Source organism: Thalia democratica, chromosome 2, assembly GCF_965202585.1.
Source record: "Thalia democratica chromosome 2, ktThaDemo2.hap1.1, whole genome shotgun sequence".
NCBI classification, from domain to species: Eukaryota; Metazoa; Chordata; class Thaliacea; order Salpida; family Salpidae; genus Thalia; species Thalia democratica.
In genome coordinates, this window is record NC_139166.1 from 15,006,271 (window position 1) to 15,150,449 (window position 144,179).

The 144,179-nt window shown below is 25.8% G+C and overlaps 5 protein-coding genes and 1 non-coding gene across 6 annotated transcripts; 3 read left to right on the top strand and 3 right to left on the bottom strand.

Annotated features, from left to right (window-relative positions):
- The first annotated feature begins 9,052 nt into the window (after window positions 1–9,052).
- LOC145829543 (uncharacterized) lies at window positions 9,053–14,187 on the top strand. Its single transcript, XM_082937382.1, has 3 exons — window positions 9,053–9,141; window positions 10,300–10,404; window positions 13,758–14,187. The coding sequence occupies exons 1-3, from the start codon at window positions 9,076–9,078 to the stop codon at window positions 13,902–13,904; spliced, it is 318 nt and encodes a 105-aa protein (XP_082793508.1). The 5' UTR covers window positions 9,053–9,075; the 3' UTR covers window positions 13,905–14,187.
- Window positions 14,188–14,908: 721 nt separating this feature from the next.
- Window positions 14,909–29,010, top strand: LOC145849915 (SWI/SNF-related matrix-associated actin-dependent regulator of chromatin subfamily A containing DEAD/H box 1-like). Its single transcript, XM_082955020.1, has 18 exons — window positions 14,909–15,047; window positions 15,489–15,668; window positions 16,189–16,380; window positions 16,785–16,963; window positions 18,546–18,639; window positions 18,979–19,065; window positions 20,267–20,442; window positions 20,710–20,862; window positions 21,180–21,346; window positions 22,217–22,338; window positions 22,706–22,831; window positions 23,128–23,212; window positions 23,523–23,592; window positions 24,236–24,313; window positions 24,763–24,867; window positions 26,904–27,110; window positions 27,933–28,013; window positions 28,302–29,010. The coding sequence occupies exons 3-18, from the start codon at window positions 16,276–16,278 to the stop codon at window positions 28,414–28,416; spliced, it is 1,950 nt and encodes a 649-aa protein (XP_082811146.1). The 5' UTR covers window positions 14,909–15,047; window positions 15,489–15,668; window positions 16,189–16,275; the 3' UTR covers window positions 28,417–29,010.
- A 10,298-nt stretch (window positions 29,011–39,308) lies between these two features.
- LOC145850076 (uncharacterized) lies at window positions 39,309–43,043 on the bottom strand. The gene is made up of 5 exons (XM_082955222.1): window positions 42,947–43,043; window positions 42,131–42,301; window positions 41,464–41,661; window positions 40,952–41,169; window positions 39,309–40,469 (listed from the first exon to the last, which is right to left on the bottom strand). Exons 1-5 carry the CDS (start codon window positions 43,041–43,043, stop codon window positions 40,185–40,187), a joined length of 969 nt encoding a protein of 322 aa, XP_082811348.1. The 3' UTR covers window positions 39,309–40,184.
- A 10,831-nt stretch (window positions 43,044–53,874) lies between these two features.
- On the bottom strand, window positions 53,875–68,572 carry LOC145830297 (methanethiol oxidase-like). Its single transcript, XM_082938257.1, has 13 exons — window positions 68,518–68,572; window positions 67,804–67,942; window positions 66,354–66,426; window positions 65,693–65,878; window positions 63,191–63,308; window positions 62,688–62,870; window positions 62,338–62,393; window positions 61,981–62,106; window positions 59,660–59,738; window positions 58,504–58,667; window positions 56,006–56,175; window positions 54,446–54,568; window positions 53,875–54,042 (listed from the first exon to the last, which is right to left on the bottom strand). The coding sequence occupies exons 1-13, from the start codon at window positions 68,519–68,521 to the stop codon at window positions 54,003–54,005; spliced, it is 1,461 nt and encodes a 486-aa protein (XP_082794383.1). The 5' UTR covers window positions 68,522–68,572; the 3' UTR covers window positions 53,875–54,002.
- Window positions 68,573–91,902: 23,330 nt separating this feature from the next.
- LOC145850077 (methanethiol oxidase-like) lies at window positions 91,903–99,968 on the bottom strand. The gene is made up of 6 exons (XM_082955223.1): window positions 99,965–99,968; window positions 99,200–99,355; window positions 98,984–99,030; window positions 97,721–97,810; window positions 97,117–97,302; window positions 91,903–91,994 (listed from the first exon to the last, which is right to left on the bottom strand). The coding sequence occupies exons 1-6, from the start codon at window positions 99,966–99,968 to the stop codon at window positions 91,953–91,955; spliced, it is 525 nt and encodes a 174-aa protein (XP_082811349.1). The 3' UTR covers window positions 91,903–91,952.
- Window positions 99,969–132,800: 32,832 nt separating this feature from the next.
- Window positions 132,801–132,873, top strand: Trnam-cau (transfer RNA methionine (anticodon CAU)). The gene has a single exon. It is a non-coding gene; the product is annotated as a tRNA-Met (tRNA).
- The last annotated feature ends 11,306 nt before the right edge of the window (window positions 132,874–144,179 follow it).

Consider the following 144,179-nt stretch of genomic DNA (forward strand, 5'->3'; position numbering starts at 1 on the left):
CTTTTGGTGGAAATTAAGCTCGAGAGGAAATTGTCAGTATATCTTTTTTATTTTTTTTTCAAAACGTTAATTAATGTTTATTAGTTTAAATACATAAAATTAGTTAGACTGCAATAGTTATTAGCTGTTACAGACAACTAGCTTCATGAATATCTAAAATATTCTAGATGAGAAATATGAACTATTATATTGAACTATTGAGTTTAAGAAATATTTCTTTGCATTCAAAGAACAGCTAGCTTAAACAGTAAGTTAGTATTAAAGAAGTTTAATAAAATTAATTAGTTATAAAGTGTAATTAAGCTTATCAAACATTAAACAGCATCTTGATTTCTTCAGCTCTTATAAGAAACATATTTTAAAAGTAGTTAGGTTGTAAAATTTATTTAAATTTTGTTTTTTTTTTAAATCATTGAGATCACGATTAAATACTTAAAAACAGTTGATTTAGCTCTTTTCCCTAGCAATTAAAATTATAAAAGTAGCATTTAAACTGATTCGCATGCGGGGAGACTAACTCAAGTTTAACAACTGTTTATGATGCTAAACATTTTTTTGCTATTTATCAAATTTATTTGTTTAGAGGTTTTAATAAAGCTTATTGTAAATTTTAATAATGATTATAATTTCTAAATATAAGTTAAGGTTCTTTTTTACTAATTGAAATTTCTAGTTTAGGTCTTAAAAATTTGTTAAAGTTCAGTTTTTTTTTGTAAAGTATTTTAGAATATAATTATGGTAATGGTTTATTACCATATTAATAAAACGAAAATTGAAAAAAGAAATTGTTCATTTTTTCATACCTACTTTTAAAAATATAAAGTAAAAACTGCACTTAATTTTGTTTGTTATTTTATAATTTTTTAAGACATAAAAAAAAAACATTAAGAGTCTAATTATTGCTTTGATTTTATTTTAATTTTCATTTTTTATATTGTACCTTCTTTAACACTAATTATTGTAAAATTAATCAAACAATTTAGTTTTAGAAAGGCTTTACTGCAAACTAAACTTAATTTATAATAACACTAAGTAAAAATGAATTTTTTTGTTGTAAATTTGGTTAGAAAAATGTTGAAAAACTCATTTGTTAAGAGGTTTTTAGTACTTCATATACTTCATAATAAAGTTGAGAATATTAATCTACTTCATATAGTTGAATTATAAATATTATTACTCTTGTAGACTTTCTGAAAATTGAGTTAGGTTAAACATGTTCATGTAATTCATTAATTTAAAAAAAATTTAAAACCTAAGTTTATTTAGAGCAGTTTAATTTCAGAAACCACTTTTCATGGCCATCTTTGCAAATAAATTTCAAAAGGTACTAGAGATTGAAGTTATTATTAAATATTGATAAACATACTGACTATTTTCAACTTGTTTAAGTATTTTGAACAATCACATCGAGAAAAAGTTACAGTATAGAATATTACTCAGTTAAAAGTAAGCTAAATTACACTTAATTTAATGTAAACATTTAAGACATTTTTTTGTTATTATCAAATTTATTTATGTAGAGGTTTTAATAAAGCTTTTTGTAAATTTTAATAATGATTATAATTTCTAAATATAAGTTTAAGTTCTCTTTTACTAATTTTATTAATCTTAAATTTATTTCAATAAAAAGAAGTAGTAAGCCAACAATTAAAACATAGATTTATTTATAACATATTTTAGTTTTTTATTAAATAAATTAAATTATTATTTTTTTCTTGTAATAAGCTAAAAGTTAAACATTGGACTTGTTATTTTACAGCTGTTACTTAACCTGTAAAGTGATGAGGATTTCATTTAAACTCGATGTCAGTTTTTGTGAATTGATGGCTGGAGTTATTGGTTTGTCGGCAACAGTTGGTGTTGTTCGTTATTATTCAACAAATAAAACTAAAAAGTCTGTTGATGATACTGATCTCATTGATCAAAACAGCAAAAAGTCTAATCAGAAGTTCCAAACAGATCCGAAACCTGAACCAAAGTGTGTTCATAGTGTTATTAGTAACAAACCAAATACAGTCAAACGCAGCTCATCAGTTGAAGATCATTCTAAAATTATTCATTCTATAAATGACGTCACGAATATTATCTGTTATGCTGAAAAAAGTTTTTGTAGCAAGTCTGGTTTATTAGCAGCAGTTGTGCAAAAAAATGATTTTGATGAAGTCAATCATAATAAATTAGATAAAGCTGATATTTGTCGTAACACAAAAGATGCCAAGGCTCAGAGTCAAAATGAGAATGGTCAAAACTATAATAAAGTAAAAGAGACCAAGTTGACTGTGGCTTCGAGGATTCTCATTGCAGAAAAAGAGAAAAGTTTCACACGCAGTCATAAAAACCCTTCAATTGAGGATTTCGTTACAAATAAATACCAACCAGTGGTAGAATACGATTCAAGCGCAAATAAACATGTTTGTAATTCGCAAGTAGCAGCAACTACAGTTTCCAGCAGCCCAAAAATAACATTTGATAACATTCAAATTTGTAAATCCGAGCCTCACAATGATTCTTCTCCTGAAGAATGTAAGACCGATTGTAAAGCGTTGGTAGAAAATAGCTTCGTGAAAAGTTGCGGTTCTGAAGAAACAGATGCGAGTAAATCAACAAACGGTTCTGATAAAATGTCTGGTCAATCTCACGTAGATGATGACAATAGTGTTGGTTCATGCGGTGACGTACCAAGAACGAGTGACGTAATAAAGGAAGTTTCACATGATATCGTTGAAAATGTCGTCACAGCATCTGAAACTAACTTAAATAATGAATTGTCTGCAGAAGTAGGTCTTAATGAAACTGATACGACTACAATGCTTGTGAAAGCAAGTAGCGTTGGAAACACTACAACAAATTATTCGGAAAAAGGTGCAAAGGTTAACGATAAGAAGCACGATAAAAGTCTAGGGAGTGAAATTTCAGCTGAAGAAAAGAATGATTTCAGTGACCAGAATAGTACTACAATAAAAACTAGAGCAAGCAGCAAGACTGTCAAGAAAAATAAACAAAGTTCTTCCGGTAAAAAGGTTCGTAGTTTCTCTGAAGCTAGTGAACCAAAAAAAGATAGAAATGCAGAGAAACCTAGTTGTAACACTAATTTGCATACTGAATGTTTAGATTCTGATGATAAGAATGTCCAACTCGATTCTACAAGCTTTTGTGCAAAATTAAATGAGTTTAAAGATGAACTAAGTGATGTTAAAAGATATTTCCATAACATTCAAAGGTTTTTTGGTAAAATTGAGCAAATACTTGAAGTTTGTAAGAAAAATAAGGAGCAAGAACCAAAAAAAAATGATAAAGACATGGTGAATGATGAAGAAAATGATACTAGAGAATTTTTAAAGGAGTTCAAGGATATTTCCGCTGGTAAGGAGATGAAAGACTTTAATCGCTTGTTTGCTAATATAAGACTGCGGTTGATACAAAACATTAGAGGTAAATTGGACATCTCAGATGTGAGAGAAAGAAAGAAAAGTTTGAGAGAAATTGAGTCGGAGTGCGGTTCAGTAAAACAGTTTGTGAAGAAGTATCGCGAACAGATAGTAAACACTGAAGTGTTTATAAGGCAAAATGTGTCGATGATTAGGAAAAGCTCGCTGGAAAAATGCGTTTCAAATTGGAATAGGCAAGTTAGTAAGGTTCATGAGAACATTGAGGTTTTATGTAAAAACGCAAACGATGAACTTAAAAGTACATCAGTTTCGATGTTTGTTGATAGGTTAAATAAATATAGTGATATTCTGCTGAACAAAGTGTTGTATAAAATTTAAAGTTTACAAGTTGCCTAGGTATGATTCAGTTGTTTTTTGTTGTTGAGTTTTACTTTGTTGTTTAACTTAAACTTGTTTCTGTTTGGTTCGATTTATTTCTATTGTACTTGTTTTATTACTTATTTGTTATTATGTGCGGCTATATAGCTTATAATTGTTTTGTATATGTAAAAAAAAATAGAAACACTATAGCAACGTGTAATTTTATTTAGATGTTCCAAAACTAGCTAGTTTAGTATATGCTTGATGATTCATAGTAGTATAAAACTACAAATTTTATTTCAGTCGAAGGTACTATAGAAAATATTCATCAAAAAATTTAATTGTTTTAAACTCTGAAAAAAAAAGTTAAAAGTTTTTCATACTCAAAGCTTCCTTAAGATGACTTACTTTTATCATTACCGTGATCCTGTAGTTCACTTAATAATGCATTACAAAAATACTGAAAAAAATTAGTTAATCTTCAATATTTGTATGCGTTCAATTTATCTATACAGCATTGCTGTTTACCTTTTCAAACCTGAATTTATATAAAACAAATTTCAGTTAAACATGATTTTATTAATTAAAAAACTGTATGAGAATAGTGTGCCAACTATTTATAAGTTTTATAAGCATAATGAAAAAAACTGAAACATTGTTTAAATTTGAGTAAAACTTTAACACTATTTCAAGAAATTTTTTTTAAAACTTTTGTTTAGTACTGCTGGCAACCAATTAAGTATCAAAAAATATTTTAATTTAAGTCACAATAGAAATAAACTTAACTGTTTTTGAACATAAATTAAACTTGAAGAATCATTTTTATACGTATCTATTTTATATGTTGTATGTATCTGAAATTATCTAAAACAAAAAATAAATCTGCTTAAATGTTTATTTTCCTATTGCTTACAATTGATTTATGTTTTCAAAAAAGGTAAAAATTTGTATATTTAGTACCTTTTAATAAATTCTTAAAAAAGTTGAATAAATTTTTTATATTTTAAGTCCATTTTGATAGTTTTAATTGAACCGAGCTATATTTTTTTTTAATTAATAATATATACTTGCTGCATAACGCTAGAAAACATTATTTTTAAAATTAGTTTGTCAGTATAAATGTTTAGTTGTGTTAAGATGGCATTGGTTCAAACTAAATAATCTAAACTAAATAATCATAGTTCTATTATTAGTAAAGCATATCATTTTAAAGTTTTATGTTTTTTAGTGAGTTTGCCAAGTGTTGTATTAATATGACGTTAGTTTTAGAGGTTTTTGTATTTTATATTCTGTATTTTACCGTGACTAGTTTGTTTTGTTTTTATAGCTAATTATGTAAAAATGTCAAAGTTTTTTTTTTAGAAGTTTGTAGTTGTTTTTTCACTGATATTTGGTATTTTGAATTTAGAAAAAGTAGGGGATTAAAATGACTGAGTTTATGTGTTTACATAAAAAATAATAAATATATTTCTTTCTTTGTATATAACACAGAGTTATGAAACTTTTAATGTTTGTTCATTTTAAATTATTATAAATTTTAATTACATGGTCTATAACATTTACTGTAAATACTATTTTATTATATATTGAACTTAACTTAAGCAGTTATTGTATGTAAATAGTGTGTAAATTTATAACTAAAATTTATTTACAAAACGTATTGTTTTTTTATTTAGCCAAGACTTTTTTTTTATTCGTATTTTGAAACTATTTTTAATTTTTCTCTATGTTTATCAAAACAGATTGTTATTTTGAGTTTAATAAACTTTACTAAAAAGTCCAATTTAAATAATAGTGCATTCTAGAATTAACTTGTACACATTTCATAAAAGCCCATATTGTAACTTGGTTCTTTAAAAAATCTTTTCTCAATTTCAAATTATGAATATCAAGTAAGTAAATTTACTGACTATACTGAAGCATAGTTTATGTCAAGCTGTTTCTTATAAGGGGAATTACTTATTTATCAGACCCCAAAATTTTGGTTACCAACAATTTTTTTTCAACCATAAGTAGATAAGTTAAAGCAATATTATAATGTATCACTATGTTTAATTACATACTTTGATACAGTTTTAAATGTAATGAAAATACTTCTAGGTATACTAGAATGGTTACAGTAATTTTCACAATTTTTTATGTGAATTTTTATTACTTTATTATGTCTGTATTATACTTATATTTATCTCTAGTTAAGTAACATCTTTAAGTGATTTTTGTTAATTAATTTATGTTATTTTATAATAAAGATTATATAGAAATAAATTCATCTGCAGTAAAGGTGTTTGTCTTATTTACTATTATTTGTATTATTACCTTGTGAAGCATGTGTAATTTAATTGCATTCATAACAATTGTTGATAACATACCAATATAGAGTTAAAAAAACAAAATTTAAAATCTCCAAGTCTGTAAAAGGGTTTCTAATTCAAGTCTGATCACTGGCTATCAACATAAGGCTGATTACTACCTTGAAAAACAAGTGATTTTAAGTTATTTTTCAATCAAAAGTCATTGAAAATTATAAAAATGAATAATTGAAGTGCTTTTTATATCAAACACTGTTAATAAATATTTGGATTATAATTTCAACTCTGACATTTAGTAATTCAATAAACTAATGAATAAACACCCACCTATATTTTTAACAGAAACAAACAACTTTTAACTTTAAATATTTGTTTATAAAGTGCCTTTAGTTTTGTTTGACATTTTTCAAAGCATAAATATTGAATTATTTATCTTGATTTTGCTGTAAACCAGTAGTACATGAAAAATATTTGCAAGTCCAAATTTAAATATTCTTTAATACCATTTGCACAATTTATAACTACCAAAATATAAAACAGCTGATACTTAACTCTTACAACTCTTGAAAGAATCATAATATATTATAGTCTAAATTTTCAAATAAATGTGTGCAAGTTTATTATTTTATTAATGACAAAATGTTTTGGTGGAAAGAAATTGCGACCTTAAAAATTGTAGTCTAAATATTCATAAGAAATTTGACTTGAATATATTAATATGTATATTTTTAAAATTTGATATTTGACAAATATTTAAAATATGAATTTTAGATTAAGAAATAAATAATTGTTAAGTACAAAGTTTTACTGTAAAAACAAGTGAAGTACTTTCAAGTAAATAATAAAAATGCTAAAAGATGAAATAAAGCTATTGGTAGATTCAGTCAAATTGTTGTAAAAAAAGAATAAACTTATAAGCTTACTTTAAATTGTATTTAGGTACTATAACTATTTCATATTTCAAAACAAAAAGGCTTGAAAAAAAATTTTTAGTAAGGTGTGGAATAAAATTGAATCAAAAAATAATAATGGTATAAATGTAATAAAACACTTTTAAAACAGCAATACAGTATTTTTTCCAGGTTTTTAAAAATCAAGTTTTCGATCCATTTTTAGTATAAACTTAAACTGGAGTTTAAAGAAGCTGTCTTAAATTGTATAAGAACATGGAAAAAATACCAAAAAGCTACTTTCATTTTGTATTATAAGATAATTTTTTGATTATAAATGCTTGAAAATACTTATCATTTAAAAAACCTATAGTAAAATTAGAAATCTTGGAAGTAGTTAAAAAAGTCAGGAAAAAAATTTGAAGTTTTAAAGAAATTTCTAAAATTTATTTTCCACCCTATAACATACCATGATAGCTTAAAAAAATCTAAAAAAAACTGTACCTTTTTGTTTTTCAATAACTTTAAGTAAATATTGTTTAATATTTTAAAGTTATATTATGTTTATTGCAATATTTGGTCTTTGAATATCATTATTATTATCATAAACAAAATTTTAAAAACTATTAGTTTTATTTTAAATCTTTAGATATTAATACAAGTACTATAATTTTATGCTGGTCAAGCTTTTATATTTTTCTAGTTGGTACAAACTTCTTAATTAATATGTTATAAAAATTTTCATGTCAGTATAAACTATCTAAATAGTTGTGTATTATGAACTTTTATTGATATTTCAGGATTGCCAAAAAACTTGAAATCCTAAAGTTTGATAATTGAGTCAAAAAAACCTTAAAAGACCTTGAATTCAAGAAGTTAAAAAACACATGGAAAACCTGGAATTTTGAATAAAAGTCACTAAAAAACTTTAAAAAACCTTTGATCTTTAAACTATTTTTAAATGTAAAGCAATAAAATTTCAAGCGTATACCAAAAATCTATCATAATATTTATTTTTGTATCATTTAATTTTTATTCATTAAAAAACAATTTTAAAGTAGCTTTTTAGTATTTTTCCATGTTCTTATACTATTTAAGACTTTTTCTTTAAACTCCAGTTTAAGTTTATACTAAAAATGGACCAAAAAATTGATTTTTTAAAACCTGGAAAAAATTCAAAACATTCTGGAGAACATTTACAAAAAATCATTTGGCAATCCTGTATTTGCTTTGATGAAAAAGGCTAGTGCATGATATTTCTAAAATATGAAAAAACTATATTTCCAATGTGTGTATTTTTAAGTAGTCTTGCTGTGTTATTTTTATTCCACATAAAATGTATGCTTACACAAACAGCACTGACCTTAAGCATAACAAAGGTTTACTAATTCAGGCTAACTTGATGTTTTTGAAAAGCTCATGCTTACTGGTTTTTTGGCAAAAGTCTAGTTAGCTTGGATATTTTTCATAAGACTAGTTTTTTATTACTTAAAATCTCTCTTATTCTTAAAAGTTATGTTTCAATTTGGTATATTTATTATCATTTTGGTATTTTTAGGTATTTAAACTTGGACAGAAGTTATTTTAAGTTTTTAGCTCACATTAATTATTTTTTCTAATCTTCTCTGATTTTCAAGCCAACCCAGACTAGCTTGATGTAGGTCAACTTTTGAATTCTAAAGCTTGTTGTTTTCTTTAAAGAGTGGCAACTCTCTTATTTCAAGCTATATTTATTTCTTAATCATTTTCTCAAGCAAAATCTAAAAAGTTTGTTTGTATGTTTTGCATATTTATAGATATTTAGTTGTCTAAATGCTCTGATAATTAATCCATAACTTGACTAGCCAAATTTTTTGGGTTGTAGTTTCAAAATTTAACCTATTAAGTATTACCAGATATTATTTTTTATTAGTTTCTATAAAAAAAGTTTTTCTGTTGGCCAGCTAAAGAAAAAACAGAATTTGAAAAAATTGTAGCATAAAATATTTTATTTACGTATATTTTAGTATTTTGTACTTGAAGCAGTTATAGCTTACAGCACAAGTCTAATATCTAATAACAGCAATAAAAAGAAACTAAGTTTAAAGTTCTAATAAATCTTCACAGAATAATTAAATATCATATAACATGGAAGCATCATTGAGGAAAATCCGCATTCAGACTGGAGTTGTGCAGAGAATCAGCAAGGACAAGGTTTTTAGAATTAAAAAAATATTTTTTACAAAGCTCTAATGAATAAAATTACAATATTTCAAAATAATTTTTAAAGTGTTAAGGGCATAGGGGGGGGGTAAACACCCTTTTTTTGTTTTTGATCTTATTTTGTATAGTTTTTACTAAGTTACAAGATGCTTTTTACAGATTTTAAAAATTCAAATTAATTTTTGAGATATAGCCGGTCAAAGTCGGAAGCTACAATAGGATCCTTATGGGAGGCGCAAACTAAAACGGCAAATAACTAGAAATCACTAAAAATCTATCTCCTCCTACATTTTTTGAGCTAACTACCTCAAATTTTCAGTAAATGTTCCTTGCAATATTTAGAAAATTCTGTCGGAACAGAATTTAAAAAAATTAAAAAATAAAAATTTTTTAATAAAAAAACTAAAAAAAAACTGTTTTTTTGTTAATTTTTTTTATAAAATTTTTATTTTTCAATTTTTTAAAAATTCCTTCCGACAGAATTTTCTAAATATATCAAGGAACGTTTCCTGAAAGTTTGAGGTAGTTATCTCAAAAAACGTAGGAGAAGATAGATTTTTAGTGAAATAGTCTATTTTTGCTGTTTTAGTTTGCGCCTCCCATAAGAAACCTATTGTTGCCTCCGACTTTGACCGGCTATATCTCAAACATTAATTTGAATTTTTAAAATCTGTAAAAAGCATCATGTAACTTAGTAAAAACTATATAAAATAAGATCAAAAACCAAAAAAGGGTGTTTACCCCCCCCCCCCCCCCCCCTATGCCCTTAAGTCACAATAATTAAGGATTGTTAGTTTTTTAAACTGTTGGAATCTGAACAGTCAAGTACTCCTCACATAGCTATTGTAACATACCTGTTGATATTTTGATAAAATGTTTGTTATTTAACACTAAACAAGCATAACAAGCATAATGAAATATTGTTCAGGTCATGTACAAAAAGCAGGTTGAAGTATTATTCTTTTAGGTCTAAAAAACAAGATTACAATAAAAAATTAAAAATATTTTAACAGATAATTGACAATAACTAAAAATTATAAGCATCCAAACTGTTTGAATTTGAATACCCCACTGTATTCATGTAGCCATCTACTATGACCTTACATTATATAAAACTAAATAAACTGAACAAATTAAAAATTCTTTAAGGTCATGTACGAGAAAGAGGTTGAGGACATGAGGAAAGAGATCAAGGAAATGAGGGAAATAAACCCAGAGGAGTACATGATCAAAAAGAAGACTGAAATGCTGCAGGTTGGTATAGATTACATTGAATAAATAGTTTTTTAAATTTAAAAACTTCAATAACTTTAAAAATTTAAATCTAGATATTTTACAAACAACCATATAATTTTATGAAATCAGATTTAATAAATTTTAGTTTAAATAAAATTTTAAATTTAAAAGTTAGTTTTTTTTTCTAATGCTGGTATGTTGGGGTATATCATAAAACTAAGATGGTGCTGGTAGGTATAATTATAAATGTTGAAACATATTATAACAGGAATAGTCGAACAATATCATGATAAAGTTAAATTAAGGCCATAGATGGGGTTCAGTTTTTTTTTAAACTAACATAGCTGTTATAACTGTTCAAATATATAGGTTTAATGGTTTGCTAACAAAAGATCCTAGTGAAGTAACTTCACTGGAATATAAATAAAAACAAACTGTACAGTATTCTTGAACTGAGTTTTCTTTCCATTAACAACCCAGTTGAAGTGTGTTGATTCGTTAACACACAGAAACACATGTTGGTACAATAAAGGAAGATTACTGTACATAGCTATTATATAAAAGCTTAAAAGTATAGACTTCAAGCTAGTTTTTATAGAATTAAACAAAGTTCTTTAGAGATATTGTAACTTTTGTTAAAAGTTTTTGGCACAAACATATGGACTGCAAATTTTTTATTGTCAATTATCTCAAAAATTTAAAAGTTGCATAAAGTTCTATATAATCCTTTATTTTTTGAGCTAAAGACCTAAAACCTTCTGGAAACATTTCTTTTATAGGACATTCAATGTTTAAATTTCAAAAATATTAAAAAAATAGATAAAAAAAGGTAGTTTTTTAAAAATGAAATTTTGTTGTTCAAATTGGAAAAAAAAAAAACTCTTGCATTTAAAAAAATTTAATGTTAGTAATGGACTTAAAAAGTTGAAAAAAACGATTTCTTAAAAATTTATAGAGAAAATTTATTTTTTGTAAAATAATATTTTTTTCTTGCTTTTAAGATTATCTTTTTATAAGGATATATTGAATTCGCCAACTTTGTTTGCTTATATCTCAGAAGTACTCTAAATTTTGTTTAGCAGTTAAAGATAAATCATAGCTAAGACAATTTTACAAAACTAGATAAACATGTAAACATCAAGGTTAACTCGGCTATGGCCATAAGCTTAGAATATTGTAAGGAAGAACAAACTAACAAACAGTCTTTATTTGTTTTAATAATAAATTCTTTTTTGCTTTGTTTATAATAAAAAAAAAAAGGCTGAAACGGGGTGGGTAGGGGAATTTTTATATAAAAAAATTACATGTTAATAAAAGTAAAAAATATTTTGGTGGATAAGTACTCTTTGGTATTTGTAATTTTATTAGTAGCAAAAATTAAGTTAAGTACAAACATGATAAAGAAAAAAAAAACAGAAGTGCTGAAGATTTTATTTAATTGAATTAAGGCCATAAAGGGGTGGGGGCTCCAACACTTTTATATACAATAATTAAGGCCATAGGGGAAGGTAAACCATGTTTTTTACGAGTTGTTCTTATCTAATAGAGTTTTTTCTAAGCTTGAAGATACTTTTTATTGTTTTAAAAAATTCAAATTATTATTTGATATATGACCAATCAAAGTCGGGCCACATAATAGGCTCCCTATGGAAAAGGAAAACTAAAACAACAAAAAAGGACTATTTATTTAGAATATATCTCCTCCTACATTATTCAAGCAATCTTCTTCAAACTTTCACAGTCTAATCTTTATACAATAACAAAAAAATGTTACTTTAGAATTTAAAAAAAAAATTGTAAAAAATAAAAAAAAAACACTTTTTTTTAAAATTTTTGTGATAAATTTTTTATTTTTTACCTAATTAAAATTCAAAAGTAACGTTTTTTCCTTTTAAGATAAGGAACATTTCGTGAAAATTTGAAGAAGATTGCTTGAAAAATGAAGGAGGAGATAGATTTTTAGTTAATTTTTTAATTTCCAAGAAAATTGACCCTAAAAAATTTGTGGTCCATACGTTTGTATTGGAAACTTTGTATTCAAGTTACAATATCTCAAAAGTTAAATGATATTATTGAATTCTAGAAAAACAGGCTTGTAGTTTGTATTAAAAGCTTTCATATAAAAGCCAAAGTTAAATTTTGTAAAAAAAATGTGAGACCCCCTATGGCCTTAACTTTCGCTTTTTTATGAAAGCTATAAATACAGACTTCAAGCCAGTTTTTATAGAATTCAACAATATCATTTAAATTTTGAGATATTTTATTTTTTGTAAAAAGTTTCTGATAGAATGTATGGAACGTAAGTTTTTTGAGTTAATTTTTTCAAAAATTTAAAAAATTACCAAAAATATATCTCCTCCTTCGTTTTCTAAGCATCTTCTTCAAATTTTTAGGAAATGTTCTTTATGTTTAAAGAAAAAAAAACGTTACTTATGAATTTAAAAAAGTATTATAAAGTAAAATTTTTATGACAAAAAAAAAAGTGTTTTTTCAAAAAACAGAAATTTTTACTTTAAACTTTTCAAAGTTCAAAATAACATTTTTTTCGTTATTGTATGGAGATTAGACTGTGAAAGTTTAAAGAAGATTGCTTAAAAAACATAGGAGGAGATAGATTTTAAATAAAATAGTCATTTTTTGCTGTTTTAGTTATTCCTTCCCAGAGGGAAGCTATAATGCAACCCAACTTTGACTGGTCATATCTCAAAAATTTATTTGAATTTTTTAAAACAATAAAAAGAATCTTGAAGCTTAGAAAAAACTCTATAAAATAAGATCAACTTGTAAAAAACATGGCCTACCCCTCTATGGCCTTAATGAACAATTCAATAAGAATATGTTTAAATTATAATAAATAATTAGCTGATGTATAACTAGCTAAAAATTTATGTTATTTGTTTTTGCCATAAAAACTGGTATGTACGTTATAAAAATGTTTAATTAGAAAACTGAATTTGCCCAGATTTAGATAATTTTTTATTAGTTTTTATAAAAAGTTTATGACATAAAAAAAGTTACAGTTCTTCAACACACATGGAATAAAAAAAAGTTTTCAGCACAAAAAATCTCCTTAGTAATTACCATTTATTTTGATACAAAAAATTTATATGAATATATTATAATGATCAAAGGAAGACTGATATGCTAAAGGTTTTGATATGTATACTAATTGGTGATTAAATTTCACAATATAAGAAAATTAATAAAATAAATTACAAAAAAATACTAACAAAAAGTTATTATAAGGTTTTATGATAGAGTATAATTGAGGATTAACTTTTCTGTTTTGTCACTACTAAAATACTTTCAAAAACACAAAACAGTCAATTTTTAATTACCATACAAGTTTTAAATTAAATTTTTCACCACAGGAATCGGAGATGATGGTTCCAGATTGCCAGAAGAGACTTGCTCAGTCCATCGAGCAGCTCAGAAGTTTGTTGGAACAAAACCAGTCCGCCAGCGAGGACGAGATTTACGTCAAGGCCAAGAACTTGCTGGCCGAAATCGAAGCTTGAAATTCGAACATTCCTACTGTGTTTTCATGAACTGAAATTTGAACTATAATTTTTATATACCGATTGTTTTTCATATAAGTTAAATTTAATTGTTTCATGTTATAAACTGAGTAAATATTTAAAGAATGTGTATTTTGTTGATTTAAGGTTCACAACTTTTAGTTGATTTTTATGCACATGAATTTAAACTGAAATTTTATTCATTTTTTTGTTAGCATGTTGATTGTACATGTGTTAATTTTATAGTAGTTTTATAAATTCTTAGTTCTGTTGTATTTTCAGATTTTTGTTAAAATTTTAATTCAAGTTAGAATAGCTCGACTACAATGTAAGTTTAAATATTTTAAGTGCTTATTTTACTACAGTATTTTTAATGATACTTCTAGTCACTAAATATATTGTTACTTGGGTATAAGATTCATAAAGTAATAAATGTATTTTGTAAAGTTTAATTGCTGAAACTTCTAGGATTAAATTGTAAGCGTAATTTCTAACTTTATGAAGCTGAGTATTTGAATAAAAAACTAAATTTATAGTTTTATGATTGTTAAATTGTATAGTAATATTATATTTAAAAACGTTTATTAGAAAATAATGTTCATGCTCAACAATATATTTTTTTTAGATAAAAAATAAATGTTTATTTATAAAAAGTTAAACATCTTTAAAAAAGTTTTTTATTGTCATGTTAAATGTTCAATTACTTAATTGTTTTTAATTATTGTTTTAACATGAGCAAATAATCACAGTTTTCTAAAAATAAACTTCTTCTCTAAAATATTTAAATTTTTTACATATTTGAGCATAATTTATAATTGGTTTCTATTTTATATGGTGTTTTAAACTTATGTAAATTTTGCATATAAGTTTACCATAAGCTTAAATGCACAATCTGCACTGCACATACACCTATAAATGAATTTTATTTAACTAATTTACATGTACAATATGGAGTATCAAGCTGATTTATTTATTTAGACTGAAATGGCATCAAAACGACGAAACTCCTCGGACGACGATAGCTTTGGCGGGAAGAAGCGAAAAACCAGAATCGTCTTCCTCGGTTCTGATTCGTCCGATTCCGACAACGAGAGCCAATCAAATCCTACCTCTCAACAGCAGAGGACCAACCTGTCTTCTCAGGTTGAACTTGATATGTTTTATGGGTCAAGTTCAGCACAAAACATAGCTTGAGTATTCTTGGCCTTTATTAGAAAAAATGTTTATAAAAGTAATACCATATTATAATAACAAGTAGAACAAAATATAGTTTAATAAGCTTTCTTTTAAAAATTGCATAATGTTTATATCAAAATCTATTGTGCGCCAAGCAGAACAAGATATAATTTGATTTGATTTTTTTTCTCACTGAGTTGCTTTTTACAGCTATAAAACGTTTTGAAAATCCGAAACAATTAAGAATCTGTTTAACATTACATCTGTCCCTACAATATTAAAAATAATATTATTAATAAGTAGCAGTAAATAAATAAAATAATAAATATTACACCTGTCTCTGCAATATTAAAGTAGTTAATGAATAACAGAAAATAAATAGCAATAATGTTACTTCTCTGATCGCAGACGTCCTCCCAATTGAGCAACCAGAGCGCGTCCCTGCTGCCGAGTTTCAATGCCGGGGAAACACCTAACAAAAAGAACCATTTTGACAGCGACACCGAGGAAGAAGATGAAGGTGCTGTGAAGAAAAATCCCCCCAAACAGAACAATAACGGCCACTCCCACAACTACCCCAAAAAGAAAGTTGGTTTTGCTATATATTGATAACATTTTTAGATAAAAACCAAATTAGTTGATGTAAAAGACAGTCGTAACATAAAAAAATTTTGATTAATTGAAAAAAATTAACAAACACCAATGCTTGTTACAACTGTCGCCCAACAAGAAAGTATATAGATATAAATATTTATTAAGGAAAATATAAATGTTGCACAAAGCGCAAATTGTGTACAAAATAAACATAAAGTATCAGAAATAATTTCACAATGACAACTGTGACTTATATAAGGATCAAAAAACTTAAAATATAATAAGTTTAATAATACACACTTGTGTAATACTATAAATAGAAAGAGTTCTATGATGACAATTACGATGCATTCGGGGATTATAATAAATACATATATGTATATATCAATATTTATTTATATAATTAAAACCTGATGTTCAAAGATTTATTTTCGGAATAATAGATACAACGAAAATAAATGTTGTATATAAATAGTTATAAATAAATATAAAATCATACATTTTTATTTATTAGAAAGAGTTCCATGACGACAACGCAGACGACAACTACGACGCGTTCGGTGATTCTTCTTCAGACGACGAAGCGGTCAATGAGCGACAGATGCTGATGCGTTTGAATCCTGTCAAGAAGGAGAAAATACTACAGTTCTTTCAAACCGCCACCTACGATGAGCTCTGCCATCTGCAGAAGTGTTCCGCTAAGAAGGTGAGTGTTTGAAATTGTATAAATTTAATTATCTTATATCAACTCTATATATATTATGTACCATTAATGCCACTGATAAGTATATAATGTAAGTAAGTGTACGATGCTACATAGATGCACTCAAATCTGTATATCTCCACTTTTTCAACAGCATATTTGCAAGTCGTAATTTTTTCAATAAACATATTTAAATCAATTAGCTTTTAAAGTAATAGTTATTAAAAATTATTCGCACAAAAGCTTGTTATTTATTTTGTTTTTTTGCGTGTAGAAACTGAATACATCAAACAGGCACAAGCAATAATGGACTGCAGGCCATTCTCAAAAAAACAATATTTTTTAAATATGTATATTTGCGTCATTTTATTTTATTTACAATCGTTTATATATTTTTATTCCCACAGGCACAAGCGATAACTGACTGCAGACCGTTCACATCGTACACTGACCTCATCAAGAAACTTGACAACAACGCCACAAAACTCAACTTGTTCCTAGTGAATTCTTGTCAGATACTTTTGAAAGAAAGGAAGGTTCTCATTGATCTGATGCAAAAGTGCTCGAAAACATCGAGTGATATCAGGTAGATTAAAAATCATGAATCTAATAATATTAAGGCCATAGGGGGGGGGGGGGTAGGCCATGTTTTTTACAAGTTGATCTTATTTTATAGAGATTTTACTAAGCTTCAAGTTGCTTTTTACCGTTTTTAAAAATTTGAATTAGTTTTTGAGATATGACCGGCCAAAGTCGGGCCGCATAACAGGTTCCTTATGGGGAAGGAAAAACTAAAACGGCGAAAAAAGACTAATGCATTCAAAATCTATCTTCTCCTTCATTTTTTAAGCAATCTTCTTCAAACTTTCACAGTCTATTCTTTATACAATAACAAAAAAACGTTATTTGTGACTTCAAAAAATTTTAAGTAAAAATACTTTTTTTTTGAAAAAATAAAAAAATTTTTGATAAAAAATCACTTTTTTTTTTTTAATTTTTGTCATAAAATTTTTATTTTTAAAATTATTAGAATTCACAAATAACGTTTTTTTCTCATAATGTAAGGAACATTTCCTGAAAATTTGAAAAAGATTGCTTGAAAAATGAAGGAGAAGATAGATTTTAAAGCCCGTTTTTAAAAACTCGAGAAAAACGGCTTTAAAGTTACTCTTTATATACCCTTTATAAAGACAACCCTTTATATAACCGGTCATAAAAAAAAAGTTACTTAATATTTTTAAAATCTAAAAAAAGCATCTGAAAGATTATGAAATTTACTATAATATAAGTCTATATGTTATTTTTGGTCAAAAAATGGCTTCTACCCCCCCTATGGCCTTAAATATATGTGGTAAGTTGTAAATGAATAAATATTTAGTAATAAATATACTAATAATATTAATAGTATATAGATAGAACAATAATAAAAATACTAAGTGCTCAAAAACATCGAGTGATATCAGGTAGGAGGTTTTGAATGAATCTCGATTGGTTTTAATTTTAGTTATTATTATTCTGTAAATGTTTAGAAATTAGTTGATGTCAGGTAACAGCTTTTGTATGTTTCTCAATCGATTTTCTTTTTTTTAATATTTTAAATTTTATTTCAAAAACTTTTATGATATCAGGTCTTTGTTTTGTCTCAATATAAAATATTTTTTTGTTCTCAGTTTTAATAGTGTTTTTATCAGGGTTGCCACTTTACCTGGAAACCTTGAAAAACCTGGAATTTGACAATTTAGGCTAAAATAACATGGAAAAACGTTGAAAAACCTAGAAATTTGATCAAAAAACCTGGAAAAACCTGGAATTTTTAATAACTTTAACATTTTCAGTTGTAAAATTTTTGTTTGACACAAAAAATCTATCATAAAATTAATTTTTTTTTGATCATCAAATTTTTTTTTTATTAAAAAACACATTTAAAGTACCTTTACTGTATCTTTTCAATGCTTTTATTTTATTTAACACAGTTTCATTAATAGAAATTAACTTAAAACTAAAAATAGACCCAAAAGTGTGTACTTTTAAAAACCTGGAAGAAATTTGGAAAACCTGAAAAAAATTTGAAAAATGAGTGGCAACCCTGTTTTATATTTTTATTAGACTGGGTCAATACAGTTTTAATTTAATTAGTAATCTGATTTGAAAATATTATATTATTTCAGGTCTGAGTTTGAAGATGGCGGTAAAATGAAAAAGATTGTAGAGAAGCAACCTTACGTTTTAAACAAAAAGTTTAAACTGAAACCTTATCAGATGGTAAGTTGTTGTGTATATTGACATTTATTATTATATTGATCCTGTGACTATTTTAAAAATATTGATATTTTAAAATAAATTTTTTTAGGACGGCTTTAAGTTTTAATTTAAAATTTCAAGTTTACACATTTGTTTTATACACTTGCCAGGTTAGCTTGTACTATAACAACCTAAATCCCTCACTTATAAGTTTTGAAGTTTAAGTGTTTAACCCTTATGTTTTAATTTTTTTTTATATAATGCGCTCATACAACAAATATGTTTTTTACCATCATCTTTTTAGTTTTAAATGTTATATATGATAAATGTTAATAAGCTAATTTTTTAGTTTGTATATAGGTCGGACTGAACTGGTTGGCACTGCTTCACAGGCAGAAAGTGAGCGGAGTTCTGGCTGATGAAATGGGATTGGGTAAAACTATTCAGGTTTATAAAATTATTATTTTTCATAGAATAATTTGAATAAAAATAATAACGTGATAATTAATTATTTGAAATAAAATAAAACTATTCAATGATTATTATAAATAACAGAATAATCATCGAATAGTTCTATTTTATTTCAAATAATTAACATTCATAATCATTTGTCATAATCATATGTCATTTATAATAAAATAAAACAGTTTAGGTGATTTTTTTTATAAAGAAACTACTAAGCTGACCGTTCATAATTTTTATTTAATAAGTAATTAAATTCTTTTTTGTCAAGTTAAAGTTAATTCGTATTAAGATGATTTCTCTCAACTTATATTACAGTAACCTCTCGCTTATTTACGCACATTGTGTCCACAGAAAAAGTGCGTAAAAATACGAGAGATTGTAAAGAAACGAGAGGTACCAAATATACTTACTATAATGGCTGTTTTTTGATATTACTTCTAGTTAAAAGCAGACTGGGGACTTTCTTACTTTATCAATTTGTCACTTTATTTATAAATATGAAAACAAAACATGAAACTATACACATGTTAAAAAAAGTATTTAAATTTATACAAAATAATAATACCTGTAGAAAGCTTTTACTAGTTTTAATAATAAGTATATTTTATCCTTATTTTTACTTATATCTGACTTATTGAATACTTGATATTTATATTCTATTTTACTTTGGAAATTCAAATTATAATTAAGCATTTGTTCACAGTTAAAAAATGGTGTCGTTTCTATATTAAGATTTGTTTCTTTAGCCTTTTACAAAAATATGCATTTGGTGCTGTAATGGATTTCTTTTGAACAAGAATATTTTGATCAAAAATATACAAAATATAAGAAAAATGTTTAATAAAAATTGTTTATGTTACTACAACTTTTTTGATTTGACCTTTGCCCTTATAAGAATAAACTTGTCTTGCATTGTATTAAATATATTTTAATGGATTTTTGAGTAGGAACGAAATTTCATGCCATAAGAATTTGAGTAATTTAAGGTATAAAATGCGTAACTAAACGAGAGTGCTTAACGTTACGAGTGCGTAAAGATGCGAGATGTTACTGTACTATATTTTTAATCATATTATTTTGACCAGACAATATCATTCTTCGCTCATTTATACGAGAAAGACATTACATGTTTGTTATAATATTTGTAGTTTATTTCTTTTAATATTTATTTATTTTTATTCAGACCATCTCATTCCTGGCTCATTTATACGAGAAAGGCATCACCGACGGACCCCACCTGATAGTTGTACCTTCGAGCACATTGGATAATTGGCAGCGCGAGTTTGAAACGTGGTGCGAAGAACTCGATGTCATGGTTTATAAGGGGAGTCAAGCGGAGAGAAAGTTTATGAGGCACAGGTAGGATTAATTATATTTTTTAGTTATGTTTTTATTTATTGTAATATAGTTTTTAAATTGTTTAATTGTTTTGATCATTTATTTAATTATTTAAATATACTTTACACTGTTGTATAAACTTATACATCAGTTTATACAACAGTAAAAAAAAATTATAAAAATTTATACAAGTTTTATATACTTATAAAACCATGCATAGAAACGAAAAATAAATTGTAAGTTGTTTTATTGATTTAGTGTAATTTTATGTTATTAATGTCGTTTCAGATACTACGAAGGAAAGATAGAGGCCAACATAATACTTTCTAGCTACAACACAGTCACCTCAAAGCCTGAAGACAGAAGTTTCTTCAAAAAAGTGAAAAGTTACTACGCCGTATTCGATGAAGGCCACATGCTGAAAAATTTAAATTCACAGAGGTTTGTATAATCTCAAAAGTTGAAATAAATAATGTCATATTTGATTAGATATAAGTATAGTAAAGGGACCACAGGGGGTCATGAGGCCATAATTTGACAAACTTATACTTGATATTCTGGGGTTGATGATGAAGACCAAAAAAAATGTTTCAAGCGTATTTTTTAATTGCTTTAAAGGGGGCCTTATGAAAAAAAGTTCGTGAAACCCTGATCTAGAATAGCTATGATATTTATAAAATACTATAATAATTATAATACCCACAGATACCAATACACAAGTAAAAAAATAGTAATAATATTTTATTTTCTTCCCACAGGTATCAACACCTGATGAGAATTAACGCTAAATACCGACTCCTTCTCACGGGGACTCCCCTACAGAACAACTTGCTGGAACTCATGTCACTTTTAAATTTTGTGATGCCCTCCATGTTCGACCAATCCACTTCTACTTTAGTAAAGATGTTCGCGTCCAAGAGCGATAGTTAGTGTACTAAGTACTTTATTAAATGTTATATAATTAAACTAGTTTGTTATATTATCTACATTTTACACCATATATTTATTATTATGCATGCGTATATTAGCAATATGTTCGATCAATCGACACCCGCGTTGTTGAAGATGTTTGCCTCTAAGCGTGACAGTTAGTTCAAAATATTTAATAAATAAATAATAAGTTATGGTATGTTCGTAATATTAGTTTATTAACGTCTACCTTGGTTAAGATGTTTGCATCGGAGAGTAATTTGTTTCATATAGATAAAAAAGATAGTTATTAATTTTTACAGTACAGTAGACTACCGTTTAAGTACGCACTTTTTTTGGTACGCACCCCGCCTTAAGTACGCACTTATCCAGAAAGACAAAAAAATCTAAATCTTTTATATATTTTTCATAAATTTTTTATATATTTATATCAAATTTTTTTAACTCTGCCGTTATATGTACAATTTATTTATCAAAATAAATGATGTTATATTAGAAATTCTAAGAAATTCCAGTTTTTAAGACAAAGTTAAAAACACCTGCAAATACAACACAGTTAAGTCATAATTTAATTTAAATGTACACATATTTGTGTTTTTAAAATGTTTGGTAAACACACTGTAGTTTGGTACTTTCACTCTAATAAAACAAAATATGTGGCTAGTTGTAAGAAAGAAAACAAACAACTAAATTTCATATTATACTATGTCATCAAAAAGTACGCACTACCCGTGCTAAGTACGCACTTTTTGGTCGGGTTCAATTTGCGTACTTAAGCGGTAGTCTACTGTATACCCTAATCAGATTTTTTAAAAGTTCACAACACGGATCAACTGTAAGTCTATATTTTTTGTAATTCTTACAGGCGAGAGTGACTTCAGTAAGAGGAGAATCCAGCATGCCAGGAGTATAATGGAACCTTTTGTGCTGAGAAGACTCAAGTCCGTTGTTTTGAGAGAAATTCCGAACAAAAACTCCATTGTTGAGGTGAGAATTAATAAAATAATATTTTACAAAAGTTTTACTAACATATTTCTAATATAAAGTTCTAAATATAAAAAATAGTATATGTGTAAATATAGTATCAACAATTGTACCTCTTTTTTGTAGTCATTGTAATAAAAGTAGAATATAAAACTAATAATTTTACGACCAATCTAAATAACTACTAGCTGGTCTTACAATTTGTACAAAACATGAGACATTTATACTCATATTATGAACTATTTGAATTTATTTTTTAGAAAATATGTTGGTTTAAAATTACATAAACGTAACAGCATAAACTTCATTACTTTTTAATTTTTTTTCTTCATTATTTTCTTCTTTAGCTCTCAAAACTATACATTTACAGTTAATCCAACTGACAAAAAAGCAGCAGGCTTTGTACACCGAAGTAAAGAACTTGTTCAAAAGTAAGAATGACGGTGTGAAGTTGCCCGATTCAGAACTTAAAAACTGCTACATGGAACTAAGGAAGGTTTGATAATTAATATTATTACAAATAAAACGATGGCTTTTATTACATAAAACAGTTTAAAAGAATGATTGTTATTAAAAGTATAAAAAATAATAATAAATTTTACAGAAGTTTATGCTGGAAATTTTGTTTAAATCATGGAAATTATTTGTTAATTTAAGTATGGTTCAATGACAATCCTGATATTCTAGCATTTCTATGCTTGTATGACTGCAATTCAATATATTTTTTATTCTTGTAATAAATTTCTACAAATTTGTTGTAAGATGTTTTATTAACTAATTTTTATTTGATAGGTTGCAAACCACCCTTTACTGAGAAGAAATTCGTTCAGCAATGATAAACTGTGGCAAATGGCCGGACTGTTGAAAAAATCATCAGGTATGTTTATCATTTATTTTTGTGTTGGTAGGATTGATGAATAAGTTTTGTTGTTTCTATGAATTAGCTAAATTTTACAAAGTTTTTTTAAATTGGTCAATTTTATTTATATTTACATAGTAGCATAAATCTGTGTGAAGAATTGTCTCTCTATTGTACTATATTATATCTGTTTTCATCTTACAAGTGCGTTAAGCATTGTTTTTTTTAAATAAATTTGTGAATCAATAAATTTGTGATGTTTCATTACATAAAATCAAAAGCTTAAATATTTCAAAAAATTTTGATGTATAAAGTATTATTTATACAGAGTTTCAATTATCCGAAGTGCGTCTGATGTACGAGGACATGGAAGTTATGAATGATTTTGAGCTGCACAGGTTAGAAAATTTATTATAAAACTAAAAAATCAGTATATATGATATGGCTATTCAAAATATAAATTTAAGCGTTTGTTAACAAAAGATCCTAGCGAAACGAGTTCACTGGAATTATAGTAATAACAATTTAAACAGTATCCTTTTTTTATTACATTGACATATGTTCCGTGACACACTTCAACTAAGCTATGTACTTCCTTCAAATTCATAGCTCATTTCAAGTGTGTTAACCCGTTTAACACACAGAAACATGTGTTAGTGTAATAAAAGAAGGATTCTGTATAATATAAATTTGATATGTTTTTGTGTATAAATAACATAAGTAAATAAATTGAACATAATATTTACACAAGTTAATAAATATTATATCAAATACATATTTATAATTTGTTAGGAAAATGTGATTTACAAATTCCAGTAAATACGTTTCATAAAGACATTTTTTTGTCTTTATGAAACGTATGTACTGGAAATTTTAAAATCACATTTTCCAAATCAATTTTAAAAGCCCTGGAAAAGGGGTTAGTAGAAAATGATTTAGTTTAAACAATCACCTTATTTTCTATATATGTTTCATAACACATGTTCTGACTCATATTAAGATGTAACAAACAACAAGGTTAAATAAATAATATTTAAACAGGTTTTGTTTGAACCACCCGTGCGTCAATCATTACAAACTGAAAGATGAAGACATTTTGAACAGCGGAAAGTTTGAGAGGTAAAGCAAAAATATGTTTTTTGTTAAAATAATTGTGTGATTATAACTTTTGTTAGCATATTATGATAAACAACAAAAACTCTGAAGCTAAAAAAACTTGAATTGCTGTATTAGTACAATAGAGCAATTTTCTAAACATAAAGTGTTTAAAGAGTGTATGTGTTTAAAGTGATTTAATAAGTTTAGTTTTATGTTTTACAAGGTTTAATGCAACAAAAAAAATTATTAAATTTTTTAAATTCAACACATCATTCTCAAGTTTTTTAAACTTGTACTGCTGTATTAGTAGTTATGGAAGTCCTCATAAAGTTTATGTTTGTAAAGTATTTAAAGGATGTATAATATGGTCAAAATAGATTAAGCAAAAAATACTATGTTTGAAAGGGCTTGGGTAGTTAATGCAAGAAACCAACAAAAAAAAAAAAAACTCAACAAATTTTACTCAATAGATTGGACGAACTGATACCGCAGTATGTTGGCAAAGGCAAGAAAATAGTTTTGTTCAGTCAATTTACACTGATGTTGGATATTATTGAACTTTATTTGAATATAAGGTTAGATTGATTTTTACAAACAATTGACTTTATTTGATTTTCATGAAAATTTTATTAGGAAGTAAAGTATGGCTAATGGTAAATGTGTGTATATAAACATTGTAGTTTAAAGAAGATTATTTTCTTTTGTAGCCTTACCTCGTAATACATAATAAAGGTTGTATGTGTATAGCAACACAGTAAACATTCTAAACACTTATAGAAAAGTACAATAATAATTTACAGTTGTGTATGTGTACACTATTTACACAAAATTTATATATTGCTTGTTCTTTGAGTTATACCTTTAGCATAAAAGTAAGTTTTAGAAATTTAAAAAAATATTCACTTGAAATTTTCTAAAAGGCTTATTAAAAAAAAAAGAATTATTTCTATTATAGCTACTCCTAATTGTTTGAAAAATTGGCCAGAAAATAATCAATAGATAAAAAAAAAACAATTGAAAATAAATTCAGTTATTTTCTCTGAAATACGCAAAATAAATGCAATTTAAAAAAAAGAACACGTTGTAAATATTTTGAATTATTAATAATTCGCTAAAAATAATTGTCATAAATTTTAATTTTTTTGAAACTAAACAGTTTTATTTAAACTTTTTACTCAAAAATTAAAAGTAAAAGTAACTTAATCCTGCTTAAGGTAATACTTAAAATTAAGTGAGTTTATATTTGAATATCAAATTAAGATAGAGTTTTAAGAAAATTAGCAATTCTATAAATTCAATTACTTAAGATTTTTAAGCTGTATGTTATTTAGATATAAATACCAAGGTCTTGTTTACGTTTAAGATATGTGTAATGCCACACTTAATACATAGTAACAAAATATAGTTGTTTGTTTAGTTGTATTTTCAAATATTAATTTTAAGTCTTAGTATTTCATTAGCACAATAAAGCATAAACTATTTCAATAATAATAAACTTATTGCAAAATAATTACTAGAATTTTCTTATCTTTGTCTAGACTTGAGTTTTGAAAAGTATGACGTTATGTTTTTTATTGTGTAAATATTAGTTTAACATCAAAACTGTTTTGTAATAAAAATAATGAGGTATTGTTGTTCATGTTGTTTATTACTTGAACTCATTACATAATGATTAAATATAGTAATTATTAGTTTTTGTTTTAATGAAATGCTAGTAATATTTAATATAAATTATTTTTATAAATGTACAAATAAGTACAAAGTGTAAGGTAAAAAATGTTTATTCTTTTAATTTCATGTTATAGAAATATATGTCATATAAAAAACATTATATACCTATGCTCTCATGTATAAAATTTTTAATTATTAAATAAAGGCAAAACTTGAATAGACTGTTATTGTACAGCACAAAAATGAAACATAATTTGCTAAAATAAAAATTAAACGACTTCACCAAAGCTTAAATAATGTAACCAGGATACTTACAATTATTACTATTTGAAACTTTAATTAAAATATTTTTTGTACAAAGTTCAATTTTAAATTACTAAATGTTACCACAAACTCTTATTCATTTTTTTTGATCGTGATTTAACATACTGCACAAAGCACACAGAATAAAGTAGAAAAAAAGTTTTTATATAATAATGATATTAAAAACTTTTCAATGCAAGTGCTACTTGTTTATAATACTAATATTTTTTACTTTATATTCCAACAACGTCATGCTATAATGTTTATTTTACAAGTTGTTTATACATTTCAGTATTTAATAATTTTACTATACTGAAAATTTGTATGTTACACGGTTACACTCATCTTGACTAAAATAACTTATGTTGATTAAATAAAAAAAACTATTTTAGTCTATAAAAGTTTCAATGTATAAGACTATTTTTATTTATGTTATTTTTTAGCTTAAATTATTTTATTTCAACTTAATAATTATTAAACTTTGTTTTACAAATTTTTCTGTGCAATTTTATTGAAAATATAGTATGTAACCAGTTAGTTTTTTACTTGAAAAACAAACAAATTGAAATTAACGCTCAGTCAAAAATCGACTTAAGCTTCTGTTAAATCTTATAAGCTAATAAAATCCCCGTTACAGAAAATTCAGTTTCTTGAGATTGGACGGGCAAACACCTGTTGAGGAAAGACTCTCATTGATAGATCAGTTCACAAACAATGCAGACATTAGTCTGTTCATACTGTCGACTAAAGCTGGCGGGCTGGGTATCAATTTGACCTGTGCTTCCACTGTGATACTTCATGACATTGACTTCAATCCGTACAATGACAAACAAGCCGAAGACAGGTTTGAATTGTGGATATAAAAGTAAAATTTTTATTTTGATTAAGTTTAGTTTTTTGATTATTTATTTCTTAGCTACTTGTAAAATTGTTGCAATCACATTCAACACTGTAATTAATTTATTTGAATAAAAGTCTCACTTAACTTTAAACGTAGTCGATTAAGAAAGGTTTTAGTCTTTTTTTAATGTTTTTAAAGTAAGCAATGACAAACAAGTTAAAGTCAGATTAGAATTTCATTTTTTATTTGTGTTATACTTTAAAGGTCATAGGCAAAACATTACTAAATAAGAGATTTCATAGAAATTTTTGTCGTGGAAAATAAAGCTAATTTTATGTGAGTCTGGTGTTTGGCTATTTTTACAAAGTTTATTTTTTTGTCTTAAGAAATAGAAAAGGTTTTGTTTATGATCAAAAATGAAATTAATATAAAAAAGTATGAATTAAGTAATTTAACTTATGATAAAGTTGTTTTTAAATTAATTTCAAAAACTTAGAATAGAAACAGTATCAACTGATATTTTAAAAGAAGGGCACAATCGGAACAATACACACAGTCAGAGCTTTTTGTGTAGTGGTTATTCGTTTATATAACAAAACATATAAAATACCCAATTAAGGCACATTGCATGTAACAAGTACATAAACAACCATGGTTAAGGTTTTAATTTGTATACTAGGAGGATATTGTTTATTTCAATAAAAACATCATGAAACTATTTTAACAATCAACAACAACAACCGAAAAACTTGCAGTCTGTATACAATCAGATGCTACCGTATGTAGTAGTCAAAATAAATTTAATAATATAAATCCTTAACACAGATGCCACCGTATGGGCCAAGAGGAGACAGTAGATGTCATAAGGATGCTCGGTAAGAATACGATTGAAGAAAAAATGCACAGGTGGGTGTTTGAATTTTATTATAAAACATTTAACCTCTTTTTAATGCACTTTCCATCATTTAACAAGAACGCTCGCGCTTTAAACAACTGTGCTTTCATAATTTATTATTACACAAATGAACCAGTTGCTATTGATTGATATGTTATTACAGATCATATGTATATATTTTAACTTATTTAAATACAATTGATTAAATTGGTGCGCGTTGGATAAGTTGTGTTATGGATAATGAACGATAATAAATGTTTTATCCAAATAAATAATAAATAAATTTTGAATACACACAGGTGCGCACTTGACAAATTACAGTTGGAGCAAGACATGACAACTAAGACTGATGAAGAGGAAGTAGGTATATTAGAACTCATCAAGAGTAACGTGCTTAGTAATGGGGAGGAATAAAATGTTTTGTGGGATTTTTGGGATTTTTGTCAAATGAACAAATGTTTGTGACAAGTTGTTGAAGACGTTAGGGCTGATTTACATTTGTTGGAATAAAGTTAACGCCGTTTTTTTCTAACTTTCATTTCAAGTCACCTGTAAAAAGATTATGAAATTTTTTTGAGTTTTAGTAAGTTGACGAGCGTCTATTTTCAGAAGTATCTATCAGTACTTTGACCTTAGTTTATTTATTAACCGGTTTTTTGGTAAATTATGAACTAAATTTTGAACTAAATAAAGTTTGAACCATTAAACTGACTTACTTTCTTTGATCAGGCATCAACTGTTAGAGATTATTTAGTTTTTATTTATATTTTTCTTTAAAAAAATACCTTTTTGACAATAATTATTTCTGTGAAAACTTCATACTTTTAGAATTCTAAGCCTGAAATGTTGTTTTGTATCTTTTACATAAAAGTGCTTACCTGCTAGTATTTTAGTTAAATTTGAATAGGACATTTGAAAAAGCAAGGCATATAAAAAGGAAAAAGTTTTCTTTTATTTCTCATACCCTGACGTTTTTTTTAAGTTTAGTAGGAAAATTGTAGTATTTATTTTGCACTTGTTTTTTTCAAAAACAGATAAAGTTTTATTTTACGAAACGCTTGAAAAGTTTGATATTTTGAAGCATAACCATGTTATATAAATTCGATAAATATTGCTTTTATAATTTATTTTTTATATTTTGATATATTTATGACTGCTTACTGTAATAAAAATTTCGTTAGTTTCAACTAGTTGTGTTGTAATATAAATATGATCTAAGTTACAATAGAGCATATGTGAGCTAATGTAATAATAACTTTGACTAAAAAATAACACAAAGAACAAATAGTAAAGGAGTAGAAAAAAAACTAAAAAGTTAATGACTTATGTGACATAATCTTGAGTTTTGTGCACGAAGTTTTTTAAAATTTTACTTTTTTTTAGACTAGAACTACAAATCTACGAGTTTTATTAAGTAGCTTTAAAATATATTGAGCTACCGATGTTGCCTTAAATCAGGATTTTCCAATTTTTTTCACTGTAAGGCCCCCTTCTAAAAAAGAAAAAAAAGTTATGGCCCCTCTGACAAGTTTTCTAAAAAATTAACATTAAATAAGATGCTTAACAACTCTTTTTGCTCTTCACAGGGTTGCCATAATAACCTGGAAATTGAGAAATTTTGATAAAAACCTGGAATTCGAGAAAATTAATAAAAGACTTGTACAAAAACAACGTAAAACCTGGAATTAAAATTAAAAAGTTAACAATTTTTATTTAACAATAACAGTAATGTTAAGCATAAACACATAAATACAGCATTTTAGTTTCTAAAGTTTTATTTTTCTTTTGAAGTTACTTATAAGTTTCTGTTAGGTAGTTTTTACTTGACAAATCATATATGTATTACATTTCATTCATTAAATTTGTAATATGGGTACATGGTTTACTATCATTTCTAACCCGATCATTTCTAACCTGATCATTTCTAACCCGATCATTTCTAACCCGATTATTTCTAACCCGATCATTTCTAACCCGATCATTTCTAACCCGATCACTTCTAACCCGATCATTTCTAACCCGATTACTTCTAACCCGATCACTTCTAACCCGATTACTTCTAACCCGATCACTTCTAACCCGATCATTTTTAACCCGATCACTTCTAACTCGATCACTTCTAACCCGATCACTTCTAACCCGATTACTTTTAACCCGATCACTTCTAACCCGATCATTTCTAACCCGATCACTTCTAACCCGATTTAACCCTATCATTTCTAACCCGATCATTTCTCACCCGATCATTTCTAACCCGATCACTTCTAATCCGATCATATCTAACCCGATCATTTCTAACTCGATTGTTCTAACCCGACTATTTTTAATTCGATATATATTAATATGTTTATGTAATATTGTATTAAAGCAAAAATTTGTTTTTAAAACTTATTTATCACAACAAAGTTGTCTTTTTTTTTGAAATTTAGTTTATATTGTTTATAGTAAAACTTAATGTTTAGACAGCTTTAATAAAATTCGATTTTTAATGTTTATTATTATTGTTTTTTTTCCTACCTAGACCCACACATAAAAATCTAGGCCGCTTAAACTAAATAGCACATAACAAAGAGACAAAAATTTATAAACCTTTAAATCAAAAACTACAGTTTTATCTATGTTATTTAGATTAACAGCAAAAAAATCAACACTTAGTTTAAGACTAATTAATTCATTTATGATTCGAAGGAGAAAATTTATAACAAACTTGTTTTTAATTTTATAATAAGCAACTTAAATATCAACTCTTTCAACGATCAGTGAGTTCCAATAAAACAAAACACAGCTGCACAATCTTTCATTTTAGAATTAACTTCCAATTTCTTTTCAACAAACAACCTTCTCTGCAAGATTTAGCAATACATATTGAGACAATTTAGTAAATTTTTTCTATGATTTTAGTTCAGCCATCATCAAAATAGTTTGAATCACGCACTTCTACATTAAAATAAGGTTCAGTATTACTTTTAAAAAATTCATTTAGAATATACTACAGTGTCAGATTCAAACAAACCATAAAAATTTATGAATAAAACTTCTTCTCGTTCATACATCTACCAGATTTACACATCCTAACTTTAAGAGTTAAGTTCTGCACATTTTTGCAACCGTTTGATATTTCATTGTTTTTTTTATCTTTTTTTTTGTATCTTTGCCAAAGCATAATCAAAAAACTAAAAATAAACATTATTAGAATTAAAGTACGTACAGCTGAAAAAAATCAAAAAATTTAAACACATCGACTAACCACTAAGTTTAAAACCTTTAGTCCAAAGCACATTAATAATACAGGTTAAATAAACATTTATCGGAAACATTAGAAAATGTATTATTATTTACATAGGAAAGGCAATTCTAATAAAATCAAACTATAGAATGAACAAAATCCTACAAATAAAATCAATGGTTTATAAATTTAAAACTTGTTAAATTACTTATAGTTTCTAATATAAAATATCTTATTTTAATCAAGTAAGCTATAATCAAATTCGTTCAACTTTATGCAAAGATTAGTTTTGTTTAAAAGCTAACTCCACATTTAAACTGAAAGATACTTATGACTGCATGCATTTTTCGATTTATTTTCGTGGTGATTAATTATTTTCATAGGGTTCAAAAACTTATTATACATTAGCTGTAGTTTTTAGTTTTAAAAGCATTAAGAAAAGTATAAGTCTTCTGTATTCTAAAGATTAAATATTAAGTTTTGATAGTCGTCAATGTAAGAAATATAATGAGCATTGAAGCGGTTAAAGACTATTTTTTACGTTTTATTGAAGAGATTCTATGTGATTAGTATAAATTTTAAGTATGGAGACCAGATTGGCATGTTGCATTCAAATTTAGGGCAAGTTTATACGAAATACCATTTTTTAAGAGTATTAGTATGAGTATATATGAAACTGAAAATAATACAGTTTATAAAATTTAGTAATCGTAATTATTATGTTAATTTCATTTAAAGTTATCTTCATTAAATTCTAAGCTGTTAAAACGAAATTGTATACTGTTTAATACAAATTATAAAGTAGAGGTAAATTTTTATTTTTTGTATAAATAGACCCTGTCATTTACTAGAATTTAAAATAGATTTTCTTTCTTTTAGCCAATGGTAAATTATATCTAAAGATTAAACAAGAAATGTTATATAATAAAATCAAATATAAAAGTTAAGTGTGGTAAACTTATTATTTTGATTTTTCATATTTCTTTTAAAATATGTTAGCAAAATAAATTTACATTTTTTATAAAAATTTAAAATTGCAATAATAATTTTACACTATTAATAGTAAAATCTTCTTTAATATTTTTCTTAATATCTTTTAAAAGTTATTATTTTACAGATTTCCAAAACACAAAAACTTAGATTATTTAGCGATCATTATATATGAATTATAAATATAAGTTATGAGATTCGTTTATACAACTCAAAAAATGAGGTAAAAAAAGTAAATTAGTACTATGATAAGTTAATACTAGAACAAAATTTACAAAAAAATATTTTTTACGTAACACATAAATCGTTATGTTTAAAAGAAACTAAAAATTTAATTTTTTTAAATTAGTTTAATTATTTTATTAAGATTTATTTACATTAAATCCTTAAAACAAATAAACGTAAATAAAAAAGTAAAATATGTTAGAAACGATCGGACTAGAAATGATCAAGCTAGAAGTGATCAGATTAGAAGTTATCGGGTTAGAAGTGATCAGGTTAGAAATGATCGGGCTAAACTGGGTTAGAAATAATCGGGTTAGAAGTGATCTTGTTAGAAATGATCGCGTTAGAAGTGATCGGGTTAGAAATGATCGGGTTAGAAGTGATCGTGTTAGAAGTGATCGGGTTAGAAATGATCGAGTTAGAAGTGATCGTGTTAGAAGTGATCGTGTTAGAAGTGATCGGGTTAGAAGTGATCGGGTTAGAAGTGATCAGGTTAGAAATGATCGGGCTAGAAATGATCGAGTTAGAAGTGATCGGGTTAGAAGTGATCGGGTTAGAAATGATCGTGTTAGAAATGATCGGGTTAGAAGTGATCGGTTAGAAGTGATCGGGTTAGAAATGATAGCGGGTTAGAAATGATCGGCTCCCTGGGTACATAGAAGATAAGTTAGTATTTCCTTTGCTGTTTTGATTAAAGTCCATTGTATTTTATAAATGATAAGAAATTTTTTTAAGGAAAAAGTTATAGTTGCACTAAAATAAGATTGAAAACGACCAATGCGAAGTAAAAAAGTAGAAATACAAGAACAATTCTAAGTTAGATTAGATTTTAATTGTTCATACTTTATAAATTTATTTTTAGTCTTGCACTTGGTTCTTGATATCATATTTGTTTAATATTTTATACTAATTATTGCAATTTACAAAATATTATTTAGTTATATAGCTTGATAACTAATAATAAAAAAGATACTAAAAAAAAGTTTTAACAAGTTTGTATGGCTATTTATGTCATATACCAGCATAATAAAGGCTTTGAAACAACCAGGTGATAAATTTTTTAAGAGAAATTGATTCAAAATGTAAGTACATGTTGCAATAGAATAAAACAAACATAAAATAGTGATACAATATCGTCTAAGTAGTTTAGATCTATCAATGTACAACACTAATTTAACTTCAAAATTAGCTTACAACTAAAATAATTTAAAAACGATGTACTTTTAAAAATTTGTAAAAAATTCTGAGAAATTTTTAAGAAACTCAGAAAGCTAGGAGAAAATTTACAAAAACAAATGTGGCAACCTTGTCTTCGTCATCAACTACAAAATATCTAGTATAAACTTCAAATTACGGCCTCACGTCCCTGCTGTGGCCCCTTTTCTTATGGTTGCCACTCGGTCAGGAAAAGTCAGGAAGTCAGGAAAAATTTAAAAAGATGACAAAAGTCAGGAAAAGTCATGAAAAAATGGGGGGTTTTGAAAAAAAGTCAGGAAAAGTCAGGAGATTTGATTAAAAAAAAAAACAGATTTTGTCAGTTTAAATTTACAAAATTTCTTGTTTTCTAAAGCCTTCAAATGGTAAAAAATAATTAAAAGTCCTTTAAAGTCAGAAAAAAATTCTAAAATTTTCCTAGAAATTAAAAAAAATATTAAATTTTATTTCCAATGCCTTCATCTGGTATAAATTAGTAAAGTATCCTTCACAAAACTGCAAAAATTTTCTATTAACATATTGAACAAGTACCTTACTTAACAAGCAGATTTTGTAAGCTTTTTAGTATTGATGATCTGTAACAAGGACACTTTCATAGTGAAACTGTGATATATACACAAAAGTTTATCTAGCATAATTTTAGAATCAAAGTGTTTTTTGTTTGTTCTTTATAACTAAGAAGTTAGTTTAGTACTTTAAGTAACAAGTTAATGTCTATACTTTACCTCATGATAATTTTTCAAAGTTATTTAAATTTATAAAGTAAGTTATAAGAGAGGTATATGCCAAGATTAAATTTACTTATTATTTGTATTTTTTGTAGAGTAACTTAAGTTTTTAAAGTAGATAAGAGTATGTTTATTTGTTATAAATTTTATACTAAATGATAAGAGGAAATATTTTATAAATAAAAGTAAAAATAAATGAGTGCCAAAATAAATGAAGCCCACAAGTTGTGGCTTAATTTAGAGAAAAAATTCTCTTCAACAAGTGTAGGGGCAGCAGATGAGAGAGATTTAAATAAAATGAGGCAAATGATTTTAACTGCCAAGAAAATGAAGCGGAATGCAGTTCAGATGAAGGAAACCATATCTTCATTAGATGAAGAGGTTGAAGTGCTAATAAAAAAAACGGAGAAAATAAATTTTAGTACATACATTTAAAAAAACAGTATTTGATTAAATTATTTATTGTTTTAATGTTTTAACTGTAAAAGTTCGTTATTGTTTTAAGGTTTGAGTTGTGAAAGCTCCTTATTGTTTTAAGGTTTCAACTGTAAAAATTTGTTATTGTTTTAAGATTTTAGTTGTGAAAGTTTGTTATTAATTCAAGGTTTAAGTTGTAAAAGTTCCTTATATATCGTTTGTTTATCTAGATACATTTATGCTAGGAAATGCTAAAAAAATGTGTCTTTTTTCAGACAAGCTGTGTTTATAAGGTAATAATACAACTATTTTGCTGATAGAGCTGTTTAATACAAACATCAATCATACACAGAAGGTTTAAGTGATGTACTGGAAGTTTGATTATAGAATTCAGCAAAAAACTGTTGTTTTTAACCTGTATTAAATTTAGATTGAAAGCTTTATATAGTTTTAAGTTTTAGATTATGTATTTAAGAATAAGTTTTATTTAAGAGTATAATTTAGAAAAGTCAAGAAAATTTTGGTAAAAAGTCAGGAAAAAGTCAGGAAAAGTCAGGAAATTTTTTTTCAGTTGACCAGTGGCAACCATGTTTTCTGCTTATGGTCACCTAAAGCTCTGTAATGGTAAACTTTAGGAAACCCTGCCTTTAATAAATAGCTCTGTCTAGACAAGTAGAAGTAATTCTTCTCTGACAATAAATCAATAAAATTAAGAGTTACTCTATGTAATTTTGTAGATTTTGTAATTTCAATATATCGAAAAAAAAAGTTTAACAAAGAAATGAGTTCAAATTAAAAATTTTTGTTATTGAAAAAAAAATACTAGAAAATTTACAGTTACTCAGTTTCTACATCTTTACCATTTTTATAAAAAAAAACTTTTATTGCAGAATCACCGTTTTAAAATCCGTTAAACGATTATGTAATTTAATTTGCAAGTTTGTTCTATCTATTTAACTTTTTTTTATATGTTTTTAGGTTTGTTTTACTTTTGTTAGAAAATTCAAATAGTTTATGTATAAAACATGCTTTTTTCAACACCACATATTCATGAAAAAAGGTCTTTACAGTTTTTTTTTTAAATAAATAAAAACAGTTTAACTCTATTTTAATAGATGTAAAAGTTTATACAACTAAAACAGATTTAAACAATTAATTCAAGTAACTACAACATTAACATTCAAATTTAATCGTAAGCTAAACTCATTGTTAACATAAAATGAAACTTTGTTGATTTTTAAAAATTTGCAAGAAACAAAATAAGAAAAGAATTTAAAGCTTTAAAATCTGTTGAAAAAAAAACAGTTAAGTTAAGTTAAGCCTTACTCTACACTTTAAATTTAAAAACTCTTTACTGTAGCTCACAAGATAGAGTACAACAAAATCAATTAAAAGTACGGAGAAGCTTTTATTTCACAAGTTTAAACCATTATTTGTTAATTTCATTATTAATAATGTTTACTTTCCATAAGTTTATAAGAAAATGAGTTAAGGCACAAAAATATTAATCGTAGATATATTTTATTTTAAAAACACAGATGATAAAATTAAACGTATTTTTTTCAAATACGTACAGCTAAAGTCTCTTCAAATACAGAATATTTATATACACTAAAATAATTTCCCAAAAAAGGCCTTAAAATTAAATTAACAAATGGTTTTGACTAATTAACTGTTGTTTTACACTAGGGTGTTTTCCTAGTAAACGAGGAAGATTAACAGTTCATTCGATGGTCGAAATTGTAAAAAAAAAAAAAATCCTTCCTTGGCTGCATAATTTAAAAGTTATAGTGTTGAAACTAAACTTTTTTCAGCAAAATTGTACTTACACGAAGTTTAAAATTTGTTAGTTTTTACTGAAAATCAACTTTAAAAGACAGATTATACATAAAAATGCAGACACGGAAAAAAATCTTTAAATTTAGAATAAAATAATGTTTGTTTGGATTAAGTCTAAAAAGCTAACCAAAATCTCACTTTTGAGACAGGCAGTTAATAAAAATTTAAAGAATTTTAAAACTAAATTCTTTACATTTAATAATGGCTTAATTTGGTTTTGAAACTTAGTTTTGACTTTTACTCTTATAAAGTAATATTAAACAAAAACTTTTTTTTTTTTGTAAATGTGAAACCAAACTTTAAAAACTACGTAAGTGTTAAAGTTTATGAAGTCTTAAGTACAAGTTTGTTATTTATTAATTAAAAAAAACATATTACAGTTCATGACGTCTTTTAAATGTAAAACTTGGCAACCATAAAATTAACTCGTAACTTGATATCGTTTAGATTAGCCAAATTGTTATTTTTTAAATTTTTTTTACTTAAACTTTTAATATTTGATAGAATACCAAAAACAATAAAATTTTGACATTGAAAAAAAACTAATCTTAAACTTTATTGTTTTTCAAAAAACGTTTTTCTTTGAGCTTTTAAGTAAAAGTTTGTATAAAAACATTCTGTAAATATTTTTAAAATAACATATTAGCTTGGTAGTAGTTTTTTTATACAGATATAAGCTTAAATCGTTGGCTTAAAAAAATTAAGTATTTTATAGTTTAACTTTACGAAAATTGAAATAACATTTATGCAATAGTTACTAAAAACATCGTTTTTTGATAAAAATTTAAAACTTAAAACTTTTTTGAAATGTACGTATCTTTTTAGTCTATGAGAAGTAAAAATAAATAAAAAAAAGAAATTTAAAGGATTAAGGTTAGTTCCAAGTTTGCGATAATTGTTTTCATCGAATCAAATTTTAAATTTCCAGAGGTAAAAAGTCCAAATTCAACACAGCGTGCCAAAATTTATCTAAAAAGTTTATCAACAACTAAACTACGTGACTAATTCGAGCAAATAAGTCACGGATGAGGGCAATATTACAAGAAAGTGCGTTATAAATACGTGGTTTAATTTGCATGAATTTCACTACGTGATTGCTTATGTTCTGTTTAGTAATATAATGGGGTTATTTTTGTTGGTACTGGGAATTAAATATGTAAACAAGTGCTTTCAATATTAACATGTGATTAAGTTTATGTAATAAACATAATTCATAGAAGAAAAATGAAAAATCAGACATAAGCTTGAAGCTCTGTCTTTTACAAACTTTAAAAAAGTTTAAAGCAAAAATAATTAGTCTATATATATTGGAAAAACGTATGTAAACAACTGCTCTGAATATAAGGACGTATGAAAGCAAATGTAAAAAATATTAGTTTGTAATAAGCTTGTCAAGTTAGTTAAAAGTTAATTGACCTAAAAATGAAAAGAAGCTTTTGCTAGAAAATAGTATAAGTAAACGACAGTATTTAAGTTATAACTTATGTAAAACAATATGTAAAAATAGTTTATAAATGAAACCATTGAATGTTAAATACATTTGATTAAGTTTTTTGTTAACAATGCATCTAAGATTGTAACGTCTGAAGAATAGCTTGATAAACACTAGAATAAAAGTTGTTCAAGTTAAAAAAATGATTCTAGTCTCGTTGAAAATATTTGAATGCAAAATTTCATTAACTTTGCTTTAAAACTTAGAGATTGTTTAAAAAATACTAAACTGGTAAAACAATTGTTATAAAAATTTATTAACAACTATTGTTTATAATAACAGTAGAAGTTAGGTTTTTGTTTTTTGTTATATATCAAATTTGCTTTAATTCAAACTCATATGTTTATTTTTACTAGCTGTACGCTTAGTTTCTACACAAAAAATCTTGAACTAGACATAAAGTGAAACTGATCAAACACAATTTTTAGTCAATTTGCTATTTGTTGTTTAAAATTTTATTTTTAGAAACTTGTACCATTTTGTTAATCAAAAATAGGTTATTATACTTAGATTATTCTTGTTGCAACATTAAATATTTGTTTTATCAAACTGCCTTGTAAAAACATATTTTTGTTTAAAACGATGAGTTTTATCAAAACTTTTATAAATAATCATGTTTAATATGAATATTTTTTTACTAATAATGTATAAATTTTCCAAAAGTTTTTTAAAGCAAAAAAAAAGTCTTCTGTGCATAACACACTCACATACGGTTTCATTAAAATATCAGCAAAAATTATTTTAATTTTTAGTTTCAAAGAATTCTATAATAATGAACTATTAAACAAAAGTTTTGATATTTGCGGTTAGTCTCTAAATTATTATATTGTAATACATTTATTAATTATTTGTTGATTTTTTAATTTAACTGAAAACTAACTAAAAATACTTTGTGGAACAGCTTAGTTTATTATTTAAATAAATTATAACACTGAAAAAAATAATTAACAAAATAAGTAGCTGCCATAAAAATCAAACAAAGAATAGTTATATGAATTTACAGCGTTTTAAGTAAAGAAAAATATAAAAACAATAAAACTTTAAATTAAAAAAATAATGCTATGTATTTCAAACAACCTTATACAATATCAATGGCAGTATAAAGTTTAATACTGTTAGCTAAAACAAATAATATATATAGATAATATTTAAACTTGTATATATTTGTGGCTGAAAATGTTAAATGCAAATACAATAATTAAAACCAATACAAATAAAATGTTATTAGTTAGTAAAAACATAAGCTTTATAGTGCAAACAACTTTGTCGTTTAAATTAGTAAATGTGTATATTTGAAACAGTTATAACATACTAATAAAAACTTAAGTAACAGCTTTTAAACACCAAAATAAGATAACTCTAGAAACGGTCAATAGGTATTAGAGTCATCGTACATCTTTACAATTAGTTTGTAGCTTTATGAGAATAAAGACCTTCTTATAAACGTACAACGAAAAAGTACAAAATATGATAAAAGTACCTTGTCAAAAACTTCCCGCTAAAAGCATGACCTGCTGCGATACGGGTTGACAAAGAAAAAAAGAAAATCAAGTATTAGTAAAAAAAAGCATCAAAAAAGTTATTTTTATTACTAAGCTTTAATTACTTTTTATTAACTAGCACAAAACATAAAAAAAGATTATAAGCAATAACTTCGCTAATCTTCAGCTAAAAAATCACAACAAACAAAATAAAACTTTTCTGACCCGAAAATAAACAAATCAAAAAAATGTAGTGATCGATGATAAAATATTATAAATTAATCTTAAAACTAAATAAAATTCTTTAATTCAACAATCAATTAAATTTCCCAGTTTTATTACAACAACGTTGTCATCAAAAAAAAATCCGCTAAAAAAGCGTTTCGTTTTTGGTTGCGTTTAGGGCAAGAACAAAACTAACTATAAAGATAACTAAAGTGAAATATATCATATTGTAAAATTTTAAGTTAAAAAGGAAAAAGAATAAAATGTTTACAGTCCTGGCTTTGAACCGCAGCAACAAAAAAATTCCCGCCAAAATTTTCACAAACTTTTCCCGCCAAAAATCCTCACCCGCTGCTGTAGGGGTTTATGCTCAACTTGTTCTTGTGCTGATTGGTCACCTCGGACGCACGCTTTTTCCTGTCGTCAACTATTTCCCGCCAAAACACGAACACGTCGGGCCAGTTCTGGTACGAGGCCACGATGGACACCCACAGCACGAATATGTCCACGTCGTACACCAGCTGGATGAGGACCGTGTAGGTGTCGTTCAGGACCACGGTTTCCATGGTGAACGAAAGGCAGGACCACAGGACGGGTATCAGGGTACAGATGAAACACCTCTTTATTACCTGTTTGGGGGGTTTATATTTAATTCTAATTAAAAAAAATGCTTGGATGGTTTTATTTGTTAGTTGTTGCACTGAAATGTTGTTTTAAGTTTTTATATGTTTGTTAAAGCTGAATGAACATAGTTATAACAAAAAGTTAAATGGTTGATTTTATTTATTATATATTTAATTAAAAGAAAAATACATTTTAGAATTTGTTTCAATGCAACAAAATCAGTGTATGTTGATGAAAGTGAACATGCTGTATAGGATTTCTTTAAAATTTGGATTCTATAAATCTAAAGCCTTACAGAAGTTGGTTTTAGTTAAGTAAGAAAAAACAACAAAAAACATTACTTGAAGTATATTTTTATGTAGTAGCTGTGTAAGTCATTAATTAAAAGTATGAGTCTGAAATAAATTAACTCTACCAATTAACTAAAATTGTTTATACTGTGTATAAAATAAAATTGTTCACTTCATCTACAAAACAATCCCCTAACCTGCAAGTACTTGTCCAGCTGGTTCGACGACATCACTTTCGACGTCATTCTGTGCTTGATCAAGGGAAACGTGGACAGGCTGACGTAAATGGCGTTGAACAGAACCGTCACCACCAGCGCTGTGATCCCAGGTAAGTGCTTGATCTCCCCGGGATCCGGTTTGCACCCGACGTCCGTTGCGGAGTAGGTTCTCGTGGTCACTACCGCTATGGCTAAACCTGTAGGAAGGTTATTATGTTTAAATTTTTTGTGAAAAAGATGCTCTGAAAATACTAACTAAGTTTGTCATTTGTTAAGGTTGAATAAAAGAAAAAATGGATATAAGAATGAAACAGCTTTTCATATAGGTTTATTAAAAGTATGCAGTAGCTGATTTTTGTAACTTTTTCTCGCATCTTCTTACCAGCAGCAGCTGTTATCATAATATACACTGACCCAATAAAAGTATATTTTTTTGTTCAATTTGATAATATAAGAAAATAATATTAATATTATTTTACTAATATTCTTACCAGCAGCAGCTATGGTCATTATGTACACGCTCCAATGGCTCAACCACCTCATGAACTTGTTGGTGATGTGCCTGGTGGTCTTCTGCAGGTAGAAGTGTCTCTGCCTCAACCACAGCACGAACGCGATGAAGGACAGGGAGGCTCCGAATCCCAGGTTCCTGATAACCTTCAGCGTCCCGCACAAGTTGATCTCCTTGTCTGTGAAGGAAAGTTAATTGGTAAAATTAAGAAATAAATCTTGAACTCATGATTGAACTACAGTTTGGCTTAAGGTTTGGGTTGCTACGGTTTATTAGTCTGTAAAACTAGTTGTTTTTTTTATTGAAATATAAAAGTATGAACTTATTGGTCTTCTTATGTGTGGAGAGAAACATATTTCTTTTATTTTAAAGAAGTTAACAGTAAACTAAGCACGTTTTACGTATAAGGTGCTTCGATCTCTTAGTGAAACTTGAAAACAGATTTCTTAAATCAAAATAGTTATAAACCGTCTGCGAACATGTATAAAAGTGCAAGTTTGTATGTACAACTGCTATATAAAGTTAGCATTATAAGAAGTCAGTTTTGAAATATTTGATACAACAGAAAATTTGACAACTACTTTTAAAATTTGGAAGTATGTTTACAAACCACATCTCTAATCTGAATACAAAAAAAATAGACAAACTGGTATCGAAGTGAAGTTCGACAATCTCCAATGACACGATGATTAATATTATGAAGGCGGATATTATGGAGTAGATCCGCATCAGCCAGTGTCCTTTCACCCTGGTCTGCCGGGATGAAGACATCTTCAGCCGGATGGAGTGGATCATGAACAGGAGGAAAAACGTCGATACTGTGATATAATTTTTAAAAATTAATTATTTAATTTTAGATTTAATATAATTTAACTTTAAATTGTTTCAAGTAAATACTGATTAAATTTTATTATTTTTTTCTATTATAAATTATCAGCTGTAGTTCATAAATTAGAGGAATAATGTTGGTACTGTGGAAATAAATATCTTACTAAAATTTATTCATGTTAAAATTCGTTAAAATTGTAATAAATACAGCAGTTCTTAGTTGTAAAGCGAAGCTTATGTTCATTTAATTTACGTTGATTCTGTGTTCAGTAGATTATTAGTCAATTGATAAAATTAAAATTTTTGTAAGTATACAATATTTTCAAAGTTTGCTAGTTTAAAAGTTGATCATAAATGAGTTTTATTAAAATTTTTAGCTGTAAAACGCTGCTTTTTAATCCTTTCGTTTGATAAAACAAAATGATTGTTTCAAAAAATCATAGAATCTTGTTTTAAGTTGGTGGTATCCTTTATTTATATGGTCAACAAAATACTTTTAAGCACATAATACTTGTATATGATTGTTTAAAATCATGTAAATAACTACAATCAAATCTCAAAATGTATAGAAAACAAGCAAGTTAAAACTCATAAAAATTAATTATACCACGTAAATAAGAGAACATGAAACTTACTTATTCCAAATAGTGAGCTAGCCAGTATTGTAGCTAACCGCTTTTTTTCATCCACATCAAAGTCCGCCCCTTCCGTTATATTTTTTACGACAACCATGATTGTTTTAATAAACTATAAAATATGCTGTAAAATTTATAAAAAAAGTTGTTTTACAAGTTCATGAAAAAACATTTAACGGACCAAAGGTAAAACTTTTTAGAATGAAAAAAATTCAAATCTAAAAGTATATTTTTTCCATTTTAAGTAATGAAAGAATACATAATAACTTTTACTAATGAAAAAGCTAATAAGATTTAATTATAAGTTTTCAAATAAATATTTCATATAGAAAACGTAAAAGCTTTAAAAATATTTATAACTTTAAAAACTTAAAATACTCATAAGCTTTTAAAAATAAAACCTTACAAAAATTAAAAAAAACAAATTGTACATAAAAACATAAAATGCCTGAAAAAACTTTGCTTTGTGAACTTACTTTAAAAAAACAGAACAAATATAAAGTTATTTAAATCTAACTGTTCGTACTTAACTACAAGCATATCGCGTTAAATTTAAAATAGTGCTTGGGTTTTATATGTATTTATACATGTAAACATATATATGATTAAGATAATGAAAAACAAAATTTAATTAAATTAAAAATTTATAAAAGTAGTCAATTACATACTTGACCCAAAGTGTAAACATTTTTCAACTAAAAATAATAAAGCTGTTCATTTTAATCATACATGCATTAACTTTTGACTTTTGAAAACGTAAAACGTTTTTTTTTTTAATGAAAGTTAATTGGAAAAAAACACTTAAAATTAATCTCGTTTAAGTTGAAATAGCGTTTGACTTTCATTTGTAATTCAAGTGTTTTTATTTTGATAACAGTAGAAATAAATATAATTATTTTTTACAACATTTATTTTAAAGGAAATATGCAACAGTAGTAAGGCAAAATAAGTAAAATATAGTTTTGTATATTTATTTTCAACGATTGTATTTAAACCAGAAAATGTTTCAAAATGATAGTATAATCAACTTTTACTTGAAATCAAAAAAAAAAAAATTGGATTAAGAAGGTCATAAAAACGTTAAAAAACACATGAAAAAGTTGTTATCATTTTATTTTGGTTAAGAAAACTATACGTTTTTTAAATGGTTAGTAGTTATATCTTATATAATTAAAGCATTTAACTATAAATGTTAAAACTTTAAATTATCATTTTTTTAATTTGGTTGACTTTAACAAACGATTTTTAACTAGCTCTAATTAAATTACTTATCGTTCATCAATAAAATAAATTCAACGTATCTTTACTCTGCATAAAATTTTTTAAATAGAACTGTTCTGTTTGTCAAGAAATAACTGTTCAAATGTGTCTAACGAAACATACTAAATATCTTAAGACTTTTTTTATGTTTTTCAATTGCATACATATATAAGTTTCAAAATTTAAGTTCAAAAGTTAATTAATTTGTCTAAGTTTAATAAAAGGAAACATTGTAACAAAGTTTTCTGTTTTGCAAGTGAAAACCTTTAAATAAACAAAATAAACGAATGTAAAAGTTCTACTTAGGTGCAAATAAGATATTAACTACACGCTGTGATTTAAATCATATTTTGAGAAACACCTCGCTGTTTAAGAAAAAGAAGGCAATTAAACTAAAAAAAATGGATTAAAGGTTAAGGAAAAAATAAAAAATAAAAACACTATTCGCTAACCTAAACTAACCTTAAAAATCCGATAAAGCTATAATTAGCACTATCAAATAGTTATTAAGTAAAATTTCAAATAAAATTCAATACTTTTCAAAACTTTCATCAACTTCACAAACTACAAAGTTTTAAGTACTCATAAGTTTTGTTTGGGATATTTTTTATAAGTATAATTTTTTTTTAATAGTATGCTAATCAAAAAAGTTATACATCTCCTTATGTTTTATTTAATAATATGCAAGTATAAGTTAGTTGTATCTATACCACTATTTATTTTTGAATACACAAAAAAACATTTTTAGAACTACTGAAATATTAAACAGAAAACTTTTTATTCATAGCTGAAAAATTAAGTTACAACAAGTTTTATTGTTTAAAATCTCCTACAAAAAACTGCTTTATATCATGCTTATCAGATAAAACTCAAAATAGTCTAAATACTTTAATCAAACCAGAAAAAAAAACATTCAAAAACACAACTACACTTTTTTAATTTTAAATAAGTGATAAATATGTTGTAGCCAATTTTTTTAACCTAAGCTGAAAAACTAGATTTTGTTATTTATTATAAACGAAAGCTGCTTAGAACAAAAGTTTAGTTGATAACTTTTACTCAACAAATTTAAGCTTGTGGTTAAAACTGTATGTAAAAATTCTACACAAAGCATTACGTCATTAATTACTAGTAGCTAAGACTTTACTTTACTTTTCTGCTAAGCTTTTAACAACAAACGTTTGATTAAAAAAAATTGACTTATCAAGCAAAAATTATACACTTTTGATACTATTAATAAGAATTTGACTTTTCGATCACACTTTATTTTGACTTTTTTAGCTGAAAAACACAACATATTTTTATTTAAAACGGTTATAGTAAATTTTATAAAAAAAAAAAAGATTCTTAGCAGTCAAAACTTTTCTATATGTTTAGTTTGTATTTAAGCATTTCTACTTAAAGAAAAGTTTTGAAATTCCAGTCTAGCCTATCTAGTATGTTAACACATCTACCGCTTTCAACGAAATGAACACAAAACTCAAGCGAATTGCTTTTTACCGAAAATTTCCTAACTTTTTCGTTTATGCAAATTAACTTTCGTTCGCGGAATGAAACTTTTACTCAGTATTTTTTGCCAATCAACAACGTTACGCATTTGAAGTTCGGAAATTCTGGCGTGTGGGCATTTTGTTACTTTCTCATGCAAGTTTTAATGTAAACAATAGGCTTTTTGTTTTGAAACTTTAAGTTGTCTTGTTATTTTAAACGAACTTATTATTCTGGTTTTGTTATCATTACTGTGTACAAAAGTAACTGCTGTATTAGACTAGAATGAATGAAAAGCTAAGTTATGTAACAACATAAAAAGTTCATTAAAACGTGAACTATATTTTTTAGTTTACATTATTTTGTTCTTTTTATTAAGAGTTTACAAAAAGCTTATAAAGTTTAATTTTGTATGCAAAAAAACATTAACCAAATTTTACTTATAATATTATTTAAATGCAATGTAGTTTAAACTAAAAATAGAAATCAGTACGAAATTAATAGCTTTGTAATAAGTTAGTTTTTTTAAATATAAGTTGGTTTGTTTATATAAAGTAAACAATTACAATTGCTGTTTACGACTAGTCTTGCTTTATTTAAGTAATTTATATTATATAACACATTCTTAATCTGTTTACTACAAAACAAGTTATAAAAAAAAAGTTATGCAACAGTTTTATCAATGAAAGTTGTTTTTACACAGGAAAGAATGATTCACCGTTTCTTGTTAAAATTCACAAAAACAATTGTTTTTTTGTGAATGAAATACTGGTTATGTAGTATTTGACTAGTATTGGTTGAAAGGCTAAAAAAATATTGAAACAAATATTTAAAACTCATCAAAAATGTTTTGTTACGTGATTAGAGCAATATCAATTTTAACTATTGTTTTCAATCAAGAACTTGTTAACAAAACCAGCCAAGTTTTAGCTTCAAACTTATTTCAATGTTAATTACAATTTAAAGGAAGTTTTTACTCTGCAATAGATTGCTGGAAACGCTAATGGTGTTTGTTTCAAGTAAGTTCGTGCCACAGTTTGAAATATAAACAAATGCAGTATAAACATGTGGTATGAATAAAACACTTATGACAATCCGTCACGACTTATGTATAAAGATATATAATAACTTAATAATAATTATGTTAATATGTATAATAACCACAATGTTGCTACTTAACTACTGAAAGTTTTCCTGAAAAAAGCATTTTAGTTTTTGTCTAACTAATAGTTAAAATTATAAAGAAGAAAAGTTTAAAAACTACATTTACTATACTGTTTCACACATAAAATATGGATATATCTATCTAGCACAAAAGTTCATAAAAAATACCGTAAAAAAAGGTAATTTTATAGGTTTTATAAGGATTGGTAAAAACAGATAACAACATAGGGATAAAAGTAAAATAATTTTAGTTGATTTAGTTAATTAACAATTAAATTAAAATTAAGAAAGAAAAAACTTATAGTAACGTTTATGTTGAAATTTTGACGTTATGTTGAAACTAAACCTACTGAGCTGACAAGTTTTTTATTCAAAATAAATTAGATAATGTAATTCAGGTCCAATATAATTTTTCAAGTAAAGTCAACTGTAACTTAAATCTATGACTTTATTTTATACTTAAAGTTATTTATTTTACTGTTTAAGTAATTTTCAACGGCGAAAGTTGTTAGCTTCAGAATTTCAAAGACATTGTAAAACACAGTACTTTTATGTTTATTTAAAAAAAAACTATATTTCTATATTATATGCTTTAAACTATCATATCAGTTAATCTCTAAACATTCTGTTTTTTATTTTATTAAAAAAATTATAGTAGGCTGAAAACAAAATAAAAATGTTTACAGTGTCTCGTTGCCAGTTAAATGCAAATAAAATATTCAAGGCAAAACTTCGAAATAATAAGGCCTAATATTAGTCAACCACATATTCTTTTTTGTAGTGTAACTAGTGAACGTAAAATTAACAACCGAGGATTGCTAATTTTATATATGAAACATGAACTTAGCGATATAGTATGACCTTTATGATGACGCACGAATGAATAAGAATAGTTATAATTAGGTCACAATGCATTTTTTCCCTACTTTTTTATGAGTTATTACTCGGAATAGCTTGTAGTTTAAGATTTTTCTTGAACAAAGGCATATGAAACCGACAATGAAAACAAATTTACCGGTTTATTTCATGACTGGTAAGATAACTTTTTTTTTGAGTTTTTAAAAGTTGTTTTATAGTAATTCTAAACGTTGACATCTAGTGGACATGTTTTATCCAAACGAAATGTTACAGTTATCCATGTCAGTTTTGGCTTTATCCCTTCATTTTGTTTTATTGTAATGTTTGTGAAATGTATTATGGTAGGCTTAAAGTTTTCGGCTATGTTTGGCAACTATGACAATTGAATTAAAGACTTTGTGACAAAATAAACTTTATGAAAACAACATTTAAAAAATAGTATTGTTTATATTAATTAAACTCTAAACCTTTCAAAACAAAATTACAATCTTAATGCTATTTTTAGTATTTTACCATTTTTGTGTCGCACAGCTGTTTAAGGTTAAAGTTACCAAAAACAAAAATAATTCAAAAATAAATAAACAAGAAACGCATATATTTTTTAATTAAAAATGCATGTTTTTTAAATATGTTATCACCCTTCAAGCTACACTTAAGAACTTAGATAATTCAAGGAGATAGTGCTTAAATTTTACCCACTACAAACTTTTAAGCAGAGGCACAAAATAAGGCTTCAAGTATTGGCCGAACTTTTCGGACTGCTACATATACATTTAGTTTTATACCAATTTGCTTTAAAGCTTAAGGTTTTATTTTTTGTTATTGGTTAAATTTTTATTACAAATTATTTGTTATACATATATACCTTTAATAAACGCGTACTCTAACTCATAGTCTAACTTCAACAGTTTTACCAAAAAATTCACCAAAGCGTATCGGAAAAAACTGCATGTAAATAGAAAAAGTCTAACAAATCCGCCATCTTTTTTAAATCTCCCAATTAAACAATTATATACTAACGAACCTCAAGTAAATATCAAGTTTAATATTATAGTTTGTGGGTTATAATTTATTTATTGTAGAAATATTTTGTTGAAATAAAACAAAAAAAAAGTTCATTAAATGTTTGCTTCTATCATTAATTATAAGAAATATTACATACTTTATTGTAAACTTTATTTTAAAGTAAAGTAATTTTGAAAAAAATACTTTAAAAGTACTATGAATTAAATATAAACTTTACTAAAACTTTAGTTCGTTGTATTTTATACAATTAATTAAATTATTTTTAATTTCTATGTAAGAAAAAAGGTAAAAAAAACTACTAGTAACTTTAAAACAAATCAATCGTTACTAACCTTGCTTTACTATTTAAACAGTTTTACCCTAATCATACTCATAAACTAATTAATTTCAACTTACAATAAAGGTTTATACAAGAAAAACCCAATTTAAATGAATTTTAGTTTATGAGCTTTAAATTATTTATTTGAAATCTTTTGAAAAAAATTGGAAAAAAAGGAAATAGTTTACCTTACTTAAAAACAATGAAAACAATATTTCAAGTTAAATGGTAAGTTTTAAGAGAACCAGAACTAAATTGAGTGAATTAACTTTAGAAATATTTAAAATAATATCATATTGACCAAGAGGCTTTTATCTATACATCAACTAATAGACAAAAAATGTTTTACGACATTAAAACGGAAAAAAACCTTCTAAAACATTAAAACTACTTAAAGTTAGATTGAAATCGTTTACTTAAAAATTCAATAATTCTCCAAATAATACATGAGCAAATGAAAAAGAAACATCAGCATTCCAACGCTCGCCTTTTGAAATTCAGACAACCCATCGACCGTTTCTTCAATTTTAGCCTGAACACCTTTGTCAGCACTTCCACTTTGATTTTTGCTGCGAAATTCTTTGACTTTTACAGCATCGTAACTAGACGTGTCACCTTCTGTAGTTTCAGTTTCAGTTTTAGCCTGAACATACTTTTCATCAACCATCTTCTGATGCCTTTTGCTTTTTCTACTTTGGCTATCTTTAACTCTCACAGATTCGTAGTATGACGTGCCGTCCTCGTTGTAATGAAACGCGTCAGCTATCGGGGAGAACCACAGCCTCCTGGCGTGAACTTTCTTGTTCTTCGGCGTGGAGGTATTTGTGAAACGAGCGTCGGGTGTTTTTATAATGCCTTTCATAATTCCTGAAAGTAAAGTGCTGTTGTTCGTTTATAAATTTAACAACAAAAAGTTCTCGATTTGTGTAAACATAACCAAAAGTTGTCAATACTTTAATTAACATATGTTTAGATAAAACAATTTTTCACTCCAGGTTTTATAAAAAGAATTGTATTTTTGTGAGGAGATGAGCAAAAACTATAAGGGTTTAAAAAACCCTTTACTTGATACTAAAAAAAGCTGTTTAGAAGGATCAAAACACTAAAACTATAAAAAATATATGTAAACGAAAGTTTACTTTCTGTAATATGTATAGTGTGCCATATGGTGCTAATATCATTGTTTTGATAAAGCTTAAGTAGGTTGAAACGTATTGAAAATATAAATTTAATAGTTTCATGACATTATAATGAGGTTTTTATGGAAATCATAATAAGAACATTATAATAAGGTTTTTATCTTATAAAATCTGGACTTTAACGGTGCCTCTGCCGAAAATCGTAAGACTATTTAAAATTAAAAAAAAATCAGTTTAATTTATTGACTTTGAAGATATTGGTAATAAGATAAAATAAAAAACTAAAATTTTCTAAAGTTGTGGGTTAAAATAAATCAATAAACTAGCTATATTGTCTGAAACTATTGTAAACAATTTTAGACTTTTGTATTACCAATACTATTTGAGTTTGAAAATCAATTGAGTTTGTCAAGTTTAAAGAGCAATTTTATCATTAACAGACATTTGATATTTTTATGATTATTGTTAGTTTATTATTAGAATCTGAGCTGATTATAATAATTTTGAGCTGATATTGGTCTCATGGCCCTTCTTTGCCAGTATTCCTAAATTGGGCGAAGAGGGGCTATGAGACCATAAATTGAAACTTACACCAGATATTCTGAAATAAATGAAGAACAGCAAAAAAAAGGTCTTAGACAGCTTTAATGGTAGTTTCTAGAAAAATCTTGTTGTGCCATAGCTTTCAGTTTCTTTAAAGGGGGCCTTCTAAATAAAATTTTGGGAAATCCTGATCTATAACGTATCTGTAGTATGAGATTTAAAAGCTTTTTTTAACAGAAGAACATATATGTACAATCACAGTCAAAAAGAAAACACACCTACATATGTACTTGCAAACGTTTTGTTCCCAGGGTTGCCAAATGTTTGTGGCAAATTTTCACCAGACTTTCAAAATTTCTTCCAGGTTTTTTAAATTCCACATTTTGGGGTCTACTTTGGTTTAAATTAAGTTTAAGGTAAAAATTGTCTTAAACAGTATAACTACATCGAAAAAATTTCTTCAAGCTTCTTTTAATGTGATTTTAATAAAAAAAATTTTGATGATGACAATTTTTATTTTTCTATACCAATAGATTTTTGTGTCAAATAAAAAACTTCCTACTTCCATGTAAAAGTTACTTAAAATTCTAGGTTTTTTAGTTACGTTTGTTTAAATTTCCAAGTGTTTTCGTGATTTCATTGCTAAATTCCAGGTTTTTTCAAAAATTCACAAAATCCAGGATTTTTGGCAACCCTGTGTACTGTTTAAGTGTTATATCAATTATCTCTAACTAACAAAAAGTTTTAATAAACTGATTTTAGTTTAAGTTTTTATGATATTTCAGAAAAAAAACTTAGAAGTTAAAATTAAAACTTTATATACAAAAAAATTTTCGTATTTTAATAATAATTATAAGTTCATAGATCTTTAGGATTCAATGAAATACAAATACAAAAAATATAGTTTTTAAAGTAAAACAGTATTCATAAAGTATATTCTATGAAGTTATAACCTATGTTTTTTAATTATCTTTTTTTTTTAAATATATATAATACATATTGTCCTAGACATGACTTTAAACTTTATCCTGGTGTATGACTCGATAACCAAAAGGTTTTTTCGTACAGCATACCAGGTCCTAGGACCAAATATTTGAGCGCATTTTTTGTTCAATAAACATCTATAAGTATGTATAAGTATATAATTAGTGTAAAATGTAATTTTTTCATTAAAAGACATTCAGTTTTTTATTTAAATTTTGATGTTTTTTAACCTACAGGGATTTTAAGATAATTAAATAATTAACTTATAAGGTTTATAAGTATATATTAAACTTACACTACAAATCACAATTAAGTTAAACCTAAACTGTGCTAATAATACTAAATGATGTTCTACATAAACTGGGCATGACAAAAAATGTACATATTGTATTAAAGAACAATTTCAAACACTAACAAATATATAGAACTATGAACAATATAAAGTATTTTAAATGTGGTAAATTGGAATTCAAATCAAAATATAAATTATATAAATATAGAAAATTACTTTACAACAAACAGTTAAAAAAATGATCAAGTCCAAATCTGGAACAACATCTGGAAAGTCTTGACTAGAACACACTTTGGTCAAACTGAGGCTGGTTCATTTAAATGTATCTTAGAATTAAAGTTTGCTTTCTGGTTGACTGATTTTATAATGTTTTAGGTTCAACTTAACAGAATAGCAGGGAAATTGGTATACCATTACAATTTTTTACCAATTAAACTGTGATTACTAAAAACACTTCTAAAAGATGTTAAGTATCAAGAAGATAACATTTTTCTAAATTAAAAGTAATAAATTTTAACTTCTGTTAAAACATTTATAATTTCAAGGCAAGTTTTATTCAATTTATTACAATAGAAATTACTAATGCTACTAAATTTGTTTTAAAAACACTTAATATTAACATTTAAAAAAAGTTAAAATTAAAAGCGGGCGAACAAATACTGTATTACATAAACCATAAATTTTTTTAAAGTCACAAACATACAATAAAACGAGTTTTCTTTTATAGATATAAAACTAAACAAAAGCTAATTAATGTACGAACGTATCGAAGTCAGAAAATTTAAAAATTATTTTCATTTTTGTTAATTAAAACTAAATAAGTTTGTAGTTTTGATTATAAAATCCAAAACTAAACTTTATAAATGTCTTTCTTTACTAATTAGTAGTTTAAGCAATTACTTTGTATTTGTAATGAAAAATACTTTTTGATAAATTTATGATATGAAACAAGAATTAAAAAAAAAAATTTACAACTAGTAAGAAAAATTTAAATCTAAAATTATACTTTATCTGACATAATAACTCTAAACTTTAATGCTAGGTTTAAAAGTTAACACTAACTTTTTTTAAAGGTTTGTACTTATACTTTTACATATCTTACAGTCTAAATATAATTTAAATAACTTGCTTGAGTTTATTAGTAACACTTATCTATCTTACTTTCTTATACAATGTTTAAAGTCTTAACTTACACACTAGCGCGTAGAAAAGATTTATGAAGTGAATGAATGTATGTTTTTTGTCGTAATAATATGTTTTTACTTATAAAACTACATAGTACAGAGTTTGTGGCATCATGATATTTGTTGAAAATTAAATATGTTAAGTCAATTATGTTATTATACAATTTAGAAAAAAAATTAAACAAAAGCTGTGTTTAAATATAAACAAGAAAAGGTTTACAATTACCATATTGACAATAATAGCTCTAAAGTAACTTAAACTTTTTCTTTAAGAATTTTTTAAAGAAATTTCAACTTTTTTAGCTTCAGCTTTAATAAATTCCCTAAAACTTTATTTTATAAACTATAGTTTTATCTTTTCTTGTTTGTTTGTTTGTTTACAACTAAATTAGTTTTAGTTTAAACATCGTTCCATTAAAAACTTAAAAAACTAAGAGTTATCTATAATTAAATAAGTTTAATTTTGATTTAATAACAACCTAAAAACTTAAGCGTTATAAGTTTGATTATAAAATAAGTTTGTTTTAAAGTATATATATCAAAAGTTTAAATGTTTGACTTAATTAAAATTATGTAAATCAAAAAAATAAAACATTACTTTTGTATTTTTGTTACGATCTAATTATATGCATTATTAAAACCCTTTTAGTTCTTAAAAAAACGAAAAAAAATAATTGATTATGACTTGTTTATTAGCGAATGATTAAAGATTTCTTTTTCAAGACAACAAACAAGTAATATACTGTACAATTACAAACAAAACAATTGAAAGTTTTTACGCTTCATAGCGGTTAAATTTCTAACACCAGATGTCCGATGTGCAGTCACCTCCCGGGTACCTGTTAATGATAATTTGTTGATCTTTCAGATGATTTTTAGAAATATATATATATAGATTTTTTATTGATTAATTATTGTGTTTAATATTAAGTTTTTGTGTATTGTTATGTTTTTCTTAATGCTACTAATATTGGTTGAAAAAAATGCATGCAGATTGAATTCAAATTGATGTTTTTGAATATATACTGTTCTAATCATATTGTAAGCTTTACGACAAGATATGAGTACATTAAGTTCTACTTGTACATCATAACACTTTACTCATTAGTTTTTATTGCTGCAAAAGTAAAAACTTATTAATTTTTTTTGCTATAAAACAAATTTATCCATTTAACAATTATGTTTCTTAATCACAACTTGTTAAAATCGTAATTACAAAACATTACTACCAGTTCAGTTTACCTGATTTCGTGAGCAAGTGCGGGCCCCCTGGGTTCAGGTCCGAAGTCCACGAAGCACTTTTCGTTTAGGGTAAGTCCCCCGTTTTCGGTATCGACGTCTATGCGGAGCAAGTATGATCCCTTGCTGTGAAAATACAAAACTTAATTTTTTTTTTAATTTAACATTAATTTTCAAAATCTTTTTTATGCAAAAACAAAAAAATAATTCATTTTAATTTTTTTTGATTTTTATTTGGTTTTTGATCGTTTGATTTTTTTTTCTAGAAAAGAATTAACGTATATTTAATTCTAGAGTAAGTTGAGACTCATGCTATACATATTTCTACATTTTAGTTGACTTAATGCATAAAAAATTGTTTAAATTAAAAAATATATTATGTGAGTAGCTTAACAGGATTTAATTTTTAAAATTTTGAGTAATACGTTTTATTGCTTTTTATCTTAAAACTGTTGATTTAGTAAACTTAGTTGAGAAAATAATGATTGTATTAACTTATAACTTATATTTCAAAAGCTGTATGTGGTATAACTTTAAGTAAATATAATACAAAGTATTCACTTATCCGGCAAATAACAAGACATAGATTAGTTAGAAATCTAAAAGCTTAAACTATTGCTTGTCCAGCTTTCTTTATGTTTGTATCACAGTATCACACAAAACACAGTATACAAAACACAGTAAACACAGTATCTTAACAAAACGTTCGTTTGACCTTTAGTAACATGAATATTGAAAAACTCTGAGAACTAAATAAAAGTTTGCGAAGTTTACCACATATCAAACAAACTGAATGTCCGTTGAGTTTGACATTTGTCTCTAGCAAGGACATAAGTATTAATAATAATAATTAAACAAAAAACAAAAGGCATAAAACTGTAGCCACATACACTTACACACCCCCTCTGACAATATTTTAAACAAACAAAACGTTTATTAATAAAATAATTATAAAAGTAAACATGTTGTAAACTAAATTTATGCTTTGTTTAGATTTTAAACCAAAATACAATAAAAGCTTCAGCTTTATCAATATAAGCAAAATTTAAGGTGAATATTATGTAAAAAGCTGTCAAACTTAGCGCAAAGCAACGAGTACAAAACAGAAATAAGATATTTTCATCACTTGATTTTTAATTTGTCGTTTAATAGCTACTTATACAAAAAAACATTAAAATCAAATCCATGTCAATGTATCAGGGAGTTTGTTTAAATTTAATCATAAAAACAAAAGAACAAAAAAATATATAGCTAACAACTACAGTGATACTTACTTCACCTTGTCAGGGTATTTTTTGCCCCATACGAAACTGCGTATTAACTTTAAATACGTGTATACAAATCTAGAAATTCATACTTACGTCATAGTGTCAAGGTAGAATTGTTTATACCACCATAAAGAGGTGTTGTAGAGTATAAAAAAATTGAAATAAGTTAAGTACAAATAATGTAATTAAAATTTAACTTAAACTAGATCAAAATTTTATAACTGTTTAAGCTATTACAAAAAACCTTGAATAAGTATGTTTATTCATATATATCTAATACTTTAAAAACACTCACGTCATCATATCGGGGTAGAATTGTTTGTCCCACCCGCTGTACAGGGATGTCGTGACGTACAACCTCTTACCGTCCAATGAGAGTTGCAGCATTTGGGGACTTCCCGGTACTTCCTTGCCTCCCAACACCCTTCTCTTCGGCTGGCTCTTCAACTCGATGTCTTTTGTTACCTGAGTGTAGAGAGTATTAAAGTTTTTATTAAATTTGTATTAACTATTTTATTAGTATAAGTTTGACTGTTGAACAATAAGTTAAGAGCTGTTAATCTAAAAAGAACCTTTGTAAACATTTTTATGTAAAATAATGTAAATCAGACAAGTTTTCTATAATTGGTATATATCTTATATATATACTGTTAGTCTATCTTTTTTACTTTTTAATTTAGTTTGAAATTCCTAAAAATTTAAAATAAAAGAAAAGTAGAACGTTTGAACACATTATTTTTTTTTTGATTTGTTATAAACAAGAAAAAAAAAACTTTCTTCTAAAGGTTTTTAAATAAGTAAAATCGTTTGAAAATAGAAAAGGTATATTTGATTTAAAAGCATAACTATTTTTTTGTAGTACAGTTTTTGATTATAGATTGTAACCATTTTGCTTTTTAACTATTAACATATTCAAGAATATGAATATTAGTTAAGTCATAGTGCGATATTACAAGTCATAGTGCTATATGTAAATCTGTCTGTTTTGAAGTTTAAATTTCAAAAATAAGCACAAAAAAAAAATTAAAAACAAGTTTGTCTTATCCCCATAAAGTTCGATAACCATTAATAATTCTAGAGTAAAAAACTCAACAATTAGATTAAAACATTAAACGATGATTTGTTAAAAAAACACGTACGAAAATTCTCGTATTGCACTACATATACTCAAAGTGTTATTACTCACAAAATTTTTTAAAGCTGACTAAACAAAATTTTAAATGCATACAGTAATAACGCTTAATTATTAAGATTTTAATAAAGTTTTAACGTATACTTGATTGTATGAGACTTTTGAAATTTGTTTTCTTCGAAATAATAATATACGATGATAATTCTACAAAAGAAAATTAAAAACAAAATTATTAATAGTATTGTTTTGTTTTCTTTAAAAAAAAAAACATTATGACTTTTTGAAACTTATTCCAATAACATTTTTACTAATGTAAAAAGTGTTTCAACTTTAAATAAAAGTCTATAATTAGCTAAACAAATTAAATTAATTTATTTTTTGGTCAGTTCGCTTGTTAGCAACATATTTTTAACGTTACTTATGTAAAATTGGAACTTAAATTTTTAATTAATGTTTTAATCAGGTAGTTTTACCGCATAATTAGCGCTTTCATAAAAATATTACAATTTAACTTTGTACAACATAATATTGTTGGCAAACTTAAAGTAAATACAATACAAAATGCGCTATATAACGACTTTTAGAAGTTATAAGCGTTTAATAATTGAGCTTTTAAATAGGATGCTAAATTTAGTTTATGTTTTGAAAGTTAAAAAAAACAAAACAAAAGACAACTGTTAAATGGATATTAAACACTATAATAAAGTTTGAATTTAGCATTATACTAATAGCGAAAATATAGCAGTGTAAAATATCATCTTAAATGATTATGGTATGTTTTAAATTGAGTTTCAATGTGGACTAATCTATTAAAAACTTGGTTTTAATATTAGAAAGTGTTAGAAAAAAAGTGTCAAACTAAAACAAAGTTTGAACTTAATTGCAGCTAGAATGTTGAAAAAAACATTTTGTTTGTACAATCTTGTAGTCATACTTTGTTTGAGTTCAAACAAAAACGTTTAAATATTTACTTAAAGTTAAAAGTCGTTGGCTATCCAAGGTTGGTTGGATAAAATTAATTAAATTTTGATCGAATTTTGCCGAATAAATTTTAGTTAACTAAGAGTCTAATTTAATACTAAACAAACAAAAACATTTATATTTAAAAGCCTTATGAAAAGTAGCTTAAACAAGTTAAGCTTTATAAAAAAAACCACAAATTATTTTTGAAACCAAAAACTTAAAGAAAAGCTTTGAACTAATGAACAGACAAAAGTTAAAATTAAGTAGATGTAAACGAAAAGTAAGCGTAAAATTTTTGACAATGTTAAGTGTTTGTATAATAAGTTTAACACTTACAATCAAAATACTTAATCACCCTTTGAACAACTATTTGTATCTAATACAATATTAAAATAGTATACACTGTTGTATTATTGTATTTTAAAATAGTTTTACACGTTCTATTTTTTTTCAAATTTCTATAAATAGAATAAATGTGTTTTGACATCTGATTATTCTCTTTCATTAGGCAGTTTTATAAGTATACAAATGAATTCAAGAACCATTAGATTAAATATATTTTATCACTAATTAAATTAAAAAGTTTGTAATCGAATATATTTACATCTTAGAAAAATAATGTAGTATTTACAACCAGTAAATATGTATCAAAAAAAAATTAACGTTAAGTTTAAAAATAAATAAAACAAATCTCACACCTTGACGCCCTCCCCTTCGCAAATGCTACCTCCGAGGAAAACCTGACCGACAAGTTTTGGGTTCCTTCTGTCTGTGATGTCATACTGACGAATGTCCCCGTGCAGCCAGTTGCTGAAGTACAGATATTTGTCGTCCAATGAGAGAAGAATGTCGGTGATGAGACCTGAGAATTAATTAAATAAATTATAAAAAAATACATATTTTAGAGTTTGACTTATTGCCCAATGGTAATAAGATGTCGTTTATGAGTTCTAAAACATGTATTTTAATTAAAAAGAACTTAAAACAAACATTTTACTTGTCACATAGAAGTAAGTAGGATTTTAATGCTAATAAAAAGTTTTAAATTTACAAATAATTGCTGATTTAGTAGTTAAAATGTCTTTAACAGTCCAAAATGTTTTTTTAAATAAAACTTAGTTTAAACTTTGTCTCAATTTAAAATACCAACCTTATTTTTAGGTTCAACAATAGTTTATGTAAGTGTTACACTTTTATATATAAAAAAAAGAAAATTTAGTTTGTTGTCGAATGTAAACTCAATAAAAGTGACTAGATCTGATGAATTAAAACACGAATAGCAAAATACTAAATGATTTAACTATATTGTAAGCGAAAGTAGCAAATAGTTGTATTTAGCAAGTTTTAATGTCGCAAAAATAGTGATCTTTAACATACTTTAATATCAAATATATGTGGTAAAGACAACACCTTGACATTAGACTATAAGCTCATTGCAGACATATTTTACGTTTTAATTTTTGTAGAAAGTCTTCAATCAGTCGTAAGCAAAATTTTTGTGGTAAATAGCTAGATTTTAATCATATCAAAAAAATCAGTTTGACCGGAGGCTATACTTTGAAAACAAGCTTAATAGAAGCAAAAAAATATATAAGAAAATAGTATTTAAATTATACTTTGAAGTTAATTACACGCATATTAATTCTTAAGAGTTGAAAATGGTAATAATAATAAAAAAATTTTAACTTAAAGCTTTTTTTTTTCATGCTTTGCAAGTTTTAGTTTAAATTTTTCCTGCTTTATAAACTTAATGTGCTTTTTAACTAAACATATTGTTAACTAGGGCGTAAATTAAAAAGCGTACACACTCAGATATCATGTAATTAAAAGTCCAAGTATAATAAACATTTAAACCTGGCATTTCAGGCATGGCCCACCCCTCGACGCTCTTCGGGGGAATCGAAATTATCTTTTCTGCCTCCCAGCGGCCGTCCTGCAAAAAAAATTTGTTGTATTTTATTTTTTGTATATTATGTTGTAGAAAAATACGAGTTTGCTGTAATACAATTTTATTTGTACATATATCTTTAATGTTAAAAGAATTTATTTGTTACCGAACTGATATGTTGGTACTGATTTGTAAAACTCTTAGACAATCCAACAGCGATATTTGTGAAAAAAGTTTTAAATTTAAAGAATTATTTATATTATTTTAAAGTTTTTTTTCTAAAAAAAAGTATGCTAGTCTTATACACATTTAGCGGTTACTCTATCAATCGTAAAATTATAATTGTTTTTTAAATTACATGTACTTTTATATTTTATTATTTCTACAGGTTCAAACTGCTATGCTAACACGGTTGAAAAAATTAACTGAATACTTTGCAAAATTTTTTGTTTGACATAGATCTTAATCTATTTAAAAATTAAAAAAAGAGGAATTAAAAAATCTTAACTATTAAGTAGCGAAAAAAAAAATTTGATATTAGGCTTCAGTAGCCATATTAGATACATTTTAAGCTTTTAAAATAGATTTTTTACTTTAAAAAACCTGCAAGCTATATTTCTTCCGTAAAATACATAAAAAACTGTTGTAAAGTTTCAAACGACGGTATTAGTATTAAGTGTGTTTATCATCTAATATATATTATTTAGCTATTTTCTGTGATAAACTATATAAGAAAAATGTTGTAACATACATTCAATTATGTTTTAACTACTTGAAGTATAAGTCAAAATTTTTGTTTCAAAATACTACAAAACTACTAAAAAGTCTTTTAGCCAAATAAAACATAAAAGATTTTAAATACTTTAAGTAGTTGTTATTACATCATAATCAAAACACAAAGTCAACTAAAAATTGTAAACTTATATTGCATGTAGTTATTTTATGTCTAACAAAAACACAAAACTAATGCAGTAATTTGATCCCGTGAATCTGTTAACGTGGTTTACCGCGTTAATGGGGTTTACCACAATTTTGGACTAGAAAGTAGACTTTCCACTCGCTATGTGAGTCATTTGTTGCTTCAAGCACTGTTTCAAGTATGCTTATAAAGCGCTTAAACTTGTAAACAACACCTATACTAGCAAAGTCAGCGTAATAAAAACAATCAGCAAATTTTCAGTGATATTATAATTATAATTTTTTGTTTATATGTAAAAGTTTATAAGTGTTTCCTATTTTGCTGTAGATGAATTAAGCTTTGTTGCTAAACGTGAAAAAATAAATTAATAAAAGTTCTGAGTTGTAACTAACAAATTATGTATATATCAGAGAAAAGGTTGTAAGGCACTGACTTTAATTAAACCTTGACAAGCAAGACCCTTGAGAAAATAAAAATAAATATTTTTGTACGCAAGTACTTTAATATTAAAATAATTAAACTCGCTAGCTGGTTGAATTGTTAAATAAAAACAATAAATATACACTAAATAAAACTTAAAAAAATCATACTTGTGTAATTAAAAGTAATATAAAGTTTAAAGCTATAAACGTTTTTCTTAAAACTTAATCCATTTTTTAAAATATTCTATAAAAATTTGGCTTACAATTCTGAAGCTCTTACTTAATCAAATAAATTGAATTATTGTTGTTGACAGCACGTCAAATTTAACTTTTTTGATTTTAAGTAGCTAATTAATGATATCAGTGCATCTCTCTAAAGTATTTAAATATACCTAACATGTTAAGCTACAAAAATTCAGTATAAAGTAAAAGCATAAGTCCAAAACTCTAAGATAAAAATTGCTTTGAAAACAGAAGTAATTTGACAGATAAGAAACAATAGCATATCACTATAGGCAACGTATAGAACCTGCAAACGGTTTAGTTCAACAACATTACATAAAAAAGTGTGTTGGCATGGTTATAAGTTGGCATGTTTTAAGAATAGCAGACTTATTTCAAGCTTTAGTGAACTAACTAGTTCAAGTATTAGCATTTAACATTACTAACAAGCTGCCTGAAAATTTGAACACCGTTAAGTAATCGCGAAACAAAAATTTTACAAAAATATTTAAATACAGTAGAAATTACAATAAACGGTTATAGAAGGTGGTGAAGAATAAAAATAGATGATAAAGATAAATAAATAACATATATTCGAACTAACAGGTTGCCAGAAGAATCTGAAATTAGTGATGCTAAATGCGCATCCGACGAATTAATATTGTATAGTATATGTGTATGTACAAAAATTAAAAACATATAACAAGAAGTAATAGATACTTACAGGTTGTCTGAAAAATCTGAAAACTGTACTGCTCAATGCGCATCCGACGAAACCCTCCAACGCGTTGGGATCGTGAAGGAACCTGATCTCAAGTGGGATCCACCCATCAGGTCCCAAGTCTATTGTCTGTTGAAATTTTTATAACTTTGTTTTCTATTTTGTTTTGTTTTAGGTCTATTGTCTGTTCAAATTATATAAATTTGTGTAAGTTATTCAGTCTGTTTGTAAACCTAAAAAATCGAACAGCTTCAATTAATTTTGAACAAATATACACAAAAAAAGCTCACACATCTTAACAATACTTTTATGATCTTTTTTTATTGAAAAAAAATTTTCTTGAATTTAATATCAATTTACCTGAATAATTTTGTGCTCAGTCCAATCCCACACATGAAGACTCTTTCCGTAATGTCCTATTTTTTTAAGTTTAACAGTTTTTTGAAAACAAACTAAGACTTTTTATAATATCTAGAAAAAATTAAAAGTAAAGTCTGAAGTAGAAGATTAGAAAAATTGTAAACTCTGTAAGCAAGTAATCAATTTTTAAATTTTATAAAAATAATTTAAAATGCTTTACGAAAACTAAAGTTTTCTTTACAGTTATTTAGACGCTCGAATTTTTTTATGAAAATGAAATGTTTTTATTTTTTAAATTAAATTTTAACAACAATATATTTGGATCAAATAAATCCCCCACACAAACAAACCATTTTCGAGATCCTCCATTTTGAATCCTGACAACAGCTTCTTGGGGGTTCCCCACTCAGTACTGATCATGACGTTGTGCCTGGGCTGGTACCAGAAATCGTATCCGAACGGGGTGTTGTTGCCGTCGGCCTCCCACTTTCCGATGGGCTCGAACGTGTCTGAATCAAGCAGGAAGAATCCTCCTGGAAGGAAAAAGAAATAAATAAAATTAATCCTCCTGGAAAAATCGTTTTGAATGTAAATTGGGTAATTTTAGTTTTTCAAAAATATGAAAAAATAACCGAGTTTCTAACAATTTCGATCAAAATGACATTATCAAACGCCGCAACTAGAGCAAGTGTAAGAAAAAGAAATAGTTACAAGTGCACTAATAAAACAGTTAAACATAACTCTATAGCTTACCGTTAACTGTTTACTTTAGTTGGCTAATACGTTAAACAATCGCTACCAAAGATTTAAAAAAGGAAAATAATTCAAATGGTTAAAAAACTCAACGACAAACCCTTTCCGTTACCATCAGGGGTACCGATTGTAGAGATCATGATCTGGTTGCCAGGGATACAGTGGACTGTGTGGGGGTTTGCGAGACCCGCGTGGTTCATTACTTCAGGTTCAACTATCTATTTTTATCATAAATATTTGTTTATAATTTTTAGTTGTATACTTAAACAGTGTATTATATTTTATTATATTAAATTATTTAAGTAATTAAGTTTCGAAATATGAAAAATATGTTCTTAGGATTTTGTTAATAACTTTCGTTTCAATTACTTGTCTAGAATATATAAAATATGTCTATAAAAATAAGACCTTTTTAAGAATAAATCATTTAAACAGAAAATTAAATAATTTGTTATTCTTAATCAATTTTAAAGATTGATTAATTTTCACTCAGTTTTTACAAAAGTATTTTAGTTTTTTTTTCATGATAATACACGGTTTTTTTTAAATATGTTCAGATGAGTTTTAAAGAACTTATAAATAAAAATGTCTAATGTTTAATTTAAAGTACGATTATTATAAAATAAAAATACAACAAAGTTTTTTAGTTAAATAAAAAAAAACAAACTCTTTCGCTACTGTAATTTGTACAAACTGACATTTATAGTGCAAATAAATAAAATTTTAGTGGATAATATTTGGTCGATTACATGTTGTAGGGCAATAAAATATACCAGTACTTAGTTGTTTACTTAACAAACAAGTATAAGGACTTGATAGAATAAAGCTGTAAACAAAGTTTTGGTATTAAACAATGATTTACCTAGTTTAAAAGTGTATATGCTGCCTAAAATAAATCAATGAGTAATTTGAAAACTTATTTATTAGTGTGATAGAACTTAAAGTAATTCAATTAAAATTATGGTAAAACTCTGAATTTAAATTAAACTTTTGAAACTTTATAATATTAACATGAGTTTTATAAATTAATGTTTTAAATCTTTTTAATCAATTCTATGCGTAATATGATAATACAACTATTTTTTTATACGTAGCACTTTTATTAGTTGCAAAAATAGGCATACATAAACAATTTACAATTGTGTAGTAATTTCGACTGGCAAAAGTTCTTGCTGATGAAGTTTGATTATAAAAGATTTATCGTAATTACATTACTACATTTAAGATTTCACGTTTAGCGAAAAACGTGACGAACATTGAAAAGTTTGCAGTATTGCTCATACATTAGCGATTGCTCACTTTTCGCTCTGCAAACACTGAATGAGCATTCTGTGTGCCGAGTCGCTAATTAAACAATGATAATGCTCGATTTTCGCAGTTCAAACAGAACATTGATGTTTACAACTTGAAGTCAGTAAATGTTTCAACCGATTAATGCTTGAATTTTTTAAAAGTAGATTGATATCATACTTAACAGATTTGAACTATTTTAGTATCAAAAACAATTGCGAGTATTGTTGAAATACTATAAAACGCAGATATAGACGATATTAGTAACTTTTTAAAGGTGTTTGAACTGCTGTTATCTGTATTTCTGTAAAATAGTTATTGCAAAACTTAAACATTTGGAATCTTCTAAAAAAACTTATAAAATGTTTGAAATTTATGATAGTTTAAAAGCATTTATTTCTATTACATTATGTTAATATAAAATTACGTTTACTGTTAATAATTGACACTTAAAATTTTTGTTAAAAGTAGTTTGGCTAATATTTTGTCAATCAGCTAAAACTTTAAACTTTATAATAAGTTAAAAGCGTGAAGATTTTAATTAAAAAATAACTATAATTACTTATTTACAATCTCTTAGTTTTAAACTTTGATTTTTAAGGTTTATTAAATTAAATTTTTTGTATCAGAATAGTTGTTTTTTTATAATATTTTTCTACTAGAATTAATTTAAAATAAACATTTGAATATCAAAAAATTAAACGTGTAAGCAAAGCTAAAAACAAATTTGTTGTTAATCCTATTATTCAGAAACTAATGTGCAAAACCACCTTGAATAAAAAGCTTTTAAGCAGATAAATGTGTAATTAAAACCTTTGTTTTTACAACTTATTCACCTAGGAGCATTATGTGTGTTTTAAATGCCTAATTGAAAAATTCTATTAAGAATTACTAAAAACTACTTTAAGACAACCTACTTACAAAAATATAAGCTTAAATTTACTTTAAGTTATTATTTTTTATTTTACAACAGTTTTTTACCTATAAGACTTACTAACAAACTAGATGTTATAAAATATTTGGTTTAAAGTTTTTGTTTTTGTTGTACAAACTTATCTCAAAAAATGCAAAAAGTAAACTAAATGTTTTCGTAATACTACGATTCGTTTTAAAACATATTTGAGAATAACAAAACAATCATAACTTAAAATACATACTTGATTTAAATGCTTTATTCTATATAAAAAATTGCCAAAATTTTTAATCTCTTGATTCAGTTAAAAAAATAATCTATTTAATAAAATAAAAATTGTAACCAAGTTTTAAGTTTTAAATATTTGAAATTTTCAATCAAAATAATAAAGTATCGAACCTTCTCGAGTTTAGGAGCCCTGGGGTTGGATTCGACGTCTACGGCGTACAACCTGGAAGACACGAGTCCCGGCGAGATCAGCAGTCTCCTCCTCTTGCTGGGATCGTGGTAGCATGAAGAACACGCGTTCCAACCGGTGTGGTGGAGCTCGTCGTTCATATTCGGCATCTCGAGACGGTGGATAATCTTGTAAAAATAATTTGTTTGTTAACTTTATTTGAATGTATTTATTTATTTGTTTTAGACTTGGCATCTATATATAATAAGTAGGTAGTAGGTATAGTTATTAAGATCATTTAAATAGATCAAATATAGTTTAAAAATTGTATTTTGTTGTAAAATATTCTATTAGTTAAAATAATTAAGCTTTAATAAATAATAACATATAGTTATATAGAAGTGTTATTTTAAGCAGCTTAACATTTTACCTGTAACCACTTTGCGAAAAAAAAATCAGCTTAAGTTATAAACATACAGAGTTAGTCACTTAAGATAGGAAAAGTAGTAACTAGTAAAATTAAAAAGTGTTTAACACAAACTTAATGTTCGATCGTCATTAATTTTAATATTGTGCCATCACAATATTTTTTACGACAATGAAACAAAAAGTAATGAGGTAATAATACGCTTGATGACGTAAGTTATATGACGTCAAAGTTACCTTGCAATAAGTGGGTGAGCTTTCGTCCATATCAACGGTTGCTATGTAATCAGGAGCCGGAATTGGGGTGTTCCTGTGATAATAACTTGTTTTATTATTGTTTTTGAAACGCTACAAAATTAAATTATTTATGGTTAATTTAAAATAAAAGCACTGACCTAGTTATAAAACTTTACAACTATGTATAATTGATTTATTCGAATTCGGTCGAAGTAAAACTTCAATGTAAAATGTAAAACGTTTAGTTGAGCTTTTAAATACTTTTACAAGTAGATGATCTGTATTTATACTTCAAACTTATTAATTTAAACAGAATCTCAAAACTCAAATTCTATAACTTTTGGTTAAATAAAAATTTGAAAATATTTAAACATTGTTCACTTTCTGATACGTCAAAAACGATTTCGCTGCTAACGCACAATGCAGCAAGTAGTCTTGCGGCAATTTGTTGTACTCAAGTAACTGCTAACTGGTAATCAACGTAAAAGCAAGGTTTTCACATGCGCAATTATTAGAATATCTACAAATTATACTAATGCCCGGCTTTGAACAAAAGCTAGCTTACGAACTAGATTGATTTAACATAATCCTTATTGGGTTTTTGTACATGCCGCTTTCTCACAACAGCATAATCTTATGTCATTATAAGCTTGCCAATTACATTGATTTATAGCGAGCCTCATACAAACCGATTAAGTTACAAGTTAAATTAGTTTACTACAAGTCTTATGTGGTTTTTATATATGTTACTCACCACAATATATAAACTGTCTGTAATTAAGTTCATGTTTTAGCACTTAATATGCTAATACTAAAATTTTGCTGCAATATTATAGTTCATCAAGGTTGATGTTTGATTTTATTTTTATACGCTTAAAATAATTTCAGAATGTTAAAAGTATTAACAAGCAAATGTGTAGTCTAAAGAAAAAATTAAAATTTTGGAACAGTAAATGTTTTTATCCGAAAATGAAAAAATGGTAATTTTATTATTTCATAAAAGTTTAGACAAAGTAACTTAGAATACATCGAATTAGTACTACTTTTTAAATAAACGAGTTAAATTTAAAATAACGTTTTGAAAAGTCAAAACTAAAAAAAGGCATTAATTTGAGTTTTAATAAATACAATCGTTTTAGTAAAACCAAAGCTTAAAACTCAAAAACACTTTTTTACAGATAAGTATAGTTTGGAAGGAAAAAAAAAACAATATTACATTTAAAAAGTCACCATAAACTTTAAAAATTATCACCGATCAAATCACCTGTAAACACATGGAAACTAAAGTTTTGATATCAAAACATTTGGTCTCGACATTTACAGCAAAGCGAGCGCACTTAAAATTGATTAAAGTGTAAAATTAATTATAAAAACACTGTGAAATACTTGTAAATGCTTGCAAATGTTCAGTAAACTACTGCAAATTTAAAAACTTTCACAATCAAATAACCTGTAAATGCATGGTATGTACAGCAGTTTCTCTTTAGGGGCTTTCATGGCATCGATTGGTGACGCGTACCCGGGCCCAGTCTGTAGTTGGCTGCAACATTTCTTCTCCAAGTGTCCTGACACCTTCTCAAGACGCGATGCTGGTGAAAACAGTAAAAATAGAATAAATGAGCAGTTACAAAGTTTTATATAATTAATATTATATTTGGCAGTTTTAATGGTGGTTAAAGAAAACTGTATCCAAGATATTAAGAATTTAGTTTTTACTTTTATATTTTGTTTAATAAGAACTTTTGTTAAGTTAAGAGTAGTTTATAAGTACACGATTAATCTTGAAATTAAAACGTTTATGCATTTATATTTCACAATTGTGAAATTATAAGATTTTACTTGTCTAGTCACTTATTAAATGACTAAGTGTTTAATTAAAAATAACTTGCATCTTTAGTTGATGACAAAACTATACTAACTAATGACAAAAAATGATTAAGATATAAGACATTAAAAGGTTTCACACATTTATAAATTGGTTTTCTAATGTTACAAATGTGATTATATTTTTTTTATAATGCTTTTTTTAACAAAAATAATTAAGAACTAAATCAAAACAGAGACATATTTATTACATATTTATTTTTCTTGTGCTGAACACTACATTAACATAAAAACAAAAACTTGTTGAAAAATAATAAACAAGAAAATATTATAAACTTACACATTTTAAACGCTGACTACACGGCAAAAATTTGAAACTGTTCTCTTGAATAAATCTAGAAAACAAAAAATAAAATCTTAATTGATTGTAAACTTAAAAAAAAAGAGATTTTTCTGTTTTATAAAACTAAAATTCAAAACTAGCTGTTGTTTGAGCTTATAGAGAATTTTTTATTAATCTAAACTTTAAAAAGTTACAATCACACCATGTATAACGGTTAATTGTTTAGGTGTTTATTATAAATATTTTCAATTTATATGTTTAACCTTAACATAAAGGACAATAATAAAACATGTCATTGGTATTAAATACTTATACTTTAAGTAAAAAACATTTAAGTCAAAAAACTATTATTAACCTAGTTAAGATTAAAACTGTGCTTATTATTATTAATTTTATGTTTATTAATAACAGTACAAAAATTGATAGAAAAACTTTTGTTTATAAGCTTTTTATACAATAAATATTTTAAATACTAAATTCGTCTTAAAAAAACTGTTGTATAAAAAAATATAGTTCTATTTATCCTAAACTATACTTGATACAGTTTATCAAAATATACTAAGAAAAATTATAAGTCTAAGCATAAAAAACACAGAAAAACTGTTTAGTTTTTAATTACTTAATACTTCTTTAGTTTTAATTATAACGCTAAAGCTTTGAGTAAAACAACTAAAAATTCTGATAAGTATATATACACAAGTAACTGTTTAATTTGACACATAGTAATTAGTTTTCTTCAAACAATAACTGTTTCCATTTTAATTCAATAAAATTAATTAACACACTTTTTCTGATTATTTTTAAACACGGTTTTGACAGATTTTTTCTTTTGTTTGTTCTCTCATCTGTTATTGCTGTCTCATTTTATTCGCTCAAATGTTTGTTTTATGATTGGATAAAAAGTTTTGTAGTCGACATAAACCAATGTTGAACTTCTTGAAAACTTTTTGTACTTAGTCGATTTTCTTTACTAATTGTCGGTTAAACTTAAAAAAAACTTCTACAATTTTTTTCTAAAAAGACTTAAAATACCGTTTACACTTAATAGTATTCTTTTTATTAAAAATTATTTTTCATTGATTTCAAATTCTAAAAACAATAAAAAGTAGTAATTTAGGTTTGAGTATTTAGATTTCGAATATATACTTGACAATAATAATAACCATGCTATACGCTTAAAACAGTTTTAATGTAAAACTACAGTATAAGAGCTTTTACAAAACATATTGTTTTAAAATTTATAGGTTAAACGTTAAAGTTTACAAAGAAATTTATTTTACCAAAAATTGCAAGTTGGACCTCAAAGTGTCGCAATTACTTTTAAAATATTTTTGTTTAAAGTTTTATGGAAGTTTCAAACAGCTGATTGTTCAAAATAATGTATGTGAGCTTTTACTTTTATAACGACAACTTGTAATATAGATAATACTAAGCAATAAAAAAAACTTAGTATCACTTTTTAATAAACAAGCCTTTATGAAATAAAAGATTATTTTGATGTAAAAAGTCATTTAAAAATTATGTAAGAATTTTTTGCATATTTGGTATAATTGTTAAGACAAGCAGTTTTACTTATATAAGGTTTTTGTAAGTACTTTTATTATTAAAGTTTTTTAAACTTTATTAAAACAATCATTGTGATTTTGTAACACTATTTTTTTTTCAATAATATTTGCGATTTACGTTTCTACACAAAAAAAAAAACAAAAACTTTTTATTAACTTGCTTGTTTTATAAAGTTTTTAAAGTTTACATAGAAACTTTTATGTACTTGAATTTATAATTTAACACAATTTTGCGTTTACAAATAAATGTATAAAACTTTAACTTATATTGCAATTTTTAAACTTTTAAAATGTTTTATAAAGTTAGTAATTTTATAATATCATTTACCATTAAAAATGTATACTTTTGTACTTTTACTTAATTATTAACTTTATATTATCGCATTATTCAAAAATCAAATTAAACTATTCATATTCATTTATAAGTTTATATTGTAAGCAAGTTAAAAAAACACTTAAACTGTAATTTTATTACACTGTTTTTAAATGTAGTAAAACATAATTTGGTATTATAATTACTTTAAACTAAATGAAATGTTTTTTGTCTAAATGTTCTAGAATACTAATAAGTAATAAATTTTGTTATAAAACTATTCAAAAACTATTAATTTAACAACCTAAAATAGTAATTTACAAAGTAAATTTATTTTAGTTGTTTTACTACTAATTTTAAGAAAAGTTAAACTTAAATTTATGTAGAAAATACTTTGATCATGCGATTGTTGCAAAACAGCTAAAATCATTATAAGTTCTACTGAAAATATACATAAGTTAGTGTTAGTAATAAAACTTTATATTTAATAAAATAATTTTTTTAAAAGTTAGTTTATTATTATAATAGCGTCAAATAGCATCCATCAATTGTCGTGATTATCTCGGAATTAAGTATTTGATTCAATTATAAATAAAGCTTGTTTGTGTTTTATGCCTACAAACTAAACATTTTTTTTGTTTTTTGTAGGTTTCTAAATTTTTCCAAACAAACATTTGTGTATATTACAAACAAATTTTTATCGTATGCAATAAAATTGATATAAATCTAACTGAAGAATAAGAATAGTTACAAAGTTAAGAGTAAGTAAAAATGTTCACTCAATAAACTTAGCTTATTAAAATAAACATGTTTTTAAATAAAAAAGTATAAGTTAGTTTTAGTGAAGATTTATTATTAAGTTAGTTTTTATTTTAAAGTTGTTTGTTTATGTAAATGACTAACTTTACTTTAAAATTTGAACCGTTAATCAAAATAAGTATGTATGTTTAATAGTTTTACATGGTTTATATTTTCAGATTTGTAAAAACAAACACATTTTAATTACCTAGCAAACATGGAATACGAAGTACAGGTATATGAATTTTTTTTCTGTTGTTATGAATATAATAAAAAAAAATCTTGATAAACAGTACCAGATTACTATATATGAAATTTAAATAAAATGAGCTTATACATACAGACTAACTTAATTATAATTATTTGTAATTTAAGTAGTTTGTTTTTTTTAAAGGGTACAATAAGAACTTCTTCAATAAAAAGTGTAATCAGTAACATTGTTTCAAAAGCAGTTATTTTTACATTGTAAAAAAAAAATTGATATTACTAACTGTTTGAATAAATTTTCAGATGAAGCTGCAAAGACTTGAGAAACTGGAAGAATATTTCGAAGTTCACCGCAACAATTTGTATGATGAAATGGAGCAATTAGAAGCAAACCTCGGCGCACTAAAACTAAAACTTGAAACCTTGAGAAAAGCTGAAATTGTTGGTAAAGAGCAGTTAAGGCAAATGGAACATATTGAAGAGGAAATTGCAGGGTATTTTCAAAAAATGCCGCAAAAGTTTTCTGAAATGAAATGTTCATACGATGTTTTTTGGGTGGAATACCAAAAAATTTATACCAGTAATTCTGAGCAAGAAAATGAAGATAATTAAAGCTTAACTTGGAATAATTTTATCAATCAAAAAAGTAATAAAAATCTGACTAAAACGATTTATTAAAAGACTAATTGTATAAATTTAGAATATTTAAGTTAATATAAATAAAACAAATAGTTTTTTTATTTTCTTGAATTGTTTATTTAAAGCTGGTTTGAAAAAAAAAACTTTATTAATGAAGAGAAAAAAGTTGTACCAAAAGTCATTTGTTTTCTATATTTTTTTTTAAAGCTTGATAAAAAAAATTATTAGTATAGAGAAAAAATTGTTCTACCTTTATTATAAAATACTCGACAGTCCCTGCAATGAAATTTTTGTTTAACCTCTAAATTGTTTTCATTTATTCGTTTTTAGCTCTTCTGTTATTGTTGGAATTTCGTTATGTACTTGAGCTTAAGTATAAGTTTTTGTTTCATTTTGGCTCTAACAAGCAGTTTTTCAATTTTGCTACAAGTTCTCCTGGACAAGACGTGAAACTGTATCAAAGTGTTGTACGAATCAATAAAAGTTTTTTCTACACCAGGTTTTTAGACCAAACCTTTTGAGCATTCTTTTTGTCCTTCAAATAAGAATAATATAAACTCAGGTTAGTTTAATGTAATCCAGGTTAGCTGTTTGAGAAACAGAAATAAGTTTACTTAATAGTTTTGCATTCCTAAACATTAATAAAAAATTTGATATAGTATAGTGCTAATTCTTTTCAAATTTACTCAAGTGTTTGAATAGTGAAAAAGACTACGAAAACTATATTTGAAGGTTGAATTTTAAGCGTTAATAGAAAAAAAAATTTAATTGTACCTTAAAGGTAAGGCTAACAAAAGATTGAAAGCTCAACCGTTTTATTAAACAGATTTAACAAATCGTACCTACTTGTTTATAACATTTAAAACAGTTTGAAATATTTAAAAAAACTATCAAGCTATCACAATACAGTTTGTTTAGGTTTTATTCATAACTTGAAATTAGTTTATGTTTTTAGACTAGTTGAAAATAATCTAGTTATTTATGGTCATTGCTGTTTATAACAGATAGTTGTTTTTTTAGACAGTTTAAAAAGCAAATTATTATTAATAAATTTCAAAGATTTAATTGATTTAAGATACTTTATTTAATGGAAATTGTTAAAAAACTAAATAATAAAATATTTTATTCGATTAAATTCAAAAAATAGTACAAATTTTTGTTGTTATAATACATCAATAACTAGTTGAACTTTTACAAATATCACAGTTATATAAAAAACGTTTTTTAAAAATGGAAAGAGGAGATGCTTATAACAATAGAGAGCAAAACGCTTTGGAACATTTAGAACCAGAAGTTGATCAGGCAAGAGCTGGGCAAAATTATCAACAAGAAATGCAAGTGTACAGTGAAGAATTACGTCACTATAACGAATATATTAATATATATAACAACAGAGAGCTGTACGCTGAGCAGCAATGGCAACAAGAAATTCAAGAGTACAGGGAACGGTATCACCCATACAACGATAACGATAGAGAGCAAAATGCTTCGGAACAGTTTGAACCAGAAGTTGATCAGGCAAGAGCTGGGCAAAATTATCAACAAGAGATGCGAGTTTACAGGGAAGAATTACGTCACTATAACGAACATATTAATATATATAACAACAGAGAGCTGTACGCTGAGCAGCAATGGCAACAAGAAATTCAAGAGTACAGGGAACGGTATCACCCATACAACGAAAACAATAGAGAGCAAAATGCTTCGGAACATTTAGAACCAGAAGTTGATCAGGCAAGAACTGGGCAAAATTATCAACAAGAAATGCAAGTTTACAGGGAAGAATTACGTCACTATAACGAACATATTAATATATATAACAACAGAGAGCTGTACGCTGAGCAGCAATGGCAACAAGAAATTCAAGAGTACAGGGAACAGTATCACCCATGCAACGATAACAATAGAGAGCAAAACGCTTCGGAACAGTTTGAACCAGAAGTTGATCAGGTAAGAGCTGGGCAAAATTGTCAACAAGAAATGCAAGTGTACAGTGAAGAATTACGTCAGTATAACGAACATATTAATATATATAACAACAGAGAGCTGTACGCTGAGCAGCAATGGCAACAAGAAATTCAAGAGTACAGGGAACGGTATCACCCATACAACGATAACAATAGAGAGCAAAACGCTTCGGAACAGTTTGAACCAGAAGTTGATCAGGCAAGAGCTGGGCAAAATTATCAACAAGAAATGCAAGTTTACAGGGAACAATTACGTCAGTATAACGAATATATTAATATATATAACAACAGAGAGCTGAACGCTGAGCAGCAATGGCAACAAGAAATTCAAGAGTACAGGGAACGGTATCACCCATACAACGATAACAATAGAGAGCAAAATGCTTCGGAACAGTTTGAACCAGAAGTTGATCAGGCAAGAGCTGGGCAAAATTATCAACAAGAAATGCAAGTGTACAGTGAAGAATTACGTCACTATAACGAATATATTAATATATATAACAACAGAGAGCTGTACGCTGAGCAGCAATGGCAACAAGAAATTCGAGAGTACAGGGAACGGTATCACCCATACAACGAAAACAATAGAGAGCAAAATGCTTCGGAACAGTTTGAACCAGAAGTTGATCAGGCAAGAGCTGGGCAAAATTATCAACAAGAAATGCAAGTTTACAGGGAACAACTACGTCAATATCACGAATATATAAACGGTCGGCAACAGAGACAACAACAAATGGAAGTATTCGGACCGCCGGAAACACAGTTAAGAGGTCTGAGACGACCCGAACGAATCGGTAGGTTTCAAAATTTTGATGCAGACGAGTCTATGGTCGGTGAACAATGTGCTGTTTGTCATGATGACTTGGAAATTGGTACGCATATGGTTCGTTTGGACTGTCAAGTTGACCATTATTTTTGCCAAATTTGTGCAGATCGTTGGTTTAGAGACCACTACACATGTCCTACTTGTAGGCATGTGTATAGATGGATATAATTTTTTTGACCGATTATGACATACAGTTACATTTTAAACTAAATAATAAATTTACTCAGTTAAATTTGATCACTTAATTTTTTAGTAAACTCTACTTAAAATGACTAAATTATTACTAAATCATTTATGTTGTTCTGCCTTCTTAAAACATGTATAAAAGAAATGATCACAAATAGTCTTTTTAATGTTCAGTCTTTTATTTTAACTAAAATAAAATCGTGTCAAACCTTATACCTGGATGTTATATTTTTTTTGTTTTAAAGTAATAGCTGCTTTTAATAGTCCAAATAGACTGTTGTCAACAAATTTAGATTATTTTAGTTTCACTTTTAAGGTTTAAATTCGCGATAGTTACAAAAACTATTGTTGTATGGAAACATTTTCGTATTAAAATAAAAACAGTGTTTTCAAAGACTTCACTGATTTTATTTAAACTAAATAGTAAATTCTTGTAATCAAAACAGTATAATACCAGACAAAAAAAATTGTTTTGTAAATTTGTAAGTGTTTAAAATAATTTTAGCTTTTACGGAGTTTTGAGACGTCTTTTTAATAAATATTAGGCTCAACAATCACCACAAATAATTTATTTACTTTATAAGCTTTAATTTACTAACATTTAAAGTAAATGTTTAAAAATTTTTGTTCAAATACTTTATAAGTAAACACACCAAACTAATGGCTTCTGATTGAAAAAAATATTCTATAAATTTTTTAAAATCTGTTAATTAAATTTTGTCTGAATATTTAATTTATAAAGTTTAAAATTACTTAGAAAATTTATATTTTTATTAGTCGAGCTAAAATAGTCTGTTAAGTGCTATTGATTTTTTAAGTTTTCAAAAGTTAGAGCACTAACTAATTTTTATTTTTATTAGAAACTACAGATTTTTTACCAAATTTAAATTATTTAAGTAGTACCTGTTATTATTAAAGAAATATAATGTATCACATTAGGTAAATATTAAAAAAAAACGAACGTTTTCTAACTTCAAATACAAATGTATGGTCGACGGTGATTTTTACTACTAATTTTCATTTATAGAGCTGCATATGTAACAACGTAAAACATTAGAAATCTGTTTATTCATCTTCTTTAAATTTCAATTAATGAAGCATTAAATTCTGTTAAATTTAGTGAGCGGAAAATTTAAACCACACCTATCTAGAAATATAAATAAAGACTTAAATGTAAGTTGTAGAATAAAATAAACAAATAAAACTTAAGACTTGACTGTAAAATTTGTAACAAGAAGATGAACAAGGCTTAAATTTTCAATTAAACCTAACATTACAAGATAATTTAAAACATATTACGGCGTTGTTACTAGGTTAGCTATGAGCAAATTAAAAAAAAAAACGATTTTGTAAGATAAATGAACGTTAGTTCATTATTTTTAACTAATTGGACCTGTAATTCTTGCAGTTTTACTTACGATGAGAGTTAGCTTTTTATTGATTTTGTCTTTTAAAAGTTTTTAATAAAAAAATGCTATTTTAATTCAAGGTATATTTGGTGCTTTGATGGTAACACACTTCATATTTAAATGTTTTCGCTTTGAAATATGTTCTTGATAAGATAATTATTCTACTTTAAAAACCAGTAAAATAATTTTACGAGATATATGTTGGTAAATAAGACAATGTATATATAGTAGTTTAACTAAAGAGTTGACCATACAAATGCGATTATCTTTGGCTTCTGCTTTACAGTCTTTCGTCGATGTTTTTTTGATGCATATAGTAGTATCGAAATTATTCAGTCAATACCTGCAGAAATTACGTTACAAAATAGATTATAAATCGTTGTTTTTATAATAGATTAGTCCTCAAATAAGTTTACCAACTTAGATGTACAATGTTTACTACTTAATAAAACAGAGCTATATACTGTTTACAGTTCTGTTTTGTATAACTCTATTTCGGTTTCCTAAACTATTTTTCAAATTGCCCCACTTTGACGAAATTAAAAAGGCTATTGCCCCCTCCAACATGACTACTCAAAAAAAAAAAATTTCAAAACTAAGACCTTATTTTTTTATTTAGGTCTTCATCTGCAACTGGAAATATCTAGTGTAAGTTTAAAAATTACTAATAATTACACCTAAGACCTTTTTTTTTTGCTCTTCATCTTCAACTCAGGAATATCTTGTGTTAGTTTCAAAATTTTTAAATCTTCCCCCTTTCGCCCTTTTACTAAATATTGCCCCCAACTTACTATAAAATCGTCCGCAGGGGACGATATCGCCCACTTTGGGAAACCCTGGTTTGAAGTTTTGTATATTTTTTTGCAATATGAACATTTCAATGCTGTTTTGTACTTTTCGATTCGTTAAGTTTAATACAACCGTAAATATTAAGGTTTTTGTAGTACTTTTTTATTAAATATAATAAGAATACGCTTTTACTGTTACCAGTCCTAGCACTATATCGATACATATATATATTTCAATTTACTACAAGGTCGAAAGTATTTAGAGGTTGAGTTCCAAATTTCGATCGTAAAAGTAATTGCCAGCCAAAATTGTATTTTTACTGTTTTTCTTTTATGACAACCAAAGAATATTAAGATAAAATGAATATTATAACAACAACAACAACAACAAAAAACTAAAATTAAAAAAAAATTAATGAGCATCTTATCATTGTGCACTTATACTATAAATGTTTCTACTGATATAAACTTTCTTACAAAAACAGTACTGAAACATTTTTATTTCAAATATAGAAAAATCAAACACTTTTTAGTTAATAAAAAAATTTATAATAAATGTATTTATTAGTTATGTAGAAACTTTTTAAAGAAATAAAAATCATTTTAAAAATTTTGCAGATTAGAATCATGTATTAACTTTTAAAATAAAAAGACTTGTTTATTTGGCCTAATTATTTGGTGGCTAGTTGTGAGAAAGAAAAAAAACAACTAAATTTCATATTATACTATGTCGTCAAAAAGTACGCACTACCCGTGCTATGTACGCACTTTTTGGTCGGGTTCAATTTGCGTACTTAGGCGGAAGTCTACTTTACTTACATATTGTATTTTATTATAATGATAATGTTTTAGTTAGGTATTTAAGCTTTATTAACAGAAAGTTTTTAGAGTTTTCAACTTTTAATAAAATGAGACTGGTTTGATATAACTCAGACATTTCTGCTTTTAAAATGGCACCCATTTAAAAGACTTATTAATTAGTAATAAGGTATTCTATTAAAAATTCTTGCATTGATTATGTTTAAAAAGTTAATTTAGCTTGTCCACCAAACAAATAGGTATTATTTTTTTACTACTAATTAACATATTTATTTTATTAGCATACTAATTACTGAATTTCCAAAGAGTGCAAACTATATAAAACGCAAAAAATAATTTCAAACGCAACGAAAATGTATAAAAGTGACTAATAGATGTCTTTAACAATCGGTTTTTATAGAAAATTAGGTTTTGAGTGAAAAAATAAAAATATTAAGTATATCTTAGTGTTTAAGAAAGTACAAATTTCAATAAAACTTAAGTACATTAGTCAATGTAAATTTTATTCCCATAAATACTTATAAGTTAAATAGACATTTTATTTGTAGCTAAAAGTGTATTAAAGTAATAAAGTAAATGAAAAGAAAAACTTTCTCTAGTGTGACTAAAACTAAAATCAAACGATTATTCGAATGTGACTAAAACTAATACTTCGGCCCGCGAAGATTTTGGAAACTTGAAATTTGGCCCGTGAGCACCAACTGCCTGCCGACCCCTGATCTAGACTAAAGGGGGGTTTATAGTTAAGGTATATGTTAGGTATAATTGAGACTAGGGTAATTTAAATTAATGCAAGATAATGAAATTATTAAGATTTAAATTCAATACAAACAATAATAAGTATACACGATTGAAAATCAGTCAAGTATAAAGAATAGTTAAAATAAGTAACAGTCCTATGAAAACTTTTCAAATCAGTAAATAAGTGAAATATAATAAACCTAGCAATTTAATAGTACAAGCCCTAAAAAATTGTACAAATAGGCAGTTAAAAACGTCACAATCAATGTACAGTACATGTTATTATTGTATCAATAACAACAAGCCTGAAAGAAAACTGTTTAAACCACTACACAAACAAAATATATAATGAGTATTAGCAACTGTAAAGTTCTATACTAGCAGCTTAGACGAATTATGCTCACGATTTCATATTCTTGATGCTCTTAACTAGGTGCTTAATATTCTTAAGTCAACTGTTGTAAACTTGGTAGGCTACTTCTTGTGAACTTAATATTATGATCTTAAACGCGATACGATATGTAACGAAAGCATATTTGAAAGACAAACGCCGATAAATACGCATTAAAAATAAATTAACTCTTTCGATTAAACAATATTTTTTTGAGAAATTGGTAAAGTTATTTCGAGATATCTTAGAAAGTATTTTTATTTTTAAAAAAATCCAATATTTATTCACACGCTAAAAAGTCATAAAAAAAGTTGTTGATTTCATTACAGTTGTACTAAAAAATAAACGTGTTTTAAGTTAGTTTACTTTTGTTACTATTATAAGCAAACTAGACTAACTAAATTACTAAAGATAATTTTACAGAAAAAATTAATGAATTATTGTTTTGGTAAAATTTTTTATTTTCTTAAGATACACTTAAGTAAAAAATCTTAAGCTGTTCCGATATAAGCAAATAAATATTGTACAATATGTTGATAACAATTTTATTCGTTTTTATTTTAGTTTTCAAAAAATGATCTACTACAAGGCGAATATTTAATATTGTCACGGTTGACTAATGTTAGACCTGTCTATAGAAAAAATTAATCAAGCACTTACACAGATGTTATCTAACCATGTATAGCTGTTTTGAAACCAGTACTATTAAATCTTTTTGAGAGCTAATAAGTTATTTTATACTGTGATTTTAGTAATAATTATCTGAACAATTAATCAACTGCTGTATTTTCAATTTACACAGAAGAGAGTTTTTATTAAAGTTTAATTTTATTCGTATATAAACGAAAACAATACCTGACTACTTTTTATAAGACCAATCACTGAAACTAGTTGTCTTTCAAATTATTTATAAGCAAATATCATACAATATTAGGACCAACCCAGTCTAGTTTAGATTTTTAAAAACTCCGGTTTGTTTTAATGAGATCGAATTGTTTTTTTGTTTTTATCTTTATATTTAACGTATTAAAATATTTATTTTAATATTGGAATGAGCATCTAAGCTTTATTAACTCTTTTTTTATATTTTTCTGTGTAGAACAATTTTAGGAAAACATTTAGAGCACAAAATGACTTAAGCAATTTTTGGTCACCTAAGCTAGATTTATAGTTTGAGGAAATGGTATTTCTTAAATTTTCTTTTTGTTACTTATTTCTGCATGATATGTTACCACCCAAAAATCAAAGAGAAAACTATTGCAGGGTTGCCACTCTTTAGGTCAAAAAAATTCCTTGAGTGATCAGAAACTTCCCTGAGCAGTAACCTTAAACTTCTCTGGGTTTCTCTGAGTTTTTTTTTCAAATCCTTAAAAAAATTATTAATCAGCAAAAACTAAAATGTTTATTCTAAGAACATTGAAGAACTACCAGCAAGACTAAAATGTTTCTAAATAAAGGCTTAAAAATAAATAAACTTTTTTAACCAAAATATTGAAACTAGATTAACTAAATCTCATTCTAGATCTAGAAAAAATTGTTGCAATTTAAAAAAAATCTTAAATTACCCTGAAATTTTTAGAAAAACCAAAACTGCCTTGTGTTTCCCTGATTAAAAAATAGAATAAAAATTCCCTGATTTTCCTTAAGTCTCCCTGAGATTTTCTATAACTTTAAAATTCTATGAGTTTCCCTGAATTTTCTGAGTTTCCTGGGTGTGTGGCAACCCTGCTATTGTTATAAAATTATTTTTATTCTCTACTTATAAAAAATGTTTAAGAATAAATATTTAAACCAAGCTCTAAATCGAGATTTCCCAAATTATTTTTAAAGGCCCTATTTAATTAAATTAATAAACCTACGGCTCCCTCCAACAAGATTTCTAAAAACAACCATTAAAAACGCCTAGAAACCTTTTTTTTTGCTTTTCACTATTCAAACTATTTAGTGTAGTTTTCAAGTTATTACCTCGGCGCTTCCCCTTTTACAAATTACGACTCCCTAAACTTCCGGATTATTTTCCCATTAAATCTATTTAAGTTTAAAAACTACCACGAAAAACGCCTAAGTTTTTTTATTTTTTTAAATCTCTCCTCAACTTCTTTATTTTTTTCACTAATTCCAGAATGTCTAAGGTAAGTTTCTTATTATGACTTTATGTTTCCTCACCTTTGGCTCCTTTGCTGTTAATTTTCTGTAATGGCCCCCAAGGGGGCAACTTTGCCATCTTTAAGAAACCCTACTTTAAATCAATTACGTAAGAAAGTTGTTCTAAATTTTAATTTTTAATCATTCCTTAAATTAATTCTTTTAATATAAAACTGCTATTGTACCACATTTTATATTACATAAATACCCATTAATAATTATAAATAGGAAGCTAATTACTAGGTTTGAAAAGATTCAGACTATAACAGAATAGATTTAACTGTTATAAATTTGAATTATTTTTAGGTTTTTTTGAATAATTTAAGATATTTCAGTGTGTTCATTAGCTTTACTAAAGTTAGGCTATTATGGGTATATAATTTAAAACATAAACGTAAAGTTTCTTATCGAGTAAATATTTTTTTTGGTATCAGGCTTGCTATTTGACCTTTGAAATTTTTTTGTTTTTTTCTTAGATTATTTTCAATGAGATTTAAGTAATTTTTTATAAGTTTACGCTTTATCCGGTATTTTGCCCAATAACTTTTATGAACAACTTGCTTTTAACCTTTTACAAATTTTTACACTTGGTTACTATTGTTTAGGATACTTGTAATAGCTTATGCTAGTTTATTTTAATATTTAGGCTATAAATGTGTAATTTGGTTTTAAACTGAAACCATTGGCTGATTTGTTTTATTTTACTAAAATATTAGACTAGTTTCTTTCAACTGAAACAATGTGTTTCTTTTCTAATGATAAATCATTTTATAGTTTAACTACTAAGATTGATTATTGTTTTAATCCTTGACTCAATTCTAAGATTGTCAAAGTATTAGGCTACTCAAGTAAACTGAAGTGTTTTTTGAAAATTAAAACCAATGCCATTTCAAGTTAGTTTAAGCTTTCAAATCAAATTTTTTAGGCTTATATAATTTAGTTTAGGGATAATGACGCCTGGTTTAGATTTTTTCAAAAGTTCAATGTTGTTAAGTTAACCTTGACTCCTTTAAAGAAACCTTAAAATTAATAGTTAAAGCAAAACAAAACTGCAAAACCCTAGAATTTGAGAAACTTGGAAAATTAAAAAATATATAACCTAAAGTTTTTGTTAATAGTTTCTTAAATAATTAAAAAAACTTATAATTTTAAAATATGTGAGCGAAAATTACTGAAATTCTATTAAATACTAAAATCCTAATACATACAATAGTTTTTTTATTACTTGGTAATTATTCACTATAAGTTACAGTTAATGTAAAACTAAAAGATTTTAGAATATTTTAGTTTTACATAAAAATTCTTTTATCCGAGTTCGGTTTTATATTAAAATAAATAATACAACTTGTACTTTTAAAAGAAAACCTTTAACATATTCAAAATAATTCCAAAACGTATATTTATATCTTATTATAAGTTTCATTTAATTTAAATGTTGTTTATGATTTAGTTTGATCATTATTTTAGAATTTTATGATTTTAAGAATCATTATCATTGTTTTTTTTTCAGTTTTAGGCTACAGTTGATATTTAATCAGGTTAATTCTCAAAAAAAAGTATGTGTTAGGCTAGTTAAGACTGGCTTTTTTTGCCTAAAAGAATGATAACCATTTTAAACCAAAGTTAGTTTTATGCTACACAGAAGTCTTTTTTTTAAATAGTGTCTGTTTTAGGTCACCAGCATTATAGTATCATATCTGATGTGTAGTGTTATACCTGTTATGTTGTTTTGTCTTGTATTCACAGACTAATGTAAAAATAAAGCTACAAAAACATTTTCTAATAAGTAATTTGTACTAGCTTTCTTTTTTATAAAAGTATTTTTAGATTACTTTCAATACAGTTTTAAGTCTAGTTATTTAAAAATTATGAAGTAATTTATTTATTTATATGATTTAAAGCACTAAAAAGTTATCTAAAAAGTTTGTTGTGTCTTATTGAAACAACATTTAAAAATTGAACAAGATAGCTAAAAATTATTGGTTTGTTTTAAACTGTAATCAGGGTTGCCACTTAACCTGGAATTTAAAAGTTTTGGAAAAAAAAAACTAGAATTTAGAAAATTTTAAAAATATCCGTCAAAGCCTGGAACTTTGAACAAAAATCACAAAAAAAACCTGGAAAAACCTGAAGTTATAACAGTTTTCACATGTTCAGCAGTAATGTTTTGATTTGACTCAAAAGATCGAACATATGAATAAAAAACATTTGTCATTATCAAAAGATTTTATTATTAAAAATTTATTTAAAATAGCTTTGTAGTATCATTTCAATTATTTTATACTATTTAACACAGTTTCTTAATTTAAACTTAGCTTTAAACAAAAATAGACCCAAAAATGTGTTTTTTTTTAAACCTGGAACATATTTGGAAAACCTAAAAAAAAAAAAGAGTGGCAACCCTGTGTAATACAGATTAGTGCTAAAATCTAACTTAATTTTTAATAGTCTGTATTTTTGAGTCTGGTGTGTGTTTATACTACTTTGAAAAAGTTAATTCTTAGTTCAAAGTTTTTTTAAAGTTGTTATAGGTACTAAAACTTCTTATCTATCTATTTTTAGATGTTAAGATAATATTTAGAAACATATATAATTTAAACTAGCTAAGTCATATTCAATTCTTAAAGTTCTCATCTTTCAAAAGTTAATAAAATTTTAAGTAAATTCAAGTCCTTTTCGATTCAATTATTTGTTCATAAATAATTATCATAGAAACTTAAAGCGTAAAACTTTCCCTAAAACAGAAATTAGTTTAGTATAGTTATGTACATGTTTTATTTTTTATGTTTCAAGTTTATTTGCTTTGTTATTTCTTAATTTTATAGTAACCAATCCTTAAGGTATAAATCTTACTTAAAAACTTGTTTTTTTATGTTAAACACTGATATTATTAAAAATTTTTTTACACATTTTGCATATTTTTATCAATGAGATTCAAGTAATTTTTTAAATAAATTTATGTTCTATCAGTGATTGATGCATTATAGTTTTTGAATTATTGGCTTTTAATGTTTTACAAATATTTTCACTTGATCACTTTTGCTTAGGGAACTTGTAATAGCTCATCCTAGCTAATTTCTTTTAATATCTAGGCTATAAACGTGTAGTTTGGTTTACTACAGATACCTTTGGCTAGTTTGTTTATTTTACTAAAATATTAGACTAGTTTTTTTTCAACTGAAATCATTTGTTTCTTTTCTGATTTTAAGTCATTAAATTATTGTTTTTATATTTTAACTACTAAAATTGATTATTGTTATAATTCTTGGCTCAATGCTGAGATTGTTACAGTTTTAGGCTACTCAAGTAAACTGAAGTGTTTTTTTTTAATTAAAACCAATGCCAATTCAAGCTAGTTTAAACTTTCAAAATTAATTTTTCAGGCTTATATAATCTAATTTAGGGATAATAATGCCTCGTTTAGATTTTTTTCAAAAATTCAATGTTGCCAAAAGAATCTCGACTTCTGTAAAAAAAATTAAAAATAATAACTTAAGTAAAATTAAACTGAAGTACCCTAGAATATGATAAAATTTGAAAATAAAGAAAAATATATAACTTAAAGTTTTAAATGACAGTCACCAAAATAATCAGAAAAACTTTTAATTTTAAAGAACTTTAAGTGAAAATTACTGAAATTTTTATTAGAAACGAAAAACTTATCACATACAATAATGTTTATTATTTGGAATTTTTATCACTAGAAGTTATAGTTAAGGTAAAACTCAAATTCTTTTAAATATTTTTGTTTTACACACCAAATTCTTTTATCCAAGTTTAGTTTTATACCTAAAATGAACAAAATAACTTGTACTTTCAAAAGCCTTTAACGTATTCAAAATTCTTGCAAAATTTATATTGTATCTTATTAAAAATTTTTCCTTTTAATATTGTTTTTGGCTTAGTCGATCATTATCTTAGAATTTTATAATTAAAATAATCATTATCATTGTTTTTTTTTCAGTTTTAGGCTTCAATTGATATTTATTCAGGTTAATTCTAAAGAAAAGACTGTGTTAGGGTAGTTTTTGGTTAGTAAGACTGTTTTTTTTGCCTTAAAGAATGACAACCATTTCAAATCAAAGTTAATTTTGTGTTAAACAGAAGTGTATTTTGTCAAACAGTGTCTGTTTTAGGTCACAAGCTTTAAAGAAATATATTTGTTGTGTCGTGTTGAACCCAATATGTCATATTGTGTTATATTTACAGTCTAATATAAAATAAACAACTATAGTGTTTGCAAAAGATAATATTTTTCAATATGTATTAGAGTTAAATGTATAGCTTGTAGAAATAACAAAATTTTCATTGCTTATTTAATATTAAAGCATTTTGGACCATGTTCTCAGTTGATTTTATAAAAGTTTTTTTTTAGATAATTTTATTACAATTCTTAGTCTAGTTACTATAAAAAGTATGACGTTATTGGTTTTATTATATGATTTATAGTGCTGTAAAGTTATCTAAAACGTTTGCTATGTCTCATTGAAACAACATTTAATAAACAAACAAGGTAGTTAAAAATAATTGGTTTATTATAAACTTTAATTAGGTTTGCTATTTTACCTAAAACTCTAAAAAACCTTGATTTGAAAATTTAGGATGAAAAATTCTATTAAATTTTTACAACGTGAAAAAACCTGGAATTTTGAAAATTTTGAAAAAACCTGGAAAACCATGGAATTTCAAACAACAACTACTAAGAAAAACTGAAAAAACCTGAAATTTTAACAATTTTTACATGCTTAGAAGTAAATTTTAGATTTAACTCAAAGAATATATCATATAAATAAAAAACATTTGTCATCATTAAACATTGTTTTATTAGAAAACATACTTAAAGTAGCTTTGCAGTATCTTTTTACTGATTTTATACGGTTTAACCGGTTTCTTTTCTTGAACTTAACTTAAACTAAACATAAACCAAAAATGTGTAGTTTAAAAACCTGGAAGATAATTACAAAAACTTGAAAATTTTTTGAAAAAAACGAGAAGCAACCCTGTGTAATACAGATTAGTGCTAAGAACTAACTTAATTTTTTTAAATCTATAACTTTGGATCCTGAGTGTATTTATAATTCTTTTAAAAAGTTAGTTTTTAGTTCTAAAGTATTTTTGTGTACTATAGCTACTAAAATTTCTTGTCTATTTACTTAAAGATGTTAAAATAATCTTTTTAAACATAAAGGACTTAAAATAGCTAAGTGCCTTTAATTCTTTAAAATTCTCATCTTTTATATGTAAAAAAAAAGTTTAAGTGTTGTTTAGTCATTTTCTATTTAATTATTTACTCATGAATAATCATCATAGAAATGTAACGCGTGAAACTTTCCCTAACTCAGAAATTAGTTTATTATAGTTATGTTCATGTTTTATTTTTCAAATACCAAGTTTAATTATCTTTATATTTTTCTAGTTTTATTTTTATCGATCCTTTTGGTAAAATTCTTTACTTAAAATCCTGTTTTTTTTATGTTAAACACTAGTTTTTAAAATAGTTTAATTTTTAACTTTTTCTACAATTTTATCCACTAAAGCTTTTAACTGAGTTAAGGATGGAAAACGTTTTAGATCAATGGGCCGAATCAGGAAAAATTTAGTCCTTGGCGGGCTGGATCATTTGGAATTAGTAATTTACCGGATCCAGAATGCGGATCCCTTTTTGGATCCGGATCTGGCCAGATCCTAGTTAGATTCTATTATTCGGATCCAACCGAATACTATTTAAAAAACAAATAGGATTCGGTCGAATACTAACTTTATCGATCCGGTTGATCACTGTTTCGAATCAATTAAGCTTATAAAAATTTTACTAGTATGAAATTTTAAATTAATATCTGTTAAGTTTTTATATTTCTTTATTTATTATAACCCTGAGTTGCCTTGATAATAGCTTTATAAATGTAATAGTTTAATTAGTTAAAATTACTCGAGTGAAAATTTAACTTGTTTAGTAAATCAGTAATTTCTTAATCTTTTTCAGTCTTGAGTTTTTCTATGAGGATGTTTTTTTACTAAAGTTCGTCGTCATACCAAACTCATTAACAGCTAAAACTATGATATTTATGTAATTTTTCCTTGATATCACTGACTGTGCCTTATGTTTGCAAGTGTTGCAAAATATGCCAAGTTATTCTTATTGAAATGGAGAGAAATTTGTTTTAAAACTTTAACCTTGATGCCTTAAATACAGAGTACATTTCAAGAGCAAAAGTACTCTTTCCCATTAGTTTGGTATTCAGTATGTTTATATACCTAAACAAATTTAACATGAGTGCAAAGTCTTAGAACTAATCCTTAATGGAAAATTGAATAAAACATTTGTTATTTTCTCATACTTTTAAAAGTTGCCGGGTTTGCAACTTTAGGTCCTAAAAGCATATTAATACTTATCTTAATTTTTTTTAAATGTAAAGTTGAGCAGTTTGACTCGAAAATAAAATAGAAGTCAACAAAATGTTGGCAATAATAATTGAACAACTCTTTTCTTAATATTGATATAAATAACTCATTATTCATTTTGGAAATATTATCATTTTTGACCTATATTGTTTATTAATGTCAATGACAGGTTAAATATATAAAATATCAGGTTTAAAATAAAACATTTCGCTTTGGGTTATTTATAAAAAAGTATTTGAACTGTGTTAAAACAAAACAAAATTGTAAAAAATAGCGTTTTTATTACTACAAAAGAAAAGTTTTAAAGTATAACTTTTACGTTTTTTTGTAAAAAATGTTATGTAAAGTTTTTATACAAATTTTCTAATTTTGACCTTGGCGGGGCAGGTCATTTTTATCTGCGGGCCGAATTCAGTTAAAAATTTTAAAAAAGTTTGGGAGCAAGTTATTTTCACTCTGCGGGCCGTACGTTGCCCACCTGTAATCTATATCAGTTATTTAAATATTACTTTCCTAATATTTTTACCAATTTTTTTTTTTATTTTTTTCAGAGACTACTTATTTAGTAAAAAGTTTTTGTGTCTGTTTACTTCGTTTATTCTGTCGTAAGTTAAATAATTGTGATTTAATATATAGTAAAATTTTAAAATTGTCAAAGTTCAAAATATATTAAAAAATAGTGAGGCACAAGCTTTTAAACATTTTTTAATTAAAACAAATATAATAAATTTCTTAAAAATTAACATTATTATTTTTGCTTTTTATTAACTGTTTTGAATAATGTAATACTTATTTAAAGCAAAGGTATCCAAAATGGAAAATGAACTTACCAATGTTTATGATGGAAATGAACTACAGCAACAAGAAACTAATCGAGTTCTTGAAATTCCACGAAGAGTTCCTCCTGCCAGACAACAAGAAAGAGAACAAATAGGTTTTGCTGATAGACATCGAGGTATTCGAGAGCTAGGTTCCCCTCCAAGACGTCGACGTATTCCACTGGTCATTCCTAGAAGACCTCGACGTAATCGAAGATTCAGAGGTATTCCGAGAGTACCAATGTTGAATATTGAACCGATAGAGTTAAACTTGAATCTTGAACCGATAGAGTTTAACTTGAATCGTGAACCAATAGATGTTAACTTGAATCAATTAGGAGGCCTGACATCCGAACGAATTGGTAGGTTTCAACATTTTGATGCAGACGAGTCTATGGTCGGTGACCATTGCATTATTTGCATGAGTGATTTGGAAGTTGGAACGAAAATGGTTCGTTTGGATTGTCATGTTGACCATTATATGTGCAAAATTTGTGTGGATCGTTGGTTTAAAGAACACAGGACATGTCCTACTTGTAGGCATAGGTTTAAATAAACAGTGAACATTGTTGTTCTTATTGTTAAGTGAACAATAAAATTAATAGTTATGCTGAAATTTGTTTTTTTTTTATATATATACTAATAGTTTTAGATAAATTATAAATGAAGTAAGATATTTAAATATGTCAATAATTCAATTATTCTAACAAAAGTTGTACTGACTTCTAACTAAATAAAACATGTTTCATATAAGTAAGGGTTTCCCAAAGTGGCAAATATCGGCCATTTTGGGAGATTATGTTTATGAGGGCAAATAACTAGTAAGGACTAAATAATGAAGGTGCTACAAACTAATAAACTTTGAGCATTTCTATAAATTTCTGCCAAGTCGTGATTACGAAAAGTTGTTTGAGAACCCCTGAAAACGTATCGGCAGAATGCTAATGAGTTGCTATGTCAACTGGCCATGAATGCTTAATAAACGTAAGTTTGTTCTAACTTATATCCGAGTAATCATTGTAGATTAGTTTGATTGATAAACTACATGCCTATACTCTTCAAGACCCGAATTAAGGATTACTTCTACTAATTAAATACAAGTAAAATTCTGAATATAGGGACTTGTAAACTTAATACCGTAGTTTGAACGACAAAAAGTCCGCTCAAACTATTTCATCCTAGGCCCTGGAGTAAGTAAAAAAAATTGGTTAACGAGTCGTACACCAGAAGAGGATATTCTTAACGTCTTGTTAAGAATAATTTAAAAAATTGATTTTAATTGAAAAAATAAAAAATCTGACTCAATATTAATCATCTTATAACATTTAGTACGTGGACATATCTGAGTGATTATATTTTTAAGTGGTGCCTTCCCTGACCTGTATAAATGTAAGTGTATGATCCATTTAAGTATTTAAAATATAAAAATCATATATTCACATTTATAAATATTATCTTAAATATTTTAATCTTATGAATAGTCTTTTATTGATTTTTACTGTAATTTTTACTTTTAATGTAGTAGAAGCTAATTGATTAAGATTTAACGCTAGACTTTTATTGTGTATTTAGTTTATTTTAAATTCGGCTATCTTTATAACAATGTTGATGTTTTGTTGCAAAAGTGTTTTATATAAGTTAATCTTTTTTAAAATTATATTTACAAAGTTTCAAACAACATCATAATGAAGTATTAAATTAGTTACTTATTAATATTTTAGATTCGAAAAATTGTAAAAACCTAAGTGAATTTTATTTTGTAGAATCAATGACAATTGAGCAGTAGAAAAGACAATTACTGTTTTGTAATTTCTTTTATATTTATATTTTTACTCTTCTCTGGTAAGGGCTAGTTTTTATGTTAAGGAAAATTCAAGAAACAATTTCTGGAATTGGTGATGGCCAGACGCCAGAGTGTAGAGCTGTTGTTAAAAGTTGTTTCATTTATAATTTTTATCTAATTTGTTTAAAATGAATTTGTTATCTATGCATAGTGTTTTATTATATGACGATTTTTTAAAAGTTTTTGTTTTTTTCCTCAAGTTCTAAGGTTTTTCATTATTATTTCTTTTTAAATCTTTATAGTAACAAGTTTTAAGGTTGTTTTTAAAGTTTTAAAGAATTTAAGATTAGCACTTTTTGCATTTTCAAATTACTTTAAATTTTAAAAACTAATTTTTAATTTCATTTTATTTTACTACTAAAAACACTTGTTTATAATTAAATTACAATAATGCAATAAAAATATAAGTATAATTAACTTAACAAACCATAAAACTTTTTTAAGTGATTAAAAAACTTGTGTTTCTACTTTTTAACTATTCCACAACATAGTTTAAAAAGTAATATTTTTTGCTTGTTTTTGTATTTTATATGAGCTTTAGATTAAAGGAGCAACCAAAGGTTATAAATTTATAAAGTAAGTTATTAAAATGCTTACTTTTTATATAGAATAAGTATTCAATTTTTTTAATTTAACTCACTATAAGCACATTAAGTAGAAAAATAAAATTTAAAAGTTTTTAAAAAAGTCAACTAAGATAATTATAATTTACTAACTTTGTGTTAAATCAAATTTAAACCTCTTAATTAAGTTTAAAAATAATTTATTTTAATGAATTTGGTTGCAATCATTTCATAAAAATATACAAAAATTTAACTTAATTTTACAAAAATATAACCATATTGATTAAAATAATCAAATTGTATAAATTTATAATTGTATCTTTAAAAATATTCAAGTAGATATACATAAACACTTAAACATCTAAAATAAATAAAAAATGAAGTTTACATTTAACCACAAAATTTATTCAATACTTTTGTTTGTTGCTGGATCAATTGTACAAGTGTCTATATTCTAAAATTAGCAACACAAACCACATAAACTTACAGAATTATTATCATTAACTAGAACTATTTTTGATATGCATATTAAACAGTGCTTAATTATTTTTTTTACATAAAACTTTTCTTTATATTAAATTAAACTAAATCATATGTTTCCTAAAAGTGATCTTTAAAAATCTCCTTGTTGTTTTTAAACTTACAAAAATAAATCTACTATTGTATTTTATTTCATAATATTTACTTTATTACAGTAAATAATTAAAAACAAAAATAAAAGAAAAGAAACATTAATCAAGTTACTATTTTTTTTAATTTCAATAAAAATATAGTTTTAATAGTGAAAATAAGGGCAAACTTATATTTAGGTTGTGAGTTTTTTTTATCACTGTAAACTTGGTACAAAATGTGTGGTTTCTAACAAACTTAGTTTTTACAGATTTATTTTTAATTTAAGTTGAAAAAAGAGTTCTCTCAAGTAAAAACTTCGAATGTAAAATCACCATGTCAGAACTAGTGACACTAAACGTTATTAACAAAATCAGCCAATCCTGAATGTTACGAAAGCTCTTTATTGTTTGCAGAATCTCGAATATGTCCCTGCAACAGTTTCCTGCTAATTTTACAGAACATTATGCTAGACGGATTTTGATGCTCGATTTTGTTGTTTACTTAACTTTGTTACAAAAGAACTACAGTTAAGTTATTTCAAGAGAAAAATTTATTGGTGATGGTCTTCCCATATCACTGTGCAAATAATGAAGTTTCTTTAAACATGTTTTTAATTATACTGCAATTATTTTATGATCATTGTTGTTTAAAATTTAAGAATTTTGTGTTCTTATTTTAATATACTACACAGGATATGTAATGTCTCTGTTGTTTCAAATTAAATTTAAAAGTTTTAAACTGGTTTACAAAATTTATAAAGTATATCATAGATTTATAAAATATATCAGTTTAATTTTTGATATATATTTTTTTCAAGATTAGGTCAAAAGTTTTTATGAAAATTTTTAAATTTTTATTACAAAAAGTGTATGTTTTTACTAATAAAGACAACCAGTTTTCAATAATTAAATTTTATTAATTTCTAAGTTTTGATACTTAATGATTTTGTATTTAATTTTAATATAAAAAACTTATGTTTAGTATATATGTTACAGTTTGTACATAAAAGATTATCAAACAATAATGTAAATAAAACACTACGTATTTTTATGTTTTTTTAACGTTAACTTTTCTATTTACAAGACTTAAACAAACTAGTTAAAGTTAAAACATGTTTGTTTCTTTTTCACAACTAAAAACTTTATGCAACCATAGCTAGAAATAACATTTAATAAGGCATGTACTCTTAATATTTTTACGAATTATTTTGGATAACATTAAAATAATTTTGCCTCTGAAAATAATACTTAATAAAAATGTTAAAATTTTCAAAATATTATAAATTAAAAACTTTATATTACGTGTTAAACTTCTATATTGTATATCTCTTTTGTTTTTTCACAATTTCTGAAGTGTATCCTAGAAAAGCAACAAATTTTACAATAATTTTCTGAGTTGTGTTTAAAAATTAAAACACTTAAGCCTATCAATATTCTTTCAAAATTGAATTGTGTTTTTCTTATTTTTAATTTGAACGAAAGGTTATATGGGTTTACAAAAGTGGCAACACATAAGGAATCATAAGGAGTCAAGAGCAGCAAAAATTGCCTTGCTTACAATTACTACTCATATTTCACATTTAAATAATGTTTTAATATTTAACGTAACTGCATACTTTTATTATAAAGTTCAATAACATTAATGGTAGTTTGAACTGTTCTTTTCCCCTTATTACGTCATCTAGTGTCATTCTTGGTATGTTTTTTTGCAGATTTTTAACTTTTGTTAACTAGCTATGTACCTGCAACACTGTGTGCTTTTATACTTTTTAAAGGACTCATAAATAAGTACAATATAGATTGCTGACCTCTGTATCACTGTATTAACTTGGTAGCTGTCTAAGTTGCACGAGCGTACAAAGTTGCACGAGGGGGCAAAATTGCACGAGTGTACAAAATTGAACAAAAATACTTTTGCGAGAGGAGATAAAATTACATGAAAAAAATTTTTTACGATGGGTCACTTTTGCACAAAGACATTTTTGCATGAGCAGACAATTTTGCACAGAAAAAATTTTGCACGGGTTAAATATTATTTCTTTTAAGTTTGTCCCCAAACCCTTACCCTGGGTTGGTAAAATATTTTATTTTGTTATTTTTAATTTTTATTATTTTTTTTTACTTTCACTTTTACCCCTAACCCTTATTCTCGGTCAGTAACTTTGTTTTTATTTTTATTATTATTTTTTTAAAGTTTAATTTTCTGTTTTTTACTGTATTTTTACTCTTGTGCAAAAATATAATTCGTACAAGACTAACCCTTGATGCCAAATCGTCTTCGTGAAATTTTGTTCCATTGTGCAAATTAGTGCCCTCGTGCAAACTTGGCTTTGTGCAAATTTGGCTTAGCGCAATTTATTGCTCTCGTGCAACTTTGTTCTCGGGCAATTTAGTAGCCTCGTGCAATTTAACCTTTGTGCACTTAAGACCTGTTTCCGTTTTAGCTAGCTATAAATTACGTTTTCTCTATTTTATTTATAAAAAACAAACACACCACTAACTAATTAAAAAAAAAATTATTGCTTAGTTTCCTACAAACCAATAACTTGATACTTATAAAGATTTTATAAGCAATCAACACAAATCTCATCAAAATGGATAAAGATCGTGCTGATGTCAGTTATAAAAACAATCTTCCGGAACCAGTCCAACAATTGCTGCAACACATGGAACAAACTAGACGGGCACTGAGACGGCGCCAGCGTGCATTTCTCAGGGATAACGTGCACCCAAGTAGACGTTTGAGAGGTCTGACATCCGAACGAATCAGAAAATTTCAACGGTTTGACGCGGACGAGTCTATGGACGGTAGGCAATGTGTGGTTTGCATGAATGATTTGAAAGTTGGAACAAAAATGGTTCGTTTGGACTGTCATGTTGACCACTACTTTTGCAAATCTTGTGTGTATGGTTGGTTTAAAAATCATAAAACATGTCCCACATGTAGGCATATGTTTAAATAAGACAGTAAACAGTTGTTACTTTTACCGTTAGTTGAACAATAAACTACTTGTTTTAATTTGAAATCGTTTTATTTTATAGCAATTAATCCTAAAACACTTGTTTATAAAAATTTATACTATTAAAAATAGTTTGTTTTTGTCAGTCACTTAGTTAACTAAAAGAAACTGGTAAAAGTCTTTTGAAATTAGATTTTTTTTTATGTAAAAAGTAGAACAGGTTTATCAAAAACAGGTAGTTTCGCCCTATTGAGACGATTTTGGCTATTAAAGGATAATTAATAGTTTTGAAGATTAAGCATTAAGTTGGTAATTGACTAGTAAAGGGGCGATATTTAACAAAAAGGGGCGATTACGAAATTAAGTTTAAGAAACCAGAGAACGGACCAAATGTGTACAAAGACACTTTTGCACGGATGGTCAATTTTGCAAGAGAATAAAAAACAAAATAAAAAGCATTATCAAAAATAAGAAGAAGAAAAAATAATTCTTGACCGAGGATAAGGGTTAGGGGTAATAGTGATGGTAACAATAATGATGATAATTATTAAAAATTATCATTGAAAAAAATTAATAAACTATCTTTAAAAAAAGTTATCGACCGAAGGTAAAGTTTAGAAATAAAAGTGATAGTGAAAATAAAAAAGTTAAAAATCATAATGAAAACAGAATTACATTAAAAATTTGTTAAAAAAATCAAATGTATAAAACACAAAAATAAGTAAAAAAGTTACTGACCGAGGGGAAGAGTTAGGGTTAGCAGTGATAGTAAATATAAAAAAAACTAGATTAATAAAAACTTTAATTAAATTAAAAAAAAATCAATCCGTGCAAAACTGTCTTTATGCAAAAAGTTCTTCGTTCAAAAGTGACCTTTCAAACTTAACTTGTTGTTGTTGTAACTTATTTATAAGTGTGATAGAACTCAAGGTAATTTAATTAAAATAATGGTAAAAAATCAGAATTTATTTTAAGCTTTTAAAACTTTATAGTAATGACATGAGTTTTTAAAATTAACGTTTTGTAATTGTTCAAGAAATTCCACGCATAATATGATAATACAATTTTTTTTAGTATGTAGCACTTTTATAATAAGCAAGAAATAAGCATACATTAACAATTTACAATTGTGTAGTGATTTCGACTGCCAAAAACTTCTTACTGGTGAAGTTTGAATATAAAAGATTTATTTTAATTACGTTACTACATTTAAGATTTCACGTTTAGCGAAAAACGTGACGAGCATTATAAAGTTTGCAGTATTGCTCATAAATTAGCGATTGCTCATTTTTTGCTCTGCAAACATAAAATGAGCACACTGTGTGCCGAGTCGCTAATTAAACAATGATAATGCTCGAATTTCGCAGTTCAAACAAAAGTTTGATGTTTACAACTTGAAGTCAGTAAATGTTTTTACCGATTACTGCTCGAAATTCGTTTTTCAAAAGAAGATTGCTGTTATATTTAATAGATTTGAACTTAATTTTAGTACGAAAAACAATTGCGAGTATTGTTAAAATATTGTAAAACGCAGATATAGACGATATTAGTAACTTTTTAAAGGTATTTGAACTTTTGTTATCTGTCTTTAGGTAAAATAGTTATTGCAAAACTTAAAAATTTGGAATCTTCTAAGAAAATTTATAAAATGTTTCAAACTTATAATAGTTTTAAAACATTTATTGCTCTAACATTAGCTTAATATAAAGTTACGTTTTTACTGTTAATAATTGACACTTAAAATTTTGTTAAAAGTAGTTTGGCTAATATTTCGTCAATCAGCTAACACTTTAAACTTTTTAAAAATTTAAAAAAGCGTGAAGTTTTTAATAAAAAAATAACCTACAGTTAATTATTTACAACCTGTAAGCTTTATGTTTTGAATTTTAAGGCTTATTTAATTACATTTGTTGTATCAGAATAGTTGTTTTTTATAATATTTTTGTACTAGAATTAATTTAAAATAACATTTAAATATCAAAAAAATAAACGTGTAAGCAAAGCTTATACATACTTGTTGTTAATCCTATTATTCAGAAACTAATGTGCAATACCACCTTGAATAAAAAGGTTTTAAGCAGATAAATGTGTAATCAAAACATTTGTTTTTGCAACTTAATGACCCAAAAGCATAATGTGTATTTTGAATGCCTAATTGAAACATTTTAATAAGAAATTATCTGCAAAAAAACTATTTGAGACAATCTACTTACAAAAATATAAACTTAAGTTTAATTTAAGTTATTTATTTTTAATTGTACAATAGTTTTTTATTTATAAAACTTACTTACAAATTATAGATTTTAAAATATTAGGTTTTTAATTTTTGTTTTTGATGTACAAACTTATCTCAAAAATGGCAAACAGTAAACCAGATGTTTTCGTAATACTGCGATTCGTTTTAAAATGTATTTAAAATACCAAAAAAATCATAACTTAAAACACTTACTTGTTTTAAATGCTTTAATCTATATAAAAAAGTGATAAATCTTTTTAATTTCTTGATTAAGTTGAAAAATTCATCTAAATAGAAAAATTTAAATTGTAAACAAGTTGTAAGTTCAAAAAATTTAAAGTTTTCAATCAAAATAATACAGTATCGAACCTTCTCGAGTTTAGGAGCCCTGGGGTCGGATTCGACGTCCACGGCGTAGAGCCTGGAAGACACGAGTCCCGGTGAGATCAGCAGTCTCCTCCTCTTGCTGGGATCGTGGTAGCATGAAGAGCACGCGTTCCAACCGGTGTGATGGAGCTCGTCGTTCATGTTCGGCATCTCGAGACGGTGGATGATCTTGAAAAAATATGGATTAAACTTATTTTAATTAACTTACTTATTTATTTATTTATTTTAGACTTGGCTTCTATATATAACAAGTTGGTAGTTGGTATAGTTAGTAAGACCATTAAGATAGATCAAATATAGTTCAAAAATTTTATCTTGTTGTAAAATATTGCAGCTTAACATTTTTAACTTTACTATCTTTTAAGATAAAAAACAGTAAACTTAAACACATTCAGAGTTAGTAATTTAAGATAGAAAAAAGATTCAAATGAAAATGTTTTTAACACAAGTTAGTAATATAATAATGCTTAATCGTCATTGATTTTAACATTGTGCCATCACCATATGTTTTACGACACAAAAACAAAAACAATGAGTTCACAATACAATTGATGACGTAATAATAAGTTTTTGACGTCACAGTTACCTTGCAGTAAGTGGGTGAGCTTTCGTCCATATCAACGGTTGCTATGTAATCAGGAGCAGGTATTGGGGTGTTCCTGTGAAAATAATTAGTCTAGTTGTTTTTGTTTTTAACAAAATGATACAAAATTGCTTTAATAATATTAACTTTTAATCAGACACTGTAGCTAGTTATAAATTTTATAACAATGTATTATTGACTTATTCGAATTCGGTCGACGTAAAAGTTCAATGTAAAATGTTTAGTTAAAGTATTAATATAGGTCATTTAGTTGTAAAAGTATTTACTTAACAATTTAAACATTTTTTTTTCAACTAAATGATCTATATTGATACTTTAACTCTGGTTTTAACAGAAACACAAAACTCAAATGTTATAACTTTGGGTTAACGAAGTTTTGAATAAGATAACATACACTGTTCATTTAAAAATAAATTCGCTGCTACCACACAATGCAGCAAATAGTCTTGCGGCAATTTGTTGTACTAAAAGTAACTGCTTACTGGTAAGCAACGTAAAAGCAAGCTTTCTACACGCGCACTTGTTGGAACTTCTACAAATTATACTAATGCCCGGCTTACGAACTAGATTAATTTAGTATAATGCTCATGTGTTTTGTTACACATGTTATATTTTTCACAACATTATAATCTTCTGTCGTTGTAAGCTTACCAACTACATTGATTTATAGCAAGCCTCATACAAACCAATCAATTTACAGACTAGATTAGTTTAATACAAGTCTTATGTGGTTTTAGTGTATGTTACTCACCACAATATCTAGTTCATGTTTTAGCTTCTAATATGCTAATACTATAATTTTGCTGCAATCTTTTGCGGTATTAGTTGCCATGAACACTAAATATAATTTATTTAAATTATAGTACAATTATCAAGGTTGATGTTTTACTTTATTTTTATACGCTTAAAACAATTTCAGAATATTAAAAGTATTAACAAGCAAATCTGTAGTCTGAAGAAAAATTGAAAATGTTGAAGCAGTAATTTTTTTTCTGAAAATGAAAATAATGGTTATTGTATTATTTAATAAAAGTTCAGACAAAGTAACTTAGAATACATCGAATTAGTACTACTTTTTAAAGAAACGAGTTAAATTTAAAATAACGTTTTGAAAAGTCAAAACTAAAAAAGTGCATTAATTTGAGTTTTAATAAAAACAATCGTTTTAATAAAACCAAAGCTTAAAACTCAAAAACACTTTTTTACAGATAAGTATAGTTTGGAAGAAAAAAAAAACAATATTACATTTAAAAATTCACCATAACCTTTAAAGTTATCACCGATCAAATCACCTGTAAACACATGGAAACTAAAGTTTTGATATTAAAACATTTGGTCTCGGCATTTACAGCGAAGCGAGCGCACTTAAAATTGATTAAAGTGTAAAATTAATTATAAAAACATTGTGAACTACTTGTAAATGCTTGCAAATGTTCAGTAAACTACTGCAAATTTAAAAACTTTCACAATCAAATAACCTGTAAATGCATGGTATGTACAGCAGTTTCTCTTTAGGGGCTTTCATGGCATCAATGGGTGACGCGTACCCGGGCCCGGTCTGCAGTTGGCTGCAACATTTTTTCTCCAAGTGTCCTGACACCTTCTCAAGACGCGATGCTGGTGAAAACAGTAAAAATAGAATAAACGAGCAGTTACAAAGTTTTGTATAAGAGTTTGATCGGTTAAACTTGATATTTAGACTTTTCTCTGACTTGTCTGTTTTAATGGTGGTTAAAAAATACAGAATTCAAGATTTTAAGAATTTAGTTTTTACTTTTATATTTTATTTAATAAGAACTTTTGTTAAGTTAATAGTAGTTTATAAATACACGATAATCTTAAAATTAAAACGTTTGTGTATTTATATTGCACAGTTGTGAAACTTATAAGATTTTACTTGTCTAGTCACTTACTAAATGACCAAGTGTTTAATTTAAAATAACTTGAATATTTAATTGATGACAAAAATATACTAACTAATGACAGAAAATAATTAAGATAAAACACATTAAAAAGTTTTACATATTCATAAGTTGGTGTTTTCAATGTCATAAATGTGATTATTATTTTTATAATACTCTTTTTAACAAAAGTACAGAAATAATTAACAATTAATTCAAAATAAAGGCATATTTAATACATATTTATTTTTCTATTGCTAAATACTACATTAACATAAAAAAAACTTATTTAAAAATAATAAACAACATAATACTATAAACTTACACATTTTAAACGCTGACTACACGGCAAAAATTTGAAATTATTCTCTTGAATAAATCTAAAAAACAAAAAATAAAATCCTAATTGATTGTAAACTTAGAATTTTTTTTTTCTGTTTTTTACAACTAAAATTCAAAACTAGCTATTATTTGAGCTTTTAGAGTATTTTTTAGTAGTATGTTAATCTAAACTTTAAAAAGTTACAATCATACTATGTACAACGCTTATTTGTTTGAAGTGTTTATAGCATTGAAAATATTTTTAACTTATATCTTTTAACTTAAAATAAAGGATAATAACAAAGCATGTTGTAGGTATTAAATACATAAACTTTAAGTAAAAAAAACATTTAACTCACAATACTGTTATGATTCTAATTAATATTAAAAGTTTGTTTACTATATTTAATTTTATACTTTTAATAACAGTACAAAAATTAATAGAAAAACTTTTGTTTATAAGCTTTTTATACAATAAATGTTTTAAGTACTATAATCGTTATAAAAAACTTGTTGTATAAAGAAAATATTTCTATATATCGTAAACTATATTTAATAAAGTTTATCTAAAGATATTAAGAAAAATTATAAGTCTTAGAATAAATAACTGTTTATTTTATAATTACTTAAGACTTCTTTAGTTTTAATTATAACGCTAAAGCTTTTAGTAAAACAACTAAAAATTCTGATAAGTATATCATAAAGAAGTAACTGTTTAATTTGACACATAATAATTAGTTTTGTTCAAAAAACAACTGTTTTTATTTAAATTGAATAAAAATATTAACACATTTCTTCTGAATATTTTTAAACACGGTTTTGACAGATTTTTTCTTTTGTCTGTTCTCTCATTTGTTAATGCTGTCTCATTTTATTCGCTCAAATGTTTGTTTTATGATTGGATAAAAAGTTTTGTAGTCAATAAAAACCAATGTTTAACTTCTTGAAAACTTTTTATATTTAATCGATTTTTTTACTTATTGTCAGTAAATCTTAAAAAAAACTTTTACTATTTTTTCTATAAAGACTTAAAATACCACTTGCACTCAACAGTATTCTTTTGAATAAAAATGATTTTTCATTGGTTTTAAACTCTAGAAACAATAAAAAGTAGTAGTTTAGGTTTCAGTACTTAAAATTCAAATATAAACTTGTCAATAATAATAACCATGCTATACGCTTAAAGCAGTTTTAATGAACTACTACAGTATAAGAGCCTTCTCAAAACGTACTTTTGTTTTAAAGTTTAGAGGTTAAACATTAGAGTTTACAAAGAAACTTTTTCACCAAAAATTGCAAGTTTGACCTCGGATTGCCACAATTACTTTTGAAATATTTCTGTTCATAGTTTTATGAAAGTTCCAAACAGCTGATTGTTAAAATAATGTATATGTTTTTACTTTTATAAAAAAAACTTGTGAATAAAGACAATACTAAGCAATAAGAAAACTTAGTATCACTTTTTAATATACAAGCCTTTATGAAATAAAAAAGTATTTTGATGTAAAAAGACACTAAAAACTGTGTAAGAATTTGTTCCATATTTGATGTAATTGTTAAGACTAACAGTTCTACTGATAAAAGGTCTTTGTAAGTACTTTTATTATTATAAGTATATTAAACATTATTAAAACAATCATTGTGATTTTGTAACACAATTTTTTCAATGATGTTTGCGGTTTCCGTCTCTACACAGAAAAATAAAACACAATTTTTTTTTATTAACTTGCTTGTTTATAAAGTTTTTAAAGTTTACATTAAAACTTTTATGTACTTGAATTTATGATTTTACACAATTTTGCGTTTACAGAAAAATGTAAAAAACTTTATTTTGAAAGCAATTTTTAAACTTTTAAAATGTTTTTTGAAATTAGTAATTTTATAATATCATTTAACAATAAAAGTTATACTTTAGTACTTTTAATAAATTATTGACGTTATATTATCGCATTATAAAAAAACCAAATTAAACTATTTATATTCATTTATAAATTTATATTGTAAGCAAATTAAAAACATTTAAACTTTAATTTTATAACATAGTTTTTAAAAGTAGTAAGACATAATTTGTTAGTATAATTACTTTAAACTATAAAAATGTTTTTGTCTAAATTTTGTAGAATACTAGTAAGTAATAAACTTTATTACAAAAATTGAATTTAATAGTTCAAAAACTTTTACTTTTACAACCTAAAATAGTTAATTACTGAGTAAAGTTTATTTCCAGTTGTTTTACTACTAATTTTAAGAAAAGGTAAACTTAATTTTATAAAGAAAAAACTTTGATCATGCGATAACTGCAAAACAACTAAAATCATTATAAGTTCTACTGAAATACTCATAATTTAGTATTAGCAATAAAACTTTTTGTTTTTTTAAAAGTTAGTTTATTATTATAATTTTGTCAAATAATGGCTATCAAATGTTACAAATTTTCTGAAATCTTTTATTGGATTTAAACATAGTTAAAGTCTTATTTATGTTTTATACTTACAAACTAAACCAATGTGTACGTTTTTGTAGGTTTCTAGTTTTTTCAAACAAACATTTGTATATATTACAAACAGTTTTTTGCCGTATACAATAAAATTGATATAAACCTAACTGATGAATTAAAAAGAGTTACAAAGTTGAGAGTGAATAAAAATGTTCACTCAATAAACTTAGTTTATTAGAATAAACATGCTTTTAAATCAAAAAATTAATCTAGTTTTATTGAAGATTTATTATTAAGTTAGTTCTTATTTTAAAGTTGTTAGTTTATGTAAATAATTAACTTTACTTTAAAATTTGAAACGTTAATCTAAATAAGTATGTATGTTTAATGGTTTTACATGGTTTATATTTTCAGATTTGTAAAAACAAAAACATTTTAATTACCTAGCAAACATGGATTACGAAGTACAGGTATATGATTTTTTTTTCTGTTGTTATGAACACAATAAAAAAATTCTTGATAATCAGTATCAGATTACTATATATGAAATTTTAAAAAAATGAGCTTATACATACAGACTAACATAATTATAATTATTTGTAATTTAAGTAGTTTGTTTTAATTAAAGGGTACAATAAGAACTTCTTCAATAAAAAGTGTAATTAGTAACATTGTTTCAACAGCAGTTATTTTTACATTGAAAAAAAAAATGATATTACTAACTGTTTGAATAAATTTTCAGATGAAGCTGCAAAAACTTGAGAAATTGGAAGAATATTTCGAAGTTCACCGCAACAATTTGTATGATGAAGTGGAGCAATTAGAAGCAAACCTCGGCGCACTAAAACTAAAACTTGAAACCTTGAGAAAAACTGAAATTGTTGGTGAAGAGCAAATAAGGCAAATGAAACATATTGAAGAGGAAATTGAAGGGTACTTTCAAAAAATCCCGCAAAAGTTTTCTGAAATGAAATGTTCATACGATGTTTTTTGGGTAGAATACCAAAAAATTTATACTAGTATTTCTGAGCAAGAAAATGTAGATAATTAAAGCTTAATTTGGAATAATTTCATCATTCAAAAAAGTAATAAAAATCTGACTAAAACGATTTATTAAAAGACTAATTGTATAATTTTAGATTATTTAAGTCAATATACAGAAAACCGATAGTTTTTTTATTTTCTAGAGTTGTTTATTTAAATCTGCTTTGAAAAAAAAAACTTTATTAATGATGAGAAAAAAGTTGTACCAAAAGTCATTTGTTTTCTATATATTTTTTTTAAAGCTTGTTAAAGAAAAATTATTATTAAAGAGAAAAAATTGTTCTACCTTAATTATAAAATACTCGACAGTCCCTGGAAATTTTTGTTTAACTTCTAAATTGTTTTCATTTATTCGTTTTTAGCTTTTCTGTTATTGTTGGAATTTCGTTATGTACTTGAGCTTAAGTATGAGTTTTTATTTCATTTTGGCTCTAACAAGCAGTTTTTCAATTTTGTTACAAGATCTTCTGGACAAGACGTAAAATTGTATCAAAGTGTTGTACGAATCAATGAAGGTTTTACTTACACCAGATTTTTAGACCAAACATTTTGAGCACTCTTTTTGTCCTTCAACAAACAATAATATAAACTCAGGCTAGTTAAATCTAATACAGGTTAGTTGTTTGAGAAACAGAAATAAGTTTACTTAATAGTTTTGCATTCCTAAATATTAATAAAAAATTTAATATATTATAGTATTAATTCTTTTCAAATTTACTTAAGTGTTTAAGTAGTGAAAAAGACTATGGAAACTATATTTGAAGATTGAATTTTAAGCGTTAATAGAAAAAATAAATTTAATTGTACCTAAAAGGTAAGGCTAACTAAAGATTGAAAGCTTAACCTTGTTATTAAACAGATATAACAAATCGGACCTACTTGTTTATAACATTTAAAACAGTTTAAAATATTTAAAGAAATATCAAACTATTACATTACAGTTTGTTTAGGTTTTATTCATAGCTTGAATTTAGTTTATGTTTTTAGACTAATTGAAAATAATCTAGTTATTTATGGTCATTGCTTTTTATAACAAATAGTTGTTTTTTTATTAAGTATTTTTATTGAAAAAATAACAATTTAGTAAGATTTAAATCTGGGCACGAATTTTTTAGACATTTTAATCGCAAATTATTATTAATAAGTTTCAAAGATTTACTTGATTTAAGATACTTTTTTTCTTAAAGGAAAATGTTTTAAAATTAAATAATAAAATATTTTGTTCGATAAAATTCAAAAAATAGTACAAATTTTTGTTGTCATCAAATACTACTTGAACTTTTACAAATATCACAGTTATATAAAAAAGTTTTTTTGAAATGGAAAGAGGAGATCCTTATAACAATAGAGAGCAAAACGCTTCGGAACATTTAGAACCAGAAGTTGATCAGGCAAGAGCTGGGCAAAATTATCAACAAGAAATGCAAGTGTACAGGGAAGAATTACGTGACTATAACGAATATATAAATATATATAACAACAGAGAGCTGAACGCTGAGCAGCAATGGCAACAAGAAATTTAAGAGTACAGGGAACAGTATCACCCATACAACGATAACAATAGAGAGCAAAACGCTTTAGAACATTTAGAACCAGAAGTTGGTGATCAACGAGCGCGGCGAAATTATCAACAAGAAATGCGAGTGTACAGGGAACAACTACGTCAATATCACGAATATATAAACGGTCGGCAACAGAGACAACAACAAATGGAAGTATTCGGACCGCCGGAAACACAGTTAAGAGGTCTGAGACGACCCGAACGAATCGGTAGGTTTCAAAATTTTGATGCAGACGAGTCTATGGTCGGTGAACAATGTGCTGTTTGTCATGATGACTTGGAAATTGGTACGCAGATGGTTCGTTTGGACTGTCAAGTTGACCATTATTTTTGCCAAATTTGTGCAGATCGTTGGTTTAGAGACCACAACACATGTCCTACTTGTAGGTATGTGTATAGATGGATATAATTTTTTTGACCGATCATGACATACAGTTACATTTTAAACTAAATAATAAATTTACCCAGTTAATTTTGATCACTTAATTTTTTTGTAAACTATACTTAAAATGACTAAATTATTACTAAATCATTTATGTTGTTCAAAACATATATAAAAGAAATGATCACATATAGTCTTTTAAATGTTCAGTCTTTCATTTTAACTAAAAAAAAATCGTGTCAAACCTTATACCTGGATGTTATATTTTTTTGTTTTAAAGTAATAGTTGCTTTTAATACTACAAATAAACTGTCGTCAACAAATTTAGATTATTTTAGTTTCACTTTTAAGGTTTAAATTCGCGATAGTTACAAAAACTATTGTTGTATAGAAACATTTTAGTATTAAAACAAAAACAGTGTTTTCAAAGACTTCACTGATTTTATTTAAACTAAATAGTAAATTCTTGTAATCAAAACAGTATAATACCAGACAAAAAAAAATCGTTTTGTAAATTTGTAAGTGTATAAAATAATTTTAGCTTTTACGGAGTTTTGAGACGTCTTTTTAATAAATATTAGGCTCAACAATCACTACAAATAATTTATTTACTTTATAAGCTTTAATTTACTAACATCTAAAGTAAATGTTCAAAAATTTTTGTTTAAATATTTTATAAGTAAACACACCGATTTAATGGCTTCTGATAAAAAAAAATATTCTATAAGTTTTCAGAAATCTGTTAATTAAATTTATCTGAATATTTAATTTTCTAAAGTTTAAAATTACTTAGAAAATTTAAATTTTTATTAGTCGCGCTAAAAAAGTCTGTTAAATGCTATTGATTTTTTTAATTTTTCAAAAGTTAGAGCACTAACTAATTTTGATTTTTATCAGAAACTACAGATTTTTTACTAAACTTAAATTATTTAAGTAGTACCTGTTATCATTAAAGAAATATAATGCATCACATTAGGTAAATATTAAAAAAAACCGAATGTTTTCTAACTTCAAATGCAAATGTATGGTCGACGGTGATTTTTACTACTAATTGTCATTTATAGAGCTGCATATGTAACAACGGAAAACATTAAAAATCTGTTTATTCATCTTCTTTAAATTTTAATTAATAAAGCATAAAATTCTATTAAATTTAGTGAGCGGAAAATTTACACCACACTTATCCAAAAGTATAAATAAAGACTTAAATGTTAGTTGTAAAATAAAATAAACAAATTAAACTTAAGACTTGTCTGTAACATTTGTAACTAGAGGATGAACAAGGCTTAAATTTTCAATTAAATGTAACATTACAAGATAATTTAAAACATATTACGGCGTTGTTGCTAGGTTAGCTATGAGCAAATTAAAAAAAACGACTTTTTAAGATTAATGAACGTTACTTCATTATTTTTAACTAGTTGTACTTGTAATTCTTGCAATTTTACTTACGATGAGAGTTAGCTTTTTATTGATTTTGTCTTTTAAAAGTTTTTAATACAAAAAATGATACTTTAATTCAAGGTATATTTGGTGCTTTAATGGTAACAAACTTCATATTTAAATGTTTTCGCTTTGAGATATGTTCTTGATAAGATAATTATTCTACTTTAAAGACCAGTGAAATAATTTTACGAGATATATTTTGGTAAGTAAGACAAAGTATATACAGTAGCTTAACTAAAGAGTTGACCATACAAATTCGATTATCTTTGGCTTCTGCTTTACAGTCTTTCGTCGATGTTTTTTTGATGCATATAGTAGTATCAAAACTATTCAGTCAATACCTACAAAAATTACGTTACAAAATAGACTATAAATCGTTGTTTTTATAGTAGATTAGTCCTCAAATAAGTTTACCACCTTAGATGTACAATGTTTACTACTTTATAAAACAGAGCTATATACTGTTTCTAGTTTTGTTTTGTATAACTCTATTTAAAGCAGGGTTTCCTAAACTATTTTTCAAATTGCCTTCTTTGACGAAATTAAAAAGGCTATTGCCTCCTCCATCATGACTACTCAAAAAAAAAAAAAACTAAGACCTTTTTTTATGTTTAGGTCTTCATCTGCAACTGGGAATATCTTGTGTTAGTTTCAAAATTTTAAAATTGTCCCCCTTTCGCTCTTTTACTAAATATTGCCCCCAACTTACTAAAATCGTCCGCAGGGGGCGATATCGCCAACTTTGGGAAACCCCGGTTTAAAGTTTTGTATATTTTTTCGCAATATGAACATTTCAATATTATTTTGTATTTTTCGATTCGTTAAGTGTAATATAACCGTAAATATTAAGGTTTTTGTTGAACTTTTTTATTAGATATAATAAGAATATGCCTTTACTGTTACCAGTCCTTGCACTATATCGATATATATATATATTTCAATTTACTACAAGGTCGAAAGTATTTAGAGGTTGAGTGCCAAATTTCGATCGTAAAAGTAATCGCCAGCCAAAATTGTATTTTTACTGTTTTTCTTTCATGACAATCAAAGAATATTGAGATAAAATGATTATTTCCGGTTAATTGTACCTAGTGCCATTTTTGCTGTTCATTTCAAAACATTGAATAAATAGTGCAAGGGGTAAATTTTATTTTGTGGACCAAAGTTGCATATTTGCAGATTTTCTTTAGCACGAGATGTAACTAAATTTAAAATAGTTTTCATAAAATTTTAATATCTGTGATTTCTCAAACATTAATATTTTCTAAAAATTAGTTTTTAGCTTTTAACAGATAATCTTAAACCATCATATGAATACCATCGAAAAAATAACAACATCTAGTCAAGAGCTGAAATATGTCAAAAATACTTTTTTACTTATAATTTTTAATTTGGATTTCAAACAATTAATGTAACCAATTTAAAACACTTTACTTTGTAGATATTTTTGCTAGTTTAATTAAACTGGCCACCATAACTTTTATTTATCGTTAGTCAATAGACAACTTTTGTAAACATTTAATTGATATAGTATTTAAAATAAGTTAAAAACATTGCAATAAAGAGGTGACATTTATTGTTTAACTAAGTAGTCAACGAAAATAACATTTTAACATTTTAACTCAATAGTTCAAATTCAAAACTCAAAAAAATCACAGAATAACAACAAAAACGTAACATTGTACTGAACAAAAGATTTAAAAGACAAAGTTTAACGTTTTGGCTTCTTATTTTTTATTTAAGTATTTAAAAATAAATTTTTCCACAACAGAAAATATTTCTTTTGTAGAAGACTTTTACTATTTTAAATTGATAAACACCATACCATTTTATTCTTTTTTAGGCAATAAACAATTTAAGTAAACATTTAATTGTTATTGTAACCTATACAAGTTAAAATCATTGCAATTAAGATGTTATATTAATGTTTAACTAACAAATTAACAAAAATATAAACAACTATTAATAGTTTTCAAACTTGTGCCTACAAGTAGGACATGTGTCATGTTTTTTAAACCAATCATCAGCACAAGTTTGGCAAAAATAATGGTCAACATGACAGTCCAGGCGAACCATCTTCCTTCCAACTTCCAAGTCATCAAGACAAACGGCACACTGTTGGCCCACCATCGATTCGTAAGCTTCAAAATGCTGAAACTTTCCAACTCGCTCGACTGTCAGACCTTGCATCGGCGCGTTTCGAAGCCTAAATGGGTTTGGCAGCCTCATTTCGCGCATGCGCTCCCAGTCTAACTCCCATTCCCGGTCAAAATGCTGTTGGTCGACATCTCGGAACAGTCGTCGCAATTGCAAACGTCTCTCGTTTTGTTGGTTGCCATCGGCGCGTTCATCTGCCATTTTCATAAAGCTTTTGTTCAGATGTTTCTATAACCTGAAAAATATTTTTTTAACAACTAAATGTTTGATCGTAAAAGTTTTTTTTTATTACGTTTGTTTCAAACAAAACAGAAAGTAAACCATACTAATGATATTTAACATTAGCAATGAGAAAAACGCGTTGTGTATAGATATCAGTTGTGTAAAAAAAACTCAACCTAAAAACTTAAGAATGGAATCGATGATGATAAGTAAAACTATTAAACTGTACAAACTTTTTAGCACTTGATACTCAAAAACTAAGGAATATGAAATTGATTTAAAAAAATCTAAATATTTTGTACTTTATAACACTTATCTGAATGTTTTGAAAATTTAAAATACTTGTATAGCTTATAATTGACCAATTTTTAATACTTTTTAAATGAGTAGTTAAGTTTTAACCGACATGAGTTAGATTGAGTACATGGTAACTGTTTTATTTTTTAAACTATAATACCTTATACTACATAAAAAGTTAAGTAGCTTCATAAGGATGATTATCTAACAGTTATACACATTAAAAGATCATCTAAATCAGGTTTTCCAAAGTAGGCAAAGTTACCCCCTTGAAAGTTTTTTAAAAATATAAAATATTTAGTCCATTTTCAGTATATAATTAAATATAAGGTTTAAAGTATAAAAAAATTATTCAAAATATACTGTAATGCTACTTTAAATGAGTTTTAAGTTTGTAAAATACTATAAATAAAATAAAAACTTTTATAACATCATAAAATATTTATTGTAAATTTTGTTGTTGTTCATGAAAAAACAGTAAAAATTTTAGGTTTTTTTTTTTAATATTTATTGGTGTTTTATCAAAATTTAAACTTTTCCAAACCATTTTTAATATTTTCAAATTGCATGTTTTTTTTTGCCAAAAATGTCAAGTTTTAGGTGTTTCCAGGTTTTGACAACCCTGGAAACACCAGGAATTTTGAAAAAATGTGAGTTAGACATCAAGTTCAATTGGCTTTCAAAAGTAAGTTATTAATACAATTTAAGTTAGTTATCAAGAGTCATCTATAAACTTTAAGTTAGTCATCAAGAGTCATTTATAAAATGTAATTGTTGCAAAGATCATAAAGGGTAAATGATATTCTAGAATTTATTTAAATTAAGAAAAATCAAATCTTCCTCAAGTCTTTACTAAATATTTATTTTATCTTAACCATAAAATAAAAATAAACATTCCTCCAGCCATTTAATTGTGTTATAGTTTAATTTTTTTAGTTATAAACTATTTACAACATACTTTATCACATAGCAAAAATAGTCAAGTTATTTTAACAATTATAACTACTAACTATGTTGAAAATTAAAAAGTTTTAACCATTTAGCATAAGAAAAACTAATAAATTCAGGTCTTTTATAATCTTACTAGTCTTATATACTCCACATTCAAATAAATACTTTATATATTTTCAAACCTAAAACATGTCTAAATTATACTATGGTTAGTCTTTTAAGGGCATAGGGGGGTGGGGGGTCCGACATTTTTTTGATAAAAATAAAATTGAATCTTATATTAAAGCTTAAAATACAAACTACTAGCCAGTTTTTATAAAATAAAAACATCCTATTCAAATTTTGAGATATTGTAATTTTTATAAAAAGTTTCCAATAGGACCGCAAATTTTTTTGGGTCAATTTTCTCGAAAATTTAAAAATCACTAAAAATATATCTTCTCCTTCATATTTTGAGCTAGAGACCTCAAATTTTCAGGAAACGTTCCTTTTATAGTTTAAGGACTTTAAATGTTCGAATTTTGAAATTATAAAAAAAAAAATTAGAAAAAAAAAATAGGTAGTTTTTTTTCAACAAAAATTGTATTTTTCAAAATTCAAAAATTCTTGATTTTATCATTTAAGAATATAATTATACACTTTCTGTTAGAATTTGAAGAAAATTGCTTAAAAAATGAAGAAGGAGATAGACTATTAGTGAAATGGTCTTTTTTTGTGTTTTTAGTTTGTGCCTTTCATTAGGAGTCTATTGAAGTCAACGACTTTGGTCGCTTATATCTCAAGAAATATTTCTAATTTTTTCAAGCAGTTAAAAATGTCTGATAGCTCAGATAAAATTCTATAAAATAAGATCAACTTGTAAAAATTAAGGTGGACCCCCCTATGCCCTTAACTTCATTTTTGATAACTTAGAGCAAAAAACACTCTTGTGCTTATACAAAGCAATTGATTACTTTTTTTATTATTTTTTTCAGGAAAAATTCAACTGTTAATGATTTATTTTAAATAACCGATAATTTATTAACATTGTTAAAATTTTTCAAGGCTTTGCTGAGTCATAAATGATAAATTTTATTCAATTTTAGTAGTTTTACATTTTCTAACTGAATGAACAAATAACAAAGACTTAGTTATAAAATAAATTATTTATGAAAATATAGTAACAATTATGTTAAAAAAAAACTAAGTAAATTATACTTCAAAAAAAAAAAAAATATTGCTGCACTACTATCTTCTTTCCACATAGTTTCTTAATTTATAATAGAAGATAACATAGATATTAAAAGTTGAACAGTAAAGATATAAGATTTATTATACAAAATGGCTTTCTTGTTTTGTAGCATAATTTAAAATAGATTTAAAAATGATCTTAAATAAATAAACTATATTAAATATTGTGTTAAAAAAAAATAATTCTGTTAACTATAAGTTTATATAAAGCCATCAGGCGGGATATAAATGTCATTTTAATTCTTTAAATGCTATTTTCCATGACTGTCACATATATTTTTAGATTTATTTAAGCACTGACGAGGTCTTTGACCGAAACTTAGTTTGAAAAATAAATTCTTTAAAAAACAAATTCATAAACAAAATGTCGTTAATAAAACTTTTTAAAACGTAATTTACGAGATAATTTTAATAAGTAAAACAAAACCACTTTAGCCTCAATATGCAATACCATAGTTGCCAGATTTATACTAGTAAACCGCCACAGTTTTGAGCTAGCCTTATGTTTTTAGTTAAAACAAATAACTGTACCAATTTTTAAACATTTCTTCTTAAATTCTGCTTACTCTATTATCAATCTAGAGCAGGGGTCGGCAGCCGTATGTAACTCGTGGGCCGCATTTAACAATTAAAAATCTTTCTAGGCCGCATTTGTTTAAAAAAATTTTGGTTATTATTAGAAAAGTATTATTTTACATCAAAATTATGATAATATTAGCAATATTAGAGCACTAATAAAGAGTATTAATAGAATTAGGACCTAAATGTTAGTTTTTATTACACAATTTTTTATTTGTATTGTTTTTAAATTGAATATATCTGGCTAAAAAGGAGCTTGCGGGCCGCAGATTTTGATTTTTAGGGCCGCATTTGACCTGCGGGCCGCAGTTTGTCAAGCCCTGATCTAAAGGTAACTATAGTAATGTACAAAATTCTTTAATGAAGGATACAAATTTTACAAACCAAAAATTTATAATTTTTATTTATACAAATACTTGAAGTTATAACTCTCTGAAATTAGCTTTATGAAAATTAAATAAAAAAATGTAGAACATGATTAATAACAAAACAAACAAAATATAAAACTTTGTAAGTCAATATATTACAAATTAAATAAGTTACACCTACAACGTTTTCTAAACTTTTAAAGTTCAATTTTGTAAAAAATAAAACATCTAGACAACTTTTTAACACTGAACGCTTAGGCTAAACAATAAAAAGTATATAGATAGTGTTAGATATAAGTAAGTGGAATTGATGGTTTTATAACTTAGTAGCTGTCAAAAAAGTTCAGCAAGTACGTATTGAGAGAAAAAGTGTTACTTTTGAAAGGGAAAAAATAGTATATGTACATTTTTTAACTGCCGTTAAGCTTATAAAAAAGAATAAAGCGAAAATTTAAAAATTAATGTACAGCAGCATAGACATGCAAAAAAAAATAAAGTTTGATGTTCATTTCCTAGGCATACCACAACACAGTCATTCATGCATGACAATTTTTAATTCTTGACATTAAATTAATAACGATATTGCTTCATTAAACAGCTATCAATGTACAATAAAGACAAATTTATGAAACTAATTTATTTTAAAATAACAATTTTATAGCTAAAACAGTTTCTAAATAAACCTAGCAAAAGGAAGAACATAAACGAATTTTCACTTGCTTAATTGCAAAGTTTGTATAAAAAATCTCTACATAAATACTCGATTATAAAGTTTTAAGCTTATATATATAACATTTTTATTTAGTGTTGAGAAGTCTTTATCGACAAAGTTCTTGTAAGCCTACATAAATTTTCAACAGTTATGAAAATACACAAACGTTTATTATGTTTTTTAAATTTTCATGTATGAGTGACTATGTAGCGATATACATAGATCTAGGTTTGTCATTTTGATACAAATATGATTTAAAAAAAATACTAAAATTAATTTTATTTAAGTAATATAAACTATTTTTAAAAAAAGAAAAAGTAACAACTTTTTCTGCACAGTTTACTTAGCATAATATTTTTTATGCATTGCTAATATTATTTTTGTTTCATGTATGGAATACGAGTCTTATTCTAATAAATTATTTCTGGTGTTTATTGTTAAAAAAGTAAGTTGCAGAAAAGTCAATTTTTGTTAATTATTATTTTGAGAACGCTATTATTAGTCTATCTATATGCTCAGTAGTATTATTCACTTCATCGAAAACTGTAAAGTTGTATATACCTTTTTATTATGGAAGCAGTTTTTATCAAACTTTTACCTCTCATATTTGTATTTGAACCATTTTTAATATATAGTGTACTTTGTTTAACAATAGATTTATAGAAATTTTACAATAAAACTTCATTTAATTTTTAAAATGCATTACTCTCACAGTAAGTGAGATTACATCTCTAGTAAGTGAGAGTCTCACTTACTATCTGTCTTCTTAAAAGCTTTTTAGTTCATTGAAAACAGGGTTGCTATTTTACATGGAAACCTGGAATTTGACAGTTCAGGCAAAAAATAAACCTGGTAAAACCTGAAATTTTGAACAAAAACCTGAAAAAACCTGGATTTTTTTTATTTTGAGTTTTTGTAAACTTTTATAAAATAGATAAAGTTTAAATAATCATCATTTTCATGACTCATAAATATGTAGTTTTAGCTAACTTGGTTGTTATGGAAATAATAATGTTTTAACAATAAGATTTTGTTGATATTTTAGTGCGTGGAAGTCATTAGGAAAGAAATAAAAACATTACTTTGTACATATAACAAAAATGTTAAAACTGTTATACTGAAAAATATGAAGTGAACACAAAATTCATAATATAATTTTTGTTAAAAAAGTTGAAACTAAACAATATACATTTGTCTGTTGTCATTATTCTATTTTAGCACAAAATATATTTAATATACTTCAAAAAAAAATTTTTTTCTTAAAAAATAGTTTTATAAAGAACAAAAAATAGTATTTAGATTAGTTTTATTAGTAAACAAAAGTTAAATTAGATATTGCTGTAAAAGAAAGTGTCAAAAGAAGCAAGTAGAAATCAAAGAAATGTAGTAAGTTATAACAAGTTTAAGTTCTGAATACTTGTCAATTTTTATTTTAATTGAATTGTCAAATAAATATTGTTAAATTTGTTCTAGGACTTACTTCTAGGACTTAGTTTTAAGACTTAGTATTTTGTTCAAATAAAAATCTATCTCAACTAAATATCTTAACTAATTATTGCAACTATTAAAATATAAATTAATCATTTAATAAAATAGTTTAAAAAGAATTAATAAAAGATAACACGTTCAAACTACGAAAAAATTTAAGTAGACTTTAAATTTTTTGCATTAAACCAACATACGGCTTTTGAAAAACCATCTTAGAAGAACTTAGGTTAAAACATAAAAAATAAATTGCAATACTCTTAATAGTAACTCTTAAGTAATTTATATCTTTTGAACAGCAGTTTTGTAACTAATTAATAACTTAATAATGAAAATTCTCAAAAAAGATGTGCTTTCAAAATCGTAGAAGAAAATCTGAAAAGGCTGGAAGAATTTTGGAAAACCTAAAAAAAATCCAAAATAAAAACAAGTTGCAACCCTGTTAAAATTCTTTGAGTCGTATTGAACAAAGTATCATAGGGGTATTTTGTAATAAGGTTACTTAACAAAATATAAGTCCAAATAAGTCACAAAAAATTAACAATGCACAAGTCAAAGTAAGCCACACAGAGTATTGGCATAATTCAAGTCCTAATAAGTCACAGAAAGTATGTGACAATGTTTAAGTCAAAGTAATACACAAAGGGTATTGTCCAAATTTGCTCAATTAAATATCAAAATATTGGCAAACTAAAAACTTATATTACAAAAGTATTGGCAAACTATAAGTCCAACTAACAGGAAAATGGCAAAATACTAGCTAAAATCAGAGAAAGTTGGTTACTAAGTTAAGTTTACAAAATCACGATAAAACTGACAAAACTTAGTTTACAAAGTAATAATATAACTAAAATTTAGATCATAAAATCACAGTAGAACTGACAAAGTATTAGTATAAAAAAGTCATAAAAAGTGGTAACCGATGTTAATTCACAGTGAGTAATGTTATACTTTATGTTAGACACTAAAATCATATTAGCTAATTAGAAAAAGACAGTGTTTATTAATAACAAAAACAGTAAAGACCAGTAACATAGTGAAAGTTTTTAAGAATTTGCTTTATAGGTGTTTACATAGGCATGATATTTTAGTGTTTTTCAAGTAATTTTATTATTTATCTGTTTTTCAAATGCTGCAATATTTATTGTAGGATGTAACACATTTTTAATAATGTTTTTCAAGTTAAATTGAACTGTAAAGTTCTGGTATCACTATTAAAGTATTTTTGATTAAAAAAAATAAAAAGCTTTCTATAACAAAACCACAGTTTATAAAAAGTGTTTTATTATTTCATTTTTTGAAGACTACAATAAAAGTTTTAAGACTAATTTAAATTCTGATAAGTGTTTTTAATTTTAATTTTTAAAAAAAGGTATTTTTAGTAAAAAAAATTATTTGCATTATAATTTTTTGTTATTTTTATAGTCAAACTATTGAAAATCTTTGCAAACTAAATATCTTTAAAACGTTTTTAAAGAGTTTTGCGTTCTAATACTTTTTTTGAGCTTTAAACTAGTTTTGAAAACCTTTTTTTTTCTTTTTCCTTTATACTCAAATATTTCCTATTTATGTAGCTTTAAGAAAAATCAATTTTTTGTATGGGTTTAAATTTTTATAGTTTTTGCTTGACTAAGTAAATTGAGAAAAACTGTACTATTTAACAATAAAAATTGCATTCCTTCACTGTTCTACTAGAAAAAAAAAAGAACAAGAGTAGGTTTTCTTCGAGCAATAAGGAAAGAAAGTTTAGAGTGAGATTCAAGTCCATCATGACAATTAGAGGAAGTGTAACAGAACACCAGTTACACTGCTTATTAAGTTGAATACTAAAATATGTAGAAACAAAGTTATAATTAAAAGAAAATGATTCTGATGAAATACTTCTATATGTATACTGAGTTGTGGCATGAATTCATTCTAGCCACAGCCTGCTGCAGTTAACATGTTGTTCTAGAATAAATGTTTATATTACTTTCTTATAATTAATGTTTTAGTAGTGTTACTTTTTTTAATGTTTTTTATTTACATTCTAAGTAGTTATATCTTGCTTTGTTTTATATTTTTTAAAAGTATATTGCTAGTAGATTAACTCTTGTGTAAAAGCTTTAACCAATTTAAAAACATTTTCTAAATTGTGATGCTTTTTTACATTTGATAGTGTTTTCAACTACTTTTTACTATAAAATATGTCCATTCATTGTCATGCCTAATTTTATAAAGAGTAACACTTTGATATCATCATTTAGTTTAAATAACTATAATTAAATTATGGTTTTTAGTTGTGGTTTTACGCTACAACCCTACAACGTAAAGTGTTAAAATAAGAGCTTTTATTTTTTTTGTGATAACAGAAAACTTATTATAATTGCAATCAAAAGTATTTAGCACGTTGTTTATAAATTAAGAAATAGAAAAAGTAAAAAAAAAAAAAATTATTAATTGCTTAAAGTTGTTTTATTTGTAGCACTTAGCTTAAATATGACCTTTTTTTAATTTACACTCTGTCTTACAGATATATTTAAATAAAATGTTTAAACTAATAAAAAAGTTAGAAGTTATAAGGATAAGTAAAGATGGAGCGTGGATACTTTTGAAAATTCATGTTGAAAGTACCACCACAACAAGTGCTAACAAGAAAATGTATAATTTTGCATCAACGAACTATACAAAATATAGGGAAGAAAACGAAGCGATTGGAAAGATAGTTAAAATATTTGAGCGAAATTTTGGAAAAAGCAATTTTACTTCGAAAATCCTTAATGGTTTTCAAAAGTTAATGGACGAAAATTTAGAAGGTTTAAGCAGCAAATTTATAGACGTTGATGATAAGCAAACGAATGGAAGACATCACTTTTCTTGTGAAATAAGTAACAAAGCAAATTTGGGAGAAAATGAAGTTTGCCAGTCTGATATAAGCGAAAAGCTAGCGGATTTGGACAAACAAAGTGAAACTTTGAAGTTTTATGAAGACCAAAAATGTTCAGTTTGTTTGAGTAATTACAAAGAAATCCTTGATGAAAAACTTCATATTGTCATTCCGTTCTGTGGACATCCGTTGTGTTGTGCATGTGCTGATAATGTTTTGACTAATAACTGTAAAAAATGTCCGCAATGCATGGGTGATTTTACTATCGATTCATTCAATCTCATGAAATTTGATGCTAATTTAGAGGTAAACACACGAAACCAGAGAGTTTTCTTCTGATAGACAAGTAGAAAATTAAATTATTATGGAAGTTTTACTAAGAACTGTTTATACTCTTTGTAATAAATTTTAATTCCATATCAGTTTGTACTTGGTTCTTGTTTTTTATTGTACGAATCTAGTAGTTTATATTTTATATGTATCAATATAAGCTTTTATAAAAAAAGATAAAGTTGATTTATTTTAAATTATTATTAGCGCTAAATAGTGAGTAATAATATAAGTGTTTAAGAACACATAAGTTATATATTTCTACTGCATACAAACAGCTTTTTTAAGATTTTTTAAATGATGGCAAACTTTTAATTGATAAATCTAACATTTTATAAAAATTGGTTTATATTTTGCTTTTATTGTTCTGTAGAAGTTAGCAAACTACAACCCTTTAAAGCCTAAATCCGTGGCCCTCAATGTATAATTTAACTAAAATAACTTTTTTTTTAACAATAAAAAGTTAAGTTTGATTGGGTAATAACTAGCTACTTAATTTAAAAGTTACTTTATATAAGTATTCTCTTGTTTGTTTTATTGTTAATTGAACGACTAAAAAATGTCGAAACTTTTTCTTCTAATTATTTGTATCTAAAAACCTTCGATCATTGAGTCATACGCTAAATATTCAGTTAAGTCCCAACTTTATACTTATATAAGACTGTTATTGCTTATTTTTCGGTTGAAAACATTTATCCAAGTCATAAACTGTTTTTATTTTTTTTTATCCATGGGACCCGCAAATAGTTTTTCAAAACAATAGGCCCGCAAGCAACATTTCATAGGAAATTGGTCCATGATTCATAAATCTCTTTAGATCCCTGCTATTGACCTTTAGAGAAAATCAATACTTAACTTATCTCTTAAATTTTTTTTTTTTGTAAAACGAGAATCGAAATAAGGAGATTTTTAATAAACTTGAAAAGATTTGTGAAGTGAAAAGTTTTGTTTTCGCTAAAAAGAATTGGAGGTATTTTATCATCGAAGGTTGCTATAAAAAGGTGTAAATTAAAACTCATTTTAAAATAAAAATAGTTATAATAAACTTTAAATATTATTAAGCTAATCTTTTATGAAGTAATACTAAATGTTTGTATAGTAAACAATTTATAAAATAAACTAACACAATAATGAGTTTACAAAATATTTAGTGTATTAATTCGATTAAAACACAACAAGTTTTCGGTAGAATGAAACCCAATCTTCAGTCAGCTGCAGTTGAAAAATTTGCAGTCGTCAATCTTTAAAAAGTTATAATTTCTTACCAAAAAGCAACATATAAACATTAAAACTTATCAGCTCTTCTGGTTTTAACTCCAGTCATATTTTATTTAGTTTGTATTAAATTAAATGTGAAATGAAACGTTTTTTCGTTTCAGTTTTTTTCTTTATCAATTATTTAGTAAAAAGAGGTTTAAGAGTTACTACTTTTCTCCGATGTCAAACTAAAAAAAAAAAAAATTATGTATTTTTATAAAATTTACGTCGAAAAAATTTATTTTAAGATTCCAAGAGTGAACTTGTTGAAACAAATATAAGTTATTTATAGCAAATGTTTTTAAAGTTCATTTCGTCTGTTTTAGAAATTAAAACTTTTATACTTATAAATTACTTTTAAATAATTATTAAAAGAACAACTATTATGTTTTCAAAAATATGTGTTTTTGTTTAAAACGACCATATATTTTCAGTTGTCAAAATTGAAGCTACAAAAACACATTAAAATTAAAACAAAACTTTATTTTAAAAGCTGTTTTCTCACAACTTTTGTTTCATCTATTTATCTTTAAATCTGTTTAAAGCAACAAGAACATATTAATTTCACGGCAGTGCAGAAAGTTGTTTGATATGAAGGTTATATTAGAAACAAAATATTAAAATCTTCTAAACTATATAAAACTAAAATCTAACAAATCGTTAATCAATTTTTCTTAAATTATTTATCTTGTTTGACTATAACATACTTTATTTTGAGCTTTGTCATTATTTGGTGTTTTATACAAAAAATATTAAAACAAATCATGTAAATATTTTAGTATCGTTATCTTTATTGATATGTTTTAACATTATTTAAATAAAACATTGATATAAATTTTAATATGACTACTGGAGTAATATCGTTATTGCTGCAGTCGGCGTCTTAAAAAGAATATACTTCTTCTACGGTTGTCTATTTTCTGTCTGCCCTGCCTCTTTGCCGCTTTCCACCTCGCTTATCCGCTAGTCTGGTTTCTTTTCCCTTATGTCTGCTCTGTATGACCTTACAAACATCCTTTTTGGACAATAGTTGTGCATTTAGTGTGATTACAGCATATTTAGATGTTAAGTACGATTTTATTTATAATGGATTTAATGTTAATAACTAAAAAAATATGGGGCTAAGCATGCAAGAAGGGTCATTTTTGCATGAAGGGTAACTTTTGCACGGGTTGAAATCTTTTTTAATTGATTTTATTTTTATATTAGCTAAAAATAATTTTGTAATATACTTTTACTATCATTATTACCCGTAACACTTACCCTCGGTAGTTATTTTTTTCTCCTTAAGTTTTTCTATTAAGTAATATGTTATTATTGTTAATTTTTTCTATTAATTAGCTTTATAAAATATTGTTTCTACTTATTATACTATAACTGTTTTCCCTAACCCTTACCCTCGGTCTGTAATTTAAATTTTTGTTTTTGCTTAATTTTTTAATTTATTATTTTTTTCTTGTTTTATGTATGTATACTTATTTATTTATTTTAATTTTTTAATTTTTTATTCTTTTACTCTCCTGCAAAAATAACCCTTCGTCTAAAAATTTTTCTTGCAAAAATGTCCTTTTGTGCTTTAACTATCCCGATTTACTTATAATGTTACTTATACGCGCGATGCTGGTTATCATCTGACTCCGTGCGCGTTATAAGTATTTATCGGTGATGTTATTTAAATGTTTAGATATGACTTAGCTAAGTTATTTATCTAAGTCGACTTAATGAATTGCGAACTAAACTTAGACTATCTTTTAAGCTTAGTTTAATTAAATAGTTAGATTGTTAGAATGCTTAACTAATTGTATATAAGAAATCGAGTCTAGAAACACAAATTGTATTGAAATGAATATAAACAGCGATACATGATAACAAAATATACAAACAAGCTATTCCAATTGACAAGTTAATATAAAAAACAGTCGCCTTCGTACAAGAAGTACGAGGCGACCACAATCTTTTCAAACAATATACTATCAGTACAAAGGTAAAACTAGACTACCGCCATGCTAAAGCAGTTCGATAAGTAAACAAAGAGATAAAAAGTCCCTAATTTGATAAAACTCTCTAGCGCCCTTTTTTATTTAAACGCAAAGTCGTTACATTTCTTGTCCTACGGAAACCAATTTGATGTTCCAACTTGGTTTCCGTTTTTAAAAACATTAACTTTAAGATGTTAAAAAAGGTTAAGTTAAAAAAACTTTAAAATCCAATATAAAAATCCAATAATTATATTTGTAAATGCTTTAAATTTCGTAAATGACGCACAGAATTAAAAAGTTTTAACAATTTACAAAAATGAAAAAAACTGAAAGAATTTTTAGAATTTTACTCGCTAGTAGTGCTCGCGAGTCATTGTTTCCCGTAGACGCTATTCGTGCATTCTCGGTCTCCTCATCTGTACTCCACTCGGTCGCTTTGCTGATGGTGGATCAGATCTCTTTGTCACCTTCGCCGACTTGTTGACGACTTTCGATTTCTCGAGCCGTTTTCGTGCGAAGTTCAAAAAAAAAGTTTAAGCAAAAATATAAAGAAAATACTATTTCAAGTATTTTCAAGTACTTTTAAGTATGTTTATAAGAAACTTTAAAAAAATTTATAGCTTCAGTTTAAACAAATTATTCGTTATATAAACTTTTAGTATATTAAAAACATTTCACATTCAACATGAGTTAGTTGACAAAACAAACAATTATATTCATTTCAAAAGCCTAAACTTGTTTTCGTAAAAATATATAGCCTTGAACTTTATACTAATTTATAAAACTTTAATATTCTAAGAAAGTTAAAAACAAAGTTGTTGTTAGCGTTTAAATGTTGAATAAGATATTTGATAGCTCAAATGACCTTATTAAAATTGTGTTTTTATAAGTAAGCTGAAGTGTATAACAACAAAAAACAAGGCGATAAACCTTCTTGACATCAATCACTAAGGTTACTATAGTACAACTGTAGATTAATAGTTCAAGTTTGAACATAAAATTGTTTTTAAAAAACAAATTGAAATAAAGCTTAACAAATTAAGGCAATTTTTTATATTAGTAAGAGCTAAAAATAAAATTTTAAGTTAAAGAATAAACTTTAAAAATACTCCTTCAATTTCTTATGACTCGATTTCGTCCTAAGCTTTGTTCAGAAAGCTTCTTAGACTAGTTGTCTGCCATAATAAAATAAAATAAATTACTATTTGGTGGTCTTAACTTTGCGTTTAAAAGTTCATTACTCTTTTGGTGGTTTTAACGTTTTGCTGTAAAAGTTAATTAACCGTAAAGTTTCAATAACATCTTAGTTTAATTTTCCAGCGGTGAAAAATAGCGTCTGAACAAAAACTCAAAGTTTTGCAACGGTTTCTGACGAGTATTTCGATTTTGATATGTTTAAAACGCCATCGGTGAAAAATGAACCAAAATAATTCTCGATTAGTTTTAAAAATGCGTGCAATAGTGTTTAAAGAATTTTCGATAGTAAAATTTTTAAAGCCCCATCGATGGAAGCTGAACCAAAATAATTTTCGATTAGTTTTAAAAATTCGTGCGATAGTGTTTAAGAAATTTTCGATTTTAAAACGCCATTTGTGAGAAATAAGCTGAATTAAATCGTGGTTTGTTTTAAAAATCTGCTTTAAGCTAATTTCTAAAGGTTTCTTCTTATTCGCATTCGTTTTGCGTTTAGAGTAAGATATTTTTTTCGTAAGAATTCGCGATTAGTTTTAACATTAATTTTAGTATTGCCGTTTTGTGCCGTCGCTGCTGTGCTTTTGTTTAGAGAATGGGGCAACTTTCGTGCGTTTGCTTCTTTGCTGGACGTATTAACGCTGGAAGAAAAGTTTGTAGTCGCTGCTGTGCTTCCTTATATGATTGGCTCTATTTCTACATCCTTATCTGATGGTGCAAGTAATGCTTGTCTTCTCACGGGTGGAGACGGCTCTTTGTAAGCCTCTATATCGGCCGTTGGCTTGAACTGTTCTGGCTTTGGCTGCGGTTTTCCAGCTTTTTGGGATTGCCCGACGTGGTATTGGCTATGATGGCTCTGATCGTTGCTGGCGGTCGTGGAGGTACTGGCTGCTGTGGCTCTGACTGTTGACTCTGGCCCTGTCGATTCTGGCTGCGGTTGCCTGGACCGTTGGGACTGCCCGTTTTGGTGCTGGTTGGCCTGGCTCTGATCTTTGGCTTTGGTCGTTGACTCTGGCCTTGGTGATTCTGGCCGTGGTTGCTCAGAACTTTGGTTCTTAATAGATATTTTTGTTGCATTACTTGACGAAGTACTGGTGACGTCATAATTTGGTATGGCGACAGCGCGATTGCGTTTTGATACTCTAGCAGCTTCACTTCGATCGAGTGCGGCTCTTTCGGCTTCTAATTCGCGTAATTCTTGTAAGGATTTGGTTTGGGTGAATCAGACGAGGAAAACTCTGTTATTAATGTTTTATATTTGTCTTGTTTAAATTCCTCCCAGTCCCTATAAAGTTGGCATCTATTAAGCCTAAAATAAAGTATATCCATGATACTATTAGATTTTGTTTAAAGTCTTAATAAAGTTTTAAACTAATTTTGGGTCACCACTACGAAAAGTAGAAAATAAAAAGAAGTTACGGACTTAAATAAGGTGCGTGTTACACAACTAGGGGTCATCATTTAACTATCCCGTTTTACTTATAATGTTACTTATACGCGCGATGCTGGTTATCATCTGACTCCGTGCGCGTTATAAGTATTTATCGGTGATGTTATTTAAATGTTTAGATATGACTTAGCTAAGTTATTTATCTAAGTCGACTTAATGAATTGCGAACTAAACTTAGACTATCTTTTAAGCTTAGTTTAATTAAATAGTTAGATTGTTAGAATGCTTAACTAATTGTATATAAGAAATCGAGTCTAGAAACACAAATTGTATTGAAATGAATATAAACAGCGATACATGATAACAAAATATACAAACAAGCTATTCCAATTGACAAGTTAATATAAAAAACAGTCGCCTTCGTACAAGAAGTACGAGGCGACCACAATCTTTTCAAACAATATACTATCAGTACAAAGGTAAAACTAGACTACCGCCATGCTAAAGCAGTTCGATAAGTAAACAAAGAGATAAAAAGTCCCTAATTTGATAAAACTCTCTAGCGCCCTTTTTTATTTAAACGCAAAGTCGTTACAGTGCAAAAGTGTCTTCGTACAAAATTGTGCTTTCGTACTTACTTTCGTGCTTACTTGCAGAAAAGTCTTTGTGCATATTTGACCCGTTTTTAAAGTTTATATATCACAGAAAAAAATAACCAAAAACCTTGAGAATTAGAAAAAATAATCATTATCAGTTTTAAAATTTACATAGTAGAACGTCTCATTAAAAATCCTAATTTTTCCACAATAACAAGATATAAGTACTTAGTTGGTATTAAACTAGCTTAGTATAACCCGGACTCAAAGTTAAGTCTACCTAAAGTATATAAAAGTGTTCTTTTATTTCTTCAAAAGCTGTGCACACAAAATTACATAAAAATTAACTCTATGCACATTAGACTATAAAAAGTATTTAAATATTATCGAAGAATACTGTTTGTTATTGTTTTGACTGCCTTAATTTAAAAATCATAGTTTTAAAACTGATTTTTTTTAATAATTTTCTATACCTATTACTTTAAGGGCATAGGTTAGTCCGACATCTTATTACTAAAATAACATTGGAAACTATATGTAAGCTTGAATTACAAACTAAAAACCAGTTTTTGTAGAATAAAGTATCTTATTTAACTTTTGAGAAATTGTAATTTTATAAAAATATTCCGATACAAACGTATGGAAGGCAAAGTTTATGGGGACAATTTTGTGGGAAATTATAAAAAATCTCAAAAATCTACCTTCTCCTTCAATTTTTGAGCTGGTGTCCTTAGACTTTCAGGAAACGTCCTTTCATAACTTAAAATACTTTAAATGTTTGAATTCGAAAAGTATTAAAAAATGAAAATTTTAGATTAAAAAACGAAAAAAACTAGGTGGTTTCGAAAAAAAGGGTGTTGGTGACCCAACATCAAAAGGTTTATTTGCCCTAGAGCATTTACGCTTGGGGTTAATCTGAGTGTGACTTTACTATTTACACAACAATTTAAAGGGTTTTTCTATTAAACGAACCTAGATGATTAGAAATCCAATTTTCAAAATTACAAGAACTTTTAAATATGAATTTTGTGTACTAAAATACTGTAAATTAACCACTATCAAAAGCTCAATAATATTTTAAGAAATACTCAAAATTAAATGCAAAACCAAGTGTTGAAAACTACAAGAACTGTAAAAGTATGTCACTTAAAATAAAAAATGCTTTATATTAAACCACTGTAAAAATTTTCTTTAGTAAATCACTTGTTGAAAATCAAAAGAGCTACAAAAATGAACAGTAAGAGAATTACAAAACTTACATTAAGCAACAATCTTAAAATATGACACATACAATTATAATTATTTATACTAAAACTTTATAAAACAACTCAATACCAATATGCAAGTGTCTTTCTTGTAAACAGTCTCTGCAACTCCTTGCGGTTATCAACACCCTCTGTCTTTTCTATAAGTTTGTGAAAACATTACAAAAGACGTTGCATCAACCAGTTTTGATAATACGTCATAAAAGAGAAATGCAATATCATTCTATTTTATTCTCATTCTCACACTTGTTACATCAGACTTGTCCTGGCAAGAATTGTAATTGCAATAAACTATTAATTTTTACTAAAAAACAAAACGGTCTTAAACTTGGAATAGCGTTTCAGTTTTTTTTAACAATTTTTTCATTCAAAATTAAAAAATCTCCTTTATTTTATCTGTTTAGTAGGTAGAGAATATTTGAAGAATATTGCTTGAAAATGAACGAGAAGATATATTTTTTATAAAATGGTCTATTTTCACATTTTTAGTTTGCGCTTTCCATTAGGAACCTTGAAATCACCGACTTTGATCGCTCATATCTCAAAAATTACTTTGAATATTTTTAAACGGTCAAAAATTTCTGATACCTTAGACAAAACGCAATAAAATAAAATCAACTTGCAAAACACAAGGTGGACCTCCGCTATGCCCTTAATAAAAGTATAGATAAGTATAACGTTCGAACAAGTGCAAAATAAAAATTTGAATTCGATTAGCTTACAGAATATTGTTACGCTTAAAGTTAATAAAACTATAAAAATGTGCGAAACTGACAAAAAAATTATTGACAAAAATTTACCTTTTTTTTTTAATTCCTATATTATGAATAAGTTCGTTTTTTTTTTGAAAGCAAATTTTTCAGAACAATTGAGTAATATAGCTTCGTTAAACATAGCGATCTAAGTTCAAACATTGAATTAAATTTATTCTTCATTACCAGACACATGTCATTAAAGTACCTCAATTTTCACAAAGTCAAAACTAAAAAAAAATCAGTTAATGGTACCTCTGTAGTGCAGTATTAAATTTAGAAGAAGCTTTAAGAAGAAGCTTAAAGAAGCTTTAAATTTTTAAAACCCTGATTTGAAAAGTGAAAATAACGCTAACCATAGTAATTTTTTTGGAAAAATAAAAATCACTTACTTAATATTATTAATGGGGTTAGTTTTAAGAAAATATAAACTTAATTTTATTACAGTTTTGATACTTTCATTACTGAAAATGATTTTTTAATTTACTACTAGAATTAGATGCACTTATTATTTTTCCTTTAAATAAAATATGTAGTTTAGCATTGAACTTAAACCGATGTTACAGTTTAACCAACTCAAGTAAATAAATTAAATGTTTTAAGTGAAAAATTTAAAAAGTAATAATAGTTAGAAAAAAATAAACTTTTGATGTAAATATCGTTTTATGTTTATATAAGTTATTGAAAAGTATACGCGTTTAATTTTTAGAATCGATTAAACATCCCTGTAAGCAACTTTGTTTTTTAATAAAATTCAGATAAAAACAAATATTTTAGAAATTAAATATGCAATTTAAAACTACTTTTAATATATTTACAATAATTAAAAACAACTGCGAGTGAAGTAAGTAATTTATTGTTCAAGCTTTGACAAAAACTTTAAATAATAACTGCTTCAATTGAAAGCATGTCTACAGTTAGGACATGTATTGTGGTCTTTAAACCAACCCTCTGCGCAAACTTTGCACATATAGTGGTCAACATGACAGTCCAAACGAACCATTTTCGTTCCAACTTCCAAATCACTCATGCAAACAATACATTGTTCACCGACCATAGACTCGTCTGCATCAAAGTGTTGGAACCTATATATTCGTTCGGATGTCAGACCTCCCATATGTAGGGTGTGAAGACGTCTTCTGTAGATCCTCACGTATGATAGGAATTGTCTTTGGTTGTTTGCATTTTGTCTACGGTTGCTTGCACCTGGTCTATAGTTGTTTGTATTTTGTCTACGGTTGATTGCGTATGGTCTAGGGTTGTTTGCATTTTGTCTACGGTCATTTATATTTTGTGTAGAGTCGTTTGCATTTTGTCTATGGTTTCTTGCACTTGAACGGAGATTGTAACCTAATGTTGACGGTCCATTCGGTCGCTCTACTCTCGGCGGAGTTCTAAATTGAATACGTGCTTGTCGATTTCGTTGTATGCCCGATTTGGTTCTAGACCCTTGAAGAGGATTGTTTTGTTCCATTATAAAAAACTAAATTAAGCTAAAAAATATTAATGATTAAATGGTCATAAAATGATGTTTTTGTTAAGCTACTGTTTTAAAAAATTTTTTTTAGTATAGCCTTAGCAGAGCCTAAATAGTGTGATTTTTTAGTATATCTTAGCTAATGTTTTAAGAAAATTATTAACAAACTAAACAAAATATGACCTCCAAAATGATTCAACTTATTGTTTTACAAACTGGACTAAACAAGCTTTCAGACCTCAAAATTCTTACTTAACTAGTAATTTTTTTCTACAAATTACTATAAATTACTTAAAATATGATTAATCATCGAGTCATAGTTACCGACTATTTGCTACCATACTTTATATTTTTTCATATGATTAAATTCATGCTTTCCTTATACTTTAATATCTTTAGCTAAATAACTTATGGAAGTTTTTTGATGTAAATTTTGTAACAATTAGTAAATTTGTTCGTTTTATAATGAAAATATTAGCTAGAAAATCTATAAACTAGCCAGAATTTATTAAAATTTGGTATAAACAAATGGGAAGATCAAAAAAACTAAAAATAGTTACGGTATTAAATTTAAACCAATAACTTTAAAAATTGCTGTAATAAAAAAAAACTAACTTTAGGTATAAATGGTATAATCTATGTAATTTTTTTTTGTCTATAAAATCCAATTAAAATATTAAAAAAAAAATACTTTTGAAAGGAATTAGCAAATAAGCCTGAATCAACCACAGTTTTACAATATTTTCAATGATATTAAGTTTTTTACACAACAAACACAATCAACCTATATCCCACGCATCTATTGCAAATACATTAATTTTGTCAATTTTTTATAAGATATGTTAAAAAATTCAATTATAAAGAATTAAAGGCTGGCTTGCAAGTGGCAGTTGATCATCTTATTGACTTAAAAAATTAAAAATCAATTAAATTCAGTTCTGATAATCCTCATTAAAAAATTTGGTTTGTTTTTATAATGCTTCAAGTATATTAAAAGTTATGTAAGCTTAAATTAAGCAAATTTTTGCGGTTTTGAATTATAGAAATAAGTATAAAAAAGCTCTAATTTATTTTAAAATTAAGGCCTACAGCAAATGCTAAAAGATATGTTAATATTTTTTTAAGTTTTTGTTTTTTGGTTTAGTCTAGTAAAAAAAGTCAGAATTCTTAACTTAGAAATAAAACTTAGAAATAAAAATGCATTAATTTTTGTTTTGAAGCAGCTAGTGTTTTTGAAAATTTAATTTGTGTAATTTGGGCAATACAGGGTATATTTTAGAAAGAATATCTCAGTTGCCTAGTGCTAAAATATCTTTTTTTTTATGTTTTAGCAAAAATAACAAGAATTCATATACAAATCTGCAAAAAAAACTATAACTAGGCGTATAACTTTATGTCTCTTTTCTTTATATTATGAAATATTTTTAACTTTTAAGTTTAATAAAAAGTTTAAAAATATATTTTTTAGATAGCTTAGTCTCGTAGTTATTTTTCTGAAACTATCTGCATAAGTGTTAAACAAAAACTATGAAATATTGTGGTAGTTTTAAAACTGCAAAAGGAAAAAATTGGTTATATTAAAACTTTCATAACTTCTTAAATACTTGATGCACCAAATAAAATATATAATAATACAATAAAATAAATGATAACTATAATTGAATGGTACGGTCAAAGATAAATTAAATTACAGTTTTTAACTAATTTTACTAATTAGTGTCTAAAAATCCTAACTTTAGAGTAAATGTTATAAATTTTGAAGATAAGTTTTCATAAGTTTATATACTTATTCTAATATAAAAAAACTAACCTATAATTAGCAAATAAGCCTAAATTAGTTGCAGTTTTATAAAAAAAGAAAGAAATATAAGCAATTGAACTTATATCCCACACATATATTCTAAAACTTTTAATTATGAACTTTAAAAATTTTTAAGTTTTAAAAATAAAAAGTATAACTTCTTATGTGTCAGGGTTGCCAAATGTTTTTGGCAACTTTTCTCCAGGTTTTCAAAATTTCTTTCAGGTTTTGAAAATTACTTGTTAAGGTCAAGTTTTAGTTTAGAATTAAGTTCAAGGTGAAAAACTGCGTTTAATAAAATGAAATTACTAAAAAGATATCTTAAATCTTTTTTAAAGATGTTTACTCTAAAATAAAAATATTATGATGACAAAAAAAATTGTCTACGTGACAGATTTATTGTGTTAAACGTAAGTTTTACAATCTAAGTGTATTAACTGTTATAAGTTCCAGACTTTTCAGATTTTTTAGTGATTTTTTTAATTTCTCAAGTTCAAGATTTTTGCAGGTTTTTTGGCAACCCTGCTATGAACTTTTTCTAATCTTTAAATTAAATTATCTAAATTTAATATTTATGTTTTATAGTTCTATATTTCACTGTTTGATACATTTCTGATTTTTTAAACTCAATATGCTTCTCTTCTGCTTCAAGGTTTATATAAAATAGGTATGTGTTAATGCAAGCTATAGTTAATTTTTTTATAATAGTTACAGAAAGTTATTGATTTTTTCTATAAAAATGGGTTGCAAAAACTATATAACTCAAACTTAAAAAAATTTTTTTTTGCATTATTTTTAGTTAAAAATGAAATTGAATTTCTTGAAGATTAACTTTTTTCTAATCTTAATATATTACTTTTTGAAAGTATGTGATTGAAATAAAAATTTGGTTGTGAGATCTAAATAAGTTTTAAATGCAGGGTTGCCGCAGATCATACTATGAAAAATTTCCTGACTTATTACTTAAATTTTCCTGAGTTTTCTGAATCAAACTCTTAATTTATACTTTATTTTTAAATAGTTGGTCAAAAACTTAAAAGTATACAAAGCTTTTAGTCTTATTTTTATTAATCTTAAAACACTAGTAGTTTATATATAATGATAGAAAAATTTTACAGTTTTGTAAAGTTATTTTATTAATTTTTACCAGGTGAAGGCATTTAAAATTAAGCAATTTAGTAATTTTTTAGGAAATTTTGCAGTTTTAGTATGACTTTAAAGGATTTTAAATATATTTTTTACCCCCCAAAGGCTTTGAAAATAAGGAACTTTCTAAATTTGAACAAAGTATTTTTTGAAATCTTGTTAAATTTTCTGACTATCCTGACATTGTGGCAGCCCTGTAAATGCCAAAAGACTGGTAAATATCCATTAAAAAAAGTGAACAAGTTACTTAAAAACAATCTAAATACAATACTTATATATAGAGTGGCTGCACACCTAGCATTAATTAAAAACTTTAATTTTTAATACCTGCAGTATAATGCAAATCAAGTTTGCATCATTTTTGAAATAACTTATGTAAAACCAAAAGACCATTAAGGTTCATCTACTCTACTTTATCTTAAAAACTGCTTACTGGTTTTTTTTCTAATATATACTCATTTTTTTATTCTTAAACTATTGAATTAACATAAACAAACCACATTTCGTATTTTTCTCTTTCAATGTTTCCTGACTATTTATGAATTTTGCAAAAAACTAAAATGTAAACGTGACTATACAACATTTACAACTAAGTAAAAGTCTGTGTAAAAAGTATTCTTTGTTTAGAAAAAAGCTTCATTTTCACAGGAACTTTCTGCAAGTTTGTTGTATCAATTTAGCATGACCAGGGCAGAAGCCTCTTTATTTAGAATAGAATGTAGACGAGTCTATAACTGAAATGTCACATTACTAGTTCTTGACTGGATATTTATTTATATTTAAGCTACTACATATAACCTTCACTGCTAGTCTTAAGAAAATTTTTATTAATAAAACGCCACACAATCACCCAGATAAAAATTTAAAGTATTTATTTTTAATAATATATTTTTTTATTTTTCTAAAAAAATAATATACAGTATTCAAAACTTTTTTTTCTTGAAATTTTTTAATACTCTTACTCTCGGCATAGATGTTTTGTACTTAAAATATTAGCAATAACATTCATCTACAAAAAAAATTCTAGTTTTTAATAAAAAACTGCTTTTAAAATGCTTAAGCACATGATCTGTACCTTTAGTACATTAAGAAGTTTAGTTGCCATAATTGCCCAAAGTATGAATCAAAGTATTAGCTTCATAGTTTTCTATAAAATCTAACATTTTTAAATGTGGCAACCCTGCTGTAGCGTAAGTACTACCAAAAACTTTTGACACTTATTTTGAAAACATTTTTAAATATAAAAAACAACTTTGTTTAAGCACATGAGGTAAAAAGTTAAGGTAACTTCAAATATTCTAGTGTTTATGTTTTTGCACTACTGATGCATTTTATTGAATCGAGAACCTTGTTTTTGGTTAAACGTTAATATGCTAACTTAGATATCAACAATTTTATAGTAAAAATATATATTGCTTTCTGACTTTTATGGTTTATAACACAACTATAACTTCATAGTGTTAATGTATAAAAAAAAAACAGTTATATTTTTTTTAATATGAAGTTTAAATATAATTTTAGTAATTATATGGACGTATTAGAGACACTCTGATTTTTGTAATTTTTGATCTTTTAATAAAAATACTAAAAAAGACCTTTTGTGTAAGAGAATCTTCGTGCAAATATGTCCCTTCGTGCATATTTTACACCTACTAAAGCTATAGTAGTTTGGTTATTTATTTTAAAAAGAATTATAGACAATTTAAATTTGATTATAACAAAACGACTTTTCGCATTTTCTGCAATTTTTAAATACATTTACATTACCGCTGACGCTTAAGCAGATTGCTCTCTAAGATGAACAAAACTTCAAAGTACCAATTTTTTTTTGTGAGCGGCTTTACTGGTTCTCAGTCTTTGTTACGTCACAATCGTAAACACGCATGTTTATAAACGTAATAATTTGCATTCTAACGTGAGCCCCGTTGGCGCAGTAGGCAGCGCGTCAGTCTCATAATATGAAGGTCGTGAATTCGATCCTCACACGGGGCAGATTTTTATTGTTTACTTGACGTTTAATTATTAAACATGGTAAGGATAATAACTCATTTATAGTCAATGTCATAACTACTAGAAACTTAACAAAGAAAAAACTGTTTGTTTTCGCAAATTAAAATTGCTTTTAATATAACAGTTCTACAAACAACGAAAATATTAAGATCCCTCGTGGAAATTTGACGCCGTGTAAAATTTTCTTGGTGCAAAAGTGTATTAGTATTGTATTAGTTTATTAGTATTGTACGGACAAACTTAGCATTGAATTTGTGCAATTTGAAGAAGTATAATCATAATATCAAATAAAAAAGTTTGAATAAGTGAAACAATTTTTCTTTGCTTTTTATAATTTACAGATATTAGTTTAGCAACTTTTTACTAATAAAAAACAAAATAAAATTAAAATGTGTATGGGATGGACACAATAAAGTACTGGAAAGGATATACGTAACTTTGACCTAAGTCTTATTATTAGATCATTTTTTGTAAACTATGCCGTTTAGATTAGCTACACTTAAAAAGGCTTCATTTAATTTAGACAATATCTCAATCAAATAACCGAAATCAATTTTATTTACAATTTTAAAACTAGAAGAAAATGAAAGTGTGTTGACTTTGTTGTAAAATATTGAAGAAACTTGAAAACCCAGTTTTAAAGAATGTTCATAACTGTGATAGCATTTTAAACATAGTTTGTTTTTTTTTTAAAGATTGTCAGTTTTATTTGGTTTAAAATATTTATTAAAATTTATTTATTTAGCTAATCTAAACTTAAACCGATAGTATTTGTTAGTTTATTTGTTAATTCTTATATACGTTAATATAATGCGTATGATGGTTTCACGGGTAGAAATTAAATATGCACGAAAAGACACTTATGCAGGAAAGGTCACTTTTGAACGAAGAACTTTTTGCATAAAGACACTTTTGCACGGATTGATTTTTTCTTAGTTTAATTAAAGTTTTTATTAATCTCTTTTTTTTATATTTACTATCACTGCTAACCCTAAGTCTTCCCCTCGGTCAGCAATTTTTTTACTTATTTTTGTGTTTTATACATTTGATTTTTTTAACAAATTTTTAATGTTTTTCTGTTTTCATTATGATTTTTAACTTTTATATTTTCACTATCACTTTTATTTCTAAACCTTACCTTCGGTCGATAAATTTTTTTAAAGATAGTTTATTAATTTTTTTTCAATGATAATTTTTAATAATTATTATCATTATTGTTACCATCACTATTACCCCTAACCCTTATCCTCGGTCAAGAATTATTTTTTCTTCTTGTTATTTTTGATAATGCTTTTTATTTTGTTTTTTACTCTAGTGCAAAATTGACCATCCGTGCAAAAGTGTCTTTGTACACATTTGGTCCGTTCTCTGGTTTCTTAAACTTTATTTCATAATCGCCAATTTTGTTAGATATCGCCCCTTTACTAGTCAATTACCAACTTAATGCTTAATCTTCAAAACTATTAATTATCCTTTGATAGCCAAAATCGTCTCAATAGGGCGAAACTACCTGTTTTTGATAGACCTGTTCTACTTTTTACATAAAAAAAATCTAACTTAAAAAGACTTTTACCAGTTTCTTTTAGTTAACTAAGTGAATGACGAAAACAAACTATCTTTAATAGTATGAATTTTAATAAACAAGTGTTTTAGGATTAATTGCTATAAAATAAAACGATTTTAAATTAAAACAAGTAGTTTATTGTTCAACTAACGGTAAGAGTAACAGCTGTTTACTGTCTTATTTAAACTTATGCCTACATTTGGGACATGTTTTATGATTTTTAAACCAACTATACACACAAGATTTGCAAAAGTAGTGGTCAACATGACAGTCCAAGCGAACCATTTTTGTTCCAACTTTCAAGTCAATCATGCAAACAACACATTGCCTACCGACCATAGACTCGTCTGCATCAAATCGTTGAAATTTTCTGATTCGTTCGGATGTCAGACCTCTCAAACGTATACTTGGTTGCACGTTATCCCTGAAAAATGCACGTTGACGCCGTCTCAATGCCCGTCTAGTTTGTTCCATGTGTTGCAGCAGTTGTTGGATCGGTTCCGGAAGATTGTTTTGATCATTGACATCAGCACGATCTTCATCCATTTTGATGAGAATTTCTGTTAATTTCTTATAAAATCTTTAAAAGTATCAAGTTATTGGTTTGTAGGAAACTAAGCAATAATTTTAAGGTAATGTTTTCTTTTTAATTAGTTATTGGTGTGTTTGTTTTTTATAAATCAAATAGAGAAAACGTAATTTATAGCTAGCTAACGGAACAGGTCTAAAGTGAACAAAGGTTAAACTGCACGAGGCTACTAAATTGCACGAAGGGACTAAATTGCACGAGAACAAAGTTGCAAAAAAGCAAAAAATTGCATGAAGCCAAGTTTGCACAAGGGCACTAATTTGCATAATAGAACAAAATTTCACGAAGACGATTTGGCATCAAGGGTTAGTCTTGTACGATTTACATTTTTGCACGAGAGTAAAAATACAGAAAAAAACAGTAAATAAAACTTAAAAAAATAATAATAATAAAAATAAAAACAAAGTTACTGACCGAGAATAAGGGTTAGGTGTAACAGTGAAAGTAAAAAAAATAATTAAAATCAAAAATAAAAAAATAAAATATTTTACCAACCGAGGGTAAGGGTTCGGGGTTACAGTGATAGTAAAATAAAAAAATTTAAATTAACAAAAAACTTAAAAGGAAATAATATTTAACCCGTGCAAAATTTTTTTTGTGCAAGAATGTCTGCTCATGCAAAAACGTCTTTGTGCAAAAGTGACCTATCGTATAAAATTTTCTTCATGTAATTTTATCTCCTCTTGCAAAAGTATTTTCGTTCAATTTTGCAATTCAAATTCAAAATTTCAAGTTCAAATTGTGCAATTTTGCCCCCTTTTGCAACTTTGTACGGTCGTGCAACTTAGACAGCTACCAAGCTAAAACAATGATACAGAGGTCAGCAATCTATATTGTACTTATTTTTAAGTCCTTTAAAAAGTAAAAAGCACACAGTGTTGCAGGTACATAGCTATTTCACAAAAGTTAACAATCTGCAAAAAAAAAAATATACCAAGAATGACACTAGATGACGTAATAGGGGAACAAAACAGTTCAAACTACCATTAATGTTATTGAACTTTATAATAAAAGTATGCAGTTACGTTAAATATTCAAAAATTATTTAAATGTTAAAGTATGAGTAATAACTGTAAGCAAGGCAATTTATGCTGCTCTTGACACTTATGATTCCTTATATGTTGCCACTTTTGTAAAACCATAAAACCTATCATTTAAATTAAAAAAAAAAACACAATTCAATTTTAAAAGCATTATTGATAGGCTTAAGCTTTTTAGTTTCATAAACACAATTCAGAAAATATTAGCAAAATTTGTTGCTTTTCTTGGATATAAGTGATACACTTCAGGAATTGTTTAAAAAAAGAGATATACAATAATTAAGTTTAAAACATAATATAAAGTTTTTTAATTTATAACATTTTGAAAATTTAAATATTATTATTAAGTATTATTTTCACATGCAAAGTTATTTTAATGTTATTAAAAACAATTTGTAAAAATATTGAGAGTACATATTTTATTAAATGTTATTTCTACCTGTGGTTGCATAAAGTTTTTAGGTGTGAAAAAAAATCAGACAGTTTTTTACTTTAAATATTTGTTAAAGTCTTGTATATAAAAAAGTTAACGTTAAAAACCATAAAAATAGTTTATGTTTTATTTACATTTTTGTTTGATATTCTTTTATGTACAAAGTATAACATATATACTAAACATAAGTTTTTTATATTAAAATGAAATATAAAATCATTAAGTATCAAAACTTAGAATTTAATAAAATATAATTATTGAAAACTTGTTGTCTTTAGTAATAAAAACATACACTCTTTCTAATAAAAATTTAAAAATTTTCTCAAAAACTTTTGACATAATCTGGAAACAAATATATATCAAAAATTAAACTGATATATTTTATAAATTTTGTAAACCAGTTTAAAACTTTTAAATTTAATTTGAAACAACAGAGACATTACATATCCTGTGAAGTATATTAAAATAAATACACAAAATTCTTAAATTTTAAACAACAATGATCATAAAAAAAAAATTGCAGTATAATTAAAAACAAGTTTAAATAAACTTCATTATTAGCACAGTGATATGGTAACACCATCACCAATAATTTTTTTTCTTGAAATAACTTAACTGTAGTTCTTTTGTAACAAACTCAAGTAAACAGCGAAAAAGAGCATAAAGTCTGTCTAGCATAAAGTACTGTAAATTTAGCGGGAAGCTGAAAAACTTAGGCAGGGCCATATTCAAAGTTCTGCAAACAATGAAGAGCTTCCGCAGCATCCAGGATTGTCTGACTTTGTTGGTAACTTTTAGTGTCACTGGTACTGACATGGTGATTTTACATTCGAATGATTTTTACCTTAGGTGAACTCTTTTTTCAACTTAATTTAAAAATAAATCTGTAAAAAACTAAGTTTGTTAAAAACCAAACGTATTGTACCAAGTTTACAGTTGTAAAAAAATAAACTCATAAACTATTTTTAGAATTTGCCCTTATTTTCACTATTAAAACTATATTTTTATTGAGGTTAAAAAAAATAGTAACTTGATTAATGTTTCTTTTTAATTTAATTATTTACTGTAATAAAGTGAATCTTATAAAATAAAATACAATAGTAGATTTATTTTTGTAAGTTTAAAAACTACAAGGAGTTTTTGAAAGATCACTTTTGGGAAACATATGATTCAGTTTCATTTAATATAAAGAAAGTTTTTATGTAAAAAAATAATTAAGCACTGTTTAATATGCATATCAAAAATAGTTCTAGTTAATGATAATAATTGTGTAATTTTATGTGGTTTGTATTGCTAATTTTAGTATATAGACCAGGGTTTCCCAAAGTGGGCGATATCGCCCCCCTGGGGGCGATTTTAGTATTTTGGGGGGCGATAATTAGTAAGGGGGCGAAAGGGTGGGCGATAACTAGAAAGGGGGCGAAAAGAGGGCGATTTTAAAATTTTTGGTTGTCATAAGATTTTTACTTTATTTCTTGCTATTTTACTATTTTTAGCTTGCTATTAATTATTTGACCATGAGGTAAAACTTAAACAAAAAAGTTTATTTTATTTATGAAAAAAAAAAAAATCTAGTGCTTATGACTCCTACTTTCAAGTCACATTATATTAGACTATATTTTCATTTATATATTTCCATATTTAACAATTACATATATCATAGACGATTGGAATCTCTCTCACTATTTTATAACCTGACATATATGTTATTTGGGGTTATAAATGGTTTGTAAAAATCTATGTTATTTATTACTAACTATCACCTCATGATATTTCAAGTTGCTTTTTGAAAAGTCACTAAGTTAGACTAAGAAATAAAACTATACAGGGTTGCCAATTTACCTAGAAACCTGAAAAAACCTATAATTTGACAATTTAAGCAAAAAAAAAAACCTGGAAAAAATCTGGAATTTTTAACAATTTTAACATTCTAAGTAGTAAAATTTAGATTTGACACAAAAAAGCTATCATATAGATAAAAGTATAGATCCCTTCGAGGCAAATACTTTTGAAGTAAACGACTTACAGGAAACCTTCTCAGACTTACAAACTGACCTTGAACTTAAAGTAAATTATTCCAAAGAACGATATGAAAGCTTTTGAACTCAACAAAAACTAAGGCAAAAGTATCCAATCATTTTAGAGGAATTTAGATTGTTGTTTATAGCTTTTCCTTCTAGCTATGTTGTTGAGAAAGCTTTAAGTTCAGTTATCAACATCTTGAGCAAAAGGTCTAATCTAGATATTTATAAAGGAGGTGACTTAAGGCTCTATTTTACTAATTTAGAGTCAGATTAGAAAAACTTGCAAGCAGTTGTATTCCTCATCCTTCACATTATATTAGACTTCAGTAGCAGACATTATTTTATGGAAGTTTTTTAATTTTATTTGATCTTTTGAAGTATTTCTTATTTAACCTGGTTTGTATTGTATTTTAGTAGTCTTTTTATAATAACAACTTTATTAAGCTATTTATTCTACAACAGGTTTGCATAATGCCTAATAAATATTATTACGGTAGACTTCCTCTTGAGTTCGCACTTTTTACCCAAAAAAAGTGCAAATTTGTATTTTCTTAAATTTAACTAAGTAAAGTCTATTACTAACTAAATATTAATAAAACAAAATATATATAATATTTAATAGATTATATAAATCTATTTTTTTAATGAAAGTTTGTTTTATGTTTTAGTGGATTTCATGTTTATTCATAACATCATTGAATATAACATATTGAAATTTGTCATTTTGTAAAAAAAAATATGGTAATAATTTTTTGAGTTTGCACTTTTTGATTTTTTTCAAAGTGCGAACTCAAGCGGAAGTCTACTATATTTATTAAATGGTTTATGTTTTAAAGATTTTAATAACTTTATTTTGACCTGGTTAATTTTGTAGTTGATATTCGTTGTTTTACATTACACTAAAAGTTTTTATAGCATAGTTATTAAAATATTTGTTTGAAAGACCTTTATTTGACAGGTTTATGTTATTACTAGTTTAATCTGTATACAACTTATATCACTATAAAACTATTATCTGATTGTAATATTTTGACAACCATTAAAGTTTTTATTTCTAAAAATATTTTTTTTGGTTTTAAAAGAGTATAAATTTGAGGTCTCTATTTGAAATGACTTCTACTTTTTCATTTAAAAGTTTCTTAAACACTATTTTATTTTCTAACTTGGTTTATTATTGTTCAAAAGTTTATTATAGTATAAAGAGTTTTAAACTATTAATAGAACTGTTTTTTTGTTTTATCTGAATTCAATATATATTAGCAATTAGAATATACTTAGTTTATTTTAATACTTCAACACTAGCTTTTAGTTTTTCACTATTTTCCTCTGTTAAATTATTGTAGGCTAATAGCTAGAAAAAAAAACTTTTTAAACAGAATTAAATAAGCCATCAAAAAGACTGCTACAGTTACAAAACAAAATTTTAACCTAGTTAAAAGTTTTTTTTAATTGATTACTTTCTGTTCACAGAATTAACTGTAAAACATTTGATTTTTTTTTTAATTTAAATAAAGAAAAAAAAATGTTAGAATTAAGGTTTAGTTCCCTAAAGATTATTCCAAGTCAAATGCTATTTCATGGTATTCTACTACGAAAAAAATAGTTTAAAAAGTTGAAAATTAAACTTTTAACTTTACAACTAACTTGCTTACAATATATCTTAGCATTAAAATTAGTAAATTTAGTTCATTAACTGAAGCTGTTGATGAAACCACTTTTCATGTGAGATAATCAACCAGTCGGTCAAACTTCCTTTAAATAGATCAGAAATAATTTAATATTTATAACATTATTTATAAAATAAACTATTAATTCTTTTATAGTTTTTCAATCTCTGGTATAGATATTTTAAAACAGCCTATTTATAAAGTAATTTAAGTATTTTGTGCGGCTTAAATAAGTTACTTAGTATTAACTTCTAAATGTCCGAAATTTGTTATATGAGATATTATTAAAATGTCAGGTTTAAGTTAAAATTTCAGGTGGGTAACGTACGGCTCAGATCCCATTCGCAGATGCAGTCGAATTTCGACCCGCTAAGTAAATTGAAAACTACTTGTGCAAAATAAATAAAATTTAGTTTTTTGATATTTAATATTTTGATATACGCTTTCATTTCGTTTTCAGTTCACGAAAGTATTTCCTGGATCACAATAATACTAAATCATTTTATTACAATTTTGCTCGAGTTTTTTAATTTTCTTATTTGTAATTTTTCTAAATCATGCAGCCCGCAATTACATTTTCTAACGAGTTGAAAATAGAAAATATTTTTTAGTAAATATGAATTGCTGACTTCAAAAGTTGTCCACCACTGACGTAAAAGTTTCAATAGTTTCAAAACAGATCATATTTAAACAGGATTGATTACAGATTACTCAAGGCTTTTTAATAATTAAGTATTTTGATACACTTTACTGGTCTTCTAAGAAAATAACTGTAAATTATTTTCTCAAGCCCTGTAAACTACTTTGAACACAAAAGTGCGTGCATAAGAAGTACAAGACTAAATTACATTTCGTACACAACTTTTTTTAGCTCAAAAGTTTGTACTCAAAAGAAAAACTACTTTGTAAAATCGTGGGGGGCGATTTTTTTTCAAGTTACTGAAAAGGGGGCGATTTAGTAAATGATTTTGGGAAACCCTGATATAGACACTTGTACAATTGATCCAGCAACAAACAAAAGTAATGAATAAATTTTGTGGTTAAATGTAAACTTCATTTTTTATTTATTTTAGATGTTTAAATGTTTATGTATTTCTACTCGAATATTTTTTAAGATACAATTATAAATTTATACAATTTGATCATTCTAATCAATAACCGTTAAATTTTTGTAAAATTAAGTTACATTTTTGTATGTTTTTATTAAATGATTGCAACTAAGTTCATTAAAATAAATTATTTTTAAACTTAAATAAGAGGTTTAAATTTGATTTAAGACAAAGTTAGTAAATTATAATTATCTTAGTTGATTTTTTTTTAAACTTTTAAATTTTATTTTTCTACTTAATATGCTTATGTTGAGTTAAATTAAATACTTTGAAAACTTATTCTATATAAAAAGTAAACATTTTAATAACTTACTTTATAAATTTATAACCATCGGTTGCTTCTTTGATCTAAAGCTCATATAAAATACAAAAACAAGCAAAAACATTTACTTTTTAAACTATGTTGTGGAATAGTTCAAAAGTAGAAACATAAGTTTTTTAATCACTTAAAAAAGTTTTATATGATGGTTTGTTAAGTTAATTATACTTTTATTTTTTATTTTATGTATTGTATTATTGTTATTTAATTATAAAAAAGTGTTTTTAGTAGTAAAATAAAAAAATAAAAAAGAAGTTTTTATAACTTAATGTAATTTGAAAATACACAAAGTGCTAATCGTAAATTCTTTAAAACTTTGTAAACTACCTTAAAACTTGTTACTATAAAGATTAAAAAAAAATAATGAAAAACCTTAGAACTTGAGGAATAAAAACAAAAACTTTTAAAAAATCGTCATATAAAAAAACACTATGCATAGATAACAAATTCATTTTAAACAAATGAGATAAAAATTATAAATAAAACAATTTTTAACAACAGCTCTACACTCTGGCCATCACCAATTCCAAAAAGTTTTTCTTGAATTCTCCTTAACATAAAAACTAGCCCTTACCAGAGAAGAGTAAAAATAGAAATAAAAAAGAAATTACAAAACAGTAGTTGTGTTTTCTACTGCTCAATTTTCATTGATTCTACAAAATAAAATTCACTTAAGTTTTTACAATTTTTTGAATCTATAATATTAATAAGTAACTAATTTAATACTTCATTATGATGTTGTTTGAAACTTTGTAAACATAGTTTTTAAAAAAGATTAAAAATACATTTTAATTAAGTAGGCAATAGGGATTACGGCTATTATTCACCAGTTGATATCATACTAAAAATCTAAAGTTCACTTTACTTTAACTTAAATATTTGATCGAATAAACAAAAACTGTTTCGATCAACGGGTACAACCATATCAATGTTTTTGAAAACTACAAAGAAAATGTCAAAGAAAAATCGAAATACATCTGGAAACTTTAGAATTAAAAGATTGATTAGAAAACAGAAAAAAAATAATCCACCATATTGCCAACAACCCACAAAGTGTTTGCAGTACATGCATACTAGAAAATGTCGCATTTACAAAGCCGACAGAGGAGAATAACTTTAATTAACGGTACGAGTTTTTTTTCATTGGAGCCTGCAATTCAAAAAACTCTACTTCAAAACTTAATTCTTAAATTGTTTGTAGGTTTCATGTGTGCTTTAAAAATTTTTATGTAGCTACTATTTTCTCGGAACTAAAAGTTTTTATGGATAGAATTCAAGCAAAATTTCAAGTTTTAATAGTTATTAAAAGTATAAAGTTCTTAAAATTTTCGGTAATTACGTTACAATTAAAATTAAATACATTAAAATGTATCTCAACTTAAAGCTCATTAATAACTATTTGTTACACTTTTAATTAAGCAATGTATGTTTTGTGAACTCACTAGAAGAAAAAAGAAGCCTACATATATGTTCTTATTATTATTTTGTTATTGTAGAAATTTTGAAACTAAACTAAAGTTTAAACTTTACCATGGATTCAACCTAAAGCTTAAAATTTAATTTGTTTTTATCTAAATTTTAGTGAATTTTTGAATAAAAATTTGACTAAATATTTGTTTAAAAACTATTTTCCATGATTGTTACATATCTTTTTAGATATTTTATTTAAGTACCGAAAAGTACTCTGATCGAAACATAGTTTGCGTAAAAAAGTCTTGAATTCATAAATATACTTAAACTAAACTAAATAAAATATAGTTCAAATTCTGAGAAAATTAACAATGAAAAAAACTAAGTAGGCTAATCTTAAAAACAGATCAGAATTATTACGAAATTTTAGAATAAATAACTATTTCATATTTAAACAATTTTAGCTTTGATTTTAAGGTAAATCTTTGTAAACAATGTGTAACCCCACTTTTGTAATTAATTGTCATTTTAATTTAAATTTTATACAAACCAACTAAAATTACACTATTAAACTTGATACTCTAAAATTAGCTCATAGAGTGACAATATATCTAAAACACAGGGTTGCCATGCCACTCTTTAAGCAAAAAACTGTCCTGAGTGACCTTTAACTGTCTAAATCATGCTGAATTTTTTTTAATCTTAAAAAAGAATAATTTTCAAAATTAAAATAAATCAAGTTTTTTTATAAAGTTGGTTTTATCAAAAAAAATTATTAAAATTGAATAAGTTAAATCTCATTCATAATCTAAAAAGAATATGTTCTGAGATTATTAAAAACCCTAAACCAATCCTAAATTTTATATACAGAAAAACTAAATTATTCTGAGTCAGCCTAAGTTCAAAAAAAAATTATAAAAATTTTAGAGTTATCCAGAATACTTTGATTGTGTGGCATCCCTGTACAATATAAGTTTTTTTAACTAGCTAAACTGTATCAAAAACTTTATCTAAACGATTATAAACTCTTTATAACAAGATTAAAAAAAAATCAAACACCATACAAAATAAATTAAAACTTGTTTGTGATATTTCAAAAAGTGTTAAAATTATCAAGTTGTTCAATATTATTT

Excerpts from the sequence above, each read along its gene's own strand:
- LOC145829543 (XM_082937382.1), top strand. The coding sequence starts at position 9,076 with ATGGAAGCATCATTGAGGAAAATCCGCATTCAGACTGGAGTTGTGCAG. Across the intron at positions 9,142-10,299 it reads AGAGAATCAGCAAGGACAAG|GTCATGTACGAGAAAGAGGT; the intron begins GTTTTTAGAATT and ends AAATTCTTTAAG. Across the intron at positions 10,405-13,757 it reads AGAAGACTGAAATGCTGCAG|GAATCGGAGATGATGGTTCC; the intron begins GTTGGTATAGAT and ends TTTTCACCACAG.
- LOC145849915 (XM_082955020.1), top strand. The coding sequence starts at position 16,276 with ATGCTGATGCGTTTGAATCCTGTCAAGAAGGAGAAAATACTACAGTTC. Across the intron at positions 18,640-18,978 it reads AACTGAAACCTTATCAGATG|GTCGGACTGAACTGGTTGGC; the intron begins GTAAGTTGTTGT and ends GTTTGTATATAG. Across the intron at positions 23,593-24,235 it reads AATGATTTTGAGCTGCACAG|GTTTTGTTTGAACCACCCGT; the intron begins GTTAGAAAATTT and ends ATATTTAAACAG.
- LOC145850076 (XM_082955222.1), bottom strand. The coding sequence starts at position 43,043 with ATGGTTGTCGTAAAAAATATAACGGAAGGGGCGGACTTTGATGTGGAT. Across the intron at positions 42,302-42,946 it reads TAGCTCACTATTTGGAATAA|TATCGACGTTTTTCCTCCTG; the intron begins GTAAGTTTCATG and ends ATTATATCACAG. Across the intron at positions 40,470-40,951 it reads AGCTGGACAAGTACTTGCAG|GTAATAAAGAGGTGTTTCAT; the intron begins GTTAGGGGATTG and ends CCCCCCAAACAG.
- LOC145830297 (XM_082938257.1), bottom strand. Across the intron at positions 62,394-62,687 it reads AATGGAGGATCTCGAAAATG|GACATTACGGAAAGAGTCTT; the intron begins GTTTGTTTGTGT and ends TTAAAAAAATAG. Across the intron at positions 58,668-59,659 it reads GGCCATGCCTGAAATGCCAG|GTCTCATCACCGACATTCTT; the intron begins GTTTAAATGTTT and ends ATTAATTCTCAG.
- LOC145850077 (XM_082955223.1), bottom strand. Across the intron at positions 97,811-98,983 it reads GTTATGGTGAATTTTTAAAT|ACTAATTATTTTCACAGGAA; the intron begins GTAATATTGTTT and ends AAAAACAACTAG. Across the intron at positions 91,995-97,116 it reads GGGCTCCTAAACTCGAGAAG|GAAACTGTTGCAGGGACATA; the intron begins GTTCGATACTGT and ends TAAAATTAGCAG.